This window comes from Homalodisca vitripennis, chromosome 5 (assembly GCF_021130785.1).
Source record: "Homalodisca vitripennis isolate AUS2020 chromosome 5, UT_GWSS_2.1, whole genome shotgun sequence".
Taxonomy (NCBI): Eukaryota; Metazoa; Arthropoda; class Insecta; order Hemiptera; family Cicadellidae; genus Homalodisca; species Homalodisca vitripennis.
The window spans coordinates 42,543,681-42,687,859 of NC_060211.1; the positions used below are offsets into that span (position 1 = coordinate 42,543,681).

General features: G+C 35.1%; 1 protein-coding gene across 1 annotated transcript; it reads right to left on the minus strand.

Moving 5' to 3' along the window:
• Positions 1 to 3,434: 3,434 nt before the first annotated feature.
• LOC124362087 (paired box protein Pax-6-like) lies at positions 3,435 to 84,910 on the minus strand. Its single transcript, XM_046816260.1, has 6 exons — positions 84,233 to 84,910; positions 42,166 to 42,327; positions 31,280 to 31,420; positions 9,919 to 10,182; positions 7,555 to 7,751; positions 3,435 to 4,738 (listed from the first exon to the last, which is right to left on the minus strand). Exons 1-6 carry the CDS (start codon positions 84,489 to 84,491, stop codon positions 4,238 to 4,240), a joined length of 1,524 nt encoding a protein of 507 aa, XP_046672216.1. The 5' UTR covers positions 84,492 to 84,910; the 3' UTR covers positions 3,435 to 4,237.
• Between the last annotated feature and the right edge of the window lie 59,269 nt (positions 84,911 to 144,179).

The following is a 144,179-nucleotide window of genomic DNA, read 5'->3' on the forward strand; positions in this document are numbered from 1 at the left end:
TAATTGGTTATAATACTTTATTGACATTTAGGGATTATACACTGAAGGATAACTTCAAATCTTCACCGAACATAGCCTCCATAGTCCAACCCCCTCCCCGTTCCAGATACATAAACTGAGCAACCAACGAGATGTCTGTCTATAAGGTAATTTTTGTAATTGCTTGTAATCACATAGAAACTTACAAAAATTTACCTTATGAAAATATTTTGTTAGATGGTCAACTCAGAATGCCATTTCGTTCCAATATAGAGGCAGTTACACTTTTTAAACTCACATTCCGTTATTTTAGGAACTAAAAAGAAAAGTAAAAAGTGTTCTATAATGCTTATGATATTTCCAAAATTTTTCAATAAACAATTTTTTCCAGATATTGATTACACATAAATCCAATAAAAATGTATCAATCACCAAAAACTGATGAATGAAATACTGAAACAAGTTCAAACTAGGTACAAAAATGTATTTTTTATATAACTTAACCACTTTCATCGACTAGCTTGGTACATAATTTTACTCCAATACGAGAACGTTAAATTTTTTAATCACCACTCAGTTATTTAAGGACTTACAAACAAGTTTTCTGGGATGCTGTTGCCATTTCCTAAACGTTTAATAAATAGTACTCTTGTGTATCAAGCGTTGTTCGAGATATTAATTACATGGAAATCCTATAATAAATAAAGTATTAATACTCCAACTGTAAAAAAAACTACAAACTATTTATGACGGAACCAATATTATCATTTTAATTATATTAGTGAAATATGTCATAAAATACTCACAATTATTTTATGCATGTACAAATACTACACATTTTCGCTTAACCAGCATGAGATTCCCTTCCAGTCTTCATAAAATTACTAGGTTATCGGAGCTTGCTGTTAACATCCTTGAGAACACTTAGGTGAAAGATATCAGCAGCTATCAAGTTCAGTTATATGCATTCAAGCGTAAATAGAAATCCCGTCTGATGATTGAATTAATGTCCAAACAGCTGTTACTAAACATGTTATCAGTTCAGTAGAATATTGGGTTGCATATTTTAATTATTTTATAACGTAGTTGTTTTTTACTTAATGTTCTGAATGTTCAAAATTTTAGTTTGTCATTTATTCATTATCAGAGGTAATGTAATTTTATGTAATATGTAATACGGCGTTTTTTATCGCAAATAACATGACCCATATTGCATAATTTCTGATTTTTTTCTCCCAATGTCTGATTATATTGTCGCAAAAGAAGTTATTTACACTGAAGGGATTCAAAATGAAAACTATGGTTAATAATTGTAAAATTATGGTTGTTTAATTGTAAAATTATGGTTGTTTCGATGAATTTGGCCACCAGGTTACTATTAACCAATATATAATTGCTAAGGACAATCTATAAAATCTAATAAATATCTTAAAATGTTTCGTATGATAAATCTTGGCTTTTAAATGTTAAAATACGTGCTAAGCACGTTGGAGCAACCAAATTAGGCGCTGCACTAATAGAAAGTAAAACTGGAGCTTAAAAAATTTGGAGCTTAAAATTGGAGTAAAATTTAATGTTATGTAATATGTAAAAGGTAACACATAAAAAATATCATGATGTGGTAAAGTATCGTTTAATTGTTGCATGTAAAATTATATTTCGTGTCTTGATTGCATTTTCTACGCTCACCTTTGGCAAGCGCGTAAATGCAATCTTTCTCGCAAAAGGTCACTTTCGATACTAGTAATGAGATATACGATTTTGTAACAAAAATTAAACATGTTTATTCATGACACCTTTATTGATACAGATTTTTATTCAGCTGGTAATTATTTTAAACTGTAAAAATATTTAAACTGTCTAAAATTGTCTGCATTTTTCAAATTAAGACTTCGTGAATTAAATTTAAAAGTATTGGGCAATTGTGTATTAGCAATAATGGAGAATGTTCAATTTTAAAAAATATACATTTATTCTTCTCGTAAATCTCGGTAAATATGGAAACGTCTCTAAACAGTCACACAATAAAGCCTATCACTAAAGGGGCTGGAATAATTGTACATATTTGTTCCCGTATATGTGTATGTTGCCTACATGATATCTCAAGAATGGACATGCCTGTAGACTTCTCATTTTTCATACAGCTTCATTTATATACAAGAAACATCGAGTTTGATGTTTCATGTCCCTCCCCGGTATTTGGCTGAGCGTTAGCAAAGCATGAATTGAGTTATAAACTTGAAATTATGTATATTTTGCTTACACTAAGTGTTCTATCAAAATTTCTCTTCTGTCGGTCTGCGTGTGTTTAGGCTGGATATCTCTAGAGCGAAGCGAGCTATGGACTTGAAATTTTGCATGCAACGTAATTTCTGCATAATCAAGAATTATGTCTGTCTATCACTCATTAGTATGGTAAATTTACTCTTATATCCTCCTGGAGGCTGTTAATGTACCTTTTTTGTCTAATTGCCTGTCTGTCTGTAGGACATCTTGAGAGTTAAATGAGTTAGACTTGAACGAAGTCTGTTACGCGGTCTGGTGCACTTGGATCATGTTTTATTCGAAACACATAATCTGCCCTTGTGTCAGTGTACCATCAGACAGATATTAATCGACTCGCAATATGTTATTCTTGTTTACTTTCATTATATTTCTTTAAAAACATTAAACAATAGCGAATTGATTAGTTAAATATTTCAACACTTTAATAATTATTTTCCATAGGAACTGTATTAGTACCAATAAAAAATGGATAATAAAATCGCAATTCAATTAACAGAAGCTTATAAATGATAATTTGATTACTGTTACTCACATTTTAACTCCACCATTACGCATATGGGGCAATGTCATGGAACAACTCATTTAGATATTAGGCTAATTACAATAAGGTAAGAGTATGCCGAATCACGTGTTGCATAACAGACTCTTCTAAAGTTACATGCAAAATTTCAAGTCTGTAGCTACATGTGTTACCATGCCAGATGTTAAAATCTTATATGATTGTACACAGTTTGTGAATAATTTTATGTATTCTGTAATTTATCTTTACCATTATTGTTACTCATAAAAGTATCCGCTAACGCTCAGCCAAATTCCATTGAGCGACATGTATAATTGAACTCGATGTTGCCTGTATAGAAATAAAGCTGCACGCAAAGTCGTCAGATAGTTTTCGAGATATTCTGCGGGATGCACAACAGAAATGAAATTTTCCAGCCCCTCAAGTAATAGGCTTCGCTGACGCTCAGCCAAAAAAGAACAAATTCCATTAGTCAGAATAATATTAAGAGTTGTTTTTTTTTATGGAATCAGCATGTATGTAATTAATTGTATACGTATCCGATCTCTTGGCTCTTAAAAATGTCTAGTGATACTATGTTATGTTATAGAATAAAAATTTCAGGAATACAAATAAGTAAAAAAGGAGACATCAATGAAATTCCTGAACGTTTAAAGCAATCGTATAATTTATTTACATTGATACAAATAGATACTTTCATCTTACAATAAAGTAGTTGTGCTTTGGAAGTGTATATAATAAATAACGATCTTAACCTAATGAGGAATGATAAATGTTTAAAGCTAAATGTGACAAAACGTACCACATACAAATCCATTCTACCATATATACATACACAGATAATAAATAACGAGTTAAAGCTATCAGTATTGTTAGTATACTACATGCTTTACAAGGAAACTGGGAAATAACGTGCTTTTCACAGGGGAAGGTCATGCCTTGATTCATTTTAACACGAATCAAACTTATTTACAGGAAATTATCTTTCATTACAACTAGTGTATGTGCGAAAAAACATTTGCTTTGAAAACTATTGATCGCCTATTAACATAATTTGATAAAAATTTAAAAAATCTGTTTGTGGTTCAATTATAAAACTAAGACCTACTATTTTAATTTAAAATATGGGTAATCAATTTTGTTTATTTATATAATAATATTTTTCATTCTTAATAATAAAAAGAATAATTTTTATTTTATAATACTAAAAACAGTGGCAGTTTTAATGAGAACTCTTATAGACTGGGTTCAAATAGTTAAACCATTAACTAAGCAAAGGAATTAGTTCTAAGAATTTAGTATTTTATGGTTCCAAATATTTTTGCTATAAATTATTTTAAACTACTTCAGAAATTGTATAGTATATTCTTATTTTCCCATTAAAACATTGAAAAACATATTTTTTACAGATATCGCGCTCTATAAAGGTCTAATCTATTCTAAAAGTCCGCATCACAACCGGTCGTGCTTGGTGAGAGGAAGAGGTTGCGAGGGTGGTGGAGGAAACACGGTGGGATCTCCCCTAAGTGAGGGGGGTGAAGGGAACACGGAGGGGTCTCCTCTGAGAGCCGACAGTGCTGCCATCTCTCTCCAGGACTCTATGGAAGCCCTCACATCCGCTTGTGCCAGTTTGCTGAGCTCATCTGAGGGTCCTCGGACTTCTTCCGGTCCCAGGTTGGAGTCCTCGTCGTCCGTCGTCACGTTGATCTCCTCCGAGGTCTCCGAGGAAGCGTACCTTCTGCCGTTCTCCGGTTCCGAGGATGCCTGGGGGAAGGCCTTGAAGGCGCTGTGTTCTCCCCCCATGTGACGCCAGGGAGGGGACAGGGGGGTCTCAGAGGGGCCGCCACCCCCCGCTCCTCGACCTTGGGGGTTGCCGCCCCCCGCGCGCCGCGACTTCAGCAGATTCATCCGCTGGTGTCTTCTCCATTTGGCCCGTCTGTTGGAAAACCAGACCTGTCAGTCAGACAAATCAGTCAGGCGGGTCTACCATATAAAAACATACATTTACAACATGAAATCATTCCTGATGGAAAATAAAGGAAAAGACGAGCTTTTCGTAGGAAGTTATAAATCGCTTAAACTAAAGTGGGTGCTTTGGTATTATCCAGAGGCCACAATTTTTAAAAGAGTCTTTCTCACCGGGAGACCTAAAATAAAATACGCTATTAGAAAGACCATTTTTTTACTTACTTTGAAATTTACATGTCATTAGGACGATCGGTGCTTGTTTCCTGCCTCACAAAAAGAAGCGATGTCAGCGATAATGAGGTCACTCTGTCCTGATGTACAATTTGTTATGAGGCTATACCAGTGGGTAAATGTATACGTACGTATTATATATAACAATTTAACGAGCACTGAAGTGATCTAGTTGAATTTAGGTACTAGCCTTGAGGGATGTTTTTCTGACTTCACTAGAAGTACGGTGTGCGACATCAAATCACGTTGGAAAGTACGGATTGGAAATGCCCCTAGCGCCTTCGGCACAGTAGGTACTTTTGGCACAAAAATAAAAACATCTTCGAGATAGTACCCAAATTCAAGCTTAGATCACGTCGCAAAGGTTATCTTTGAGTTTGGTACTACTAGAAACATATTTATGATAAGCTAATTGAAACCTACTTATATTGTGTAATAACGAGTAGTAGATAGGGACAGAGTAGCCTCCTTCTCACCAACATCCAACTTTTGTAGGACATAAAACATGAACCGTTCGTCTTAATGGCATAACTAACTCCCACAGTAAGTCAAATAAAGTCTTTTATTCCTAATAATGTAGTTATTTTAGGTCCCTGCTAAGAGAAGCACTCCCAAAAATAGTGGCCTCCGTATAATCCCAAAGTACTCTAAAGTGATAAAAAAACTAGTACACTTCTTGAAGAGAGAGAAAGAAAGTTCGGCTGTCCCACAACACCAGAACAATCAACACTCTCCCAGGCCATGAAGGACAACACTATTATTATAAATTAGAAAACAAGAGACATCTTTATAAGTGCTCAGTTTTAAAGGTCATAAACTTAATTAAGATGTAGAGGTGGTACGCTTTACGATCTTTACACTAGGATTCCAGCACATAATTTGACCCGATAACGAAAGAAAATGTCGCGTCGGCGTGAGAAGGTCTGTTTATAGTCCGAGCAATAAAGTTTTAAATAAGTACTGTCCTATAATGTGTTGATGTGTTTCAACTAATTAAACGTGTGCACCCAGTTTATTTTGTGTGTTTAAATATTTTATGTGTATTACTATCATTTAAGATATTATTGTTATTACTATGAACGTAAACAATGTGTCGTTTCAGTGTGTCACTTTGGAATCAATTACAAATTCTTTAAAGTAATTTTCTATAGTTACATACTTACAACATATTTAATGAAATTAGACCATGTTGTGTGGAGGAGGAATGTGTTAGTGTAGCTGTTCAATTTCAGGCCGAGACCTTTCACGAACTTGACGCATGTTTTGTTTGAAAGTGGAACATCTCTTTTGAAAGTCTTCCAATTTCTTAAAACATTACAAGCTTTTACAAATATTGCAATTAGTTGTTTATCTTTATTGAAAATAATTACAATTTTTATCGAATGTAATTGGACTTCCGAATTGTGCCATGAATTAACTACTAACAAGTAATTTCGAAATTCCTAAAACTTCCCGTTAATATATTGTTTAGTCTGTCAAAAGCGTTCGACCTTAAGTATTTTAAGAGGCTATAGTACCAGTTAGAGAAATGTGATGTTGAGGTCTTCCGCTCTTAGAACACTCACCAACATGAACCAGAGGCAGAGATAACTTTCAAATTCCACATCAATGACACATCTCAACATGTTCCACAAGTTAGTGTCAGATTAATCCAAAAGGTATCAGAAAATATAAATACTCGCAACAACAAATACCGGTTTAAACCTCGTCAATTCCAAAGCCTATTAATTTCCAATGCTTTTACAAAAGTTCACAAAAATTGAATATTTCGAGGATTTGTGTGTTTTATTTAATCCTAAACTACTGTTTGTTCTTAATGATTCAGCACAAAATATAAAAGTAATATTCAGATAAATGGATAATAAATATAAATGAAATATGCATACCATCGTTAGATAACTTTTATTTAACTAGTAACGGCTAATTTTATTACATACATAAGCATTAATTAAAACATAACCAATAACACTAGTATAAACAATTATGATAATAAAACATGTCAAACATATTATTAAAACAACAATACTGAAACATTATGCTTCAAGAACTGGAATTTATTCAATCTTGAAATAATAATATTACAACAAAAAGAAGTTTTATTTTAACCCTTTAAATGTTATATTATATTTTAGAAGTATCGTCAAAGGAATCATTTAATAATGAATTGCATTACCAAACTCCAAGCTACGATTTATTTTTAGGTTGTCCTCTTAAAAAGAAAGATATCAGATACCCGTAAGAGATAGATACTTTTACCAAACGGCTATAATCGTCTTTTTCACATATGAACGTCGTCCGAAGGAAAGTTAAAGAGGAAACTAGCCTAATCTTTTACTTAGCGTAAAAATGCGCTTAATATTAGCTGTTTTATTCGAATTCAATGCAATGAAAAGGCGCTATCATAATCACCAAGTGAGAATATAATTTCCGCAGAAAATACAGAATCGGATCATAGTACAGTTTTAATATTTTCTCCAAAAAGGTTGTGGATTGGGAAGTACCAGTCCTTTCTTAATAAGAATGTATGTGCTTGGGGATCCCCTGACATAAGTTACTGTTTCAGTACACACCTGGACTCTAGCCTCGCTGAGGGACGTCTTCGCAGCCAACCGCTCTCTGGTGGACACACAGGGGTAGTGGCTCTTGTCGAACTCCTTCTCCAACTCGTCCAGTTGGTCGGGGCTAAAGGTGGTGCGGTTCCGCCGGAACTTTGGCTGCTCGGAACCATCTCCACTGCCAGCACTCTCGTCGTCCTTCCCGTCTATATCTGTGAAAACGTTACATTCAGTTATATTCTGTGCTGATTATGTATGTTAAAATCTTACGGGATACGTTTATCACAGTTTACAGTTAGTATGAGTTTGAGGTTATCTCTCCTTCAGGAAATCTAAAGAAATTCATTATGCATTGCCAACCTTGAGTTTTATAGCTTAAGATCAATGTTAGACCTCAACCACGTTTATGTTATTATTTTAGGTTCTAGAATCACGGTTTGGTCTCATTTTAAAGTGTGTGTACATATTTAGCATAGAAAAACAATAAATTACAAAAAATGGAAATATGTTTTTGGAAAAGCAAAGATAGTATAAAAATATTAAAAAGTGTTTTGATGCGATTTAATTATAGCTTTAAAATTAGACATCTCTCAAAATTCTACAACCAAAAATAAGAGCGTAATGTGTTTGATGTGTATCATTCTTCTTAGGGGGCTAAAACCAAGATGGCTCTCAGGATAGTAGAAGGCTTTCGTTTGAATTCGGCTTTACTGACAGCCATGTTGGTTTTATCAACTTAAATATAATGTTAAACCACACATACTGTTACCGCTGTAAGTTTTTATCATAGGATTCTTTGGTATTTTTACCATAGAATTCTTTGGAATTTTTATCATAAAACTCTTTGGAATTGGTATCATAAAACTCTTTGGAATTTTTATCATAAAATTCTTTGGAATTTTTATCATAACATTCTTTGGAATTTTATTATAGAATTCTTTGCAATTTTTATCTTAGAATTCTTAGATTTTTTTATTTTAAAGGCATGACTAATACGCAATATATTTCTTTTTAAGATTTTTAACTTTTTTATACGGGTGTGGGAAAAGTTTTGTGAACACAAAGCCAAAAATATATAAAAAATAAACGCGTAAAGTGTTCGAAGTTTAACATTGTTCTTATGGAGCAAAACTCAAATTCGTTGTATTTAGTCGGCTGTTACAAAACTGACTTTTTACTTGCGACCACTGTTCAACACAAGCCGTAATTACCTTACGTTTGACGTGGATAAATCTTGCTACAGCGCTGGACAAAGAAGTGACAATGTTAATGCAATGAGATTGCGTGTTTAGCTCACCGTATTCATCACTCTAACTAAGCAAGAATTCTGCGCCAATTAAAAACAGAAATTACAGCTAAACGGAATGCGGTCTCAAAAAAGTGGACCAATCGGAGATCGAGAAAGGACCGAACCCCGTAAATGATGGCTTGCGTGGAGCTGGAACTACAAGTGGTGGCAATTACGCGTAATCGCTGTTGAGCCGAACTAATTCATCGGAGACACTCATTTGACCGGAAACCGAGAGCACTTCCGACACGCGACCAGCGCTTCTGGCGGCTGTTCTGTCAACTACTGGACTGCTCAGTGCACGCTACGCTACACACTACACGTCCGGTACTACGCTGGCACCACAACACGGTTGGTAATTAACATCGACTACTGTAACAACATCAATTACCTAATAGTAATTGATTTCAGTGAAATAAATTCGTTAGAATAAACAGTTTAAAATTAAAAGAAGAAACGACAATTTTGTAGAAGTTAAAAATGAGAAAATGCAAGTTACACAATTGAGAAAATTGATACATAAGAGCACTGTGCCAACGTTTCCAAAAGTTTTTAGAAACAGTGGTTCTTCTTTTTTGCTTCTTCTAGAAAAACACGATTTATGAGCTTGCAATATCTTGCGAGACTTTATTTATGATAAACACCCTTCAAAATTTGAGCAATAAAGTTATAATATTACAGACCTACAAAGAAGTTCAGTGAATCTCGCTGAGAACTATCTTACCTATTAGACTACTGTAATAACATTAATTACCTGATAGTAATCGATTTCAGTTGAATGAATTCGTTAATTCGGAGTGAATAAACAGTTTAAAATTAAAAGAAGAAACAAAATTTCTGTAGAAGTTGAGTATGAGAAGATGCAAGTTACACAATTGAGAAAAGTGATACATAAAAGCACTGTGTCAAGGTTTTTAAAATCGTAAGCTCTCCTTTTTTTACTTCTTCTACAAAAACACGATTTATGAGCTTTAAATATCCGGCGAGATTTTATTTATGATAAATACCCTTCAAAAGTTGAGCCATAAACTTATAATGTTCCAGATCTACAAAAAACGTCAATGAATCTCGCTGAGACCTGAATATCTTACCTATTAGTCTGGGTACGAGATCGTTGGGTGAGCCAGGAGGCCGAAGCTGCTGGGCGGGTGGCGGAGTATGGGGACCCTGAACCGGCCAGAGTCCTGGGGGTGGCCAGGGAAAGGAAGCGTAGGGGTGAGAGTGATGAGCGTGGGCGTGGTAGAGGCCATACCCAGCAGCCCTTGCGAACTCTGCAGCAGCCCTCTCGGCCGCACGGTTCCTCAAGATGCGGTTAATGCTGCTGACCGAGGGTGCCGTGGCATTGGTGCACACCCCTGCAACAGAAAATTGAAATTTCTTGTAACAATTCCACTTCAATGTAGGCTCCACTGTTGGATCAACCAATAAACCCGAATCAGTTGGAGAACTGAATTCTTTATTCACGATGGTTGATAGCGACTTACGATCGATCGACCAAATGAATTATTCCGTTTGACCAGAAGGCCAGCGTGCTCTGTAATGTGACATTTGTGTCCAACAAAAGCTACCCAGGCTCAGTCAGCACTTGCCACGAACATGAAGATCACCTTGTCCTCAACCACTTCCTTTCATTCTATACCATTTACCTATACATGATAATCCGGGTTTTATACCATTCACGATCATCTTCAATATATTTTTTATCGTAGTTTTCTATAGTTTTTGCAGTGAACATTGGATTCACGTAACGATTTCATTCGTTCAAATTTAATGGAATCACCCTTTAGTAATTTTATTTCACTGATTTATATGTTCATTTTGTCGTATGTTTTAGATCACAATTTCCCTGCAATTGTTGACTTTTAAGTTTATATGAAATTCAAATCCATCGCATGTTTTTGAGAGATTAAAAAATTTCATTTCTGTCTGACTATCTCTATGAACAATATCTCGAAAACAAACTGACCTAAAGTTGAAATTTTGCATAAAGCTTTATTTCCATGTAATAAAAACTGAGTTCAATAATGGTGCATGGCACTCCTTGGGATTTGGTTGTCACTCGTGGGCAAATATTGTCATATTGGTCATATCGGTTACCATGGTAGCAAAGGAAAAAAAATAAATCTGTAAACAAACTAAGTACAATCATGAGCTTTGAGAATGTGACATTTACATTTATAGAGGGAATTGAAAATATATTAGTGGGGAGTGAACAGTATATCTTAAATTAAATGACAAGATTTCATTTCAGCGCAGATGAATTAGCAGAGTAAAAAAATCTATACACAAACTGAGTACAATCATGAGCTTTGAACATGTGCCATTTTTATTTATAGAGGGAATTGAAAAAAGTAATAGTGGGGAGTGAAACGTGTATGTTAAAATTAAATGAAAAGATCGTGAGTTGTAGTAACCTTCCTACCTCTCCTGAACTTGTATTGCTTGAACACTGCTATGAAACTTAATGAACAAAAATGTACTAGTATCATGTGGCAAGGTATATTGATAAATATTTCATCAGTACATAGAAAATAATGAGTTCTTTGTTAGTGGATTTCTAACCATGAAACCATGAAATCTTGCAGGACAGTATTTAAAGTCCTTCACTCGGTAAACTGACAAAAGTTTATTTTTTCTGCTGAGGAGACGTAAACATTTCTTTTCTGTATGATTGTATGTCTATCTACTTGCCCGCAGGATATGTCGAGAGTAAAATGAGCAACAGATTTAAAATATGGCAAGCTACCTCAGCAAACCCAGTCACGTGACACGTAATGTTTTCGTGAATATTATATAACTTTAACTGTCAAATGTTTTATAAGAACGGGTATTTTACTCAAGACTGACATACAATAAGAAGATTAGCTCTTTAAACCTACTTCCCTCCTGCAGAATTGGTGGTGTTTAATTTCTTCGCCACTTACTTAGACCATGATTTATGATAATTTAGAGTTGTTATAGTCCACAAATCGCCGGTCTGACAGATGGGGCAACAAATCGATCAGCAAACCAGCAATCGCCGCTCTATACTCTATAAACAAGTTCACACGTTAGCTCACGCCACGCACCAATCTTCCTTTCATCCGTCGGTCCCTCCTGCTATCCAGGCCGCAGTGTCTGTCTATTCGGTGAAGAACGATTGTCGTGGCCAAAGCCACGGTCTCTGGCTGTTCTAAACGGCCCAAACTACAAAGGCCTTCTAGGTCAAATCGTAACTTTTCCATAACTACTCTTCATGATGATTCATTGGTATTTCCAACGAAATTTCGGGTTGTGCACAATTAGAAAGAGCGTTTTTGTGTAGTCCTTTTAATTTGCTCATCAAATTCTGCCAGTACTCATAAATGGTGATTGTGTAATAGTATAGTGACCAAACAATCCAACACTTATACTGCTGTTGCATCTGAATCTTGAAGATATAGATGAAGAGCGGTCTAAGACATCGGATATTGGATCTGAGTTAGAGATAGCGCAGGTTCAAATTCTATATGTGACTGTAGCACTTTTGTCAGTACCATCGCCTTTGTACTGTATCGATTCTCCCCCTTATTCCGTTTGATAAGATTCTTGCACAGGGGAATGGCCCATGGGGAAGGACAGACTAAGCCTTAAAAGGGCTCTCATTAAAAAAAATACTGTTTAATGTATTATCGAGCCTTAGTGTGTATGCCTTATCGAGTTCTCTGAAATCAACTGACTCTGTGGAAAATTTCACGATCTTAACACAACCCATTCAAGGACACTCAAGGACTCTTCGACTGTTCCTACATGAACCTGGAGCACAAACGGTAGCCTATAGACAAATTAAAGCCCCCGTGAACAAATCTAATAAATATATTGTTTTACGGTTTACTTTGGTAGGCCCAACACCAAAGATGCCACCATCACATAAGATGTCCCAAACATAAGAACACGAACACGAATTCATTGGGTTTTTTAATATTACGGTTGCCACCTGTTATTGATGAAATTGGTTTACTATAGGTTTTTATATAATTTCTAATTCTAAGAATCACATGTAAAACACCCTATAGCTCTAATAATAACACGTGAGTATATTTGTAGAACTAACAAACTGAACGCGTATATATTACGATACAACTAAAATATGTAATATGGCTTACTCTTACCATAAACTTTAGCAGTAATGCTGTCGTTGGCAGAAACTGTTTTCATGGAACCACTTATGACCAATACGTGGCATTTTAAAAGTGTGAACTAACATACTTCCGTGATTTAATAAAAAACATCGTGACCCTAGGAATTTCAGTTGGATTGCTGAATTTTTCGAACCGTTATTGAATGGACGTTTATGGTGAAGTAACAATAATTCAAAATTTCAAGCTTACGCTTTCAGTGATTTTGGAAATTTCGTGACTAAGGAGTGTACCTATATTCACGGATTTCAAAATTGTTAAATTCAGGTACGTCAGTACGAACGTTTCGTTCAACGTACAATCAAAAAGCCTATTTACTATCTCAAAGTCATGTACTATATATTTTGTTTCCCAAGTCGAATGATTGCACTTGCATTGAATTTCTCAGATTTATTTATTATTAGTTATTTATTATTTTAAAGGAGAAGCCGATCCCCTTTTATGCCTTATTCTGCCCGTCCTCATGGGCCCTCATGAGAGAATAAGGGGAGAGTCGATGCAGTACAAGGTCGATGGTACTGATAAAAAGTGCAACGGTCACAGACAGGATTCGAATCTGCGCTATCTCTATCTCAGACTCAAAGTCCAACGTCTTAGACCGCTCGGCCATCGGCTTTAATTATTTATCACATTTATTAGTGTATTTAAGCAATCTTTATTAATACGTTTTCCAATTTTTATATTTTTCCTGACAAAATGTAAAATAACGTAAATGTGTGCTTCCTCCTGTTATTAACTACATGAAATGTAGTAAATTTTACTAATACATGGGAAACGACCGCGTTTGTAATTCTTAAATTACTTATATCATGTTTTGTCTCTTACTTTCAAGTTTTGTCGGCTGGATCCATCCCCCCGTCTCTCAGGACGACCCTGTCTCCCCAGCCTCTGGTCACGTTCGTCTTCACCACGTGCTCACGCCAAGGCGAGCGATTGTACCCAGACAATGGCTCCAATCATTTCACTGCCCAGTGTCCAGACCCTCTGAATTGTTTGACGACGTTCTGCAAGGCCTGACACTGCTACTACGGCCTACAGCTCTATCCGTGACAGCTTTACTTGCTCGCTGGAGTTCAAAGTCTACATCACATTTTCTAGCGTCATAGTTTAAGGTGCATTTTCACTGGTCTTATTTAAGAAAGCGAAATGTTTCAAAGTATAAAAGGAATTTACAGGATTCATGATCTCTTGAATGAGCATGAACCAAAAATTTAAATTCATTTTGATATTAATGTTCATTATATATTTAATGTCTTCTCATGATTTTCTTTTGTCTACCTTAAATCTGGCATACTTTTTACCAATTCATTAAAGCGAAAAGAATCCAACATTGGTTAATAGTAGTGGTTGAAATGACATGGCTAGAAAAAGAAGTGTTCAGACTTGAACTTGTAATAGCCTACATTTTATACTCTCCTCGAGCATCTGAGAATCAAAACATCAAAAGTGGATTTGGGAGCAGTAGCTATTGTTCCTTAAATTTCTCGGTTGGTAAAAGTTGGTACGCAACAACATGGAATTAAAGAAAAACACTAGTTGACCTCACCTTACCGCGTATTTAAACTTATCTGAACACAGCAAACCAAAGATAAAATTTTCATCCGAATCAAATCTTTTACTCTAATGGCTCTAAATCTCACACACAACATCTAGAACCACAAACATAGAAATAATATCGACTATGAAAAAAAAATCAATGGTAAAAGATATTCTTGCTTTACCGCCAACACAAGTCCTTTCCGCTACTCATGCACCACTTCTTTATCGTCGAATTCTACTCAATGTGGCTCGTTACACAGTTCCGAAAACCATAAGACACTAACGACCAAACAGATAACAATGGCAAAGACGCCCATACTGAGAAACGCCTACGTGATGTACGGAGAATTTTTATTTAGAAAGTCAGGTGATTTATTTGTAATCAATGAAATGTAGTTTCTTGTAGTCCTAGGAGATGCTTCTCAACTTATGGTCTGCGATTGTTGTCATTTAGAAAATTTAAGGAGATGTTGGGTCTGGTCTGTCATACTCATTCACAGCAGGAACGTTTGGGGTGTTGGGTCTGATCTATAATGAACCTCATGGCGCTGGTGTTTTCATTTGGAAAGTTTGAATAGACGTTGGGTCTGATCTATAATGAACCTCATGGCGCTGGTGTTTTCATTTGGAAAGTTTGAATAGACGTTGTGTCTGATCTATAATGAACCTCATGGCGCTGGTGTTTTCATTTGGAAAGTTTTGAATAGACGTTGGGTCTGATCTATAATGAACCTCATGGCGCTGGTGTTTTCATTTGGAAAGTTTGAATAGACGTTGGGTCTGATCTATAATGAACCTCATGGCGCTGGTGTTTTCATTTGGAAAGTTTGAATAGACGTTGGGTCTGATCTATAATGAACCTCATGGCGCTGGTGTTTTCATTTGGAAAGTTTGAATAGACGTTGTGTCTGATCTATAATGAACCTCATGGCGCTGGTGTGTTTTCATTTGGAAAGTTTGAATAGACGTTGGGTCTGATCTATAATGAACCTCATGGCGCTGGTGTTTTCATTTGCAAAGTTTGAATAACGTTGGATCTGGTCTATAATGAAACTCATTGCGTTGGTGTTTTCATTTGGAAATTTTAAATAGACGTTAGATCTGGTCTATAATGAAACTCGTGGCGTTGGTGTTTTCATTTGGAAATTTTAAATAGGTAGACGTTAGATCTGGTCTATAATAAAACTCGTGGCGTTGGTGTTTTCATTTGGAAATTTTAAATAGACGTTAGATCTGGTCTATAATAAAAATCATTGCGTAGGTGTTTTCTTTTGGAAATTTTAAATAGACGTTAGATCTGGTCTATAATGAAACTCGTGGCGTTGGTGTTTTCATTTGGAAATTTTAAATAGACGTTAGATCTGGTCTATAATGAAACTCATTGCGTAAGTGTTTTCTTTTGGAAATTTTAAATAGACGTTAGATCTGGTCTATAGTGAAACTCATTGCGTAGGTGTTTTCTTTGGGAAATTTTAAATAGACGTTAGATCTGGTCTATAATGAAACTCGTGGCGTTGGTGTTTTCATTTGGAAATTTTAAATAGACGTTGGGTCTGGTCTATTATGTATTTACTAGTTTTGGTGTTGCCTGCAAGGAAGTTTGAGAATCGTTGCCTCTGGTGCCATGTCAACCTCAAAGATTTTCTTTCCAATTTGGTTAATTTTATATAATGAACAATTTTTAAACAGAAGCAATTCCAATGAGAATTGGAGGAATGAGGTACGATTTAAGTAAGAGGTACAAACCACAAGACGATTCGCTATTGCTGACTGTTGTACCCGTCACCCGAGCGTACCGTACTCCAGTGGTCAGTTTAATTCCCCTCGAGTGTCCGTCAGGCCATTGTGCTTGACCATCAACAGTCGGACAGACAGACAGACATCTCCCATGACATCTTCTCCCCATTGTCCACTCTTCTAATCGATTTGATGTCTGTGAGCGTGACGAGAGGCCACAAAACGCTCCGGATTCACTTCACTCCGGTGTGTTTCTTGTGTCGGCTCACCGGCTTTTTACACCGATTCCACCTCTGCCTGGGAATGCTGCGCCGTTTATAATTGATCGTTCAACTGCCGATGTCTGCGCGCTGCCAGTGGACCATTGTGGCCGACGGGCTGAGCGCAAACGTAAACACTTCCGGGAGTGGATGAAAGTCACTTCAGTTCTTGGCTAAGGCATAAACACTCACTTATACAGTTGTTATGGTGTGAATTTTATAAGACAGATTAATCTTAAATAATTTTTTATTAAGTATATATCGCGTTTTAATTCTGTTTTACATATTTGAAACCTTTTCTGCTCATTTTAACTGGTATTCGTCTGAAATACCAATTAACACCATTAAACTAACCGAATATCATGATAAACATGTAGTTTAAACCATTAATCGGCTTACGGTACCGGTGTCATGACTAGTCTAAACACGTAATATGCTCCAAAAAATCTTAACTCTTAGGCTTACGGTACCGGTGTCATGACTAGTCTAAACACGTAACATTTTCCAATAAATCTTATCTCAGGCTTACGGTACCGGTGTCATGACTAGTCTAAACAAGTAATATGCTCCAATAAATCTTATCTCTTAGGTTTACGGTACCGGTGTCATGACTAGTCTAAACAAGTAATATTTTCCAATAAATCTTATCTCTTAGGTTTACGGTACCGGTGTCATGACTAGTCTAAACACGTAACATTTTCCAATAAATCTTATCTCAGGCTTACGGTACCGGTGTCATGACTAGTCTAAACAAGTAATATGCTCCAATAAATCTTATCTCTTAGGTTTACGGTACCGGTGTCATGACTAGTCTAAGCAATTAGTATACTGCATTAATCTTAGCTCTTAAGCTTACGTTGCCCGTATCATGACTAATCTAAAGATATAATTTTCTCATTAACCCTTAGGCTTACGGTGTCGTTATCATGACTTGTCTAAACACTTAATATTCTCCATTAATCGTAGCTCTTACGCTTACGCTGCCGGTGTCTACACGTCATTTTCCAAACAATAAATAAAAACCATTAAAAATGTTACTAAACGTTTGACTTTCTTTATTTCTTCTTTTTTCACCACGGGAATAGTAAGTACAAGATTTGAAAACTATTATACGGCTCCGTCACGTTACATAAAATATGCTTTAAATGAGAAGAGTAAGGTCTTGTGATTATAATAATTTATTGCGCGAGTAACTAAAAGTTATTACTAGACATTTTTGTGCAAAAGTTACACAACTTGACGTGGCTCTCTTTGTTGATGGCTTGGCTACACAGCTTCCATAGTTAAGTGCTATAACAATAATCACTGAAAGTTTTTTTTTATAACCCTAATCTACATATTAAGCGTTTACTATCCAACAAAGTACATCTAACTAAATAGTTCAAGGGAAGAAAAAAGTCTAAACACTGCCTTAAGGAGGAGGATCGTTAAAATGTTACCGATATCCACCATTAACCGACGACAAGACACTCCTAGACACGGGCTGCATACATCAACCGTTACCTCGAGGCCAGATGGGTCTGAAAGCTTGGTGCTCGAATCACTTAATTATTTCAGCCCTCATTTACCGGGTGCCGGTGCAGTCTTGTACTACAAAACTCTCGGTTTATAATCTGTCCCAGGAATGTGACGGCCAAACGCGTCTCTCGGCTTGCCCCTTCGATTAGCTCTTTCATTGCTTCATTATCGGGTCTCCGTTGCCTTAATTTAATCATTAACCCGGAGGTGTCGGGTTTCTCGGTAATTAGCTGCGGGTTATGTTTCTGTGTTGTGTTTTGCGAGACTATTAACAAGACTGGATGGTTCATCTTGTAACTTTTAGGTTCACTAGTTAGGATATTAATAGGCTGCCATCGTTTTATAATTTTGTTGGGAGAAAGCGTGAGTATTTTTGGAGTGGGGATAATGTGATAATTTGTCGTACTATCTTGATTAACCCATACAAACCCAAGAACAACTGGCGCCGACAACTTTCTGGAGATCCCTTATTATTCAGAAAAAGAAACACTATTCAATTTAACAGTGGCTACACGGCTAGTTAAAACAATGTCACGTGTTATTCTACATTCCGGTTACTAGGAATCATTTATACGGTTCTTTGTTTAAAGTTATGTATTGACAATGGAAGGTTTGAAAGGATAACAGGATTTCGGACATTTGCCATCGTTATAGGTTATAAAAGGTATAACACAACGTTTCGAGGATTTGAATCTATCCCCTTCGTCAGGTGTTATCAGCGAAACTATCTAAGTGTTACCTTTAAAAGATAACGGCTTGGTTGGCAACTAGTCAGCCGGACATAGAACTCTAAATTTGTCTATATAAATACATCCATGTAAATGAGCTATAGAAATATTTGATAGCTCTCTCAGGTATTTGCGATGAAACCCTCCAAAATATTATTTTTTAGTGACGTTTAGCTCTTTTCTGAGGGATGATTTTCGTTCGTCACTATTCTGCGGTGCTGACCCACATTGATGGCTGGAACATTGTTGTTTAACCGTTCATAAACTACACAACCATGTTTCTAATCTTGTTCAAGCTACCGTAAGAATTTGTTTTAATTTTCATTAATTTTTCAAGTTTCATATCGTTATTTGTAACCATAAAGAGATTTATGGGCATACAAGGAATTCGTATATATGTGAATTTTGTTAAAATATAAATTGTATTGTGAACATTAACTGAATTAATTTCCCAGTGGGTTTTTAATAATTCCTAGTTACACTTTGGCGTACCGCACCTTAAAATTAAATTCAGGACATACCTTCTCTTTGAATTATGAATCACTAATAAATGGTAAATAATATAAAGACTTATTAAGACTATTTTTATATTATACTAGCGGGCCCGGCGCGCTTTGCTGCGCATTTCAATAATTTTTTGCAAAAGTTGCCCGCGGCTTCGCACGCAATTTCCCGTTGAAAACAGTACACTATATTCACTTATTCTTTTTCTATCACATTCTAAACATTGCTGAGATAATTGATAGTCGTTCCATCGTGAGCCTCTTGGGCGTATTATGAAGGTATGTACCATATTCCTGCCTCTATCTAGCTGTTACCCACGGCTTCGCACGCAAATCTTAAGAACCGAAGTCCTTATATTACTTAGTAAATTTTTTTTTTTACTATAATAAATTTTAGATTAAATTAGTTATATCTCCGATGCCACGATTGAGCTTGCTTTGTTGTCTCGATCGAGAGAATATGTACACACGGAGTTTTGAGAACCATACTTCTGTCAAAAAAAACAACTAAGGTTGATTTTATAACATTCTTTATATTTGTAGCCAACGTAAGATAGTAATTATGATATCTGCATTACACTTCTGATCAAGCATGAGCATGGTTTATATTAAATAAATATTGCAGTTAAAGGTGAATTTTTACGTCAAATTTGAATTGTATTATCTGGATAGTAAAGTCTATGTTTAACAGTGATTGCAAAAACAGTTTAAACAAAATTTGTCGTTTCTCTTAAGCTTACTCTATGCTTTAAAACTATAAGTGTAATATATGTTTACAAAGAACAGCTGATTAAAAATTTGAAAAGACGTTAACATATGTTTGCTGCAATGCATTTCTTATGGGTATTTCTGTAACCAGTGGGGCGGAATCCTGAATCGGGAAAGGGATGGGCATAGCTTATAAACCTTCTCCGTGGAAAAATACATATACGTACAAATTTTCATCATGATCGGTCCAATAGTTCACGATTCCATAAAGGACAAACATACAAACATTCATTTTTATATATATAGATAGACTATTTTTAATGTGTCGAAATGAAATTTCGATATTCAATATATAGAAGGCGATGATAATTACCTCGATTTTGTCTAAAAGTTACAATATTCACTTCCCAACGATTTTTGTCTAAAAGTAACAATATTCACTTCCCAACGATTTTTATCTAAAAGTAACAATATTCACTTCCCAACGATTTTTGTCTAAAAGTTACAATATTCACTTCCCAACGATTTTCAACCAAAAGAGTGGTTTACTATCTACATTTTTGAGTTATATGAAACTCTCCATTCTAGGAGAGGACTAACAAAATATTTAGAAAACCTAAAATTATTTAAATATAGAGAAGCAGCATTTGTACCCCTCTGTATATGTTTTTTTCTATATCGGTAAAACACTAGTTGGGTATTACAAACGTTATTTATTTAGGGATCCTTTACAACCAAGTACTGTTAGTAGGCCTAAGTCAAAAATAAAAAATAGGCTCTTCCGTTAAATACTAAACGAGTCCAACGTTTTAACTTCTATGTGTGTACCTCGAGGATTGTACTAATGCCTGATTAAATGTGAATTCAATTTTCAGGAATACCTCAAATACTGTCAGTATTAATACAAAATAAATTAGATTAAACTGTTCCTAAAGACATTTTATCACCAAAAACCCGTAATTTGTAATTTAACATTTATTCCGTACACCGTAAAGTGTTATTACAAGCTGCGTAACCAAACCCGAATATTTTGACGCCTTAATGAATGGAGATGATAGGCTCTATTTTTACAAGAGATTTTATAAACATGCCCTCATAAACCCCTCTGCCTGTTCACTCCTGAACGCGTACCGCTATGTGTAGCTACTATAAACACACATTTTATGATTACACCGGACTGTCCCCGCACACCCGAGGCGCAGCCTGCGTTAGCCTCTGATTAGAGCTTGTATTACTTTATTATCCGGCCTCCTAGCATAAATACGCCTCCAATAAACGTAACAGCGTAGTGCTCGCGTACCTGCCGCAAAGCGGTGCGGTGCCTTGAGGAAGCCCTTGATAACTAGAGGAAACGTTGAGTAGCAGACGGTTCATTGCTAAATAATAACATTTCAACAAAACCTTCTGTTTTGTTGTAAGCTTTACAACAAATTATATTCAGTTAAAAATAGATAAATACATGTGTATAGCTGTTTCAAACGAAACTGGATATAAATTTGGGTTTTAAGGCCTAAAACGTGTTGAACGATGTGTAGACATTAATTTATGGTCAGAGAGAAATAGGTCCTTTAGTTGCATATTTAAAAAACATTAACTAATATCAAGCTAATAGAAATACTTTATTACTTACAAAGTTAAAAGCCGCAAATGCATACGTATTGTTGAATTCTTTATAATAAAGTCAAAATATAAACTTAATACAAAATTACGTATTTCATTTATATGAGAATTTTGAATTAAAGACGAGTGAGAAGATTATACTAGTTTACATTGACATTTTCTTGCAATATTAATTAATATAATTATAAATAACAAGTAACCTAAGCAGGTTTATTGTATCATGTGGAAACGGAACCATGAATATATCGAGCCTTAACTAGAATAAACTGTTTCTTTTTATCTGAACTCAATTTTTAATATAAATGCGTGCATCAGGATAAAGTTTTATGATGCAGAAAACCAAATTTCAATTTTCTACGGCCCCACATATTCTGAAAAGCGAACCTTGTCATATAGAGAACACGTCACTAATGTGTGTATGGTATCGGAAAGGATATAAAATCGGTTGCTTGATATCCAAAACATATAAAATAGTGGTTTCCTTTATATGGTATAGTATGTTGAGGAGGAACATATAACACAAATTTAAAAGCAATACCCATTCTACATTTTTTAAGAATAATAACAAGGAACAATAAATGTGAGCCATCTCATCCACATATATATTAAAAACTTTTAACAGGTTTTTACTTGCGAAGTAAAATACAGGGTGTCCCATGAAGAAACGGAGAAACTGTCAGGACTTGTTCGTACGGTGAAAATAACGAAAAAAAGTTCATATACACATAGGTCCAGAAACGCTTAGTTAGCGAGCTATACAGGGTAAAAGATTTCGCCCAGATTTCAGTGCCACCGTTAAAAGGGAGCCCTTTTAAATTATTTTGGACGTTGCCCAGGACGTAAACTTTAATGTATATTATGCAAATTGAACTGAAAAATTGAATAAAATTGGTACCGGACCTCTATCTTGTGTAATTTTTAGGATATCTGAAGAAATACGCAAAATTCGGTGTCCGAAACAAGTTTCATTTAGGTTTCAAGTAGATTAACTTTGTTAAATGTGTAACAAACACGTAAAAGTCTTTAACAAAACTTGTAAAGAATTAATTTCTTAAGATAATTGTGTAAAATAAGCCAATAAAAATTGTACGTAAACTTTAAGAAAATCAATTTTTAATTAAATAAATAACGTACGAAGAATAGACAAAATCGGTTACACTTTTTTTTTGCTGAACGTACGTTCTGTATTTAAAGACGTCAGTCAGTACATAGGCGAGTTATATATTGAAAATGAACACTATAATATTCCACAGCTAAAAAGTACGTGTTTTACAAAATAATATTTTTTTCTGGTACCAAAGATATTAACAAATATCCCTAATGTATAGAAAAATGAAAAAAATGTCAACTAATAAAGTGGTAGTTTTCTGTGGAAGACGGTAAATATATATATATATATATTTAAATATAATTATTTAATTTCTTATGGGCATTTAAATTTACACAAACAATATCGCAAATTGAGTAAAGGCATAGGCTCTTCTTATGTATTTGATTTAACAAATTTGTGTGTGTGTGTGTGTGTGTGTGTGTGTGTGTGTGTGTGTGTGTGTGTGTGTGTGTGTGCGTGTGCGCGCGCGCGCGCGCGTGTTTGCTTATATTGTAATATTTTATATTTATACATAAGTAATATGATAATTTGTGCACTTGTACTGCTAGAAATCTAATAAATATAGGTCATGTATGTGTATTTAATGTATGTATATATAAATGATCTGAAAGATATAGGCCTATGTAATATAAAACTTCCAACCAGGCCTCAATTCCTTCATTCCTTGGACGTGAGATATTTCTCCTCCTAAAGGTTACAATTTTGTAAACTTGTACTCCTTTATGGGAAATAAATTTATATTCTATTTTATTCTTGTAATATTTTAAGCACTTGTCTAATAAATGTAAACAATGTTGTATCCATGTACCCTGTAATAGTATAGTCATATAGAGCATGATTTGTTCACCCATGACAGGAAAAAATTAGGATCAAAACAGCTTTACAAAGATCACAAGCAGCTGAGCAAAGTTAGAACGAGCTAACACTCATTGAGGAAACTACTTTGTAAAATCGATCACTTTTGTGTAACAATAGATAATTTTCCAACTATTCACATACGTACACCATACAATGTTGCTTGTACCAACAAGGCAGACCCACGTGTTGTATTGTATTTAACCGAGCACAGTTCCACCTAACGATTACCATTGTTCGAAAAAATGCTTGAATGTGTTGGATATTTAATGTGAGGCCTACAGTCATTTACACGTAATTTCTAACAGCCTACTAGTAATCATTGGCTATTACGATCAATTTTCGAGGTCACCAGATGTCTTCAACAGGCAATGTGTCTAAATAAGTCTTTTTAACACTGAATATAAATATTAATCATATAGTTTTAGATAACTGAGTATAGTTTCTTGTAAACCTTGAATAGCAGGTCACTATTGAAACACATTTAATTGAAAAACGAATTTAGTGATCCACCCAGCCACTTGAAGGGGTGATATTTTATACCTGTATTATATACCTGAGTTTAAAAGAGCCTGTTGAACTGTGAAATGCTCAGATTGATACTTTTACAGAAAATTCGTTTAGTTGTTAACTATCAACATTCGAGTGATTCTGAGGCGATTAGTTAATCAGCTGTTTGCTGTCAAGAGTAAAGTTATTCCTAGGAGACACGTAAATTGATGTTCGCTTTCAAGTAAAGTACAGTAATCTCTAGATGTTTCAAATTGTTCGTTGTCAAGAGTAAAGCCATTTCTAGATGATTCGTAAGTAGTTGTTCACCGTCAAGAGTAGAGTAATTCCAAGATGATTCGTAAATACTTGTTCACCGTTATGAGTAGTCATTCCGAATGGGTTCATATATATTTTTTTGGTGTTGAGAATAGAGTAATTCTAAGGCGATTCGTAAATAGTTGTTCCCTATAAAGATTAGAGTAATGTCTAGACGATTACTTAATTAGCTGTTTGCTGTCAAGAGTAGAGTTATTCATAGAAGTTTCGTAAATAGTTGTTCCATATCAAGATTAGAGTAATTTCTAGACTATTACATAATTAGCTGTTCGCTGTCAAGAGTAGAGTTATTCATATAAGATTCGTAAATAGTTGTTCCATATCAAGATTAGAGTCATTTCTAGACTATTACTTTATTAGCTGTTTGCTGTCAACAGTAGAGTTATTCATATAAGATTCGTAAATAGTTGTTCCGTATCAAGATTAGAGTCATTTCTAGAATATTACTTAATTAGCTGTTCGCTGTCAAGAGTAGAGTTATTCATAGAAGTTTCGTAAATAGTTGTTCCATATCAAGATTAGAGTCATTTCTAGAATATTACTTAATTAGCTGTTCGCTGTCAAGAGTAGAGTTATTCATATAAGATTCGTAAATAGTTGTTCCATATCAAGATTAGAGTCATTTCTAGAATATTACTTAATTAGCTGTTCGCTGTCAAGAGTAGAGTTATTCATAGAAGTTTCGTAAATAGTTGTTCCATATCAAGATTAGAGTCATTTCTAGACTATTACTTAATTAGCTGTTTGCTGTCAAGAGTAGAGTCATTTTTAGACTATTACATAATTAGCTGTTCGCTGTCAAGAGTAGAGTTATTCATATAAGATTCGTAAATAGTTGTTCCATATCAAGATTAGAGTCATTTCTAGACTATTACTTAATTAGCTGTTTGCTGTCAACAGTAGAGTTATTCATATAAGATTCATAAATAGTTGTTCCATATCAAGATTAGAGTCATTTCTAGAATATTACTTAATTAGCTTTACGCTGTCAAGAGTAGAGTTATTCATAGAAGATTCGTAAATAGTTGTTCCCTATAAAGATTAGAGTAATGTCTAGACGATTACTTAATTAGCTGTTCGCTGCCAAGAGTACAATAATTCCTAGACGATTCGTAAAGAGTTGTTCACCACCAAGGGTCATTCTTAGATGAATTTAAAATTTTGTTTAGTGTCAAGAGTAGAAACATTTCTAGATTTGTAAATCAGGTTCACTATCAAGAGTAAAAAACTTGTACGCGGTTAGAAAATAGTTGTTCGATGTCGATAGTTGAATAGTTCATAGATTATTCATTAGAATAGTATATAGTAGTTCACTGTTAAGTTTAGAGACATTTCTGGGTGATTTGGAAAATAAAATCGAAACAGAAAACTGCTAAAAATACCGGTTCGATGACATTTTTATTTTGCAGACTATCCAATGTATAACATCTGGTTTGGAAATAATCAGAGAGAGGACCTAGTTAACCAATTAGAATCTTTTAGTAAATCTTTGAGCCGTAGCATCCATCATAAACGAATAATGCTAAATATCTCAACTTTTCTGGCACTACTTTACGAAGCACAAAACCGTGATAAGCTGGAGAAGGAAAATCACGGAATGTTCAAGCGCTGCTAGAGATGTGCAGGCTTCGTCACACAGTCAGAATACAAGTGTCTGTCCCCACCCACATCCTCCGGTCATCAGTCGACCTTGAAGTGTACGCAACGCCATTCTTTGGAAGCAGATATTTCAGAAATAAACACGGACCATAAGAGTCTTGACCGTATTCCTATACCTCTTAACTCCACAAACGTTGGTCATGGCAAAGTGGTTCCTACTATTAAATGCTTTTGCGTCATCTAAAGATGCAACGTCGACCGCACGGTGGTGACGCAACATTGACTACATCTCTAACAAAATAACAAACAGTTATGGTTCTAACTGTCTTAGCATATCTATAGTCAAGCAACGCCTGCAAAACGTATACATTTTTAGAGGTATACGAACCATTTCAACCAATACATTGTAGTGAGGACTTTTAGATATGCTTCTTATATACGACTAGTACCAATGTATATTTGCTAGTATACAAAAATTACTTCAGTACTATAAGACTTCTTCAGTCTTACATTCAAACACCATTAAGTTAATTATAATTATGAGTTTATAGACAAATTAATTGTGTTCTTAAACTATGTGGGATCAAGAAGATATTTTTAAATCACATGGATACAACCTATGTATATTTATAATTTGATGTAATTTTACCTTTATTGATTTAATTACAGACATTTATTTACTTTAAATTCATTATTTGAAATCTTCTAGCTAAAATATAAAACTTTATACCCGTGTCAGTTTTAAGAACAGAACTAAGTATATTTATTTATACAAATACAAAATATACAAAATCAAATCAAATCAAATTTATTTCAAAATTTTTTACAAACAAGCATGGTACACGTAATACGAATGAAATTAGTCCCACATGGGCCACAGAGGCTTGTGCGTGGTGACGAGTCTGTCACTAGATGCTGTGCACGGCGTTATGATAGTTATTATGTTTAGTTAGTGTATTATGATAGTATCATTAATAATAATAATAATAACAAAGTATTTTATACATTTTTTTAAAAACAATTATTATATATCAAATCTAAAATAATCTGTGTAATTTGTTGGCCACAGACAGCTTTAATTATGCCACATTACTCAATAGTCTAATTATTTTATACAAAAATTATAAAAAATAAGGTATGTTATTTGCTATTGTGTAAATTATTAAATTGAACAAAATTAATTACTTAGGTTAAATTTGGGTTATTGGAAGTGTTTAAAAACCATCGGAGAGGCGAAACGGCGCAAGACGGCCATCGCAACAATAGTGGAAAAAGTTTGTTGCGTGTAGTAAAGTAAGTTAGTCCAGTAAATAAACGTGATCATATACATTAGTCCTAGTTAGTATATAGATGAGAGCAGCGACTCAGCGTGTTTCAGCGCCGACCGCCAACAGCCAGACAGAAACACACGATTTTTGTATGCGGACAGCGGGACCTGCAGGATGTCCCTTATGTGTTGCGGAATATTTCTGAGTAGGAAATTTGCAATGTAATAGGGATTGATGTAAATATACGATTTTACTACTCGGGGAGCCTGCAGGCCCAACGCTAACAGCATTCCTTGTAAAATATCTATATGTGACAGGGTGACGATCTCCTGCCTGTGGCTCCTTGCAAAAACCAGTAAGCTTTTAATATAGAGCTGCCGAATTGATAACAATTGCGTCTCCGTATAGAGCAAGATAGTCGGGTATCTGTTGTGTTTTTTTGAACGCAGCCTTAATAACTAAATTTTGAACAGTCATTAACGGATCTAAAATAGACCTGTAAAGCCCCTCCCCATACTATAATATCATATTGTAAAATTGATTGTACATACATAAGCGTAATAAATAGTTTTAATTTCATTGGGATTTAATATTTCTGTTAATTGATGGAATACGTAAATCAATTTCCTTAGTTTAGATTTTAACATGTGGATGTGTGGTTCCCATTTTAATTTTGAATCCATGATGAACTCCCAGGTACTTGTACTGGTTCAACCCTCTGTAACACCCGACTATCACAGGAGCCACTGTTCGTGTCACCGCAAGAGTGGAGTAACAATCCCATGTCCACGGGCGGCTCGCCCGCGCTGCGCAATGAGATCGGCATACATTTAGTTTTAGAAACATTCATGGTTAGAATATTTTCATCAAACCACCGTTTTACTAACGCCAATTCTCCTGCAGCAACACGGTAGACCCCCATCCCACGATCCCCGCTCAAACAATATTGCAGTGTCATCCGCAAACAGAAATATCCTACCAGTAATCTTGAGTTTCACTGTATTATTTATATAAATTAAAAATAGAAGTGGACCAAGAGTGCTACCTTGGACTACACCGTATCAACACTCATTGTGTCACTTAAATGATTGTTATATAGAGACAGTTTGCGTACGTCCGCTCAAATAGCTTTCTGAACCAGTTCAGCTCTAATCCGCGAACTCCAATGCATTTCAAGTTTGCGAAAAAGCAAGTTTCCTGTTTATACTATCGAAAGCTTTTGCCAGATCAATGAAAAGAAGTAGGACTTTATTATTATTATTTAAGGCATCAGTTATACATTTATTAATTGCGAATAGAGAGTCTGAAGTATTTTTTGTTTTTGCGAAAGCCGTATTGGGACTCTGACAGAATATTATTATCTTCGAGGTATTTCTGTAATTGAGATTTTACACACTTCTCTAGTACTTTACTTAGCACACTTAGCAATGATATTGGCCTATAATTGTGCATGTCTGATTTACTATTATTTTTATAAATTGGGATTACTTTGGCAGATTTAAGTAATTCTGGATAAACAACACCTGAAGATATACTGAGATTTATTATATGTTTTAGAGGGGACGCCAGCTTACTAATTTGTTGCTTCAGCAGGGCTGCGGGAGGCCGTCCATACCGGGAGCCGATCCACCTCGCATTCCCCTGACACACTCCTCCACCCTGGCTGTCCGAGACCGGGCGCAAGCGAAACTCGTACCCCCCGTACCCCATACACATACAAAATCACAAAAATTTGTTCGTTGTCTTTGTCTAAGGGTGGTAAACCCCTTTTGGTTCAATTATAACGTATAATAAGTTCAGAAGCTCATTTATTTTAACATTTTTTTTTAAATCACAAGAGTACTTTGTACATAGCAAAAAAACTACTTGATTTGTTAATGATGAATAAATAAGATGAGATTTACCGAAATGACTTTACAGTGTGTTGTACAGATCTTACAAATTCTCCTATAAAGCTCGGATCTGAAACGGAGAAGACCACCAGTCTACAAAAAATGTTTGTAAACCTTCATCACGTACACCTGCAGCAGCAGTAGCAGCTGACGTTATCATACGGCTGATTACAATGACTTTTTATTCGTCCTCGATCATCTGGGGCAAAAACGGATCTAAGATCGCCAGTACAGTCCGCCGGGAACCGATAAACCGGGGCCGTTGATCCATAGAATCCGAATTCTAATCAGGCCCCCGGGCGCGCCCACGCGCACCTTGCACATTGGGCAGCCGATTACAGGCTTGTGAACAGCTTGGACTGAAAAACTAGAGCAGATGAAGATCGCCGGCCGTAAATCGAAACGGTGGTGGAGTTGCGAGACGGACAGATATAGAGTTAGCGGAGACGCGGAGGCGTTAATTATACTGCGAAGGACTGTTGGTGGGTACTCCGACAGCTTCATTATGGCAGGATGAGGTATACTGTCTTGTTAAAATATAGATAAGCTTTCATAACTATTGTGCTTTTGTTTGCGATTCGTAAAGGTTCCCACTAACAGTATACTAATTATGTTTTACTAGTTTTTTTATGTTGACATTTGGTATACTCTTGGCAACTAACCGGAATTTACTAACCACCTACGAATAATTGTATACTTGATAGTGAAGAACAGTTTACGAATCGTCCAGGAATGAATCTACTCTTGACAGCAAACGACAGTTTATGTTTGATCTATAAATTACTCTACTCTTGACAGCGAGCAGCAATTTACGAATCGTTTAGGAATGACTGCACTCTTAATACCGAACAACTATTCACGAATCGTATAGTAATGAATCTACTCTTTTGATCAGAGAACAATTTACGTATAACCTAGGAATTACCCTTCTTTTGACAGCAAACAACAGTTTACGTATTATCTATGAATGACTCTACCATTGACATCTAACAACTAGTTACGTATTATCTAGGAATTACTCTACTCTTGACACCAAACAACTATTTACTAATTACCGGGAATTTGTAAACCTCATTTATCACGTTTTAAAGCATACTAACGTAAAATATAATAAGATTAAGAACATTTTAAACAAATGAAAAATTTTTTAGCTTTAAATACAACAATTTTGACAACTAGATCGTAAGAATAGATTTTAAAATGATTTCATTCTTCACATGTTTAGGGCATCATTTAGCTGTGCATTAAACTTTAGATTTTTTTTATATTTCAAATTCAATCTCAACCTTTACCTTTATCTTAACCTTTAAAATGTGACTTTGCCTTACACTTGCATGTCAGTTTGTACTAAAGATTTTTGTACTAATTTTTTCATAACACTGGCAGCATTCCTTTGTAAAACATACATCATGTTTGATTTAAAATTGTTTACGGTTCTGGAGAAACAGTATTGTAAAAATTTTGCTGGGGATCTAGTTCTCTGTAAGGCAAAAGTTTTTAGACCACCAAATTAGTTGTAGAGACCGCTTAGATATAAAATACTGGTAGAAGAAGCTTTTACTACTGCGTTCGACAGGACTCCAAGCAGCTTTTAAGTATGTTTGAAACCTTTTCTTTCCCTTCTTTCCTTCTTTCTGTTCTTTATTTTTATTTCTATTAATACCTCTCTCCACTTGACGAAGAGGATAGATTCCATTCTTAGAAACGTCGTGTTATAACATTTTGTAACACGTTACGATGACCGAAATCCTAATATCCTTTCACTTTGTTTCAATTATTGTGTCTAACGAAACCTGTTGGTGAGAATCTCTACTAAGAAAGATGCGAAGTTCCGATCTTACCAGTAAGCTTTTGGTACTCAAACGGAATCAAAATGTTACAAGAGTCTTTACTGAGAACATTCTCTGGACGAAGATAGTTTTGGCCATCTCCAACTGCAAGATTAAGATTGATGTACATTGCAATTCATTAGTCCTGCCTTAATGAACTTCCAAGTTCTGAACCATCTGCGTCCAGAAAGCCTTTAAGATATTTTAATTCATACAAGAGTTACTTTATGACCCTTACATTAGTGAATCCAACCAAACTACTGTGTTGCACTTGTATTAAGGAGCAAATAAAATACTCACCCTCAGAGATCAGTCTCTCACGGATCTCCCAGGCGAAAATAGTCGGGTTCTCCCGCTTGTACTGCTCTATCTTGGATACCACGGCTGGAGTTGCTACCTTGGGCTTGCTTCCGCCTATTAGCCCAGGAGGCCTCAGGGTTCCTGGAACATGAACATTGGATTACACAGTTTAAAAAGTGAACAAATAAGATTTGATACACTAATAGTTCTGGATACTATCTGAAAAAATATATAATTGCAGATTGGGTGACATTCTCATTACAGAACTATGTGGTTCTTCAACAATCTGAATATTACAACATAGTCATTGTCTTCAATAACAGATAGAAGTTATTGTATTTTTCACTAAGGAGAATTACTTGATTGTAAAATAAATGTAAGTTTTTACTGTGTGCTGTAAAGGTAACTGGTGTAACTAGCTTAAACAAATGCAGTTAGAGGGATATGCCTGAAATGCTAAGAAAGAAGAAAACGTTCTCCGTTCGTATGAGAAATACATTTGAAAAAATAACTTAAAAAAATTTAAAGTACAGGTAAGCTCTGTGTGTGGGAGGGAAGGAGAGCTTTTGAGATAAAAGTTATTCAGGATATACACTTTACAATTGTTGAGATTTATTTATAACTAGAAATAGAAACAAACGAATTAAATGTAAAGGAGTGCGGCACTTTTAAAACTGATGAATGGCAGCAAAGGTTGTTTCAGAAAATTAAGTACGAAATGCAATTGAATAGAAATCATAGACCTACATGTAAGAAATAAAACTTTCACTATATGACTAATCGTCAAGAACGTATCTTAGTGAATTTCCGCCTTTATTTGTAATGTACTGACATTTGCTATTCAGGCTTCTTTAGGTTGGGTTTAAGTAATCTTTAATCTAGACTTGATTATAAAATTTAAATGTTCAATTTTAAATAACGTAGAGGGCATCCTTAATATTGTTTCATGTCAGAAAATTTCAGTCAGTCTAAAATATTTAAAAACCTGTGTGAAAAGTGTGTTGAAACAAATTGACTTAAATTATTCAAGCACCTTGGCCTCAAAGCACCACTATTTACAGCATTACACTACGAATAGAGGCCATTATTTAATTTTGTAACAACCTCCGCCCTTTTGTTTTATTCACGGGAGAGTTCCCAGGAAACACAGATCTCCCTCACCCCCCCCCCCCCCCACAACAGACGCCCCCGGGGCGCGCATGGCTCTGTATCGACCACAGACCAGGCTGCATTTAAAATCAATTAGAGACAACGAAGGGAAATTACGGGGAGGCCATGTTTGGGGGACAAAGGAGCGCCATATGTCCTGAGTCCTGTGTCCACCCCGGGGAAAGGAGGGGGCGGGCCCAGGCGGCACGAACGTCGGTCCGGGTACCGCGAGGACTGCACGGCGTTAACCGTCCTCAATAATGCAGCGGCCTTCAATAACCCAGGGCCCGACAGCTGGGTATGAAACTTTGATGTTGTTTGGTATCGCTGTTCTCCGATGAATGGTATTTACCCTCGCGTGCTGCTACTTGAGCCAGGTTTACCACCAGAAGGGTATTTTGTCGCTTTGTAATTCCCATTGCGTGAGTTACTTTCAACCGAACAATGAAGCGCGTAATGACGGTGATTCTGGTTATTCGACGAAGAGTACATGTCTTGTATTTTTATTTATTTTTTTATAACTTAAATACAGATATTCCGTAGAAAACATAAATACCACTCATAACGTAATTTTAGTCAAAGACGACGACTTCCAAACTGCAAGTCACACGTGTTGTACGTAGCGCACACAATTACCTTCCCGTGTACATATATTGAGTTGGACACGTTTTTGGTGAACCACATTTCCACCCACATCCTTCTATTCTCGTTCAATTGTCGTTATCTCAGTTAGCTATACAAATGTTTCCACTTCCACCCTGTATACATTATTTTATCTAGTATACTCTTTTCAGTATTTTGCGTAATGAATCTTTTCAGGAAGCATTGAAGGCCAAAACCCCTGACATAGAACTACAATTTATGATACGGCCGATTGAGATCGGACCATCATCAACGTTCTTACGTACTTATCTCTTCAACAATTTATTAGAAGCAGAGCACTAGAGAGTTCTACATTCATTGGATCTCGAAAACCTCTGATTGAAAACTGCGATGTATGTGCATGTTGCTTTTAGCTGCAGTTCACTTTCCTCTTAGTGCAGCGCCGGGAATCTGACACTGTCACATACTTGACTCCTGGAATCTGGAGTCATGTTCGTCTGAAGAGATCCAACATCAGATACACGTAGACTACAAAATATAGAGTAATCTAGGTGAATATATATTCTCATTGGCTTATCAGGTGCACAATTGAGATCATGACGATGTTTTAGATAAGGTCCCAAAGCACGGTCAAGCAACCGAGCTGTTTTCACAAAATGTAGCTATGGTGGGAAGTGATGATTCAATGTAAGTATTGAGTTAAACTCCAGTTCAGTAGTACTATTTATGTACGTCCAATTGAGATCGAACCATTCGCATCTCCACATGCCTCCATCCCCTCCATAAGTTGGAACAGAGCACTAGAAGTTTCTGCACTCAAATCTCCAGGAGCCGGAACATGAAAGCCTGCGCAAAGTACAATGTGCGAACACACCATTGTCTAAGTGTTCAGCCGGCATGGAGATCGGGTTGCACCTTGACCCCTCACGAGGGGGTGTCCGCCTCCACCCCCCCCCCCCCCCGGTAGACAAGGTAGCTCATGTCCAACTCTGGTCGGACAGCGCGAGTTTGTGCAGTCTAATTCGATATTCACCGACGGCGACGGCGGTCACGCCACAAGCGGTAGTGGGGTGGCCGCCATTTTTAATTTGACGACACGCACCACCGACCACGTCAGAGGGGGTGTAATTTTTACGATGAAGTTTGTCTGGAACCCACGCCACTTGTGTAGCTACTGTACAGGCTGATAGAGGAAAGTAATCCAAAGTTTGGAAAAATGTAGCCTGGTGGGATTGAACAGGGCTGTTCTGGGTTCACACAGCAGCTTAACTAATTTTAGTGCAAAAAGAAATTAATTTAAAAATTTAAGAAGTTTGGTTTTACCTTAAAACTAAAAATACAATGGAGGTGAATAATTACTACAGGTATACAGTAAAGCAATGAGTAAGGCTTCGTTTGTTATCCCTTTTATCCAAACTACAGCGTGTCTATATCCTTTACTCCATCCCATATTTACAAAACAACCCTCATACTAAATGTTACGATCGAATAGATTAAAACGCAATCGCAGTCTAAGTATCGTCGTTTCGTCAGTATGGATAATTTGATAGTCGAGGTTATCCTTTATCGGAACTAGGGCTTCATCCCTTCTTGCCCCTTTTGAAAAACACACTGGATGATGCATTTATTATTATTTCACCGCAGATATTAAACATAGTGTGAGAGAAATTTGTCTTCTCGGTTCATTGAATACATACGAGGTACTTATTCGAAAATATCTAAATTGTTATTTTTGGTTTTCAACACTCGCAAAAATTAACAAAACAAGAAGTAACAGGTAGAGTCGCGGAATAATTTCACTTGTTAAACACTTAATTTAGAACAACAAAACTCCAGCCATGTTCTCTTTGGCAGAAATGGACACCGCATGCATCGCCATGGTCTTGGTAAAACGCCCCTACATACTGGCGGCCATTTTGATTTTAGTAACACAAGAACAATGCACATAACTAAAACATATTTACGCCATTACCTCTAGTCACAGATTTATGGTAGGTGTCTCGTTTTAAAACTATAATTAAAACAAAACCAAGTGTGTTTCAGTCTCTTGTTATTTAGAAACAAGTCAAAATATTTACTTCGTATAATTAATTATATTTTATATGACGGTTTGTACTATATATTTTTACCATATAATAAAATCTCAAAAGAGCTTTGAAATGAAAACATTCAAACCTCTTAAGTCTCAACATTTAAAATGTGATATATTCCATTCAGAGACATAAAATTGTTATACGTGTATGGTTGCTTTACCCGGTAAAGTCAGCGTAGGCCTACTTTCAATACACATGGTTCATTTATTTATATTATATTCTGTGATTATTTACAAGATTTTGTCATTGACATTATAGTATTAAATATGTTTTAATAAATCAAATATTTGTATCATTATAGTGCAAAGTGGTCTTTTAACCATATTTACTAAGACTACCATTTATAATCTATGTTGGCAAGGTTTTCCTGTTGCAGTATAGGTATGGAAAACTAAATTATTTTCTTGTTTATTTATTGAAAGATGAGTTATTACACATAACTCGTGCACAATTATATGACGCGTATGTATGATAAACATGTGTATACATGAATTTACTGTTAACGCTTTAGTTATTACAACTGCGGTGGCCCTTGAGTTTAGCCCTAGTCCATTTCCTGTTAGTGAAGAATCTGCAATCTGACGGCGTTACAGTCACACGGATTGGAATATAGATAGCATCATGTTTGTTTGAAACGATAAAAAATTCTGTCACAAAGAAGCTCAAAATGAACTCTCTACATCGTTTCGACATCAGAACAGGGGAATTCCATCATGCTTGGAGATCGTGTTGAAAAATCTTAGTACACTCGATTGTGCACCTGATGAGAAAATCAGAATACCTCTTCGCCTATATTAAACTGCATATTGTAGTCTAGAGTCTCTAATATTGAAACAACATAAAAATCTATTTGACCTTCTTCGTAACCGACTGTTTTTGGATCTGTTCAGACGAACGTGATCCCAGATTGTACGAGTCAAGTCTGTACCAGTCAGATTCCAGACGCTGCAGTAAGAGGAATATTGACTGGAGCTAAACTCAACACCCACATCGAACCAACCCTTCCCTCTATAGCTACGTCATGTGCCGTGAACTGTTCTTTATTGTTCATTATATAGATTTAATTATACATTTTCCCATAAATAAGAAAGCAATACAAATATGTTTATACACGATGAAGCAATGAGAATAACTCTTCATCTAGATTAGATTACACTATATTTTGTGGTCTAGGTGTCTCTGTTGTCGAAACGATGCAAAGTGTTAATCTTCAGCTTTGTCACCGACTTTATTTGGATTTCTTCTGAAAAACATGACTTAATTCAAAATTTACATATGTTTTTGTTTTTTTAAAGTATTACTTCAAAATTAACAACCTACAAACAAACAACATGTTAAATTTATTAGAATATATTACTGTTCAGCTAAACTTTATTGGTTTGACTTGAAAATGGCTGAATTGAGGTGCAATCAATTGTAGGTTTGGAAATATCCTTATATGTTATATTGATATTCCTTTAAGATATATTCCCTGAATACAGAAAAGGTAGAAAATATATTTCATCACTCCACTTGAAATTGTTGACATTTAATAGGTCAACTATGCAATTTTGTAATTACCAAATAAAAACACCTGAAGATAAAATGGTGGATCTTTCACAGTATGTTTATGTCTTATGGGTTCAATGAGTGACATAAATTTTATTCATAAACGTAATGTTGTCTTCAAGGAAAGAGTATATAGAAATACGTCATTTTCTAAAATTATATTTCGCTAAAAAAAATATAACTTTCTCGACAAAATATTCTACTCGCTAAATCTATGACCCATCTATAATGTACGTAGTACGAGAAGTTCACACTTTTTATCCATATCATTTTTTTTATTTAGCCAGAATTCAAAATTACCTAAATTCCTACTTCAAATGCTCATAACTTCATATGGAATGATACAAAAATTTATTATTTCTGCATTCAAGGAAGGTATCTTCAAGAGCTATGAAAAAGATTGTTCAAACCCAAAATCGGTTGCATCATCTTAAGCGTATGACTCACAAGACCGAAATCGAATAGTCCCAAAGTACAACTCAAGAATTCTAAGAACTATTTTAAGACATCGATAAACGCCTGAGGTGCGAACTGTGGTCAATGGGACATTTAAGCCAATCACTGGCACTAAACAAGATTATATAGCCGCCACTGAGCTTATAAGTAATCCTGTTATCTCGTTGCGCATTGCTTTCCGTTTTCGTCTTGCGAAAACTGTTTTCTTCAAGTCAAACAACGGCTGAAAATAACTGCCTGCAAGGAACTCTTTATAACAGTTTAGAAGCCGAGATCCAATTAGCACTGTATAAACACACGATCTAGTTGTATTGAAATAGATTGAGGATTTTTCATAAGAAATATCATCAGCCACGCTAGTTTTAGGAAAGGTCGAAATTGGAAGGTATCAAAGGGGTTAAAATATGAAACGATAATTTTTTGACATTATATTTTTCCTAGTTTTATATTCTCAAAAGACCGTTACACGCATAAATAACAGGCACTGCCTGTTATAGCCGTTTTATCCCAAAAGGAACTCTTTATAACCCGAGCCGATAGACAATTGGCAATGTATAAACACACAATCAAGCTTTATTGAAATAGATAGAGGATTTTTTACTAAGAAATACTTTGATCATAAGCCTTGCTAGTTTTAATGGAGGTCGAAATTGGAGGGTATCAGAAGGGTTACAGTATGAAACTATATGTTTTACATTATATTTTTCCTAGTTTTATATTCTTAATACCTACCGTTAGACGCATAAATAATAGGTATGGACAATCACAATTTCATGTATTTACTCTTTTGATACCTTTCCATTTCGACCTTTACCACATCAAGTGCGCCTGACCATCGACTTCTTTCTTAGGGTACATTTATCTATTGATTTCAAGAAAACCTAGGTTGTATGTTTATAGAATTGTCTCTCGTTTCTACTGCACAACCATGCAAAATAATGTTAATAATATTGTATTATAACTAATTCTCACGTATGTCATTATGTAAATTTGGGTGGGTTTGTACGTGCGTTATATAAAAAAAGTAATTTAATACCACTCGTATGAAATTTTGCAATGTTTTATGTTTAAGAAATGTTTTTCATGAATACAATTTTAACAACATACTAGAGTTGCTGTAAAAAATGTAGGACTCAATGTATTATTTTTATTTTTCGTAGCATTTCTTAGACTGGTAATTTAATTAATGGAACTTCATCCTCATAACCATATTCATATCGTTGAAAACTAACTAAAATGGTATAATTGGTTTTATTAGATTTTAAAAAAATGCCAAAGTCGATTGCATTATGATAATTTCCTTAAAGACATAAAATATTTACTTAGCATTCCAAGAGAATTTATAGCTTAAAAAAGTAATTTTTTACAGCAATTATTCTAATAAGAGGATTTATTACATATGAAAATTACTTTCCTAATGAAATATAAATTTAAACACCTCATATAAAACTTTATTTTTTTATAAAATTATTATTCAAGATATTGTAATACGAAAATTAAAAGCATCTCACTCCGTTCAGTTATCCTTTACATACGTATGTAATGGCTGATTAAGATTCATAATCAAACACGACTTTATCGTACAATTCCTACAACTCCTTATGATATATATTCAAATTTCCTAATGGAGGAAAACTCCTAACTGAACGCCAGTTGCTTTTTCTTGCACGCTAGTGAAGAGAAAATCGAGGGATTCGAAAACATGTCCTCAGGATATCAGTTAATTATATCTACGACATAAAACCAAAGAGTACTACTAAAAGTTGTATAACAAAATGAGCTAGATAGCGCTGATTTTCCATTCCTAAGTAAATCCAGTCCAATCACCCATCTGCATGCAAAACCCGGCAAGTTACATAAAGAAGTCCTTAGTATTCGGCCTTGAAATACTGATTGGCTAGCTTCGTCTCACAGAGGCCTGACGTGTAAAATAGGCGTGTTTACCAATTTTGTTATCTTAAATACCATATAACAACTATATGACTATAACATGTTCATAAATTACACGTTTCCATTTCAACGATAAGTCAAGCAATTGACACAACTAAATACATGATATTAACAATCATGTTCTCTTTGACAAACGCCCAGAGCGTACTGTGTGGTTCATAGTTCGAAGTATCACGCAATACAGATTTGCAGTGAAGATCTTAACTACATATATTATAGCTAAACAGTTATTGAATACCAACTTAACGTTAAACATTCTTCGCCTCGTGGATTTTTTATCGCAGTATTGTTTAAGAGGAAGTTTGTTTGATCGTGCTGAGGTTAACTTATCGACTGTTTATTCAGACATTTTAGAGTCTGTTATCGATCATTTATTCATCGATCATCAATTTTGATAGTTCCTTTACTGTGGAAGCTTGTCGTCTTTTGAACGCTCTCCCCGATGATATTGGATGTATCGAGGACCGTGCGCGGGGATTAGGGGCTTGCTCCTGTGGGATCTGTGGGGGTGACGGGCGGTGCCGCTTGTTGAGGACATGTTGTCAGTCGGTGTGTTAAGAATGATTGAAAGTGTCTTCTTGTTCTTCACTGTGAATTTATATTGTATTTATTAAAATATATATAAACCTTTTCTTTTGTATGTAAGTTTTGAATTCATTTTAATGTGTAGATTTTTACTTTAAGTTCATTTAAATTTGTATAGATTAAGTAATTTTGTTATTTTATATTTAAAGTATAAGTTAATAATTTAGCGGAATTGTATCATACTATTGTAAATTTACTATAAACTATATGAGGTTGAGTGGTAGAGAGGGCTTCTATTAGCCCGACAGAACTTGTATTATTTATTGTGTACTCAATTTTCAAAAAATCATTCATCATATTTCTACATAATACTTCTTAACTCTCTTATATATCCTTTTCAAATTAACAACAAAGTTGACTCACCTATTGTCTCAATGTAGGCCATTTGAAATTCATTGATGGGATATAGACTGGAAATTATGTTTTCTGCCGTTAAAAGTTAAAAAGCTTAGATGCTTCATACGTTAACACATATTACTATTATCATTATGAGGCGGTTTTTATATTAAACACTACCATTGACTCTTAATAAAAAAAATCTCCAGATCGTAAGTAGTGTATAATGAAGTAACTCGCTAAGCCTACCAAGGGTGAAACAGAAGAGAGATGAACTTGCCTGGCAGCATATTAATTGTGGTAGGGTAGAAGCCCTTCTTGAAGCCAAAATAATAGCTAATGAACCCTCACAAGTGGGTGTAATATTCGCACCCTAAGCTTGTGGACCTGGGCTAAACGTTGCCAATAACGTTGCCACTGAAAAATATGGCCGGCTCTTGTTTGAACATGCCTGTGCTAGCGGCCATCTTGAATTTAGCTTCATGGTTAAACATCAAACATTTTTACTCCCTTATTTTTTATATCACTGAATCATTCTTTTTTAAGAATTAGTTATATAAAAAATAATCTTAAGCCTTTTTCAACTGTATCGTTTAAATATTCAAAAAGTACAAACTGAACAATGAAGGCTAAAAATCATTTAGATGCGTAATGATATCTATATTATATTTGATATTATATTGGTATCTATATTATCTGATCTACGTAATGATATCTGCTAATATGATATATATATATATATATATATATATATATATAAAATTATAAATCTCATAATACTACAAGGGCACATTTTGGGAAAGAAATTTTGGAAGTGTAACATTCATTGTTCTTATGAGTAAAACTTATGTTATTCCAATATAATATAGTCGGCTTTAAATGAAACAACAAATGGACAATTTTATTTTATCTCTATAGTATTATAATGTGTAATTATCAAAGCAGTACTTATCTATCAAAATCATTGTAAAATTTCATTAATCTATTTTGGATTAACTCCATCCCCGAAGCGTGTACAAACTTTCCATCTTTCTCCATTGTTCTCCGAACTGCATTATTTAGTCTCAAACTAATGTTTGGTCCTTCGAGCCGGATATTTTCTAACTTACTCTTCATTTTCTTTTTTAGTATTTCAAATTAATTATTTACTTCCTTTCATAAAAAAAGAAAACTTATAGTTCTATTTATAGTACAACCGTCATCCAACGAGTAACTTGACCGTATCTGTGACATTTCAGGTAGCAGCCTCGCCGCCCAGCAAGCGATTTCCTCCGGCGCCCTTGTTTCCTCTCACCGTGAAACGCCGCTTTGGGCGCTTTGTTTGCCGTGAAAGGCTTATCATTTTCATAGTCGTTACATATTCAGTGGGTTTCATCAGCGTCCATTGTGGTGCTCTCATTGTTACTCGGAACGGTCCTCTTGCCGCTGCCGGGCCTAGGGACCATGTAACAGGACTGCCCTCAAGTAGGCTTTGTGCACAATTCTCATTAAACGTGGACTCGACATTTACCACTTTCTATTCCTAATTTTTTTCATTTGAAAGTTTTGCCAGTTTCACTTTTTATTTCCTGAATACTAAAGAAAAAAGGAAAGATCTATGACCAGCCCTTTTTTGTCTGCGTATCTAGGTCAGAGACTGTACAAATCCAAAATCTTCCAAATTCCTTTTCCAGCTCTGCTCCTTTCGTCATTGGATGGTACTTGCATCAACTAATGAATTTTCCTGTTATTACTCACTAATATGCACAAATGAACAGAACAAGTTCACTCTTAATGATTTCATAACGGAAATTAACACTTTTTATATATAAAACTAAAACTTTTGACTTACTCAAAAATGATTAAACAAAACTTCGACTTATAATCATTATTCAACTGTTAACATTGGAATTATAAGTTCACAGAGATGCATTGACCAGGACTACACATTATTCAGAAACCTCTAATCCACACATCAGCATCTCCAAATGTAACTTTTATTGGAACCTCTAGCGGAACCGTTGTGCCAAGTTGGCTATACCAGCAGCAGAACATTTATGCATTTGGAAGCTGAAGAAGCCTACGCACCGACAACACTCGTACCTGAAGTTGACCAATAAAGAACCAGCACTATGGCTGTACTGTAGAGTAGATTGAACAGTTTATAGAGTTACAGGTTGTGCTTACCCAAAAGCTTGGTGACCGCTCCTTGCTGATGGCTCAGCAGATCGTAGTGGCGGAACCTGCTGAGCTCGAGCAGCCGCTGCTGCTGCTGAGACACCAGAGAGGCGAGCGGCTGCTGACTGGCTGCTAGCGCGTACAGCTCTCGCAATGTGGAAGCCTGTCCGCCTGCAACCACAGACCAAACTCTTATTTTAAAGAGTAACAATACTAGACAGAAAAGTACTGGTAATTAGAGACTCTAGATTATATAAAGATCCAAAAAAGTGACTTGATTCACTCAAGATATAGATAATACACTTTTCCAAACGCACAATGAAGCAGTAGCTTTGATCAATCTTTAATCATTCTGAGGTCCGGCGTATTATTTCAGTTAGTTCTGAGGTCTGACGCTAGGGCTGCGCTACGCAACTTTGATCGTTACGGTCCAAATATTTACTACCGTAATGTTACTAAACAGACCACAGCCCGAGCGTTCACTTTTCCGTACATCAATTAATTAGTAACATTGGATGAATCAACTCTTGTGTTAGTAACACAATCAAAAGGCAATAGTCACTTGATTGACACATAGAACATTATCTGTACAAAACCAGGTAGAGCTTCATAATTCACATAAACTAAGATATCGAATGAATTAAGAAGCATAACTTAATATGAATATGTAAGGAGTATGAAATTAAATATTATATTTACAATGGAAAAAAAGAATTCCTATGTTTACAACAAACACCGTACCACCTAAGATACTACCATTCTTTATTAGCATAATACATGAATAAATATTCGATCACTAGAATCAGAATCACCTCAATTGCAACAAGAATAACATAGTAGTACTGTTCAAGAAAGGTATCTTCAACATGTGTGTATTCTGGAAGCCAGTAATGCATTCTTAAACAACAAATAACGAAACGAGAAAAAAGCTATTCTCTTCTCAAAGGAAAGCTATTCTCTTTTACATAAATGTTTCGCCACAATGTAGGAATGGTATCATATATATCATTTATATACAGCAAGAAATGTGTGAGGCTCTTGGAATGAATTACCTAACTTACGCAACCACTTCCAAATCAGGAAATGTATAATTTATTTAAATCGCAAGGTATATAAATAGTTTTTAATCAATATCAACGAGATAGTGGTTTTTGTTTGCGTGGTTCAGTTAAGAAATCGGTAGTTGCTAGATTCAAATAGGTAAGGCTAAAAGGGGGAAGCCTTAATGTCTTTTAGTGCATATTTCTAAGATATAAAGATTATCTATCAGCACATTACAAAGTACCTGTTCAGTATTTTATGACAGTCAATAGTTACTTGAGGCGAAACTGTGATGTGGGACAAACAAACAGTTTTTAAGCAAGCGTCTATTAAGGAACGTTATTTTCTAAATAGAAACTAACTTTTAATGCAATGACTTATGAGATTTCGTTATCGAAAGATTTTAAAATGAAGATCTATTTATTCCTTTACCTTTTGCAAAACAATGCGCACACATCACTCAATCAAAAACGCCAAGAGCACAAAGTTAATTCTGAATCATCGTTAAGGAAATTACTCGAAATTAAAAACTAAAGTGAAGGATGTTTTATTTAACCAGGCGAAGTTAGGGCTAAGAAGCCCTCTCTGACGCTGAAATTGAAGATCAACGGCTTAAAGGTGACTTCCGAACCACCACCGAAGCAGCAGCCACGCTAGAAGTTGCTTGGTCCGGTTATTTTACGATAACCGCTAAAGCCGCTACACTGCGCTATTAGTCACTATTATAAACAGTACCGATGTAAAATAACGCTTTCTCTAAACGTGTAGACGGGTTCCTTGTCAAATCAGGCCTACTCTCTCTGAGACGACTCCAGAATCACGCCTCACATCTCTCACTTCCTCCCGGTGGACGATCATTGTGGAAGTTACCCCTCGTTTAGCGGGGACAAAGGAGGGCACAAAAACAAGTGTCGCTGTTAGTCTCGGGCAACGGGGGGTTCCCCGCGGGGCTCCTGGCTCTGGAGTCGCGGTAATTGAAAGCTGATTCGCGTTGTACATGGCCAATAGAGACTCTCTGCATACCGCCTCACCGTGGAACGAAACAAATTGCCTCTCTGAATAGTCACCGGTAATGTTTATAGGCCGTTATGTCCCCGTCGCGTCCGCACTTCGCGGCCACCGCCATCACAGCCCGACTTCCGTCAACTGCCGGCCATTCTGCATACCGTACTACTGTACTTCCTTACACGCGCTGTATGCTTGCTAGGTACTTTGGCGTTCATGTTATAAGGTCTTTATCCAAATACTGTCCAAGTCAGGTCTGATTTACCCATATCTTACCTACGGATTGGTGTTATGGGGCTCTTGTTCAGACGATCAATTTTTGAAAGCCTTCAAACTTCAAATAAAAGTGATTCGAATCATCACAAACATGAATTTTAGAGAGTAGTACCGACCAGCCTTCAAAGCCTTGCAACTGTTGACTCTGTTCAGCCTCTATATCCTAGAAACAGTTTCACTTTGTATGTCCAAATATACCCTGATGAGGGGCCGGGGGCCGTGACGTGCACGGATATGAGACAAGAGGCAGAGACAACTACCGTTCTGGAAGACACAGAACGGTAGTTTATGAACCTTCGTAAGCAGGTATCCATTTTATCAACAGATTGCCTGCTTCTATTACAAATGAATCAACGCCTAAGGCGTTAAAAACCCGTCTTAAACACTCTTTAGCGTCAAGGGTATTTTACAACGTCGCGTCGCACGGCGAGTTTTCGGCATGTAGCTGGGAGACCACCAATTTCTTAAAACAGACCCTGGCGTTGAAGATTGTGTAAATTGGCAAGTTACTGGAGTGAAAGAGTGTAAAATTTGAATGTGTGAATGTGACTCTGTGGTATGAATGCAAAAGCTGAAAATATGAAATGGCTGACTGTTACCATATAATATATATTGTATGTGGTAATTAAAGTTTTGATTTGATTTGGAGGTAAGTCTGTCTCCATTTACTATTTTTTATTTTTTCGCCAGAATTGTGGGGTGGCGCAGAAGGCGTTCAACATTGGGATAATAACGTTTGGTTATTCTTTTGATAATTTTGATGTAAAATAGCTCTGTATAAGAATAATTTAATTATTCAAAAGACTAGAGATATTCTTTCCTCAAAATATAATCAGATTTGTAAAAATACCTCAGATGAATTGACAATTTTACTGAATATTGATCATTTTACTGAAGATTGATCATTTTGCCGATGAGTATTTTACAGAACATTGATCATTTATCGAAGATCGATCGTTTCACTGAAGATTTATATTTGTATCCTCACATTTAAAACCCTAACTGGCTCCTTTCAATTCAACCACGCGTCTGTAACATAGTAAAACGTAACAAAAATCAGGTAGCGTCAATACTTTACAGTAGCTTGTTTAACGAAATTTCTTCTTATATTGGGTCCAATTAATTTTAAAATCGTTCTGTCAGTTCTATTAATTGCTGTCATAACTGCAAATATTATTATTATCCATTCTCTTCAAGAAAGGAGGTTTTAGTTCATTGTGTTTCTATGCAAGACTTTCTACTGCACGCCATACTAGTTAGCCGATAAAATAAACTATGATTTTACTTAATTGAAGCATTAAATGAATTACTTAAGCGCCAACAAAACTTAACATCTTAAGGGACGACTTTTTTCAAAAGTTCAAGAAACTTTTAATACTTTTTTTTTCTAATAGATATCTACTTAAAAAATCTCTGAAAAAGTTATTAGCGTATTTATTGTATTATATTTTTATTTTATATTAGAAAAAAGATTTCCCCAATTGGGCACAAAGCACAGATGTTATAAGTTTTTTTTTTGTAAAGTAAGGTCCACATTTGACATTAGGCTGATTTTGGGTAAATTAATATTCAATTGTTTTCATATGCTTTAGTAATAAAATGAATTTTTGTAACATTTCAGTAAAAAAAGAGTAAAACTACATCTTACTGTATAAAACCTGTCAGCTAGCAAGTCTAAAATGAGTAAGTTAAACTGTGTCCACATTTGGGTTTTGGTCATAAATGGGCATGGGTGATAGGTTCAGTGTAATTATTTTTATAATTAATTCTTATGTGAAAAATGGAAATGGCTGAACAAAATTAAGTATTAAGCATCAGGAAAAATACTCCCAGTCTTATACTCACACAGAAAGTGCATCTATACACATGTACAAAATTGAAGAATCTCACACTTTAGGCACAACGAGGAGACTTACAAAATCAGCTGTTAGACCTGACTGAAAAATAGTCAATAATAATAACAAAACAGTGCTACCAACATACAAAATGTTATTGTGCCCATCCGGGTGTTTATTTCATACGCGAACCACAATATATTCTTTTAAGTTAATGTACCGAAATGGGCAAGTCCCTGAAGAAATTAAATATATTATCAGTTATTGATTTGCCATCAAATCTTAATTAAGACTTGGCCTAGATATTAAGTAACATAGACATGTTTGCCTATAAATAGGATTAATATCCCACTTTACAAGTAGATGTTTAATCCTAAGTCTATGTTAGCTCGTTTTATAGTAAGAGTAATGTGTTCATTTATCGTTAACTCTTAATTGTTGTGTACTGGATAATAACTTACACACCCACGTCCGGTAGTACTGATATTAAACACACCTCAAGATAGAGCTGTTACAGACAGGCCTCTGGGATGTATAAATTAAAGCTTATTTTGATGAATTACTTACGAATTACATGGAATTACTTACGAACCAACAGATTACTCAGTGATCATGATATATTGTATTAACTGTATAATTGACGCTCTTGTTGGTTTTCTCCCTAAAACATTGAATTTCACGACGGTAAAAATACCTACAGTAAAATAATGGTTCATCAAACACTATATTTACTGTATGTTGGTGGTGTTGAGTTCTCAAATTAACATTTTAGCTGTGATCTAGTTTCAGTGATATACTTGACGGTATGGACACTTATCAAAGTGAAATTTACCACTTGTCTCTTTTCTTTGTTTTGTTCTCTTAGAAAATGGCATCTAGCCATATAAGGACCTTTGCACTGATTCCGGAGTGACAGAATTTTTGGATGTGTAAGGTTGGAAGAAGGGGCCGCCTCCTGTCACTTATGAGGAAAAGTTTAGGGCACTAATTGTAACTCATGTCCCACGGAAGAAGGAGAAGCCAGCTCTAAACCAGCCTCTAGTCAAAGCAGGCAGGGGGTGACACGCCCTTGTGTCTAGGCCGGCAAGACTCAGGGAACAAACCCCACCAACTCCAATAGTCACCTCCTGCTGTAGACTTGACCTAACAAATTAGCCTTGCGCCTCAGAATTTCGACATTTGCGGTTACTGATGTACCGCTCCTGGACATCCATAAGGTTTCCCAGATTTAAATGATACATCGGGGTTTCCTCTACCCAGTGTAGGTTCAACTGGAGGGTATAAACCAGCCAAAAGTGAACCGTCCTGGGGAAATATATGTGTACAAATGTTTACTGTATATTAATTAAATCTGTAGGCAAGGCATCAAGTGAAATTTCCATTAAAGTCCTAGGATCGGATAAAATGTACCAACTTGTTGATATTGTTTTTAGAGTAAACCCAGCTCGTAATATATGATGATTATAACCATAAAATATTGGGCCTTGGAAAGATATAAAAGAAGATAGGAATGGATATATGGGAAGATAAGAAGGAAAAACACGCAACAAAGCTGATGGCTATGATATTCTGCTATTCTTTGTCTATAATTGTATTCCATCATGGATGCAAATGATAGTTTTATTTAAATTCTCTACACTTTTATTTCACATTTTTTTAATATATGCCTGAACTCCGAAGTTGACAAATACCTGACGTGTCCAAAGATTAAATTCTCTCTGTTCTTTAAGATCAAAATTGTATCAGACAAACAGGCTAGAGTTATTTTTCATCCCTTCACAAAGTTTCCGATCCAATAGAAAACCCAAAATATTTTCCAGAATGTATTTATTCAAAAAGAATTGGTAATCATGTGTCACAATCGGCTTGGGGTATACAAAAAAATGTGATGTTGTTGTATGTTATAAAATCACAAAGACCGTATCTTTGAGGTCCATAAAGTTTGAGCTCAGTTGGCCAAAAACAAAAATAGCTCAATCACTCGGGAGCATGGCGAATACAAGAAACAAACCAGAGGAAGAACCGAGCGCGCCGAGGACCATCCTATTGAGGAGAGAGTATATCGAGAAAAGATGACAATTGCTGCCTCTGGTCCAGGTCTGGGCACAATGCAGCTAAACACCAGCGCGAATCGGAATTACGAGCGGTGAAAGAGAGCGGCCAGAAATTCACATCGAAATTCACAATAATCATGATATCGATGTACGGTTCGAGTCGAATCGATCTGGAGCCATATCGATATAATAACCACCGGCTTATTTTATGTAATGGCTTTTATTTCGTGCCATTGTGCCCGCCGCATCCGCATATTCCAGAAGGTCAACGGAACCGACTCCAGCGGCTCCAGCGTACCGTTTACTCCAGCTCCAGAACTAAACAGGGCCGAGACGAATCGCGTAGAAGCATTTATAAATAATGGCTTGCAACTGCAGGCTAACCAGTTATTACTTATTATTGTGCTTCCCGAGATGTTTTCATCCCATTCAAACCTAGTGGCCATGACTGAGATCGTTTTTGTACCAACTGTGTGGCGAAAATATCCCCCAGGAGGGTACACTTCGGTTGGTTTATGCCTGCGAGTAGAAATCACGCTGGGTATAGCAAAAACCGATGTGTTACTTTCATCTGGTGAACCGAATGAATGTCCAGGACCAGCCCATCTCTAATTGAAAATCTCCAGGTCTGCAGTACTTAGATCTATTCGATAGATCTAGCTTATTGTGGAGAATGACTGTTGGAGTGGGTGTAGCCTCTTCAGTAGGCTACTAAAGGTTTCAGCAAGCATAAACATGAGTGAGGATAGCAAACTTTCTGCTTTGACTGCAAGAGGCTCGAACATATGTATTTTGTTTCCAAGATGTCATGACTGAGATCGTTTTTGCAGCAACTGCGTGGCGAGAATGTCCCCCAGGAGGGTACTCTTCGGGTGGTTTATGCCTGCGAGTAGAAATCACGCTGGGTATAGCAAAAACCGATGTGTTACTTTCATCTGGTGAACCGAATGAATGTCCAGGACCAGCCCATCTCTAATTGAAAATCTCCAGGTCTGCAGTACTTAGATCTATTCGATAGATCTAGCTTATTGTGGAGAATGACTGTTGGAGTGGGTGTAGCCTCTTCAGTAGGCTACTAAAGGTTTCAGCAAGCATAAACATGAGTGAGGATAGCAAACTTTCTGCTTTGACAGCAAGAGGCTCGAACATATGTATTTTGTTTCCAAGATGTCATGACTGAGATCGTTTTTTGCAGCAACTGCGTGGCGAAAATGTCCCCCAGGAGGGTACTCTTCGGGTGGTTTATGCCTGTGAGTACAAATCACGCTGGGTATAGCAAAAACCGATGTGACACTTTCATCTGGTGAACTTAATGAATGTCCAAGAGCAGCACATCTCTAATTGTAAATATCCAGGTCTGCAGGCGATAGGTTCTAGTTTACTCTGGAGGATCACTGTTGGAGTGGGTGTGGTCTCTTCAGTGATAAAGGTTTCAGCAAGCACAAACATGAGTGAGGACAGCAACCTTCCTGCTTTGACTGGGAGAGGCTGAAACTTATATATTTTGCTTCCAAGGTGTCATGATAGTGTCCGCTATACCTCCTTTTGACAGAAGTACTATGGGCTCTTGACAAGATTCGGCTCTTTTCTCCAACTTTACCAATTCTGAAGTTCCTGTCATTTCGGAAGCAGTGCAAATGTAGTGAGAGTTTTGCCCAGATTCTTTTCCCAAACTAAAAAATATGGCGGTTGCACGATACTTCAAAGGCTTTGAAGTTGATTTTAAATTGATTTCGTACACGCTCATGTCCCTTGCATACATTTTCCTCTCATCCATAAACGCAACGGCTGTTACTCTTATTTTTTGAACTTTGGAATGGGAGTCAATATAAAGTGCCGAATAGGCCTTGTACAAACCTACATGTAATATAATACGCGACAGTGCTTGCGCCACAAATATCCTGTTTCTTCCCACAAACAAGCAAATGTAGCATAAAAAAGACAATACGCTTTTAGTCTGTATACTACTGCACTACGTATACAAACATAAAAGCAATAAAAAAATATGTACACTTCGATCGACCTGCAGTTACTTCGAGTAAGTAGACCCAGACGTTTTGCCAACACTTTAAGTGTAGAAAAATCGATAGCTTGTGAGATCATTGTCAGGAAGAAATTTTTCAATACATACATTTGTATTGATATTATTTAAACTATCACAAATTTTGAACATTTTCCATAGTTAGGGTATATCTTACAAGAGTAGAAACGTACGTTTCGGGGGTTGAAATCTATCCTCTTCTTCACGTGGAAATAAACCTGATACATAATACATAACTTAAGATTGAATAAGCACATATCAATAAATACCATATCAATTATGCAAGTAGTGCGTACAAATTCAAGTCTATACCTGAGGTTCACAGCGTTCAGACTACTTAAAAATCATACGACTCAACAAAATATGCTGTACATACCAGAAAATGTTTTTTACTTAGGTTTCTTGACATGAATAAGAGAACAGATTCCAACCCCTGCGTACTGTTCTGTTCTTGCAACATATAACGGTAGGAAACGTTCGAACTTCTAGACCTTTAAAATCATCAATATTCAGCAATGAGTTTTAAAGGGAAATAATATAATTAATTACTTATAAATTTTCAAATTAGTCTTAACCAGAAGTTGTCCAAATAGACAGTCAGGTACCTCCTCTACTCACAAAACGCATTTTATTTAACGCTCATTGAATCAAACCTATATATATTTTTGTAACTAATTGTGTATCTTCTGGCATTGAGTTGTTTAAAGGATGAAAGCTATGTTTTTTAAAAATGCCTTTGATAAATCAGAATAACACGCATTTTATTTTTCATGCATTTATAAACTCAATGTTTAAAGCTGATGTTATTGATTCTGATTTTGGGTCGAGTAAAGATCTGACATGTGGATAAAAGAGGGAATGAGGTCAGACACGTCAGATTGGGAGGTAAGTGGTTTCAAAATCAGGTCGGAACATCTGCTGGCGCTTCCTTCCTCGCAGTCACCACCTGTTCCTTCCTGCTGTTTTATATCGTACCCTGGGCTTTTGTATCATTCTCGGCCGTGATCTCTAGCTATTCGATTACTCTTTGATGAGTGCCTTAATACAAATTATATAAAGCCTAACCTAACATTGAATTCAAGATTTTGAATCTTTAATTTCGAATTCAAGATTTATTGAAAATCTAGAATCTTTAATTTTGAATTCAAGATTTATGAAAATCTTGAATTTTTAATTTTTAATTCAAGATTTTTTTTAAGGATGGTCTAAATTTTTAATAAGGATTGATTAAGAATTGACTTAAACTAATTTTGTAATTTTTTTAGATTTTGGTGGAATCCAAGTAATTTGAATTAGAGATTTGTCTGTTAAAGAATACGAAATTGGATAAATCTTCCAACGGTGATCAAGACGTTTTGTTTTACTTCTGATGCTCAAATATCACATCCTACATTCTACGAACCCGACATAATTACGAGCCGAATGTATCAAAATATTTCAACCTCTTTTAAAACAAACAATGCAAGGCTTGCTACTTCTGTTTTTTGTAATTTTTTTGTCGCTGTAGCTTAAAAACAGTATTTAAGTGAGTGGTATGCTTATCTAAATGAATAGTTAAAATGTTTCACGGTCTGCAGGCGCATGAAGGCCAGACCATATATACTCCCTAATTTAATACGAGTACGTATTGGGGTTGACAAAACCATTGTTTTGGTTGCTTTATATTAGAAAAAAGATAAATTTTAAACTCCTGGTAAGTGTTCAAGTTTACAAAAAAGGGTCCAGGATCTATATCCATACATGACTTAGTGTAAAAATGTAAGTTAGTTTGGAAGCTCTTCGTATGGATTACTGCTAGAAATACATTATTTATTGGGTTGCAATGTATGTACTACGATAGCTACGAATTCGTAATATTTACTTGGAAATAGTTGCTACTATAAGAATTCAAATGTATGAATGTTGAGTTCATCTCCATTTCACCTTCCGCTTAGAGCAGCATCTGAAATCTAAAGCTGTCACAGACGTGACTCCTGAAAACAGAAGTTAAAAAGTAACATTGTATACGTATCTGATGTTTATTGTATCTGACGCCATAAATACTGTACATTGTACTTTAATCGAATAAAGCTATTGATTGATTGATAATTAATCGCTAAGAGCCACCTATGAAACCATGACATCCAAGCAAATATGTTTCCATTTGGCAATGAGTCTAGTTTCAACTATCCTTAGAGAACATTCTAAAATGATTCCACATGTACATTCATGTTAACTCCCAATCGTTCAGTTAGAGTCAAATAATGGTTCCATATGACGCCCCTGTTTGTCCCGGTGGGAAATGGTGTGAAGCCACCGATAACAGTTAGTTATTTATAAAACTGTGTCTTACTAGCTTATAGGTCGGTAATCATCCGGAGAACAATCGTCCACGTCGCGGCGGTGTGACATCCAGTCAAGGCTGAACAATGCCGCATGTCTGAGACGATCGGGGGGAAAGCAGCTCGACCCCCGGTCCCTCATGTCAACGCGACAATACGGTAACTGTACATCAATAGAGTAGCGGATCGCATACATCGACTGTCGCATGTTGACGGGATAATGCGATGTAAATATCCTGTGACAAACTGACTTACAGGTCGAGCCGGGCCGGATTGTCATCGCCGGAGCTCTTCCTGCGACGCTGGGCAATTGCCTCCACTTCTGGGCCTGTCACGCTCCGAGGCGAAATCGCAAACAGAGATGTTTTAGAAATCTGGAATGGCCACCGCCAACTATGCCGGGTTAGGGCACACGACCGGTTCGATTGTAAGTCTAAACTACTCCAACATGAATGACTAAGTATGCAATTCGTCAAGAGATCTGAAAATTATTACGTTTAGTAGAGAATATCCTACATATTTTGTGGAAATTCTATACCAAGTAACTGTAGTTAAACAACGGCCAATCACGATAAATACGATCGTACAGAAAAATAAATAATCTAATATTAAGTAAGTTAGTAATATATGTTGTAACCAATCAGCTAACACGATAAATACTTGAGAGATATAATAACCAGCTGTTCAAATTAAACAAACAAAAAACTCATAAGATTACATTGGAACTTTGGAAGCCCGTTGGACAGTGCCCTATAGATCGGTGGATTTCATATCCATAAAAAGGACATTTAGATTGTAAGTAATAGCTTTCGATTGATACAGTACAGAATATGTAAAGGAAATGTAAATAAAAGTCGTTTGACAGGTATTTGGTCTTCCGATCATATGTTAGTTTGCTTATTTAAAACGCATATGTGACAGATACGGCCAAATACAAAATAATTGAATCGGAAATAGTAAGCGCTCTGTGGTGTAATGGTAGCACATTCACCCGGCAAGTGAGAGATCCGGGTTCGAGTCTCGGCGGAGCAAGTACTTTTTGCGATTCAATGTTTATTGAAATTAAATAAGGCTATTGCCATTTATACAGTTTAATGTAAATAAAAGTCGTTTGAAAGGTATTTGGTCTTCTGATCATATGTTAGTTTGCTTATTTAAAACGCATATGTGACAGATACGGCCAAATACAAAATAATTGAATCTGAAATAGTAAGCGCTCTATGGTGTAATGGTAGCACATTCACCCGGCAAGTGAGAGATCCGGGTTCGAGTCCCGGCGGAGCAAGTACTTTTTGCGATTCAATGTTTATTGAAATTAAATAAGGCTATTGCCATTTATACAGTTTAATGTAAAGGAAATGATAGTTTTAGATACTTAAAAATTACCGTACAAACTTACATAAACTCGTTTAATTAAACTGCCTTATCTAAGAAAGCTTTCTGACTAGAAAACAATTATTGGCCGATAGATCCTTCATTTAAAATAAAACTTAAACTTGTTTTTATCAATCGTTTATTATAGTGTTAGCACGCTTATTTAACATACAGGGTGTTTCAGGCCTTCCGGCAGCAAGCTCCTGTGGTTGAACCGTTTGAGTTAGAGCTGTGCAATAAACTGTAACCTTAGTAAATCTCATACGGCGAATGACGTTAAATTGTTGTTGTCACATTTAAAATACAGAGTGTTTGCGAAAATGAGGGTCACTGGTTCGAATCCTGAAAATTTCGAATAGCAAGATAGGTCATTTTGCAGATCATTTTAAAGCCTTTGGGCGCCGAACAATTTTGTACGCACATTTTGTAAATAGTGCTTAATACAAAATAAAACTAAGTTGCAATTAAAAATTAACTCTCTGTCTACAAGGTATTTTTTAAATATGTTTTTGAAAAATGATTTACCTTGACATGTTTTTACTCAGAAGGTAACCTTTTAAGAACCAAACTAACAATGTTACACAGCTAAAAATGCTTTTTGGTCCATTTATGGTTTTATAACATCCTGAAATAAAAAACAAGCTCGACTTGACTTGCTACAAATGTCTTAGACATGTTGAGACCTGGACAGTCCACTATCAACTTTAACCCAAGGGATTTACCTAAAGAGCATCTCTTAATTCCAAATGTATCTAGAGAAATTGATTGAGACCTTGTGTGGGGGTGTTGAATAAGTTTAATAACACTTTTATCAGAGTTAAGCTCTAAGTTGTTATTTGATAGCCATTTGTTAAACGTTGTTATAGAAGTGGAAATTGTGGCCTATAGGCTATCAGGACCTGCAAACAGCAACTTCGAGTCATCTACGTATAGAAAAAGACTTTCCCAAAGGAAGGATGGAAATTGTATCATTCATATAAATGATACATAATACAGGTCCAAGAATACTCCCCTGGGGTACTCCAAGTTTAGTTTTCACCATCTGAGTACGAGTCCCTAACACATCCACAAACTACTGGCGATGTTTAATTTATATATATATATATATATATATATATATATATATATATATATATGATATTATAATATATATATATATATAATATGAAAATATATTTATATGTAATATATAAATAAATATATATACATACATATATTTATGTATTTTATTATGTTGTTTGTACCAATTTACAACGCGTGGTAAACAAATCGCTAGCAATGGTGCCGTAAAGCATTAGAAGCGACGATACAATATTGTGTTAACGTTTATCAAATATTTATGTAAATGGGGCAGTCATTGCATAACTTTCGAGTCGAACAACACAGAACGACAGTTTGTAATCACTTGTCGTCTCAAGTTGGTGTCAAACTAATCAATATGCTCCCTGATGATATTAAACAACTCAATGATCCAACAAAATTCAAAGCTCGTCTGAAAGACGAAATCTTGTAATTGATGAAAACAGCAACCTAACACCCCCCCCCCCCTCCACAAGAACAAGAACTGTACTTTTTTATATTTAAAAAAAAAAACATTATTTAAATTGTGTATTTCCTTAATTTACTCTGCTGGCACATGCAATGTAGTTGATTACTGTCTCTACGCAATAACGATTATTATTATTACTAAGAATTAAGTGCGATTTTGTAAAACACCGAAAACCGAAATGCCTGCCAAAGCTGTCTACGGTGCCTTAATATGGGTTTTGGTACAGGCTCACTGTATCAGTTTCATTGAAAAAGACTAGCACAGCCACGTCGACGGCTCCGAATCGGCGTAACCGAGAAGAGTTTGGTGAGGACACGCACCTTGGCGGAGTCACCCGAAACTCGAGCCTCGACAGCAAGGGGAAAACAATCTCAGAGACCGGTACGATTTCGAGTGGGCGGGGTGCGAAGTGTTGAGAAACCGTATTAGTTTGGATTAGCTTATCCAAGACTGCTTAGAAATAACCGCAGCCACCACAGGTTTGCGTGCACACGCACACACACAGACACACTCCTGTACGCACATAGCGAGGCCGTGTAAACCGGTACCCACATCGACACGGGGGGAAAATGGCGGCTACCTGGTCACCAACACCTCCCAGGCCAGGCTAGAGTTTCGTGCGGATTGCGAAACACCCGCGAAGCCCTGAGGAAGGGAGGAGAGATGTTGAACCGAAACGTCGCTGCTAATACTACGTCCATCGTGTTGGTAATATTAGCAATCCCAAAGGCCATTATTATAATGAGGAGGTTCCAAGCAAAAGCAAACATGTCACCCAAATGGAACTTTTGGGGAATTTGGAAAAAACTAGAGTATTACAACATTAGGCAGATATTTCAATAAATTATATATTTGTTATGATTGTTGTAAACTTTGTGAGTCAAAATACCGTGGCACATTTCAAATGTATTTCACGTAATGTGCTCGTATTAGCAATAAAAATCATGGACATGTTCTTATTTGACTAATCCACAATGGACATGTTTGCTTTTGCACTAAACCTACATTGGACATGTTTTCTTTTGCTAGGGTTTAAAAATTCAGTAAATCAATAAAATGTATAGTAATAATACTAGTTTATTGGTATACAATATTTTATTTCGGTACATATTATGTTGAATTACTAGTTTAGAAAAGTAGGCATAATGAAATTTTCAGATATGCAGTCCACATCAGGCCTCCAATGCAGTCACACTCATATCTTCCTCGTCACTTCAATTTCATGACATTCCGGTGTCTCCTCTAGGAATTATCTTGTACCAAGACAAGTTACTTATTGTTTTTCCATTTCGTCACCGTACATTAACTTCAGCAACGATTCAACGTCCTTCTCTTAGATGATTTTATAGCATGTGCCAAGTGGAACAGGCTCTAAAGGGGTTGAAAAACACTTGGTAGATGACCAACCCTTCTTCTGCAGGGGAAAATGAACTGTTCAGTATCAATTGAAATCTGTAATGATCAGTTGATTTCACTTTAACGTGGAAAACTTCACGACGGCCAGTTGTTTTCTTCCACTACGCCTGTTCCCTTCTTTAGAAAATCTCTTCTTTTCAGAATATGATCAACGTTTCTAAATCTTGAAGATAAACAATTTTGTGTTTACCAAGGACATCATCTCCCAGTTTCCGCACTTCTCCTACAGATTGGTAGACAGTGTGCCCGTAGTAAATCTTCTTTGGTGCTCATGGTAGGCTGGCTTCCTCAATAACTTCTCTTTGCTCTACCAAAAACTCGGTCAGCGGGCATAATAAACTAAGCCCTCTAATAGGATAATGTTAATGATAATCTCTTTTAAGTTATAACTTTCCGTGCCTTGAAAATACATCAAGTGTGGATCAAGGGGTTATTTTTGTTTTGTCCTGGATACCCATACAAAACAGTCTTTTTGTGTGGACATTTTTCCAGACAAACTTTTTTGCCTCTGAAAATTAGAAAATGCAAAATAGCTGAGGGATACCTCGGTGCCCATCGTCAGCATAGTTCCTCAGTCCAAAGTTTACAATACTGATCTCTTGCATCTGATCCAACAACACGAGGCAGTAAAAGCTAAGTCTGCCTTTTATAAAATGCTTCTTGGATGGGGGTTTTGGGAGAGTTGTACCTGCTGAGGACGAAGCAGAAAGTTACATTCGTCATCTTATTCTCCCCATGAGTTCCATAAAGACTTAGCTCTTATTTTGTGAATTCTTTTTTTCGAACTTAATTTTATTGATGACTGATTTATCGTACATTAGGTTTAGCTTTTTCTGATTTTGATTTTTAAGATCTAGTTCATAGCAAGTGCAGACATACATCTGTGGCAGGGGATCTTATAACACTATATTGAACTCATTAAAAAACTCTGCTAAACTTGCTTTTTGAAACTGTTAGATCCTTTGACACTGTGGCATTGTATATAACGCGCAATTTTGCCTGTTTAAATCTGATTGCAGGTATATTCTCCATTCCTCCCTTTCCCTTTTTTTCTTCTCTTCTTCCTTTTTTTTTTTTCCTTCTTTTTTTCTCTTCTCTTCCTTTTTTTTTTTTCTTTTTTTTTTCTCTTTTTCTCCTTTTTTTTACTTTTTTTTTTTTTTTTTTCTCCTTTTTTTTTCTCCTTTTCTTTTTTTTTTTTTTCCCTTTTTTTTTTTTTTTCTCTTTTTTTCTATTTTTTCTTTTTTTTTTTTTTTTTTTTCTTTCTTTTTTTTTTTTTTTTCTTTCTTTTTTCTTCCTTCCTTTTTTTCTTTTTTCTCCACACCCTTTTTTGAGTTTTTTCTTTTTTTTCTTCTTTTCTTCTTTTTTCCATTTTCTCCTATTTATTCTTTTTTATTTTTTTTTTTTTCCCTTTTCTTTCTTTTTCCTCTTATCTCTTCTCTGTTTTTCTTTATTTTTTTTCTTTTTTCCTTCCCCCTCCTTTTTTTTTTTTTTTTCTTTTTTTCTTTTCTTCTTTTTTTTCTTTTTTTTTTTTTTCTTATTTTTTTTGTGTTCTTGTTATTTTTTTTTTTTGTTTTTTTTTTTTGTTTTTTTTTTTTTTTTTTTTTGTGTTTTTGGCTTCTTAGGTGTGTTTCTTTTGTTTTTTCTCCTGTCTTGTCCTCTTTTAATGCTTCCTTTTTTTACACCTGTTTTTCTTGTTTGTTGTTTGTTTTGTACGACTTCGTTTTGGTTTTGTGCTCCGTTGCTCTGTTTGTTTGTCACACGTTGTGTTCCTTCTTTTGGTTGGTATTGTTGGTTTGTTGGTTGGTTGTTTTTCTTTTTGTCCTTTTTTTGTCTCACACTGTAGTTTTTTTTTTTGTTATTGTTTGTGTTGGTTTCGTTGTGTGTTGGTCCTTGTTCTATCTATATATTCGTGGTGTTTTCTGTCGTTGTGTGACTTTTTTGTACTTTTTTTTTTTTTTTTTTTTTCCCTTCTCTGTCGAACTTCTTTCGATTGTAATGGCTCTCTCTTCCATCTCAGGTTGCATAAAAATAACCTCAGAGCCTGTTTTTTTGGGCTCACACTTTTGGCTGCACCTATAGCCTCCTCTCTTGTCGTTATAGCTTCTCCATTTTTTATCCGTCAGAGCAATGTTGTGCAAGCGGGGTTGCTTTTAAAAGGGTGATATGCATAAAAAACTTTTTGCACACAGGTATTTCTTTCCAGTTACAGGAAATTATATTATACTTCACAGTAAAGCTGTGTTTCTTTGAGCTAATTGAGGTAGGCATAGGTCTCTTTAGTTTAATTTTATTTAGACTTACCCAGATGGCAATGATTCCTCTTGTTTATCTTTTCTGCTTCCTTATAAAGGACTTGTCCTTGGGTTCACAAGCATCTTTAGGTCTCACTAGGGCACATTTTCACACCTTTGTTCTAAATGTTACAAGGTTGGAAAACACGACAAACCAAGGAGGGGCACACATGTCGTTTTAAACTTAGCTAATTTCCTTACACTTGCTAGTCTTTGTTTCTTTCTTGAGCCTTGATTAGCATCACATATTATGACTAAACCATTGTCATCCATATTTTCCATAACTTGATACATAAAAACACTATTAAACTCTATTGGCAAATTATTGATAGACTGTGCAATACAAACACTGGAATTATAACCTCAAACCCAAATAGCAGGTAAATGAGAAATAATAATCATACTATTGCAGGTCACTTGATACAGATGGAGCCTTCCATTGGCTAGAGGGACATGTTTGTGTTCTGCTTGGAACTAAGCGGGGACATGTGATTTCTTTGCTCTGAACCTGCATATTTAATTGTTTATTTTAAATAGGACATGTATTTTTTTGAATGAGGTATAAAGTGAATGGAGTGATAGCAATGATGTTCTTGATTTCAAATCAGCTGCTACTCAAATTTTTATTTTTATGGACATGTTTGCTTTTGCTTGGAACCTCCTCAATTATTGTCATTAATCAATTTTAACGAATCAATACGCCTGTGATGAAATTGTGCTATTTAGAAAGATTCCTGATCAGTTATCACAGAAAAATTAGAAATTAACCACAAAGTTTTTGTTTGGCAAAGCATATGAGCAAAGAATAAAGGTGTTCTGAAGCGTATAATATTCTATAGAAATTTGAAAGCACTATACGATATTAGATTCTATTTTGAAAGCACAAAATGTGGTTACTAGTTTTCGAATGATTGCTGATAAACCTATGATTGTAATGTGAAATGAATATGGGGCTAAAAATACATTTTAACGTTTATTTTACATTATTAAACTATTTTACAATATTATGCTGTTCTAATATTCAAAAGAATTTCCTGAAAAACAATCATCAGTTAATTAGTTTCCCACGAGATTCACGATATCACCACATTCGTGAATCTGAAAGGACGCTTGCGGGACTCATGACTTTTCGACAGGATATTTTATTGTTCCACAACCCAACATATATCAAGTTTTATATCTATGATATACAAATCATTTTGAGAAATATTTTTGTTTTTTCGTTCTCTTGCTACAAAAGATAGTAGTGACTTTATTCGTTTCAGTTATTATACTTCATTATTATTATAATGCGAGCTGGGTTACCTAATTCCTGTGAATGTTCTATATTTATAGTGCGAGTTAGGGTCTGACCAGTCCTCATATGTAATAAAAACAACGTAAATCTAAAAAAGTCTCTGGTAATTTGGAGATATATTAATCTCAGGAGACTCGTTATGAGCTTGAAGAATTCGTGCTCTTATAAGAACTACGTGTTCATTTGTGTGCCATGATAGTTACTTATATTAATTATACGCTTTAAGTTTTTCTAATTAATTTATAAATACTGATATATGCACTTATAGAACTCAATACCAAACATTATATAGAAAGTTCTGGCTCTTGTAAATGCGTTCATTATGCATTGTTTAGTTTTCGAGAGAATTTGAATTGGGAGAAAAAAGTTATTGTTATTTTAAAATTCAAAATTGTAGGAATTTTACTTGTACATATTTATACATTAGATTTACATAAACACAGCCGTATCACTACAATGAGATTTAGACAGAGTTCGTTTTTAAATAATCAATAAAAAGTGCATGAAATAAATGGTCTAGTAATATATTATAAATAGTTTTACTGTACAATACTATTTTATAAAAGTCAAATGATACAATATTAAGTATTTGTTTTCATAATTAAACAGTGAAATTATTAAACGTTCGTCGATAACCTTATACATTTTTGAGACTGTTTCAATAATTTATACACATTTTCTATTTGATCACCTTGTCAGTTTTTTTTAATAAAAGACACTAAGTAATGGAAACAAAATGTTATATTTTTCAGCTTTGATTAGATAATGGAAATTTTAGAATTAGCTTTTATTTTTTTAGACGTATGGGATGGTGCACCGTAAATGTGTGAATACTTTCCAACAAATTCATTCGTTACCTTCTTTCGACATATATCTTTATTCTATTGATCATATAATTAATTTAAAATGTACTATTTGACAACAGGCCAAAACAAGATATTTTGATTGCAAATAAAGTTATCCGTATCATTATATTTGTAATGTTTTGGGTCAAATACAAATAGCCTATAACAATTTGTTTCTAGAACCTTAAATTTTATTTTTATTACATTCAATGCTTAAAAAACTTATTGGGCGTTAACGACACATTACACCTCATGATTCTAAAATGATTACGGTTTCAAACGATTAACACAAGCAATCTGCCTGAGCATACAATAAACAGGAAATCTACGTATTAAAAGAGAACCAATGATACATTGAAAGGCGGAAGGTGTAGTTTACAAATCCATTGATGGGGAGACTACTGTAATATCAGTTTCATTGCGTCCAGTCTCCTGGGCAGAAGCCACAGGTAGAGCTCAATGAAAGCTCAACAATGCGAGATAATTTTTACTATTATAACTCCATTTCCGGCTGGTCAATGGGCCGGGTTTAATGAATGGGTCGGTCTAACGACTGGACAACTGTCTGTGTGTACTCCTACTGCGGCACAAGCCCGTGCAGCTGGCGGCAAGGCGCAGCATCTGATTATCTAATCTAATTGTGATCGGAATCTTCCAGTAAGGTGGACATTAGAGTGAGTGCGAGGACTGGGGGAGAAGGGAGGTGGGTGACTCATGATTTACAGTGATACTATTATTTCAGACCCTTAAGGAATGTCTTTTAGCTATCATGATGACAATTTATCAGAGACGCTTTCAATGAAAGGTTTATACTTCACAGTTAAAATAGGATAGTTTGCTGCCGGCCTCACAGCTGAGGCTTTACTATCAATTTAGAGTTTGAAATTGTTTTAAGTTAAATTCATAGCCCTTTAAAATTTCTTCCTGAATACAAACACTTAAAAAAACACTCCACCTGAAATTACAGGCATTATTAATAGGCAATTTAAGCCATTTCCTAATCAAGCCCAAATAAAAACAGCTGAAAATAAAAATGTGTAATTTTTACAGCGTGAAGATGACCTATAACTTCAAGGAGTTATATGTTTGCACAGGATAACCGGATTTGCCATCGTTATACGTCACAAAAGTAACACAACGTTTCGAGGATTGGAATCTATCCCCTTCGTCAGGTGGGGGAGGTATTAGTACTTACAAAAATAAAGTACTGAAAGAAGAAAAGAAGGAAAAGAAAAGGGTCCAAACGTACCCAAAAGCTGCTTGGAGTCTAGTCCAGGCGTTGTCACTGCAGAGAATGCATGAATGTAGTCCCGAGCACAAGTATCGAGTATAAGTAACACAATCACACATAACACCATCTCGGTTGAAAATCTCTAGCCTTTTGATGTAGTCTCTAAAAGGATATGTAGACTAAAAAGGTAGGCATCACTCATTTTTTGTAAAAACAACTCACTTTTCGTAGGTCAACAGGATATTCCAGTGGTTCCTTGTATTGGCATTTCCATTACAACGCTACTGGACTTAATAAATTGTGAAAGTTAAAGCACAGTCACCATTCAACAGCTTTACTTCTGATATACAAATTTCGGAGATTTTATGTGCGATACTGTACGTGAACAAGAAAAATATCAAGAAATTTCATCGTATTCTGCACAATTGTATACTAAATTATTTTCAGGAATTGTGGTTTTTCATCACAACTTTAGACGGTGTTTTGGAAAATTATTATAATTCAACACCACGCTTATCATCCTCCAGCATCATTTTGATATAAAAAATATGAACAGTATTTATACTGATAAAAATGCAAACGTCTTTGAAAACTTTGGCGGTATAATCATCACTAACGTCTAATTAAACAGAACGCGTAAATAAATTTTGTTATCAAGCTCAAGTAGTATTTAAGGTCACAGTTTGTTCAGTTGATCACTTTTTATGACTTATTTTATATTTAACTTGATTATTTTATGCAATATTTTCAAATAACATTGTTTAGTGTGTGGTTGCTTGATGACGAGTTAAGTTAGAAATCAAACAAATACAAGTTTAGACAAGGCCATAGTAAACTTCAGAAGTATGTTTAAAAAAAAAACCAGTCGTCATAGTTTTGTATAAAATATTGTAATAATACTATTTTAACTCTTGTAACCTCGATTATTGAATATTTAATGGACTGGTAGATTTTAATAGACAGGGAGCGAATTTTTTGTCTCTAACCGACCGCTCGTCAAGGGCCGAGTTCCTTTCCCAGATGTTTCGTGAGAAAAGTGGATACCAGTGGAAGAATTATCCTTAGGAACAAGTTTGTCCAGTCCTTTAGATCTGTCCGGCAACACCTCACACTCCAACAGGCGACTATTGGTCAATTAACTGTCGCACTGCTGACTCTATGAATAAATTACCCAATGCGCAGCAGCTCAAGTTACCTGAGACTGCTGCGTTGACGCGATTTGTTTTGACGGCAGAACAGGAGCCAACCAACGGTAGCTGGCCTTCTAGCTCTCACACTTTCCGACCTCTCTGCACTTCTGGGCAACGGTAGCTGGCCTTCTAGCTCTCACACTTTCCGACCTCTCTGCACTTCTGGGCAACGGTAGCTGGCATTCTAGCTCTCACACTTTCCTACCTCTCTGCACTTCTGGGCAACGGTAGCTGGCCTTCTAGCTCTCACACTTTCCGACCTCTCTGCACTTCTGGGCAACGGTAGCTGGCCTTCTAGCTCTCACACTTTCCGACTTCTCTGCACTTCTGGGCAACGGTAGCCGGCCTTCCAGCTCTCACACTTTCCGACCTCTCTGGACTTCTAGGCAACGGTAGCCGGCCTTCTAGCTCTCACACTTTCCGACCTCTCTGTACTTCTGGGCAACGGTAGCTGGCCTTCTAGCTCTCACGCTTTCCGATTTCTCTGTACTTCTGGGCAACGGTAGCCGGCCTTCTAGCTCTCACACTTTCCGACCTCTCTGGACTTCTAGGCAACGGTAGCCGGCCTTCTAGCTCTCACACTTTCCGACCTCTCTGCACTTCTGGGCAACGGTAGCTGGCCTTCTAGCTCTCACACTTTCCGACCTCTCTGCACTTCTGGGCAACGGTAGCTGGCCTTCTAGCTCTCACACTTTCCGACCTCTCTGCACTTCTGGGCAACGGTCAATGTCACTATTTATCAGTTACAATACAAAATTTTTGAGGCTTAACTATTTGTTTTTATCGATTTTGTCCATAAACTTTCAGGCAACATCCATGAAATAACATTGATTCTGTAACATATTACACCTACTTTATAATATTTTATATTTATTTTTACGTTATTTATTTGTATTTTCGATGAAGCCTTATGTGTTCTGACCCCATTTATCAACTTAGCACCAGCTGTGCATAATTAACAAAACGTGACCCTTCCAAGAACTGGCATTTCTTCACATTGATAGACTTCTACAGAGAATTTGAGTGTTTATTGGCTTTATGAAAATTCAGGAATTTTGCAGTTTAAAAAATATGATCAAAAATACAGTTGTTCGCTTTTCAAAACTTTTAACTTTTTATTTACGCGTCACTCAATGCTTATTGTGAAATGCATACAATTGCGTATTACTTTAACATTAAATTAACTAACCGTAGTACATGTTAATAAGTTTCGTTTAAAACATTCTTATTCACTTTTGACCACAAACGAGAATATGATAGTTGCTATAATATTGATTCATAGCTACGTTTATACCCTACGCGTTGATTTGTATTTTACAAATTATAGCTTAAAGCTTCCAGCTGTTCGTGTATACTTACCGGAACGGGTCGATTTTTTGTCAAACTGCCAATAATTAATTATGTAGATTTATCACAAAGAGACCTTAAATGACTCAAACGCCAAAAGTTATAACCAATGTCTAATGTCTACGGTACACCTTCCTCTTAATGCAGTGTCTGAAATCTGACGCCATCACAGATTTGATTACTGGAATCTGGAATCATGTTCTCCTGAAGAGATCCCAAAATAGTCGGCGACGAAGAAGATGAAAAGGAAGTCTTTGCATCGTTTCGACATCAGAAACGCCTAGACTACAAAAGGTAGTATAATCTAGGTGAAGAGGTATTCCCATTGTCTCGTCAGGTGTACTATTAAGTACACTATAATGTTTTAGACACGATCCCAAAGAATAGCGGAGCAACCGATTTTTTACACTAACGCATAACTATGGTGGGAAGGGTTGATTCAATGTTAATGTTGGATTTGCTCCAGTTTACCTTCATCTTAACTGGAGCCAACTCAACATTCACATTGAATCAACTTCCCCAACAACTCCCCCTACGTAATGGGCAATGTCTATAATTGAGAGCGGCACTGAAACCTGGTCTTCAAGCAGGAAGGACAATTCCTTGATTGTACATTAAATTAATTTCAGACCTCATTATAGATTCTTTAATTTAAATTGTTACAAGTTACACCAAATAAATTTAAACGATGTATTTTGTAATGCACTGTAAATTCAAATAATTAGTTCTCTAAGTTAAGGAAACAGGATTTTTCCGGACATTTGCCATCGTTCAGTGAAACAAGAAATCAGTAACACTACGTTTCGAGATCTGCAATCTGATCTCTTCTTCAGGTGAAGAACTAACCTATAAATGATTACAAACCTTCAAAGAAAGAATTGATTCTCTAAGTTGATATTGTATTTCTTATTTTGAAGTAGTAGGTCTATAGCACAGATTTTAATATTGTAATATTACTATTGACTTTTCGGACGTGATAACAACATCTTAAATTGCGTTATTTTAATTTAATGTTTTTTTATTTCGTACTAAATTGTTTTGAAGTATCTATACGTTTAAAGACTAGCCCTTGAATACATTTAATGAAATGGAAAATTGTGACACCAAATTATCGAAGATATAACGTAAAGTTAAGCTTGGTACAATTATTTTGCATTCTTCAACCATGGTCTGAATGTTATTCATTGCCTCATTCATTACTATACTAAATTTAAAGTTAAAAATTAATTTCTTACTGTCTATGAATTAAATATAAGAATTTAATTTAATTTCTTAGATTTTCAATTTCCAATCAAATAAATAAATTGTCAAATAAAACGTCCTAAAACGTGTATAAAGTTTATTACAAACACTGTGTTTCGTATAAAATATTTGATAATTGTTTTTCTTATTGACCTTATTGTTTACATTGTAAAATGGCTATACAATTGGGCAATCAAAGTGGTTCTGTCAAATAATATACAATTACGAAATGTAATGCTTAGCAATCAAATTATATTGCATTTGAAAACACATTAATCGCTGCCAAAAAAGGGAGGAAAAGATTAGTTGAATTAATATAAAACAGCCATTTTGTCAAATACCCACGAAAATCAATTGGCCAAGATTTACATACGCTAATCGAACAGCCAGCCTCCTGGCCAGAAATTCGAAACGTTTAACGCTATAACGTTTAACGATTCCGAATCAAATTTCTGACTACCGAGATACGCTCATTGATTACAACTGTTTTATATTCATGGATTCGGTAAAATTACAAGCAATTAATCTATACTTTCGAAAACAAGCATAAGCGTGAACAATTGCCGTAGTTGCAATACGAATAAGCTATACATAAGTTATGCGATAATTAACCCTTTTACGACTATAGTTCAACTAATTCATTAACACATTAGCCCACGTTAATAGCTATTAAATCGCTTTATCGCTTTGAATTTGTAGAATTATTATAAAACTCTAAAGGTCTTGACAATCCTATTTTTTGTAATTTAGCATTATGCTTAATACTTATATTTGTTGTTGTTATAAGTTAATTTCTTAGTTGAGTATTCCTGAGTCAGAGTTTGTATTAGTATACTCAAAATTTGTGAACCATCAAATATGAATTATGAAAGTTCTATATGAAACTAATCAGAAAATACAGATTGCAATATCATACTGGCATAACCCGTGCGTGAGTTAATAGGTAGCGATAACGTGCTTTTATTTTTAAATGCTCTTTAAATAGCCTATCTGTTGATAATTTATGCTTTGCTTTTTGCATTTTAACTCTATTTGTTTGGTTGAAGCATACTTTAAAGTAATCTTTTCTTGTGGTTGTATATTTATCACTATACTGTATAAAAGTAGATTATCTTGCTTATAAGACGTGGTTCACGCGGTCTCGTACATATTTTCCCACCTTCTTAGCCACTTCTGATTGTCTTATCAAAGTATTCCTTCTGTCCTATTTTAATTCATGACACTATACGTTGACACTAATAGAACGTGGTCCAAAAGCATTCAGAAATTTGTATTTATCCCCCCCCCCTGGAATCTAACCCGTGTCCTTTCGGTTACAGAACCGAACCATTACTCATCGCTACTGCACGGCGAGGATAAGCAGGTTAGGTCTAGTCAGAGGCAGCAGCTGTTTCTTTCCTTGAGAGCACGTTATGAGGTAAAAATAATCTTTACACGAAATTGAATGCCTTATAATTGAAATTTTCCTGAGATTTCAAAAGTTCCTATTGACAAATTTACCTGCGGATCGGAGCCTCGAACATAAAGAGAGAACCCGTTTCTTATCGAACACCCACATATTATAGCCGGCACGAATGACCAAAATTACTTTAAACATATTTTCTTATACCAGAGTAATTACTAACTTGGCAAGTATAAGATGAGCAATAACTATACTGTTTCATAATTAATATACGTACAAAGCTTCAAAATATAATTGTAAATTATGCATTTAATTTTCTATGACTAAATAGTGTTTACTACGGGTCACGAAAAAACGAGATTGTACCAACGATTTTGTGTACCAACATTACAAATTATGATGTTCATCAAAATCAAATTGAAAATATAATCTAGATAGTCCAAAATAATATATTTAAAACGTAATTCAAAAATTTGTAACCACAGCTTAGAAAGTTATTATATGATTACTATGAGTCAAGCGAACATGAAACTATACATGAGATTGATGTACCAACACCGCAAATTATGGTCATCAATATCAAATTGAAAATATAATCCGGTTAGTCCAAAATAATATATTTAAAACAAAATTCGAAAACCACAGCTTAGAAAGTTATTATATGATTACTATGGGTCAAGAAAACATGAAAATATACCAAATATTTGATGTACCAACACCGCAAATTATGATATTCATCAATATCAAATCGAAAATATAATCCAGTTAGTCCAAAATAATATATTTAAAACGTAATTAAAAAAATTGTTACCACAGCTTAAAAAGCTATTATATGATTATTATGGGTCAAGCAAACATGAAATTTACCAGAGATTTGATGTACCAACACCGCAAATTATAATGTTCATCAAAAATCAAATTGAAAATATAATCCAGTTATTCCAAAATAATATATTTAAAAACGCGATTCAAAAATTTGTTATCACAAATTAGAAAGTCTGATTACTAATCGCCTCACGGCCATAACGGACTGCGAATTAATGTTCACTACTAAAAACGAAAGTAATTACGGTACAGGAAGCTACGTGTTGAATTTATCCCGAGGATTAAAATGAATTTGAGTTCGGCTCCTGCAGATGTGAAGTGGTCCGGGACCGATCGGCTATTTTAATTGTTTTAGCCAGCAGCCCGCTAACCTTCGCAATTACCATCCTGCAGTTCGTCACGGGGTCTGGTTTAACGGTGAGTACGTGTCGACATTACAGTACTGTTTATACTAGCTACCTTTATATCCCTCCTTACACTGTAAAGGGACAGTCTAGAGTTGTATAGTGATAGAGGGAAAATAACTAAAGTGCAAAGAAATACAATGGTCTAGGAGCTGAGAATCAATTTGTATTGTGCAAGCACACAGCTTGTCTGTTTTTGCAATATAAGATTTTTCCAAAATGAATTGCTAGTCAGCCTCGCTAGTCTGGGTAGAAGTCGAAATTGAAGGTGTTAAAATTATTATTCCTTTTTTGTACTGGCAATGTACAGTGCTTTTAAGTATAAAAAGGCATATGTATGTATGCGTGTCGTCTGAGAGTATGTATGTATGTACGTATGTTTGTAGCCTATGCATTTTTCTTTTCTTTTATTACTGTAACACACCTTTGACCATTATATTTTGATTTTTTTTATGTTTATATAAATAGTTCTATTTAGAATTTAAGAGTCCACCAAGAAAGTACAATAATAAAACCGATCTAAAATATTCATTTTATATTCAAGGATGGGACCCATTACAATCTCTGCTTTGGAGACTGTATTGTTCTTAAAGAAAGTTAAAGTTTATGTTATTAGTATAAATGCTATTATTGTTCATATTATTATGTTACAATATAATATGTTATATTTTAAATATTACTAAGTGTGTTTTGTCTTAAGGTCAGACTGAGCACGAGAAAGGCTTTGTTATATTTTATTTTGTTTTCAACATCTTTGTTTTTGGGCTTTGTTCGAATGTGAAAAGAATATTTTCAAGAGGATTATTTTTTGATTTGACAGTCAAACAAGAAAAAAATCAGATGTATACTTTTTTTCTTTCTAATATAAAAATATAATATTTTCTCAGATCATATTTTTTTCTTAGTACAGTACTTAAAACCAACCATTCAACACATAAATAATAGATTTATCAGCGTCTGACGGTTAGATAAACACACTCAATGCCGCCACCTTCAAGGTCTGCATATGGTTAGCTGGTGCAGATTTAATATTTATGACGCGTTTTATGGTTAGTTTTACATATGTCAAGTTATAAAAAATATGATCTAAGAAAAAATGTTCCCTTTCGATGCCCTCCCTTTTTGACCTCCGCAAAAAATAGCGCGTCTGAGATCGCTTTCTGTCTTAAGGGACATTCCTCCGTCCATTCCACGTAAAACCAGGATGTGTGCATATACAGTAAAAATTAACTCTGGACTTCTGGACTATAACATATTAGATACAGTATGTAAGATTAATTTTGACACTTTCGCCTTCCCAAACCAATTAGGCAACGTACCTAACAGATATAAAGTAGTATTTTTACGGTATTGCAGCGTAACAACCCAGTTTTGCGGCACAGAAATTTAAAGTGCAAAAACCTTTAATTAATTTATTCCATTAACGTTACGTTTTTTAAAAACTCGTCTTTGACCAGTTGAGACATGTAAGTCCGTATTTCTGGTTCAAATTTTCATATTTTACAGCAGGCGCAACTTGTATTTACAGGAGTGAATGAATAAAAAAAAAAATAGGTCAACAATTAACATGATGCAGTTAGGAACGTGCCAATAAGAATTTTACACTTTTTCTACATACTCGCAATAGTAATTGCGTTGTATAAGAACACAACCTATTTCATCGTGAAATCGATAATTTCCCACTGTCGACAGTCGATTATGATTAAATCAATGGTCAATTTGGTTTTTGTGTAGTAAATTAAATGTGGCAAGGACTAAAATTCTAAACTATAGGTAGTTAATTCACAGGTAAATGTTTTAGTTTTCCGCACTTAAAGCCAAATGTCTGACATGTAAGTAAGAGCAAAATGCATAAGAGGGCTAAAATAAATTATATTATAATATTTTTAGTATCATTATATAATTGGCTGACAATGTTTTACTTTGCCTAAGTTAGTTAATTCCTCCCATTTTAAGTTTGGCAAAATTAAATAAAATATGACCAAAAATATTTATCACTCCACTAGGGAATTTAAGTGTCCTATCTACATTTTTGTCTGAAATAAGATCTTATCGCATTGTTCAGCTGACTGTGTTTGGTTAATGTTACATCTTTATAATTAAAAAAGAGTTAAACTATCATATTCAGAATGCTACATTTTTTCATCTGAAGTTTTCAAGTATGTGTTCCACCTCTAATCACCGATATGAACTAAGATACGGATAATAATAAAGTTAAAAAATCAATTGTTGGTATTTTTAACCCTTTTAATACCTTTTAACTTCGACCCTTACAAAAATTAGCACGACTGACGCTTAAATTCTCTTAGAAGGTATCCTTTATTGATTTCACTAAATACTAGGGTGTGTTCCTATACTATACAAATTCGCTCTCGTCTCCCTAACTCTATTAAGTATATAAATGCATGAATTTCTAATTAATTGTATAAATATTTAACCCTATGTAAGTATGTATTGTAAATGTATTTGACCCAACAATGATGAAGGAAACAGGATTTTTTCGCACATTTGCTATCGTTCAGTGAAACAAGAAAACAGTAACACTACGTTTCGAGATCTGCAATCTGATCTCTTCTTCAGGTAAAGAACTAACCTAATACATAATTACAAACTAGGTTTACCTGAAGAAGAGATCAGATTGCAGATCCGAAACGTAGTGTTACTGTTTTCTTGTTTCACTGAACGATGGCAAATGTCCGGAAAAATCCTGTTTCCTTCACAATCCTTCCATCGTCAAAAATAACCTTCCAACAATGATATTCAATGATGGTTATGGTACATCAGTTTCCAAAACGAACTGCTTAACAGTTCAAACCAATAGGAACAAAAATAAATCCAAAACGAAGTTATATTACCAATGAGGAACGTACAATTGAACAACTGTGAACAAATATTAAATTTATAAAATATATGACTTGTATTCGTATGCATAAAATATTATAAAATACACACTGTTATAATCCATTAATAAATACACAGGGTTTTTCACGAGTGGTTGCCACAACTTAACAACATTTTTGTACATTTTTGTTTGTTTGAAAAATCTATAAAATTATTAATGCAAAAAACTTAGAACTTGGCATTTATGTTAATCAAACAGACTGTAATTTTCACAAATTACTTTAAAACATTATAATCAGATGTATTTTTCGTTAAATAAAGATTAAAATATTATATTTTCAAAATTGTTTCATAAATAACGGGTTTTCAGTTATTTCGTTTTGAAAATGTTTAAATGCCCATATTTTAAAACGATATGTTGTAATGCATGTTAAGTCTTTACTTTTTATCTTCTTTTTATCAGCTAAATTACAAGTAATTGGCATTAAAAGTGTTTTGTGTTCACTATAATTTCCTTAGGTTGTGCCAACCTTTCACGAAAATCTTCACGTTAAACAAGTTAAAACGTACGCCAGACTTCCGCTCAGCGCGGGATATTTCAAATTCAAAGATCCCATAGTGGATCTCATCCCTTAGAGTGACTCCCAATTGAATGATGTTTAAAATTTTCAATTTTGATGTGGAGATAGTAAAGGGCAATATAACTAACTTTCAACCCTCTAAGTTAACCCATCAAAAACTATCGTACAGACAGACGGAGACACGATGATAGATATCTGCTTTATCATCAACTGTGTAGAGACTTCGCTGTACGCTCATTCACATGAAATTTACATGAGCTGAATTCAATTTCGACCGAAAAACCATGAAAATTCATAAAAACTGCATTACTTTTCAGCTGGAAATAGTTATTCCATCTGTATAAACCGTCCCAACAATGCAAACATTCGCATAAGTATACCTTCCAAATTTCAAGAACGTTATATTTGTAGTTAACGGGCAGACAAGAAAGTGAGCTGATAAACACTATCGAACTACATTACTTGAGATATATTCTACGTCCAAACCAGTATTACTAGTAAACCCAATAAATATAACACAATGTTTAAATGTAAAAGTCGTTTACAATTTGCTTCTGAGCAAATAATAAAATTCCGGCGAAGCTAAAATGTTTTGTACAAAATCAGACAGTCCCACAAAATAACTTCGCCACACGCATTCCTCACAACTCAGTTTACTTACCAATCTGTTTAATCTTTTTTCTCTTTGACGACGCAATCAGAGTTACATTTTAATGTACTGGAATCCAAACTCCAAATGGACCGATAGTTACAATTTTCAATAGCGATGTAGAGGTAGTAAAAATCACCCTTCAAGGTCAATTAGATCGACACTCATCGTGCGTGCAGACAGGGATCGGATTTCGTTCATCAGCAACCGGCGAGAGAGAGGCTTCGCTAAACGCTCAGCTAATAAAACTAAAAACAGCACAACAAAGATAATATTACTTGCCTGCCTGTTAGAGTAGTGTAGTTTATCATATAGTGCCCACATTCAGTCAAGTACGTATCCGAGAATTACATCTGTACTGCATATCCACAATATTATCTCCTCTAATGGAATACCGAAGGATAAATCTTCACTATAGTGACCTTGAGCTTCTTAACGACGAAGCAATGACTAAGGAACAGCTGGACTGTAAAGACAGAGACCTCGAAAAAAGACATTTCAAGGACCGAACTACGGATAATACCTGAGAGCGAACCGTTAATTAACCCTCCCAATAACACAAGAGAGAGCAGGCTAATGTGTGAGACCCCTGGCTCTGAGGTGAGCGGCAGTACACATTAGACACGGTGCAGGGTTGCCGAATTAATATCATTTCGGCAATTAGTTTTATGACATTCTCAATCATATTAAATGGTTCTCTATAGGCGTTTGTGTAAGTGATTTAATGTTTTGGTTGTATTTAGTAATATTGCTATCCCCCAGTCTAGGTTTCGAGGTCACGATAAAGTTTCGCCTTTGAATTGTAATTTTGGAGCGTTACCTTGTCACGTTCTATACGTCCAGCCAGATTTTGTAATTCGTGATGTTCAGAAGAGAATGTTCGAATTAATATTTTATAAAAAACTAGCCGTATTGTAACCGTCCATAGTATGAAGGCGTGATACTGTGTTAAAAGAATTTTAACCCTCAATAAAAACGCTAATTCATATACTGAATCACAGTTTATTAAATCTTCACTTTTCCAATGATTCTAAGAAGTACATTAACATTTCAATGGTCACTTTATGTTAGAAACCCGCAAAATGACAACTTTTCTTTACATTCATGTAAATGAGTTTATAATATTGGATACATCTCTCAGAAATTTGTAATCAGAGCTTCTAGAATTGTATCCCACACTGAGTACTAATGGCTATAGGCAGACATTTCGGACACCAGAAATACTTTATAATCTTCTTTAAACAATGATAAAAACGTTTTTCTATGTTGCATCACTATTTCAGTAGTTAAAATATGATCGAAATATAATTGTTTTATTATATAGGATAATATTTTGAAGAAACTCCCTATCCAAGAGGGTACATGACATTTACATTTTGATTTCATGCGTATTTTAAATAAAGTTTATAATAGTAAAACCATATATTTTTCATAAATATATGATTTTCTTTAACCAATGGTTTGTTTGACATTTTTATTTCTATATCTTGCGTATTTTAAATAAAGTGTATAATAGTAAAAACATATATATTACATTAAATGTAGTCAGTCTGTAATATAGGTATCCAACAATTTCCGTTTCCACGTGGATTAGAGATATAGAATTTTGGTTAGCAGCTGATGTTTAGTTAATCATGTAATATATATTTATTTATATAAAACTGTTCGAAAACACTAAATTGTATTAATCAAAATGAGAAAAACAATCCTTACGCATGAACTTTAACGAACCAATAGATTTTACTTAGAACATGAAAAAGTTACTTATATGGATGAGAAGTTTATCACTTATATTATCGCCTATTAATGCATGTTGTCTTTGATATTATTATAAATTGAGCGAAGCGTTCCGGCATTTTGTGCGGTGAGAACATTCTACACTTATATTTAACTTGAAAAAAAAATACAAAAGTTAAAAAACACGACCAGTAAGAGCAGGTATATAACAGAGTAGTTTTAGTACGTTTATTTACGCCTCAATAACGTATTTATAACGTACTGTTGTAATTTCCAACATATGATACTTTGATAAAACAGTTTTATTTTTAAGGAGATATTTTTCTCACTTACATCTCAATCAATTGAATGTTTATGCATAATTTAGAAAACATTATGGTCACTGTCATGAGTGTATCAATCCACAACTTAATAAAAGTTGGAAAAATAGCCGTTTTACTCGATTCATTTTCGTTTCTGTGAAGTCATCGAGAGTGAGGACACAAACACAAAAGATCTCCGCTCACGGAAAACGTGTCTTTTGATACATTGAAAAGTTTGTTTAGTAAATCTTAACAAATTTATTTACTCTTCAAACTATGGGCTTAATGTCTCGTAGCCATTAGGATTCGATGAGTCCAGTGGGTGGATTGGGATGGGGATGTCTTAGGAGATTGTCCCTGGAAATCTCTGAGGAAGGTGTAGGGTCAGATTACTTTGGAATTGTAGTAATTTTGCGTATGGTCTTCGCGTGTGGAGTAATTTTCTACACGCCAAGTTATAGTATTTAGAGTTCAAATAAGACTGTCCGAGTATGTGGCTTTGTATCAGAGCCTACTGTAACCCTTTTTTGCCTCACTGAATGCAATGCAACTCTTTCAATTTTTACTAATAAAAATCTGAAATATTGTAAGAGCACTCAAGAAAGACACGGGCTGGTCACAAGGAATGAAGTGCACGGTCATTATACAAAAAGTCGTTATACAAACCAAATTTACATCCCTTATTGTAGACTTCCTAAAGCCAGTAACTCTTCCTTATCCTTTGCACGTAAATTAACGAATCAGTTACCAATTACCGTTAGAACATTAATTAAATATAAGACCTGCTTGTAAATTCTGTAGCGGCTGTTGTTTTAGGTTGTAATTGGATTTTAAAGTGACTTTTCAGCTTACATAACAGTTTAAAATAAATTTGAAATGTTTGAACTGTAAATAAAACCTTGGATCTTTTCCAACTGAAAATATATATTATTTTAAGAAGAAATTGAATAAGTCAGTATCAAAATCGCATTAACTTTTAGCTACAGGGATTTGTAAATCCAGACCACATTATCACATTATTTACCCTGGTGCGGGAGGGAATTCTCCTTCATTGTGGAGAGATTATCGGTCTATCTCGGTGAGAAATGGGCGACGGGTGACGCCGGGTGATCCATCGACATCGCACGCGAACTGACATGACACATTGGGGCCGCAACCTGGCTTACAAGTAGGGGTACAACCCCCCCCCTCTCCACTCCACCCACAACACTGATAAGCGGGGTCACGTGAGTAGCATGTGATAACAGCAGTAAGTCGGTATTGGTGTCACGGTTTTCTTTTAACTCGGTCAAAAGTAGTTTGTCGATTTGCATGTATGTCATTTACCAAAAACTCATTTTAACCGAGGTTAAAACCCCTTTTGAATTGTTTTCAACAATTATTGAAATTATTTGTTAAAATTTTAAGAGAAAACGATACGTTTTAATTTGCCAATTAATCGTTATTTTCCTATATATAAAAATGTATGCCTATCCATAGTGATAGTTAAGCTTTGAAAGTAGCCTACTTACTTTAGTTCCTATTTTTCGGTAACAAATAATACTGTACTATTCAAAATAAAAAAAGCATACAACAGGTTTTTCGGACATTTACCACCGACATGTGATACAACAGTAACACCACGTTTCGGAATCTGCTATCGGATGTCTTCCTCAGGTGGATAATTAGCCTAACATGTAACTACAATATACGTTACAATAAACCAAACCAAAGGGGTGTAATATCACTGTCACTGATTTCTTGTATTACTGATCGATGGCAATTGTTATAAAAAATCATGTTTACATAATCTTTCGACGTAAAACTAATTTTAAACAAAGGAGTAACGGAAAATGTATTATTAAATTAACATGAAAGTTATTATCATTTATCAATTTACAGTTTCCGCTTGTTCCCAGTACCTTAGACTTAGTAACAAATTAGATAATTAACAATGCATAGTATTACATTCAGATTTAATTTTAATTTAATAGTACACTAACTAAAGTAAGCTTATCATGAATAACAATCTTTAGTCCCTATGTAATAATTATTTTATTTCCGGAAAAATGTGTGTGATGCCAAACTACTAAAAAAGATAATACTGGCCCCCAGGTATTGAATGATTCAACAAATAAACCATGCACATGATTTTATCCAAGAACTGTGTATTTTACTTATATTTTAAGTTATATGTTATTATTATTTCAGTATTACAAATTCCAAATGATATCGAAATATAAGAATTACAGCCTTAACTCCACACCATAACTGCAACAATAAAAAATAATTCACTCCTTGAAAAATATACTTCAAACCCACATAAATTGTGTTTTTAGATTATGTGTAACATACTAGTTTTATTTTAGCCTTGCAAATTTTCAGAAGATTAATTTAAAAATTTTGAATTATTAGACTTGTGTACGATCTTAAATTAGATTCTAAGAGAAATTTGCTTGTTATTGCCTGGTAAACACAAATAAATCCTTAAAATATTTCGTATGACGAGCCACATTCGGCGTGTTAAAACACACCAATTTTAGAACTTTTATTAACTTTATTGAATGAAATGAAATTTCAAAGTAATATCAGTAATTTAAAACAGAGTGGGCCTTTCCCAGCTGTACAAGTGGACATAATATTGTTATCTTCAAACTCTGCAGCACCTATGGACTTTATAGAGGGGAGTCGCAGTTCTAGGTGCATATAACATCAACATTAAGATCCATAAAAGACTCTTTAAAATTATAGTTGCAATAATAATTAAACCTGACGTTTTATTGAAAAGATGTATTACCAGTACGAACACGATATTTTGTTACATTAGTGTGTAATATAACTTTAATTACTTGACACATTATTTCTCAATAATGTTTTATTTCGCTTATCAGTGAGACTTATAATCTGGTTTTATATATACATATATATTCAATCAAAAAATAGACCATTCGGCTAAAATGAAATAAGTAGGTAAATTTTGTGACAGCTGAAGTATTATTAATTTATTTTAATGGGATTTGCCATGTAGTATTTAATTTTTTTGTTCGATATACAAAAAATAGTCTATAACAAAACATTTAAATAATTTACCAGAACGCTTTTATTTTCTTGTTATTTATTTATTCTCTAGGTTTATAAATAAAGGAGTTGTACCAAACTGGCAAACGAACGTAGCGGAGATATTTATAAAATAGATTTTTGCAAAAGCTTTAACTTTTTTGGAGCAGTTATCGTTTTTACAGCACGCGTTAAACTTTTGAACAGGGGTGGTTCTGCGCTCTGGTGGTTATATTCGGTGAAGTTATACAGAAGTGTTTGTGCTATGATGAGGAGAATCGCAATGGGCTGAGTTTGATTACAAAATCTACCTAATAATATATTTATTTTAGATTTAATTGTAAATCATCTTCCTCGATTTCCTCAATGTACTTTTGACGTGCTAACTTGTTCAGAATGTTTGTTTTAAAATAAAGTTACTGCCAATAAACCCGTGTGTGTGCCGAATAACCTGTGTTAATTAGTGACGATTAATTTGTAAACCGCAAGTGTTAAGAACACCATAACCTCACCGGAGATAAATACTCGTACCGGAACGATAAGCCGCTTCAACGCGTGTTGAGAGGTCGGGTTTCAGTCTAACACGGCATAATCCCGCCATAAGGCAACTCACACCCGCATTGCCTCGCATTGAGAACCGATGTACCCGTATATCAGCGACTAACTGCCGTATAAATTACCACGTAAGTATAATCGCAGGATTACAATCAGCGTACTTGTTGCGGATGGGCGCTACGCAGTCGTCGTCGGCGTCGGCCGAACTTCGCATGAATCTTCCGTCCGGACTTGATGTCCTTCTTCGGGACCGCGGTCCGGAGTAGGCACTGGACGTTAGGGATTATGAAGATATGCGTAGAGAGGTCCATTTCGCCGTTTGGCAGTTTATTGCCAAATACATGCAAAGCGTGATCACTGGAAGCAAGGCATTGAAAATGTTTAAAAAAAATATATTGATCGATATTGAAAACTTGAAAACAAATGCATTACATCGAACCAAAAAGTATTCTTATGCTGTGTATACGAGGTTATGGAAGCTAGCTAATACACGAGGTGTACAGGTCAGCGTTGTATGTAATTGTATTTAATCACAGCTTTATGTAAAATAATGCGCTTCTCCAACAGTTATGGAAGAAAGGAATACATCTTTCTAAGTGCTTTAGAAGTGTAATATAGCCAGTAGATTGTTCACTTACATTTATGGTGACTACGTTTGATTTTCCTCAAAGCGGAATTGAAATTTATTAAAAATATGATTTAGTTATTGTATTTTGCATTTAACACGTATTCTCGTTCGTTGTAACAGTTTAATCTGTGAATTCAGATTCTTAATCATTAAAAACTATAAAAAAATAATTATCTTAGTTCTTAGACGCAGCCGGTCATATTACTCATGTTTAATAGCCTCTGGATTGTTTACATAATATGATAAAAAAGGTAACTTACCTAGACAATCCATGTTTTTTGCATTACAAACTAGGATTGTTAAGGTAAGTTAATTTTCTATTAGGTAGACTAACATCTAAGTTTATGGTTTTAAGATTATAATATTCACATTGAGTTGAGTTATTGCTAAAATAATTATATTCTTTTAATATTTCAGTCTCGTTGTGGACACAGTCACCTACAGATGCTAAATAAATTTTAGTAAATCATTTTCAAAAACTTAGATGTTAAAAAAAAGATTTTAAGAAACACCATTTTACCTCATTTTCAATTAATTTGAACAAAAATAGCTAGGTAACGTAAGGGCTCTGGAGCATGGAACTGTTATTTAATTTGACGCTAAAATTCCCATTCTTGACGCTAAAATCCATATTATCTCAAGTTTGCTGCAAACAATTCTTATACTTATTATTATAGTAGCTGAACTTCAGTCTAATACGGTGGTTTCACCAAACAATTTCAAAACATAGCAAATAGAGGATTGTTCCTGTTTGAAATAAATATTTTATCTATAAATCAATGGTCTAGTTGGAACTTGGACATTTTACTTTCAAAGTAAAACTACCAACAAGAGCGCAAGACTAGCGTACAAGCTTATCTTTTCAGTTAAGTAAATTTTACACAAACACCAAATATAATAGTCAGAGTTTAGCTTTCCTTTTATTAAAAAAAAATAAATCAAATACGTAAAATTCTAAAAGAAACACAAAAGCGACAGGGTTACCGTTTTTATACTCGGATTCGTTCCCGCTATTTATATAAAATCTGTTTTATTATATGAAGTAGTATTTAGCCTATATGTCTAATAAATTAAGAGAAATATTAAAACATATTTTCTAACTAGGATTTTAATTGTATCCTTCAAAGATAACTGTTCGCCGTTCCGCCCAATGGGTTATCAGGATTTGAATATTAAAAGTTTTTTAACATTACCCCACAAAAAAAATAATATTGAAGGCATGAAGATTTACATTAACAAAGATAAAACGACTATTACATCAAGGCTAGATTCTATTTTTTCAAACAGAATCTTTGATATTGCTTAAGGGTCTTTCTATAACCAAATATTAATAAAATTACGAGTCAAATATCTTGATAAAATAATAAAACAATAACCCAGATTCTACATTACACGATTGTAAACTTTTGTACAACTAAACTTTCAATATCTCAGATTTTATGTTCACCATCTTATTTCATTTTAAATTTTAATATGGGCAATTTAGCCTTTTTATGAGTAAGATATAATTTTAAACACATCCCAAATTCCAACTTAACCGTTCTCTCTTCTTAAGCGTTGGGCAACGCACGAACGGGTTTATTAAGGGTCTTACATAATAAATAACTCCATAAATATGTGGCTTTAGCAAAAAAAATTTCACATTATTTCTTGTGCTAAAACAAAGTTTATAACGTGACAAATCAGGATCGTGCTAATCAATATTTTTCAATAGGTGATTTAACTTTGAAAAACTTATGAACGCTAAAACATTCATTTACAAAATCAAATTAATTACTTAATTACCAACTACTACATAACCTTGCTAATATTATAATCAACATTGTCAATTCACGGAAGTATCTACAGATAAATGGTTCAAGTTCGTAGTAGCCTTCTAGCCCCATTGGCCTTGAACCGTGTTCCTCTATACACAGGTAGAAATAAGCAAGATGGGAGTTTTACTAGACCTTAAATGTGAAATTTAAATCAAATAAGTCACGTAATACTATCAAAAAAGTATAGAGTGTGTATATTTTTGACGTAGAAAATCAACAGGCAAACAAATCATATAGGTAATTGTATCAGTATTGATTTTTTTTAATAAAAATAACTATTTTATGCATACGAATATTATTTACTTTAGTACTGTTCCGTTGAACGTTTTCTATTTAGTATAAGTACTATTAATTTAAATGTGACTTTACAATTTTGTTTTGCGAGGTTTTATAATACGCTCAGTGTAAAGGTTCATTTGTGTTAAATATTTCAAATATTAGCGGAACGTTTCAAAACTGTATTTCATAACGGAAATAATTTAGTATTTATATTTTTGATAAATCGAGGTTGGAATGTTTAATGCATTCATTAGAACAGTTTCAAGTCGTACTCTTTAAATCAATCGAGCATATTTAACGCATTCATCCGAACAGTTGCCTTGAAGGAGTAGTGATATTGATTATATCCATGAAACCCGGAATGCCGCAGGGTTTCGTACTAGGTCCTACCTTCTTTTTTTTACAACGCATGTCAGACTCTACTACAAATTATTATAGACCTGCAAAAAATTGGTTAAACCCGGTTAAAATCTTCAAGAATCTTATTTCTATATATCTTATTTTATATCTTAACCCGTTCTATTTAAAAACACATTTCACTCTTTTACTTGTATAACATTTATTTTCAAGTTAATGGCATAGCTTTAGAAAACAATAAATGATTTAAACAATAAAGAAGTTTCAAAATTGATTACATCACAAATTTATCTTGGTCCTAAATTATAAGGTATCTGCCATTAAATACAAAATAAGTTATCATTTTATAAGTATTTATAAGAGTCGGTTTTTAGTCGAAAAACCTTTTTACAGTTTGCATAGTACCTTCAAGAACATATTTTGAGTATGCACTTAATCCATAAATGTTGATAATTATATAAATACCTTATTCATTCATGCCATAGTTCAAATATATATAACCTCCAAGCACAGAGAACGACGAATGTTCTATTAGATATACTCATAGTATTGAAAGGTTTGACGGTTCGACAAAAAAATTAATGTGGGATAAATAAACAAGTTTAGTAGCAGGTATTTTTATGAAGCTTATTGTTTCCATTTGGTTAATGACAAAATAAACATGATATTGAACAAATAACACTTTAATTGGGTATTATTAAGCGTATATAATGTATATTATATTAGCCTATGAGTTGCCAGTTGCAGTATGAATATATAATATAATATCTTATTCATATTATATAAGATTGGTTGATTTATATTGCATAGGTTTCTTAAAATAAAAAAAAACGCTATTCCGCATCTCATTTTAAAATTTAGTATATTTACGTTTAACACACTATACTACCAGTGGTTAAATCAAATAACCGAACCCCACAACTTCGTGATAATTATATGATGTATTATTCATGTAGGCTATCAATATGAAAAATACCAATATACTGTATTGACCCTTTAGCAAGTTAAACATTAAAACGAACATTTGAAAATATCAGGTGTAATAATTTATCAAATTAACTACTGTCTTCATTTTATTAGATTTCATTCCCTTTTTCACATTAATCTCCAAAACCTGTAAAACTAAAATAAACAATGTCAAAACTACATTAATGCAATATTAAAACCCTTACCGTACTTAGCTAAATTGACAGGTTTTGGTTTACATCAATTTACGCGCAAAACAAAAGACACAGATAAGCTCTATGATAACGCAAGTTTAAATAATATCACAATATATGGTAGAATCCAAGTAACGTCTAATAAATAATAAAATAGAGTACAACACAATAGCAGCGGCGTGTGATACAAAATTAACTTTATAAAATAAATCCTTAGAAATCACTTGGGAATATTTAAATATTATGGATACTAAATTTAAATTACTTGAATAATCAAACTATAAACTGTTATCAACCCTGTATTAATAATGCTTGCAAATAAACTCGATAGTATATATTTATTTTTTAGACAAAATCACTTTTAGATCAGTATATTAATCCACTATTACTGTTCAGTTTAGAAATGTATAAATAAATAAACTAGGCTATCAATAATATATTTAACAATGCTACTACATAAATGTTGTAAAAATTAATATGTGACACGTGTATATTATTGACATCAGTACCTTGTATTGCTTTCTGTGGATTATTTTACAACTTACATTTGTCTAGCGTAAATCTGATACCACAGGATTACTCTTCGTATAAATAACACAACATTGTTGTCTGTAAATTATAAGTGGCTAATGTACAATAATGAATATATGCACAGGATGGTAAAAGTATTTGCCAGTAACAGCGAAGATTTTATTTTGTTTATCACAAGAAAACGTAGGCCTACACATGTTGTTTGTTTTGACGGTAAATATATAATATTTATTCCTGCCTTGCTGTTTGAATTAATACGATTTCATATCGTACACTTAACTCCTAATACATATACTATAACAGTGTCCTTAGCAATGCCCTTAGCGACCTCTCGTAAAAACAGGAGTACCGCAGGGTTCCGCGCTAGACCCCTCCGGAATAACTTTTTCTGACAATTAGTAATTGCTATTATTATACGATAAACTGCTTGTATATTTGATTAATGTACCGAACAGTATTAAGTGATAGCAGTATTATTTTAAACTTTAAGGCAACGAGGTGGCTTTGCGACTAAAACTATCTTATAAATTAGTAAACAAATATAAGAATTCTAATTGATGGATTTTGTCTAGTTATTACGTTACTTATGCAGTTACTTGTTACAGAAAGTGACTTACCCGGTGTGTGGGGAGGGGTGGCGGGAAGCGCAGGGTTGAGACCAGGATGGGGCGGTAACTCCAGCTTCCAGTTGGTCCCCGTACCCCCGATGATGACCGCGGGTGTACTCTCCCCCTCAGCTTTGCTGACCTCCGGGGAGCTCCTCAGGTCGCGGCATAGACTGGAGACGGAGAAGTCGCTACATTTTCCCAGCCCGGAACTGTTGTTATTGTTGTTGTTGTTGGGGGTGGTCGAGGCGTTGGTCGTTGAGATCAGCATGGTAACAAAACGGTTGATTGCCAGAGTCTTAAAAGATACTCCTTAAGTTCATTCTTCTGAAAGCAACACCATTTCAGAATAAACCACTCCGTAAAATGTCAATACAAATGTGAAACTTATCAAACAATAAATTTCAAATTTTATTGTAAACCGGCAATCCAGTTGAAAACTATCACTCTGTCTCAGAAAACATTAAAATGTTGTCAAAATGTCCACACAGTACAAGAAAAACAACAAAAACGTGATCGCGATTCGAGAAAAACAACGGGTTCAAGGTAGATCCCTGAGGTACACCAATCACAACACCAATGGTAGCACTACCAGTCCAAAAGCAAAGACCACAAATCAGTTGACCGGAAGGAAGGAAGGTGCGCGAAGGCGCGGATGATGTTGAAGACTCAGGTCCTTGGCAGGGTTTGAAGCTCACAGTGGCTGATCTCTCTGCGCCTTGCTCGCAGCTACCGCAGGAGGGGAGGGGGCCGCCCGCCGCCGCCGCCGCGCCGCTCCCCACCGCTACCGCGGCACCAATAGTCTGCTCACCGCTGCACTATTTATTGCCCACTGTGCACACACCACTGCCCACTCCATTTTATCCCGCGTTTAATGGCCTTACGGCTACAGCTCCGACTGTCACACCGATAAGGATTTGTCAAGGATTTGCAATTAGGCCGTGCTTTCGGTTTCTTTGTTTTGTAACACATATTTCACTTTTAAATGTTTCTCGGTGTACACTCCTCGCCGGTTGTGTGTTGCAGTTGTTTTAGTTTCAGTGCACTTTCCTCCTCATAAGGTCCAAGGACTATGTGGGAAGGTCCACAACTCAAAAAAGTGTGTGATTTAAAAAATTGATTCTTGCAGAGCAACAAAAATGTAATTTACATATGTAAATTTGTCTCTTGTTATAAGATGTACTGTTTCTCACCCAACGTATCATTCCAGAATTAATTTCTGGAGTAAAATCAAGATACTATGCAAACTTAAATTAAAGCATTGTTAAATATGCAATAATTAATTTAAATATACACTAATCCATGAAACAAATGATTTAATGAGATGTATGAACTTTTCTTTGAAATCCACTTAATTGCATTATTCTGACAACAATAATTATGTCGTCTGATTCATAACTGTGTTTATTGCTTATAAAGGATTTAATTTATGAAATAAACCCTTATCAAATAATTCAAAAACACTCGAGTAAACTCTGTTTTCAAAACATTAAATGAGCGGAATCTATATATTGTATTCTTACATGGGGATTTGATTCATAATGGAGTGTAGTAATTGTTGTGTGTGTGTGTGTGTGTGTGTGTGTGTGTGTGTGTGTGTGTGTGTGTGTTTTAAATTTATTACTATCCTTCTAGTTTCCAAAAATTATTAGTTATGAAACTATTATAACTTAATTATTGCTTTCAACCACTGAGTTCAAACTTAAGGCCTACTTACGAAACGTGTTTAACGTTTGTAACGTCATTAATTGTATAAACATTTTAAATGGTTCTGTTTTAATCACCCATGTGAGGACAAGTTATTTTTGTGGAAATCGCAGTTTACAGAATGATACTACATAATTAAGTAAATATCACTTTAAAGTAACAAAAAACCAATATATCAAAATAAATGATTTTACTTTTGTTAAGTGTCAGCATAGGACACCTTTGCTGTTTAAAGGCCTTTGTTATCCTAAATTAAGTTATATTACCTAAAGTGCAAAAAGTTATTGTCACAAAACATCAATGACTGATACCATTATAAATGTTCGAACCGTTATTTACTTTAAGTAAATTTGCTAAATAGATAAAAAAAATTACGGATATCACTCAGAGAGCTGTTAAATGTATCTTCAATCTGTCAGTCTGCAGGATATCTTGAGAAAGAATTTAGCTACATGCTTCAAATTTCGGATAGACCATAATTTTACATATGCAAGATCGAATTCAATAATTACACAAGGTTTAACTACACTCTATCGATCTATGCATACAACTGAGGATTATATCTCTAGAATAAATCGAGCCATTGACGTTTAGTTTCTATGACATGTAATAACTTTGTGTCTTCAATACGGACTTCTATAATATTACATATTCCTCAATGGTAGTCTATTTGGCTGAGCGCTATCGAAGCATATCACTGATATCTGTCAGTCTATCTGGCCGCAGGATATCTTGTATACTAATAGCTATAGACTCGAATTTTCCCACGAAATGTCTTTGCTACACTGGTACGATTGAGTTCGATGAGGGTACATGGTCCTCTAAGAGACGCCATCACTCTAACCTTAGCTAAGCTTGCTCAGGGTCTTGCTTGTAGAAGTCTTCTGGTATACTTTTAAATCAAATGAATTAATGAAGTACGTTTAAACTGTTCTTAGTAAAACATGTCTCCATCAACACAAATATGAACGCCTGAAAAATGTCTACCACTGCTTGGTCGAATCGCACATCTCCTACTCAATCGCCCTGTGGGGAGCAAAGGAGTCAGCCTTGAGCAAAATTTTCATTCTTCAAAAAAAGGCAATCAGAGCAATGCTGAGACTGCCCCCTCAAGCCCATTGCAAGCAACACTTTCAAAGGCTGGAAATCTGTACTATACCTAGTCTTTACATTTATGAAATTGCAAACTACATTAAGTTCAACCATCTTGAATTTGTTAATAACACCCATAGGTACAATACTAGAAACAAACATTTGTATTCTAAGCAGCATAACCTAAAAATGTTTGAAACAAAACCACTCTACTCAGGTCTTAAAATTTATTAAAAACTACCACTTTCCATTAGAAACATAATTCCTGTAAACAAATTGAAGAGTGAACTCAAAGATTTTTTAATAAAAAAAAGTTATTACTCATTTTCAGAGTTTTTAACAGAAAGTTAACACACCCACACCCCCCCCCCCCCACCCTTTCCTAGGGCACTAATGACTCGTCCAACGCCGTTACCAGGCCAACTGGACATGAAATCAAGTACAAAGTACAAAGTAACTTAGGCTACAGAGGGAGTCAATGTTGTCACCGCAATCAATCCCGAAAAGGTCTAAATCTCATACCCAAAATCTCAAATAAATCTCAAATTGTGGTCTCTGGATGGTTTGGATAATTGTCTCTGCGTATACAGAGAGGGTGTAGAAGGAAGGTAACACGATAACAGTCTCGTCCAGCTCTTCGAAGTAGGAATCTTCTGAGGACTTTCAGTGGACAACCTCTTGAAGAGATTCGGAAACGGTCCTGGGAAGGAGTGATACCTATACCACCGGTATAGAGTCAAAATTCCACTCGAAAGAATTCAAACACCGACCATTTTCTTATCATAACATTATATGTTGAGCGATGAATACATGTAAGGTTACTCAAAATTATTAAATGGCTTGCCATGCTGAGTGTCTTGTTTATATAACCCATTCCTAATAACGAAATTGCAGCGTTTTCTATGATTTTGAATTCAACCAAAAATATTACATCAGAAATCAAAGTATTGGATGAATATCAATATATGAGCAAATTCCTTGGCGAGTATAAAGATCGATTTATTACAATATGAACCTATTTTAATGTCAACAGAAAACAGGTTTAACCTGTTGAGGAGCTATAACCGTCAATCTGCCTAAGGTAAGCTAACGTAAGCAAAATTATCATTGCTGGACTCTAGTGAGTAAATAACACATAATAGTTGTATTCATTCAAAATGCATTACAATATTTTTATAACCAAAATATTGCCTTATTTGCACCATCTAGACGTTAAAACTGTATTTTTTTAAGGAATTTTGGCAAAGCATGATAATTTATTGGCAATCAGTTGCTTATTTTATGCTCACCCATGAAAGAGTGGTTTTTGATTGCATGTACCCTAATAAGACCACTTTAGATATTTGCTCATTTTACTACATTATTCACAAAACGGTCTTATTCGCTCCAGTACAATAACTGAGAATAGCCTATAAAGGAATTGGCGTAAAAAATTACTGGACAATTTGGCGACAAAGCTGTGATTACATATTTTGTCATTAGGAGCCAGCACCTTACATCATAATTACGTTTGTCAGTCAAAATAGTACGTAAGAACGCCAATACAAAACGTAAATAACCGTAATATTGATTATTTGAACAAGCCCATATTGGACGGTTAAACCCGTCATTAATCCTTTGGGATCAAACCGTTATAACCGTCAGTACCCTTTTGGAACCACTTTCAGATACTCCTCAACAGGTTAAGATGATACATTTATTTAATTCCAGTTAATAGGTACAGTGGTATTTTCAACAGATATCAAGAAAGGAGATTTTCAATTTCTTCAAATTTTATATTTTTTTGTACACGCCAACATAATTGTCCCAATTTTAAAACATTGTTTAAGACTTTTCCTTGAAACTCTATTTAGAGCTAACATTCCAAAACAATAAACTTTAAGGGTGTTTTCGCTCGTTTGGGTTAAAACAGTACAATGTGAGTAAAAATTGCATAACTTACAGTTACAACGTCTTAGGTTTAGAAAACACCATTATTTAATGTATCAGTTAAAAGTTCGAGTGTAATTTCAATTATTATGAACAGGTTTGATTATTTATCCAAATTAGGACAAGCTTAAATGTTGTGGCGACAGTAAAAAAACTTCTCAAGGTACAATTAAACCAATAAGTCCAGATAATACCTCAGATAATAGCTAGCCAAGAACATAGCCTTGGATCCCCTCGCTGGCTACGTCCTTGCAGCTAGCAAAGAAACACAACTTAGAGCACACACGAATAAAATTATTCAAGAGAAAATTTCAGTGTACAGAATTCTAACAATATGTATATGGAAAATAAATACACAAGTTGAAGAACCCATTTCAATAACTGAAGTGTTCTAATTTAACAGTTGCCACTGGAAAAAAGGTGACACATCTCATCTTTTACAATACTTTGCGTTTAATTAAGTTATCTTGATTCTTAGACATACGCAGTTGATGCTATAACTAACAGAAAAGTTATTCCTGTTCACACAGCGTCGAAACATCTCTTACACAATCTTAAAATATCTTGAAATATTTCAGGCTCGCTGTGGAGATTCATCCAACAGACTGAAGTTTCAGTTACACATCTGTTGACTTGCAGATATATATTTCTCCACGGTGAGGCCTAAATATTACAAGAAGATAATAGTATTGAATTTTAGTATAACTTGAAGAATTTTATGTTAGTTATATTTAATTTTATGCCATCTTTTACCAATTGAAATACTTGTATCTAATTAACAGAAATCAATGTTCACAATACGTAACTTTATGACTGTTTTAAAAAAAACCTTACGCTTAGCTATTACATTTCGTGGACGCTTCTTTATTTGACATTCTATATGAAGAATCGAGAAGTGTATATTGCTTGGAACAATTCTACGATTGTATTATAGTCTATACTACAATGGTAAAAATGTAGCGCTAGGCAGTAGTTCAACATTCATATAGTATTTAAAAAGTAAGGTTTCATAATAATATCCATTCCACAACCAAAGTGTTATTTTGATATTAATAAATTAAAAGTGATAGTACATTTTGGCGAGATCTGGCTAAAGCTACAACAAAATTAATTTAAGCTGTACGCAACAATTATACCTACGTCAAGACACTTCTGATGCAATTAAATACTTAAAATAATTTAACTCGCAAAACTAACTTTTGATGTTTTCAGTTTGTAATCCACAACGAGCCTGAAATATTTTATGAATTTAATTTTGATAACGATGTTTTGGCGTGGTGTGAACTGGAAAATGTATGAATTAGTTATGAAAACGGCCCCGTTACTAAATACCAAGATTAGGACCATCTACGGAGGAAATGTACAAGGAAACTTAATGAATATCTACATTCCTTCAAATTAGTTTCGTTTTAGTATGGCTTTCTTTTAGTTTGGTTTGGCTTGGTAATTTAGTAGTAGGATCCATTTTGAGTTGATTTCAAGTTCAACAAAAGCTAAATAATACGTATCGAAGTTTTGTGCGGCTTGTCAGCGTGGGAATCTAAGGAGCCCGGACTCCCCCCCCCACAATTTTCAATAACTTTTTTAGTAAACGATTTTAATTTCATTTCATTTAAATAACTCAGTATTATCGACGTGTAACCTACTGCTGAAAGATCGTTCTCAACAATAAAAGGGATCAAGAACTTTTTAAGGAACAAACTTCCAGGGGCCCTAAGAATGAATGTCATGTAAAATTTCAGTACAATAGGTGGAATAGTTTACACGTAAAAGCAAAACAAACAGAGCCACTTTCGCATTTATAATATTATTATGGTTGCATATATTTCAACTAAAAAAAGTTATTTTAATTCGATTCTCTGAAATATTTTATAGCTAACCCACTGTATTTGGTGTTTTTCTGTCCGCATGCTTATACAAATCCTATCTTTGCTTTGCTACGTTCAGAGGAACATTACGTTATTGACAGTCTCATCCCTTAAAGCAATGTACTAATTTAAAACTATTTTTGTGAAACACGAAAAAAAACTTGAAAAGTATGATCTTGGAATGCTAACAGGGCGTACCAAACCACAATGTGGCGGAGTCTCGGGCGTTAATCCCTTGGCTAACCGCGCTGGAGAAACAGACGGTGCGTAATAGTGAAGGAAAAACTGAGATATCAGACAGAACCCAAAGGAAGCATAAATAAATAAAAACAAGACCGGTGGTAATGTAGAGGCGACAACTAGAGGAGGTACTAATAACCGCGACCGGGAGTAAATCAAAGAGTGAGATGTCTCTGCCCACGCAGCAGTCTCTGCACCTAGTCTGCTAGTCTGCTCTCGACTACAGTGGGTCCAGTGGTAGATCTAGTCGGGTACCCGACACACCTGGGCAAACCCTGCTAGGATTGACGGTGTAACATGTTAAACTATGCATTGCAATACCTAGATGTTTAATCTCGATACATGCTTTCATAGGTCTCTGAACTGTCTTGCGCTACTATCTAAATTATTTTACATTTATGTTCTATACATCATAGATTGGGAAGTCCACAGCAAAAATTAATTGGCTGAGCGTTAGCGAATCCTATTACTCTTGAGGCTGGAAAAATTCATTTCTGTCTGTCCATCTATATTTCGAAAACAAACTGACCTAGAGACTTCTAGTTTCGCATGATCTTCATTAATGCAGGGTCTACAAATAATCCAGGAATGGCATTTTACTTTGTAACTATTGCAGATAGAGCAACGAAACTATAACCAAAAAATCTACTTTTTTATCAAATATCAATCTTTTTCATTATACTGGGGATGATCCACAAGAGTCAGAAGAGAATTTAAAATGAGAGCATGGATCGAGTTGTACATAATTAAATTTAAGTCTTCGTTAGGAGAACACAATGCCGCAAACTCGACCTCTAAAGGTTCACCCTAGCGAAATTAAGGGGGTTTAAAGTTACAAACTTAACTTGTTCAGTAAATATTATTGTCATTCCTTGGGTTAGATACAATACTGAAACCCCAAAATTCTTACAGCATTCAAAACACCAACTTTTTTCCGAATTGTGAATAACTAAACCACATTTGGAAATGGTCTAGGAGAAGGCCTTTGAATTTTTACTGGGTTCGATGACGGGTTATGTCACCCCATTAGATGTCGATGACTTAGCAATTACTATTTCATTCGTCTTATACGTGATAGCAACGAGAAAATAACAGAAAAATACATTTGTAAACAAGCTGAGTACAATCATATTAGATTTTAACACATGGCATATGTAGATTATTCTTATAGTAAAAAGAAAAAGCAATAGAATGAAATTCATTTTTAAAAGTCGGTGACATTATTTTAGCTCATTCTTCTTGCGTTGTAGTACCACCTTTACTTCACTGAAACTTTTTTTTATTTTACTATTCAATAACTTGAAAGTATCATATGGAAAAATATCTCAATAAATATTATCTGTAAACTTTTTTTTGCATAAAAACTTCATTTCTAGATAAAAAAGAATGTGTTCTGTAATGCTTCGTGACCAACTATACAATTTGGCTTAACGTCATTGAAGCCTATCTCTTAGTAAGCAGACACAATTTTTTTTGTCTGCCAGGGAATTTAAACATTTATATTCTGTTTAATTGTAGTATGTCTACATACAACAGCAGGAAATGTCGATAGTGAAATGAGATACAGACATGAAATTTTCCACACAATCTCGACGAAGCCTGTTACGCGACACATGATGTAGCATACTCCTACCTTACTAATTGATACACCGATACAGTATTATCGACAGATCCTTTATGAAATGAATCAATGTATCATGGTTTAACACATATTATGGTAACTTACTTTAAAGTTTCGATGATTAACTGTCACAGCCTAACAATCAGTTTGTTTACAATTATTTTTGTTTTGCGTTTTTCACGTTGGCCTCATGGTTACCCATAAACAAAATGTAAGAATGTTGGTACTTGTAGTTTTCTTGGACCAAGAGGAATCTATGTACCAAGTTTCACATCTCTATGACATTTCTATGCACAACGTCTGAACTTCTATACACGACCAACGGACCGATAACGATACGATTAAAACTACGATTAAGACCTGTTGGGCTCTTTATACGAGTAAATCACTATTAATTTTGATAATTAGGTGTTGGTTGTTAAAACGTTAGTGTTATTAATACGTGAAAAGAAGTTGATAATGGTAAACTAACTTCAAGTGCTACAAGGTTGGAGTAAGCTACACCGTGTCACATAATAGGCTTCACTTAGGCTCTATTCACAAATTCCAAGTGTGTTGCTAACAGATTCTTGAGATATTCTGCGGACAGACATAGAGAAAAGACATTTTTGCATTTCCCCAGCAGACAAAAAAGGAATTGTGTTAGCCTGCTGAGTGACGCTCTGGCAAAATCTCCTAGATGGATACGCACCATTGTAAAACTCATCCTTCTCTATGTATAAATTAAGGTTGAAACAAAATGTTGAGTCTTCAGGAATGTCTTGCAGATAGTTTGGTTGGCTACATATGTTAAAATCTCATCTCATTGTACTCAAGTGTGCAAATTTATTTATCCTGCAATTTTTTATTTATAACTATGGTTACCCAAAAACATCCATGATTACCCAAAAACATCCAAGGTTACTCAAAAAAATGTTTAAATGTCAACCAAATCGCATGGACTGATTGCACCATCATCGACTCAGTGTTTCCTATATAGAAATGAAGCTTCTACAAAATTTCAAGTGTATAGGTCATTTAGTCCTCGATACAAGGTGCGGACAGGCAGACAAAGAGAAGTAAATGAAATTTTTGAGTCCTTCAAGTGACATTTAATTTTTAAAACTACAAAGTAAATAAACGTCCCCGTCACTCTTTATGGAGGTGTTCCAAAGCCCTTGTTCAGAATTGTTTTTGCATTATTTCAAGCTAGCCAATGAGGCATTTCTTACTGTGAGGCAATTTTCGTATCTAAACCGCGATTCGAGTCTGGTGATAAGCTGAGAAGTTGACCACTCAAACAATTGAAATCCCAGCAAAAATGGAAGCAGGGTCTTCAAATTGTATACACCTTGACGTAATCCTGTGAATTATTAGTCACCTACCTAAACTTTTTGTGACCACCAACACGGTGGGGTTGATGTATGCGAAAGCTCGCTTGTAGTAAGGGTGTGTAAATTTGCCTGCCCTGATGGAACACGTCACCAGAGACAGAAAGCTCCACCAGTGCAAGGGCGAGACTTGCTGGGCATGTCCGGCTGGTAATGTACTTAGGTTCACCTAAGAAGATCCAAATCAAATTGAACATTGCAGGGCTTCTTGCACAGCCAGTCACGGCATCAAAGTCAGATTTCATCCCGTTAGCGCCTCAGCGACTAACCGATCTGTCGACCCGCACGCCACCGACTCTCTGGATCGCGGAATCGTGCCTCATCCAATTGCTAGCTTTGGAAGCCGATACGCGAGTCAGTAGTAAGGCTTTCATGTGCTACGCAGTCTTTGATGGCACGATACCTCCTGTGGACGCAGATACATCCTTCCAGAATTTGCGAAACTTATATTTATAGGCGATAAAAATCTCTACCCAAGTACTTCATATAATATTTCTTCTCTCTATTGCATTTTTCAGTTTCTAGCTCATCCAGAGATGGCTTCGCAACGTTTCGTCTTCCATAGAAACCTCTCCTACGGTAGAAAACTCAATGGTTACTTTTTCATGACATTGTATTTCGTTAAAGACTATTGGAGCAATTAGAAAATGTTTTAAATATTACTAAATGTTAATAAAAACAATACTTTTCCAAATTGTTTATTTTTTGGACGAGGCCTTTCGAAACCACAGGTTTCATCACCAGGTGACTAAAAAACAATTACAATTAGGCCTAACAATTTGGAAAAGTATTGGTTTTATTAACATTTAGTAATATTGTATTTCGTGTTTAGTTATTTAATTTTGGCGATACGTGAGTTCTCAATGACGACTTCTTCAAGCGAATGCCATTGATATGTTGGACAAATTAACAATGCATAATAATTCCTTTCTCTTTTTACCAACAAACACTTCCCCTATCTAGCTTACATAAGATGATGTTGCAGGCCCACTACTGCTTGAGATCCAAAATGCTAATTTGACTTTCCAAATTTAACATTTAGTTCTTTTTTAGCCAGCATAATTTTGCATTCAATTAAATAGTGGCGCGACTCCTAAAAGTCACTAACTATTTTAATTATCTTTCACTTCCAAATCTATTATACTTGTGAATGCAACATCTCAAGTGTGTATTATAATTATTGTAGGTAATCAATTCCGAACTTATGCATCAGAGTTCATTGTTATTCTCATTTCGAACTACAGAAATATTGTGAAATAGTAAAACTCGGCATGAAAACGATATAAGCGATAGTTACAGATCAGTTACTATTATTTAGATTTACTAAATCCTCACTCAACAAATGTCGTTACAGGAATTCGTGTCCTTATTTGTTTTTTTTTCTCATCTGATATTCAATCAATTAATTGTTGGTTATTATTACTCAAATAGAATTTCCCTAATATGCTCTTTCACTAGGTATTTAAAATTAATCAAATTAAGTTTTTTTCATTAATTACTCTTTGAAATAAAACTTATACGTATTTTATTTATCTATCTCAAACGTTTATTAATATTGATAATAGTAAGTAGCTATAACCACAACTAACATTAGTATAACTTAAGTAACTATTTGCCCCAAAATAACATAATTAATATGTTGCCTCTATTGTAAATTTAAGTAGCAAGTTATGTTCTAAATCTACCACCATATTGACAGCAAATATATGATTTTAAGCTTTCACAGCAAAACAAAGTTATTTCATATTATAATGTAGTATCTATTGTAACAAATGAAATAACTTTGTTCGCCTATCACAAGGATAACAGAATTACCGGTTCAGCATATTCCTGAATACAGTCGTTCTGAAGAAAACGTTCCAATAAAATAATTACCACTCCAGTTTAAATAAATATTATATATATATATATATATATATATATATATATATATATATATATGTAATTGTGTAACTAAACGTTAAAAAAATCAAATGGCTTAAAAGGATTTCCATCCTTTTTTTTTGAGGTACGTATATACGTACCTTCTGATATGTGTTGTACGTTTCTCAGGCAATTTTTTCTTAAATACATAATTGTTTATTAGGAATCCAAGGTAAACAAACAGAATATAATTCTCTCGTTGGATGAATCAATATGACCATTTCTTCGTTTGTTCTTAACTGTTCTGAATGATACTTTGGAACATCTCGCCATAGAAGAATCGATTCCCAATTGTATACACATTAAAGATTCTAAGGTTACGATACTGATTCAATGAGACTGGAAAGTTTTCAAAATGGGTTCTATAACCGGAATGCCCTCACCCCATTATACGTAATCTCTATGATATTTAAGATTAAGTTAAGAGGATCCAGGCAAAAGTTTTCTTTGGCTATGACTGAAACTATTTTTGGAACTTTTCGTCATACTGATAACGATTTCCTTATCCAACACTAAGATCTTGGAAAACAAAAACAGACAAACGTCTACATGAATGTTAGCTCCAATTCACACTCCTTCTAGTTCAGCACCTGGAATCTGACGTTTTCTGTGAACTAAACTCAACATTCACATTGAATCAATCACATTCTTCCCGCCATAGCTAGGTCAGGTGTAGTAAACTCGGAGGCTCCACCGTGCTTTCAGGTCATCTCTAAAACATCGAAGTGCACTTAATTGTGCACTTTATAAGACAATGAGAATACCTCGTCAATTATATTACACCATATTTTGTATATGATGTCAAAACGATGCAAAGATTTCGTCATGAGATTCTTCGTTGCCGACCTTTTGTGGATCTCTTCAAACGAACATGACTCCAGATTCCAGGAGTGAAGTCTGTAACGTCAGATTTAGGCGCTGCACTGAGAGGAAGGTAAACTGGAGCTAAAGCCAACATTAACATTGAGTCAGTCCTTCCCAGTGTAGCTATGAAACGTCTATAGACACAAATATCTCTCAATAAAGCTAAAAAATAAATATCAGGATACTTAAACATATCTAACTATCCAGATAAATATGGTTGTTGTCTTTAAATTCTAAACACTAACATTGTAGGATGCAAGACTGGCAAGAATAATTTACAGTAACTCCCAAAATTTCCATTATTGATTTTTGAAGACATTTAACATTGCATATGATGGATCTCAACGAGGGCAATATATGAGTTCCATGCCACTTGCGGAAACAATAGTTTCCGCCAATATCCATCGGATCCTGGAAATGGTCATATAGTAGCTTATGTACCCAATGATTGCCTAGTTGCGCTAAAATTCATAGTTTGGTGGAGTAAATCAAAATACTTCATTGGAGACTGATACCTCCAAATGACCATCACTGACATAAGGGACGCTTCGGGATGCGTCGTCATCTAGGTAAAGGTTCCTAATAATCATAATGTTCTTACTGAATCACAGTATTCGAGAAAATCCTACCAACCAGCAGAAAATTTACTACGACAGACCGACAAACTACGGGTTATCGAAACAAGGGCAAGAAGGTGAAAAAGGTGAAAAGGGGTTGAAAGGGAAAGGTTTCTCCGCCTCTGGCGGAGACTACAAGAATTCCGATCTTATATATCGAATCCGGAAAGAAGACTGGGATAGGAAGCTGTTTCATACCACCACTTACCAATGTCATAACCGGAGATGTCTCACTGTACAGGTAAAGACTTCGATTATTTCTGTTTGAGGATTATGCATTATGGTATTTTTATGTTAGAATAATTATCATCATGGCTTTCATGAAAATTATAGATTGCAGTAATACTTGGTAATATATAAACCATTACAATTTAGCTAAGGGTTCTTGGTGATAACAACTATGGAGGTCATGGATTTTAGTTCCTTTTGCACTGCATTTCGGAATAATCTCCCTCGATTATGCCTCAGTATGAGCCCGTGAGGTCCATGTCCTAATAGTAATATACGGAAGACGGAGAGGATTTCTCCAAATGACGAATATTGAACTGTCTGGAAATAACTTTCCGTTCTGATTAAAGATCCTAAGATCTCTCCACCCCATTGCATCCATGGTTCTAGTTTCTTATTCTTGGAAAATATCTAGCCCTCGGAGACAGATTAACCTCAATGTCTAAAACAGGCTGACCTGAGACGCAGGACATAGGCTCTATTGAGGTCCATAAACAGGCTTTCTGTGCTGCCAATTAATTTTGAATGCCATGGCTTCCAAGCATGGCTCAGCGTGAGGGGACAGTGGGGTGTAGGAATAGTGATCTTCTCCATACTCAGGAATATTCTGGTGTCCAAATTATGATTTGCGAATAGCAACGTCAATTGTATAACATCTCAGGCATTTTTCAGAAACATGGCAATATTGTCGAGATTGGATTTTGTTCTGGACAGCACCGGGATGATCAGGAATTTCCGAAAGATCTCACTGGCTAGATAAATTCTTAACAATGCTCTGTTCCAAACCAAGATATTTCATTAATGGTGAATTTTTAATCAATGAAGCTCTAATACACGGTTCATTCAGCGGTGTAATGATTGTGTGAAGTCGCGGACAACAGCTAATTACTTATAAAATATTTTATTTCATTGAGACCTACCAATTAATGCGGTATAATTGTACAAACCCCGTGATTTCTGTTCCGAAGGTCAATCCCAGCAGGATAGGGTATGAGTGACACCGGATATGACCTTAGCCACCCATGTTTCGCACCCTGTAGGGCTTCCAACACCCAAACCCAGGTGTCGAGTGACCCCAGTCTAATGGAGTCTGCTCTTGCGCCATTGGTTATCCACTTCACATCAAAGGTCTTCGTGCAATCTTTAATATCTTAAACCTGTTGGTCCCACCTTGTAAAAAACTAATAAACATGACTTTACTGCTAAGGGAAGCAACTATGGGCGTACATAGCTTAGCTAGTGTGTGACCTTGTGTTGTAGTTTACATATCACGGACAATAGTGTGTGTAATTTAACATTTCCTTTACTTACCAGTTAGGCTAGGGGGGTATAATGGAAAATTCTACGAAAAGTAACCGTATTAAAGTTCAAAATGTATTTAATTGCTACAGCTATCAAGGTATTGAATCTCACATCAAAACTAATGTATGTAGACTAATGCCTTTTCGTAGATAATTTGAAAAATTTCTGTCTTTGCAGGCACAGTTGTTAATTTAAACAAATTGTATGATGCTATAATTCAATTGTCTTTAAATTGTGAATATCAGTTCTGATTACACTATTGTTATTGTAACCTCTGGAGGAATATACCTGCTGAATATAAATGTTTTCAACACTTAGTTTTTGATTTGACATTTAAAACTACGATATTGAAAGAATAGTCTATGTGTCACTCTGTATGTAGGCCTGTAGGATGGGACAGTTAATACTGTTACTAAAGTAACATTTATAATATGCTTCATACAAGTTTGTTGCAAATAGTCTCATCAAATACGTATTAAAACACACCAGCCAGTTAGAAAATAAATTCTTCAACACTTCTTCGGTTTTTAGTAAAGGCTCTTGAAATTAAACTAACTTAAGGAAAATTACATGCTTTTAGGATATTGGTAAACATTGTTTGAGCATCCATTCTCATTATTTTGAAGGATTAGAGGCGCGTTAAGGATAACCATACGTCCTGTTCGTATCGTGGCTGAGCCACCGCGTTCCTACTTCTTTCCCTCTTTTGCAAGATTCTTCCCATTTCTCCAGTCTGCTCGTCAGTGTTCACTGAAACTACAGATCTACAGATTAGTCTGACGTGACAATTAATCTTGGAAACCCGTGAAGCCAAAGCTCGGTAAAGGTGCAGGATTGATACCCTCGTGCATCGATGAAGCCGGGGTATAATCAAAGGGCTTCTGACACCCAAACCCAGATAGAGTGACAGATCAACCTTAGTCTGTCCCCGACATCCCCAGCAAGCGCACCCATCCATCACACAGGTCAGTTGCTCTCCATTCACCCTTTTTATTGATCTCATTAATAATTTGTGGTATTTCGAAAGTTTTGGCGAACACTAGTAATTACTTACGTCTAATGTGAGAAAGTCTGTTTTGCAAGTAAGAATAGCTGTGGGTTTATTTTCCCTTTCAACTTAAGATTTAAGTTATTTCAGAAGTACGATACACTTTTTATACCAAAACGTCATTCAATCGATGACTAGCCAATGGTTTTGCAAAACTTCATTACTATAGGATTTCTTCTTTTCGACGCCATTAGGCCTAACTGCGTAGTCAGTGTTGTGTCGTTATATTAGTCAAAATGTTTATTAAGTCAAAGTTGGTTTAGTAGTATGACATGGTTTGTACACCTCAACATCATTCTTTCGTTTACTAGCCGAATTTTTTCCAAAATTTCATGACTCTATGATCAATTTGTTCAATTTCAATTGCTAAGTCTATGTTCCAAGTAGATCAAATTATGAACTCAAAGTTAAATTTGGTTCAGTATTATGACATGATTTGTACACCTGAACATCAATTACCCGTTGACCAGACAATATTTTTCCAAAATTTCAGACTCTAGAATTATTCTTTGGAATAGCAATTGCTAAGTGTATATTCCAAGAAAGCAAAGTCGCGTCAGTTATATTTTTCAATGCATACTTAAGGATAAATTTAATACAGTAGTAGGTTTTAGAAACCAAAACTTCGTTTATCTATTTAGTATACATTATTTTCCGAAATATTCGGGCTCTGTAATTTCTTCTGTTTAAAGTAATTTGCTAATTTTTACTAATAAGTCAAGTCATTTAATGCAGTCGAAGTATATTTTCAATATACCTGTAAGGATGTATGAGTTGAGTAGTAGTCCCCAGGTGGATAACTAACCCAACACATAACTACAATCTTGGTTAAAATAAACAAATCATACCAGAGCGTTGTGACAAATACGTCAGGAATGTCAGGAATCACAGCAAACATAATTATGTATCAACTCCATGGACACCCTCTCTAAAACATATATTTAACAAAAACACTAATAGGCCTACTACACACAAACAAATACACACACCAATGATACTACACTAATGGAGTATTCTTTTCTTCACGTTAGTTGAATAGTAAAGTATTTGAAATGCCAACAATGTCAAACAAATTTCTGTTTGTTAAACAAATATCTGAATATAGTGTTCTTGGGAAAACAGATTATTAGAACCAATATAGAAAGTGTAGTCAGTTATTAATTTAGGTTTTATGTAATAGAACTTATCAATGATAATTTTCAATTTTTTGAAGGTTTGAATATTTTGGTGTTTTTCATAATTTCAGAGATTTTTAGTAGGTCTTTATATATTCGTACTCAAATACTAAATTCGGACATCATACACATATTCTTTCCAAGTGGAATACCAGAGTATATTTATATTACACATAACGTAGCTATGGTAAGAAGGGTTGATTCAATTGAATTTTTAGTTTAGCTCCAGTTCACCTCCATTTCATGGCAGCGTCTTGTATCTGACGCTGTCTCAGACTTGCCTCCTGGAATCTGGAGTCATGTTCATCTGAAGAGATCCAAAGAAAGTCACAATTAATTGTACACCTGATGAGACAATGAGACTACTACTTCACCTATATATATATATATATATATATATATATATATATACAGGGTGATTCATGAAGTTCTCCCCCCACTTCTACAGCACATTTTAATAGTAAAAATAATGAAAAAAAATGTTATATAAACATAGGTCCGAAAACGCTTCGTTAGCGAGTTACAGCTAGCGAAAGATTTTGCCTGAATTCCTGGGTAAAGAGTAAAATTAAAGCCATACTGAACTTTTGGAAAGGTTAATTAAGTAAGAAATATCGTGGATTCTTATGTATTTTTTACCTGATAAAGCTAATAAAATAGGTTTCAGAACTGTACCTGTAGTAGTTTTGAGGGATTCAGGGTTTTAAATGCAAAAAATTGGGGCACGAAACAATGTTTTTTTTAAGTTTGATGTACAATTACTTTGTTAAATTGGTAATAAATACATAAAATCAACGAACATTAATTGTAGGAGAATTTAATTCTGAGAAAATTGATATTAATCAAAGTCTAAAATAAAACAGAAATAAGTACCATAGAAAATCGATTTTATTCAGTATAATACATTACTACTAGTTTTAAGCAAAATTAATCAGGTTGGGCCAACCGTACGCACCCTTTTTATAATAGATGTTCGAAAATGAGGCCATCATTATCAATACATTTTGCAGCACGTTTGTGTATTGCTTTTGTTGCGTTTCTTAATTTTTCAGGACTTCCCTGTATCTGCACAGCCGAATCCATAATACGGGCAATTAATTCATCACGAGAATTCACTTTTGTCTTGTATACAATGTCTTTCATCCATCCCCAGATGCAATAATCCAATGGAGATAGATCTGGTGATCTTGGTGGCCAAGGGTGAGGCCCTCCACAACCAATCCAGTGTCCAGGAAATTGATGATTTAAGTAAGCAGAAACGGCACGTGAAAAGTGGGGGAGGTGCTTCGTCATGCTGGAAGTACAAATTTTGTCTGAGATGTAAAGGAACATTCTCTAACAGCTGCGGCAACTCTTCTTGAAGGAAATGCAAATAGAACTCAGCATTTAGGCGTCCAGGTAATATTAAAGGTCCAATCAGCCGATTGTGCAAAAGGCCACACCAGAAAATTGACGCTAAATCGGTGTTGAAAGTTCTGTTCCACTACCTCATGTGGATTTTCTTCTGCCCAATGAGTGTTCATTGTGCAAGTTATTGACACCATCCCGAGTGAATTGTGCCTCATCCGTAAACAAAATACGCTTGTAGAGTTGAATATTAATATTCAAAAAGTTGCAAAACTCCAAGCGAAGCGGACCATCCCCTAGCTGTAGATGTTGAACCTTTTGTTTTATGAAACGAATAAAATTTGTTTCGATTAAGTGACCTCCACACACCGTTGACTGCGAAACTCCTATCCGCCTAGAAATACGTCGTGTACTTACACCTGGACTGCGATGAACAGCAGCAATAACAATATCATCATCAAGTTGGACAGCTCGTTCATTAATTGGTTCTAGTACTTGGTAGTGATCCTGTTTCCCGAAGAGTACGAAAAGTTCCTGAAATTGTTTTGGTATCTGGAATCCTCTCCTATTAGGGTAAACGTAGTTCATATTATTCTACAGCAGCTCTAGCATTACCATTACAGTAACCCAAAATAAAACCATATCAGCGTATTCCTCTGATGTAAATAAGTAAGGCATTTTTTCGCTGAATAAACAATCGAATTATAACTCACAGAAAAATTGCATTTAATAACACGATTCACAGAACCCGATCTCCTGCTGTAGCTTGCAAATACCACTAATACACAGTTCTAACGTAACAGTACAGAATACCATTGTTGATCAGCTGTTATTCGTGCGTTACCAACTTAGAGAAATTAATAAAACAAAAAACTGCATTTTGATTATTAGTAAACAATAATGGGAAAATGTTTGCTTCATTTATTTTCGAACATTTGATGTAAATTTTTTATGTAAAAAAAAATACAACGTAATAAAACATAATATTTTTATTTACAAACAAATTTATTTAACAGTTAATCTTGTTTTCTCAATTTATCTCATCATTAAGGAAGAAACATTTTGTTTTTGTTTTATTTTAACTAAATACCGTACGGTATTTCTTTACAGCTAGTAATGTATTATACTGAAATAAAATCGATTTTTTGGTACTTATTTCTGTTTTATTTTAGACTTTGATTATATCAATTTTCTCAGAATTAAATTCTCTACAATTAATGTTCGTTGATTTTATGTATTTATTACCAATTTAACAAAGTTATTGTACATCAAACTTAAAAAAACATTGTTTCGTGCCCCAATTTTTTGCATTTAACCCTGAATCCCTCAAAAACTACTACAGGTACAGTTCTGAAACCTATTTTATTAGCTTTATCAGGTAAAAATACATAAGAATCCACGATATTTCTTACTTAATTAACCTTTCCAAAAGGTTCAGTATGGCTTTATTATTACTCTTTACCCAGGAATTCAGGCAAAATCTTTCGCTAGCTGTAACTCGCTAACGAAGCGTTTTCGGACCTATGTTTATATAACATTTTTTTCATTATTTTTACTAGTACAATGTGCTGTAGAAGTGGGGGGAGAACTTCATGAATCACCCTGTATATATATATATATATATATATATATATATATATATATATATATATATATAAAGCTAAACTAAAAATTCATTGAGTGACATGCAATATCATCAAACTCATATGTCTATAGGTAAGTTTGTTTTCAAAATATCGTATGGACAGACATACAGACAGACATAAATTAAATGTAGTGCCTCGAGTAATAGGCTTCGCTAATGCTCAGCCAATAACATTTAGGATTAGGATAATTCCCTAAAAAGACCTACCTGCTTCGAATGATCACTCCTGGCTTTGCTGGTTAGTATCATCGGTTTTCGTTCTTGGAACGTTTGCATATACTCCTTGTAAATTTGATACAATACAGTATACGACCTTGATTTTGTCTTTTTGCCTCGGTCTCAGTGTTTTTGTCATATCCTTGAACTCCACCCTAGGAATTATTCAATTTATACCTGATCAGTATCATATTCCCTACTGTAATTGATGATTGTCCCAACACCTTCTCTCCATAAAAAGTTGCACTTTTTGCTTACATATGTTGGCTACACCTTCTTATATCCTCAGGCTGTAGTCTAAGAAGGAATGGTTCGTTGTCCCTGGACTCTTGGCGTTTTTTACTTCAGCCACTGTAAACATCGTGCTGTAATATCAGGAAACACTATTTCTACTACTATGCTATGGATTTATTCACTGATTTTATGGTTATTTAGAATTTTTAGCAGTATTCAATTAATATATCCAATGGCCTAAATTGTTACAATCGACTCTAGCCACATCTATATATGCTAAACTTTACAACACTTTAGTCATTGCCATTTGCTGTACACTACCAATCGAGAACCGTACGTAATACTTTGTAACCTGCATTTAAAAATATATTTCATGTAGAATTCCCAAAATTTTTACATCTGGATAATTTGTGTACAACAATAATTACGGAATGGTTTAAGCAATAGGCTAAGTGATATTAAATCTTCATCTGCAGGGTTTCTAGCAATTTTCAAAATCTCCTTGGATTTAATTTGGTAGGTTTTAATGTCAGTGAAGTGGCCCCTATATCAATCTTTTGAAGTTAGTAAAAACTTTACAACTCAAACAATTTGTTAGACTTTAAATGATACGGTAAATATTATCTAAACATCCGTCCAAAACTTCCACATTAAATTGTAATATTAGTAGGTTTAGGCTGCTCAGTGAACAAACACCCCATTGTCTGGCAGCAACTGCTGGGCTTCTACTTCGCGCTGTGAAGCTGTAGATGGTCTATGAAAGAATATAGCAATAAATATCATGTTCCGTTACTAAATTATGTGTCACTGGTTAATTAATCTTTGAAAATGCATTTAGGTAACGCTAATATCGGGATGATTGAATATCTCCATTTAAACCCACTTTTACGCGAATTTGAGGATCACACAGAATATCTTTTACAGATTGCAAACAAAGTGTAATTTTGTACAGTAGTAGGTAGTAAGTCTGCCTATCTGATAATGAATACAATTTCCTTCAAATGTTGAAATCTCGTACGTTCAAAGTTCAATTGTAAGATAAATATAACTGTAAAAATTACATTTTGTATTAGCCCAAAAATTTAAATTAAGTACATTCTAAGACAAAAGTGAGCACAACAGCAGCAAAGTATATACAGTATTACAATAATGCTTAATTTTGAATTAGAAATTAAAACTTAATTAGCAAATAAAATTAAGCAAAAGTCATAACATCTTAAAGTAGCCTAATGTAATATGAAGAATAGGTTTGGGTCTTTAAAACTGAATCTATGAATAATATAATTTCTGAATAAACCCAAAATAATTATCTTGATAGACAACTCGTTCCAAAATCAAAATATTCAATATTCATTGCAAAGTCTGCCTGTCTAATGGTAAATATAATTTCCTACAAATGTTGAAATCGTTCAAAGTTCAATTGTAAGGTAAATATAACTGTACTAATTTCATTTTGTAAAAGCAAAGTACATTCTAAGACAAAATTAAGCACAGTATCAGCAAAGTATAGATTGTAAGACAGCATAATTAACTAAAAATTAAAACTTAATTAGCAAACAGAATGAAGCAAAGTCTTGATAACATTTTAGACGGCTTAATGTAATATGAAGAGTAAGTTTGGTTTATTCATCTGTAAAACTGAAACTATGAATAATATAATTTCAGAATAAACCCAAAATAAGTAACTTGATAAACAATTCATGGTAATTAAACAAACTTGTTATCCGGAACTGAACAAGAAGTTTTAACAAAGCTCCTTTAGCTCAAAGATTCCTAGGTTTTATGAGTACGCTTTTAGGAAATATAAAATTAGGAGTATTCTAGCATATAAATCCATAAAGAATCCCTTTAATTTAACTAAACTGTACATGCATCACGTGTCATAGCAGTGATGTGTTATTGTATAATTTAATACTAGTATGATCTTTTTCGTCTTGGTCCATATTTTTCAAATACATTACGTAGTGTAACGAAAATTCACTTCGCCCATTATGGTAATGAGAAGAATTTTGCCCCCCCCTCGATAATGAAAATCGAAATAACATCACTGAAGAACATATTACTGAGCCAGCTGCATTGAAACATCTTTGAGTTTTACTCCATAAGTACAATAATAAATTTCACACACTTATACGACCTTATTTTTGGTCTTTGAATTAAAGAAGATGACCCAATTCATAGATACGATTAATTAGCATCCAAATCCTAATTAGTTGTTTTTGTCAAATTTCATACTTTTTGAGAATTTAAATTTTACAGAAACTTTTGAGGATTTTTTTCTAAATAACCAATAAAAAATCTTAAAAAATAATAAAAAACCTTTGGTTGCATATGAATCAATTTCCAATGTGACATTTCCCATAATTCTAAGATTTATAATGAAGCTGTAAAAGACGATGAAGTTTTAAAAGTCAATTATTCGAATAAAATCAATATTATCTCCAGTACACCCGATTCTTAATGAACTTTTAAATTAATTTTATCCTAAACACTGTCAAACATTATGCTGGACGTAAGCCAGCTATTTTAGTTTTGTTTCTATTCGGTAATTGTAATGTTTTCGCTGAACTTTCTAACTATTTCCCTGCCATAAATCTCATCCCTGTTTATGGATCACTTAGCGTACTTAATTGAATTTAAATTTCAAACGTGTTTACTCATTATCAGCGCCATGCGGTAAACCCCTAGGCAGTAATTGAAACCCATTACACTACCGGTGAAGTGTTCGTTGAAAAGATCCAGATGTAGTTCATGTTCCCAAGCAGCGAGGGAATTATTCAAGTAAATTAGTTAGACTAGGATGCGGCAATTAACTGAGCTGTTAGCGGAGCCAGTGCCGAGCTATTTGCAGCGGGTTTGTCTATGTAAATGTATGCGGCTCGGCAGATGCGTGCAGTTGTGACTACATATACAGTACATATACCGGGGTTGGACTCCTGTAGTCCACTCCTTAACAAGCTGTGTACAGGTATAAACTATCTGAGGCAAAAAGTACCAAGCTGAGATATATTCTTGACTTGACTTGAAATGATAATGATTCAGTGTAATCTATATCTAACTGTTATAGGTTAAAATCCCCCCCCCCCCCCAATCAGGAAGTATTTATAAACTGTTTTACTCAAATTATTTATAAACTGGTAAAACAAAGTATGAAGGAACCAACAGACGAAACAAAGTCTTACAAAAAATAAAGTAATTTCATCACTGTTAGTATGTCACATGATAAAAATGTATATGTCTCACACACTTGATTATAAATTTGTTTATTCTACGATTATGTCGGCACTTTTCAATTGTTACAAATTCAACCAATGTACCAATGTTAAAATATTTTTATTTTAATTTTCCCTTTTTATTTTTAACTTTTTACTCCTAAACAAATATAATTCTGCCATGGAACAGGAAAACCATACTTACCAAATTTCAAGCCTCTACGATCAAGAGTTGTAGCACCGACAGACAGACAGACACAATTTTAAGAATATCCTGTCGTGTCCTTAATAACAAATTTAAATAATATTTTTAACTAATCTACCACTAAGTTTGAAAGAGGATCATCTGATTTGTGAACTTCAAAATACTTTATTTTATTGTATGCAATGTAAACGTCGATCAGTATCGAGGATATACACTTAAGGATGGATAGGAGTGCTTGAAGTATTGATTTCACTGATAAAGGAGGTGTATGTTAAGTTTGATATATGGCACCCAATTCAACAGAGTAACTTCAACACATTTGTTACTATGACACATGATAAAATATCATATTATTGTTCACTTTTATAATCTTCAATTTTATGGACGTCATTGTAGTTAGACAAAAAATCTATATAAAATTGGAAATTTATTTATACCTTTGTTTTACTTTTTGAGCCCAAAATCATTAGAGGTTACCTTTGACCAAGAGGAACCTAAGTACAAAGTTTCAAGTCACTTTGACCTTTCTATTCAAGAATTATCGCACTGACGGACAGACAGACAATGAAATATTTTAAGAAGGACACGTCGAATTCTTAATAAATAGTGAGTTCAGCTAAGTACCAAATCACATTAAAACCCGACATGTCCTTCTTAACCTTGTTCTCTTGTGTGTCCGTCTGTCTCGCCGTCCTTGCGATAACTCTTGATAGAAAGGACCCAGAGACTTGAACTTATTAAAATTTCCTTCCCTCTTGGTCGAAGGAAGATCTTCTGTTAATTTTTGGGGTCAATCCAAGTATTTTCAAGTTCACAAATCAGAAGATCCTTCTTTCAAATTTAGCGATAGATTAGAAAAAAGGATAATTTAAATAAGTTATTAAGGACACGACAGTTATTAATGACCCAGACAGGACGTTGTTAAAATAATCCGTCGGTGGGGCAACTCTTGATAGAAAAATCATACAGATTTACTACTTTAGCTTTGAAAATGTTTCTCTTGTTCTAGGAAGATACATTTATTGATTTTTAAACTAATAAAGCTCAAAACTAAAGGTAAAATAAAATTTTAATATTTTTACATTTTGTATTAAGGGTAACCATAATGATGACGAGAAAAATTAAAACTCAGATTAAACAATTTTGTAAACAAACTGAGAGAATGATTTTTTAATGTGCCATAGTAACATATCTGAAAGTTACTTTTTCGGTTAAGGTTGGTAAAACTTTCGTTACATTATTTTTTTGTCGTCCTTGTATACACTGTTGTATTGGTTTATTGTGTTCATTTTTTCAATAAATTGTTTCGTGCTGAAATTTTAAATTTTATAAAGTGGTGTATGCCTACTCCATGTTTCTTGTTGGTATATAAGGTATGTATATGAATGTAGGTAAACATGTCAAACAGCTACTTCGAGGCCTAATGTAGAAAAAAGTATTTGGGAATTTCGGAGCGTTAGAGGCAGTCAAGTTTTTTTTCACGTGCTGGTTACACGTCTTCGTCTCCATGGCCGACAAATTATGCTATGCACGAATGATCAAGAAAATGTCTTGGAAGCGACACTTAGGAACCAATATGTGACTTAGGCAGAGGCTATACCTCGTGACGGCTCAAGGATGTTATTGAGCTATCACAGTACGTTATACGTTCTGGTGGTGTTCGTGCTACTTTGGAGACTGATACCATATAAATAGCTGTGCGGAATTTAAAATACAATATAGAAAACATTATGACGTGACCTTTAATCGCTTAAAGGGTATCTAAGTATAAATAGAGTTTTAAAGATAAACCCACCTATTAGTAATATAGTAATTTCAAATCATAAAGAACTCACGTAGATTAGAAACTTTCTTATACTGCAAAAGTGTTCGTGGTCTTTAAATATACTCATGTAATTCAATTGGTTCATAAGGATGAACAAAATCCTTTCAGCTACAAGATTAAGGTAGAATTCCGTTTTAGTTCATAAGCGAATTAACCTTTTAAAACCTCTGGGCATTTATTCGTATCGAAATCCTCTAGTTTCTGAACATGTCCAACACTTCTAGGCTCTTTCACAGTCCACGGCTTGTAAGAACAACAGGCTTTCGATTGGCCATCTATGCCTCCACCTACCCTTATTAGCTATTACATTATTAGATAATCAAACGCATTCCATTTCTTGAAGCTACTGATTTGTAAAGGTGTTTAATCTTTATGAAAGGAACTTGATGGAGTTTTTAACAAACATGTAACTGTTGGCACACCAAATCTTTACATTTTGGAAACACCATAATTCTGTATGTCGAAATGTACCTTACAAGGAACCGAGACATTCACGAATATGAAACTAGAGGTAGGGATGACTACCGAATTGGGAGACACAGAACGGTAGTTTATCGCCTACTTATATTGCGTAATAACAAGTAGTAGATGAGGATGAGTATAATGGTGGCTTCCGTATCTACCAAAGTACATCAGTAATAAATATGTAGTAAATATTTTATCGCCTTCAGTATAATTCGTTACCATTGTTCAAAAGCGCCCCTCAGCTTAATGAACTCAGCCCGCGCGGACTGTAGCTCGACGAGGAGCGGAGGGAGTAACACGAATGTTAAGTTTTTCAAGTAGCTACGATATTCGCCCGTTCGGTTATCTGTGCACCTTATTTACATCGGGAGCTTAAAAATTAATGTGGAATACGTGTAAGGCAGCGGGGCAGCCAAATGTATTCTGCTGCTCGCACCTCGTGCCGGGGGGGGAGGGAGGACCCGCCCATCGACCAATGGGAGGGAGGGGCGGGGCTAGGGAGGGGGCACAGGAGCCGTCAGCTGAGCTTTCGACTCGGACCCGCTGTAGCAGAAGTAACTCGATGTTACTCGCCCAAATCTGAATGACAATAAGGAGGAATCCGAACTCCAGAGCAGGAAAATATCCCACCATGCTCCCTGTATAATGTTCACTAAACCACAGACGCAGACGCACCGATTTGTCGCCGGTAAGGTAATAAATCGAGAAACTGTCATTGTTATCCCTGATTTATTGAAAAAATACGTTCTGGTGGTTTCAGAGCATATCCTGTACAATAAACTTGAGTATTAATAATAAACAGAAATTATGTTTCATTATCGACTAGTAGGCTACACTAGTTTAGTCAACTGGGAAGATTACTATATAGAAGTTTTATCTCCGTGAAAGCGTAGCATAACTTGAGCTTCATGTGGACTTAAGGCACGTGAGGCATCATGTATTTATTAACAAGTGAATTTTTCAGCACAACAGGCAAGAACATAGCCAAAAAATTGGTGATAGGGAGGTCAAGACAATTGATATTTTCCCGTAGTGGACAGAAAGTAAAGTAAGTGCAGTCAACCACTCATTCCCCAATTTGATCTTTAAAAGTTCTTTACCTATTTCAATGTTGAGAACGATCTTTCAACAGTACATGTCAGTAATACTGAATTATTCAGATAATAATAGTCTTTTTTCTAAAAAAAAGGTAATTGATAAAATGACAAATTGGGGGGTTCCGATCTCCTTGGACCCCCTACCCCCCCCCTGGCTACATCCTTGACAACAGAAATTTTTATCTAAGCGATAGAGTTAAATAATGTTATTAAATAATGTAGAAATTTTATTCTTTACTGCAACTGTCAAAACGAAATCTTTGAATTTTATCAGACTTGTCCTACAATTTGAATCAAACATAGCCTATTAGCTACATGTCATAATACACAAATACCAGTTGTTTTAATGATTCGCTGATTTTTTTCTCAGCCTACATCTATCTTCTGTCTTCACGATATCTCAAAAACGAACTGGCCTATAGACTTGAATTTTGCAGGAGGAACCCTGAGTTCGACGATGGTGTATCTCACTCCTTGAAATCTGGCTGAGCGTTAGAGAATAGTTTAACATTGGTCTTATAGGTAACCATGGTAGCAACGAGGAAATAGCTAATTAAATACATTTGTTAAGAAACAACATGTATCCATAAGAGGATGAAACACGTGCAATATTAACATATGTAACCTGACTATCCCAACACATACTGCATAATTTTAAAGTGACCTGGTAGGCAGACTTTTATTATTTGAATATTTCTATGAAAAGCAATTTAATGAACTAAAATGGAAATGTATCACGGAGCAAGATATGTCGGTATAAACTTCATATGTAGACTTGATCTTTGCATGAAACTTCATTTGTACAGGAATGAGTTCTTTGATGTGCCATTTTGTAACTTCTTTTTTGTATGATTTCCAGCCAGTGAAATGAGCTATAGATTCCAGTTTTGCCAAGCTACCTCAGCGAAGCCTATTACGATACGTGATGTGGAATACTCTTAGCCTACCTTGTAAATATTTCTCTAATATTTTAGTATCTCAGTAGCCTACTAAATCTTTGTATGGGTAAGAAATTGGCTATCTTGTTGATATAATATGGTATATGATAAAATGACCACTTTGAACATTTTTACATCAATAAAGAGAGCAACTCGTTAAATAGTAAAGGCTATGTTAGGTTTGGGTGGACACAGTCAGTTAATTGTTAACGTTCAGAACACTTTTTCGATTAACTGCATTAGACCAAGTTTTACTCTACCTTCCCAAACATTTCCTGGTGATGAGAAAAATGGTGTAAATATTTTCGAATTGATACTCTGAGTATTAGGCCATATACTCTGCTTTGTTTTCATGATTTTTTTCCTGAGAGTTTTGAATATAAGAGTGGATTGTTTTTCTTGTCGTTAATTTGCTGAGCGTAAGCGAAGCGTATCACTCGTGGGACTGGAAAAAGTGTATTCATCCCTCTATAGGCTATGTCTGTCCGCACGGTATCTATAAAACGAACTGACCTATAACTTAGACTTGAAATTTTGCATGAAACTTCGTTTCTACTTAGACAAGAATGAGGACTATGAATTTGCATGTCCAACCATAGAATTTGGATGAGCGTAGTGTGAATTACTCAGTGGGGTTGACATCGACAACTATAGCTTGTCAGGTAATGTTGACACCTTTATCAGGTAGGTATCTTACATCTGTTGAAGATGAGACTTGCAGGGCGCACACTTGCCCACCTGAAATCCAAAGGGTTGACATCGACAACTATAGCTTGTCAGGTAATGTTGACACCTTTATCAGGTAGGTATCTTACATCTGTTGAAGATGAGACTTGCAGGGCGCACACTTGCCCACCTGAAATCCAAAGGGTTGACATCGACAACTATAGCTTGTCAGGTAATGTTGACACCTTTATCAGGTAGGTATCTTACATCTGTTGAAGATGAGACTTGCAGGGCGCACACTTGCCCACCTGAAATCCAAAGGGTTGACATCGACAACTATAGCTTGTCAGGTAATGTTGACACCTTTATCAGGTATCTTACATCTGTTGAAGATGAGACTTGCAGGGCGCACACTTGCCCACCTGAAATCCAAAGGGTTGACATCGACAACTATAGCTTGTCAGGTAATGTTGACACCTTTATCAGGTAGGTATGTTACATCTGTTGAAGATGAGACTTGCAGGGCGCACACTTGCCCACCTGAAATCCAAAGGGTTGACATCGACAACTATAGGTTGTCAGGTAATGTTGACACCTTTATCAGGTAGGTATCTTACATCTGTTGAAGATGAGACTTGCAGGGCGCACACTTGCCCACCTGAAATCCAAAGGGTTGACATCGACAACTATAGGTTGTCAGGTAATGTTGACACCTTTATCAGGTAGGTATGTTACATCTGTTGAAGATGAGACTTGCAGGGCGCACACTTGCCCACCTAAAATCCAAAGGGTTGACATCGACAACTATAGGTTGTCAGGTAATGTTGACACCTTTATCAGGTAGGTATGTTACATCTGTTGAAGATGAGACTTGCAGGGCGCACACTTGCCCACCTGAAATCCAAAGGGTTGACATCGACAACTATAGTTGTCAGGTAATGTTGACACCTTTATCAGGTAGGTATGTTACATCTGTTGAAGATGAGACTTGCAGGGCGCACACTTGCCACCTAAAATCCAAAGGGTTGACATCGACAACTATAGCTTGTCAGGTAATGTTGACACCTTTATCAGGTAGGTATCTTACATCTGTTGAAGATGAGACTTGCAGGGCGCACACTTGCCCACCTGAAATCCAAAGGGTTGACATCGACAACTATAGGTTGTCAGGTAATGTTGACACCTTTATCAGGTAGGTATCTTACATCTGTTGAAGATGAGACTTGCAGGGCGCACACTTGCCCACCTGAAATCCAAAGGGTTGACATCGACAACTATAGGTTGTCAGGTAATGTTGACACCTTTATCAGGTAGGTATCTTACATCTGTTGAAGATGAGACTTGCAGGGCGCACACTTGCCCACCTGAAATCCAAAGGGTTGACATCGACAACTATAGGTTGTCAGGTAATGTTGACACCTTTATCAGGTATCTTACATCTGAGTCAGGTATCTTACATCTGTTGAAGATGAGACTTAACACTTCCCCACCTAAAATCCAAAGGGTTGACATCGACGTTTATAGCAAGTCGAGTAAGAGTATCAGGTAGTTTTGCCGCCGTTGAAGGTAAGATTGAATTCTGACTGCTATCTGGACTTCAAGAGATGAATACATCAAGTCTCACAGTAGACTATAAATTCCAATGGAAAGGTATCTAATGGTGTATCGGATACTACTCTACGACTTTTTAAGGACCACTTGACAAAGCGGAGACGGACAGGTAGAGGAAATTGATCCGTTAAGTGGTATTTCATTAGGATCAGAGACACCTATCACGGTTACATGATACCCTTTCTCTGAAGAGTAGCAACGACAATTTCACAAGGGGTGGGATGCGAGACATCACCATCAACACTAAAGGACAAAAATAGTTTACATTTTTTGGACTGTGAGAGAGGGTGGTGGTGGAACTTCGGAGACAACAAGAGACATGAACGAAAGAGGCGACAACTTGTGTCTTATTGACTTGACTGTAGGTAGCGATAGGGTTCCTACTCTGAGTCAATTGCATGTCATAAAGATGATCAAGTATCCATTGAATCGACCGGCATTTCAAGCGGCCGAAACTGTGATAATGTATTTCTGTGATAAGAAACTGTGATAAACAAGCTTTGAGACTGTATCTCCCTAGAGGGTAGAATGCTGATAACGTCGTCTTTTTCGTCTGGCACGATGACAACGTGAAATTTAATCGTGTCAGAGCGCTGGGGTTCTAATAAATGATTTTGTGCTTTTTTTAATAAAGGAGAAGCCGATCTCCTTTTATGCCTTATTCTGCCCGTCCTCGTGGGCCACTGGCCTGTGCGAGGATCCTATCAAACAGAATAAGGGGGAGAGTCGATACAGTACAAGGTCGATGGCACTGATAAAAAGTGCAACGGTCACAGACAGGACTCGAACCTGCGCTATCTCTAACTCAGACTCAAAGCCCAACGTCTTAGACCACTTGGCCATCGGCACTCGGCACTCCCAAGTGTCCCAACCAAGTTTTAAGTGTCGACTATTTTGGAAATCAACATTACAGTTCTTTGACGCTGTCATATGAAGATTCCTAGACGGAAAAGTAACAACCAGAAATGCGAAAATGCCGTCTTGAACATCCATCCTATTTTGGGATAAAATATGAATCGATAACATTATGAGTTCCAGCGTCTTCGAACCATTCCTTGAATTTTCTATTGTTACCATTATTACAGTTTCTTTCAGTTGTATTTTGTTACCAGTATAAAGTTTGGGAGTAGAAGACGAAGTAGTATGAAACATGAGCGCAGCGTAAGCCAGTGCTAGTCCGCAGAGTGGGTATAAAGGAATTTAATATATTTTTGGTCTAATATATAACCATGACAAAAATCACTTCACAGAGGATAAGTTGTCATGAGAAGCCAGTTACGCGAGGAAAGGATGCCAATATAAAAAAGAAATAATACATTTGAAGCAAATAAAGTTTCATGTTCTTTGAGAAGGATTTTATACACCTTTGATAGTAAAATGGAGACCTGATAACCGTTGACTCCAGTAAACTTTTAAACTTAATTACTATACCATTGATCTTGGTAGTCTCAACTTCTTACTTATTGGATGAGCGGGACACTTCATTATCATTTCTTCATTATCAAAGTAATAAACAGCAAAGAAAGTTCTTAACGGTTTAGTAAAAATAAAAATGCTGAAATGCGGTCCAAACTAATGACTTCTTCAAACGCGGTCTTCAAACTCTTTATTTTGATTTTGAATGTATCTAGACCTTACTTCGACAAACCTTTTTGTACTTTTCTCTAGCAATGACCAAAGAGCGCATGAGGGTAGGTCCAACGCCAGCCTCAGTTAAGCTGAAAATAAAATTGAAAAAAAACTTATTGTAATTACATTATAGTTGAGTTTAGCTCCATTTCACCTTCTGCTTACTGCAGCGTCTGAAATGTGACAAAAGTCGCAGACTTGATTCTTGGAATCTTGATTACGCGTCATCTGAAGAGATCCAAAAGACTCGGCGACGTCAAAGACGTTAAACCGATCTCTGCCTAGATCCGATATCAGAGACACTTAGACCACAAAAGAGGTATCTCTGGTTGATCCAGCAGACACACAGTGTAGTCTAAATACAGACGTGTTCTCATTGTCTCATCAAGTGCACAATTAAGTGCACTGCGATGATTTGATACACGATCTCAAAGAACGACGGAGCAACTGAGTTTTACACAAATAACGTAACTCTCGTGTAAAATACCTTAGCTAATTGTTCTGTGATTTTTATTATATGTCCATGTTTATTTTCTGTTTGTATTCTCTATGATATGATCAGTGTTTTACAGATAGCAGAGACGGATTTGAAAATTTGCCGCCCCTGGGCTATCCACAATTTGCCGCCCTACCCCCCCCCCCCCAAACCATGTAGGCTGGTCCCGGAACATATCATATTTCATTAATGTTAGGACTACAAAATAAATCGACTATATTAAGCAAACGATTGTTTAAACAATTCCAATTTACAAATTGTTATGTTTATTAATTGTTTAGGTGCAAGTAATTTTTTTTCACACATTTTTAACTTTTGGAATAATTTATTTTTACTTTTTGTACAAAAATTTCCCGCCCCTTGAATTCTGCCACCCTGGGCATAGTCCATGCCCAGTCCATTCAGCCCATATGTAAATCCAAGCCAAGCCTGAATGAATGTTGAGCATTCTATTAGAAAAATTCTTGGTCGAAACAATTAAATGTTCTTAAATGATATTTTCTTAGTTTTTAAGGTTTTTGAACTAACTCATATATCTCTAGAAAAGCGAAGTTTTGTCTCTAGTAGGTATTTCCCTCTCTGATTCGTAAGGACCTCCGGAACCTCGGCTTCACCGAGCTAGCTCGCGTTATCTCCATCAGTTTCCAGTTGGCGGCGCGCGAGGAGCTCGCTTTCTAACGGGAAATCGCTCCTCCCTTCTCCACTAGCCCCGCTCTAGTTTCCCCGTTAACAATCCATCATCCCGCGAATCGCGAGAACCAGCCCGAGAACAATGGCTCTCAGAGGCATCTAGCGGGTCGGCTCGGCAGGGGCGGAAGTGTTGCGTGCGCGATTGTGAAACCCAGGCGCAACACTGGAACAATGGCCGCGGCGAGTGCCTCGAGTGGCGAGAAGCGGAGAGCAAGGGTCGGTGAAGTAATTGTCAGAGAACATGATGAGGAGGTTACTGCAGGGGAGGAGATGGATAAATGAGTTGACTGACCATGTAGTGATGGAGGACATATCAATCGTATTTTACAATGGTAACACCACAATAATTGTTTTCGTTACCTTACCTGTTACATCTAGAACCCGTTCGATTTCTAATCATCATCTTAAATTAGGCGGTGGAAAAATACAAATAATTTATTTCCTCTGCAGAGTTCAAATAAACCACACATATTTTTGGACATAGAAACTAAAACATGTTTCAGTTATTAATTTTTTTTTAATGGTGTTCACTATGTTTAGAATGAATATACAAACAAACAGTTTAAAACTGTCCACTGCATTGGTGGCATGTTTTGCTCATGTTAGATTACAAACAATATTCGTCGTTTTGCACAGTATGCTCCTCAAGTGATTTAGTGAAACTTATCTCGTTCAGAATTACTTCTAATCATTATATATTCATATTGACAAATTATCAATTATTAAAAAATATTTATGACGTTATTGGAAAATTTACTTTAATGTTGATTTCAGTTGACAAAATAATTCTTTTTTCAAATCACCAATACTAGTCCCTCACAAATTTTTAAACACATTTATTCTTTAATAATTAACTGTGAACAAATAGTAAATAGTATGCACTATTACGATTCTAAGGCACTATAAGGTAAGGTACTATCAGTACTAGTTGTGTAATTGGATCTACTTTTGAAAAATCAGGAACAAAAAAAAAAAATATATATATATATATATATATAAGGTTTATTTCTTTAGAAAATACAAGTAGTAGTTTGCTTTTCTGAACAGCTAAATCAATGTTATAAAATCATTATTGTGAGCATGTGTGAAATCACTATTTGAAACTTTTAGTCAGCACTCACATAGATGGTTTCATATAAACCAAGTAGACACGTATACTTAAATAAGTCAACAGTCTTGTTCTGAGAGTTGAACAAGAATGTTGTTGATGTTTGATGTTGCTCCACTGTGCAATGTTGTTATTCCTCTTGAGTTGGAACACTTGCTTGTGCAATAACATTTTAAACAATTTTACAAAACTATAATATTCCGATAGGAAATTAAAATCAGATTCAATTTTAAACGGATATCAAGCGTTGGACTTAATATGTCATACGTAAAAGTCTCATGGGTTTAGTTTGCTTACAAATTTATTTATTCAGCTATTTTGTTGTTGTCATCATGGATACTAAATCATATTTTCTAATATTTTAACGTTCTTTTTAGCAAATATTAAGTATGCAGTGTTAGGTCAGTACTGTATTACCATGTGTGCTCTAGTAGTACTATTATTGTTTTCTATTTATTTGTCAATTATAATATTCTTTTTGCATGATGAGTTTATTAGGCTTTGTTACTTTTCTGTTTTGTTTATTGTTATTGTTATTTAGATGTAAGATTCTATTTATTGTTATTTAGGTATAATATTCTATTTATTGTTATTGGTGTTTATTTATATACTATTTCTATATACAGTATATATATATATATATATAAATATATATATATATATATATATATATATATATATATATATATTTATTAGTGATAGAGGTAATGTAGAATACTAAGAATGTATGAACTGGTATGTATTGGTTGTAGTATTAGGAATACGATTTGGAATACTAATATGGAAGTAGGCACACATAGAATGAAAAATAGTTTAATTACTGAGTAGCTATAATGCCCACACACGCCATTTTTGGTGTCTGGGTTATTTTTGCACGTCATTGTATTGTATATTTCCGAATAAAGGATTTCTGACTTCTGACTGTAAAGCTGACAATAAAAATACTATCTGCTTGCTATAAATTTAAAGATTGTTATTTTTAAACCCATATTGTCTTTTGACTAAATATTTTTTCTTAAACCTGTGTTTGTATTTGTTTATCGTGGTAAAATGGCAAAATCATCTATGGCACGAAAAGGTACTAGGCTCGGAGTAAATTACAATGACCATAAATATACACTTTGTAAGATATTCTTGATCGTGGCAACAAGGCAAACCTACCATCGGTGTCAGAAATATAATTCACTCGAACCAGAAGTGCTCATACACGTGCAAAAGCTTCTAAATTGCGTGCGGAGCCGGGGGTAACTGCTAGTGTTTTAATAAAATAAACTTGAAATACTTGCTACAATATTTACGGTTTTTAATAATCGTGTTAAGGACACATTTTACTTCTGAGCATTTAAAAATTGCGAGTATGTATTCTTACTGCGTATGCAAGTGTTGTATACTAGAACAAATTACATACCGCCCCCGAATTACTGCCATTATTGAGTTCGGAATGGACTGAGCCTGTACACGGCCATGATGTGCAGTCAGTGTGACCAAAGTTCACCGAGCATGTCTGCAATTACTCGTGAATGTCCAATAGCAGGCCAGAACTGTCTTTAAACCCCCGTACACCCGTAACACCCGTAGAGGTACTGTAGTAGGAGTACCAACCACCGCGTCAGGAGAAAATATAACTGGATTCATAATATTTTTATTTAACTACCAACATTATATGGTGCTATTATTATAGCATCTTTAAGTATAGATTTTTTTTTACGAAAATACGTTAAAAATCGTGGTAACAAGCCAAATTTTACAATAGCGTCGGAAATATAAATCAATCGAACCAGAAGTGCTCATACACGGGCAATTCCTATGAAATTGCCTGTTGTATCATGCGAAGCCGCGGGAAGGCAAGTGCAGTTTTAGTATAACATTTAAATTAGAACCCTTCGCTCAAAAAAATAACGAGGTGATTTTGTACACTGTGAAGATACCATAATGCCTGAGCATATTTTTAGTAGGTGCTCCCATTTCTGAAGTTAGTTCTTTCCACCCTGGCATCAAGGACGTAGCCAGCGAGGCGTCCAAGGAGTCCGGACCTCCCAAATTTTAAATGTTTTAATAACTTTTTTTGCAAACTATTATTAACTATTTAAATCATTTAGTATTACTGACATGTACTGCTTAACTGGGTCAAGAATCTTTTAAGGAGCAAAATGAGGAATGAGCGGTTGACAGCACTTGCCTTACTTTCTGTCCACTACGGGAAAAATATCAGTTGTCTTGACCCCCTCCCCAAAAGAATTTTTCCTAACTACTTTTTGGTCTGAAAATGAGGAATATGGTCAAACCGAGATGTACTCGTACAGCAGACTGAATTTCCCTTCTCTATTTTACATGCGTGATTTACATAGAACACAAGAAGTTGTCAGTGTAGAAAATCACCTCTGCTGTGAATACTCAAGCACTTTGAAAGTTTCTGTACAGAAATATTATTTTTTTTTAATGAATGAATGGAAAAATTTTGTAGAAATAAATGGATATTTACTATCAACGTAGTGGGATTTCAGATATTTACCACCGTTTGGTGGTACAAAACATGAGCAACACTATGTATCAAGATAGTATAAACATAATGTGACAGATTATTTTATAACAGAGCTATACAGAACATTCAAATTTTGTATCTATTCTTCAAAAGCGTGCATAAAACTTCATAAAAACTTTCCCAAAATTGTATACAAATAGGCTCTATTTTCTTTAGTCTTAAATTGCTATAAACTATAGTAACTATGGTTATCCTGTTTACAACCCTGTGTTACAATGTTGTAACTCCAGCTAATATTGATATAAGTTTTGAATGGACATGGTTTGGAAGGCTACAAATATTGGTCGGTGAAGACGAGCAAACGATTTTCTGGAAATCCCGTCACGGGTGCAGTAGGCAGATTCTATGAAATCCAATGAAGAGTTACTATAATTTTGAAAAAAAAAACTGCTGGATAAAGTTTTATGGAAACTTAAACAGAGGTTGTTACATGAAGGGTACTTTGTGCGATGTACTTGTGTTGATTTCTACCCTAGGATACCTTCATCGGCAATTAAACTTCAAATTTTTATCTTAGAATAACATTATTTCTTCAGCTTGGTACTTGATTCAAATAACATGATATACAAATCGTTGCCATTCAAGTAAAACTGGTGAAATTTGTTTCTATTGTAGACATCTTGTAATAATGATGCAGAATTTTGGTTCAAATGACCATACTGTCTAAGAGAGGTTCAGAAAACTCTCGGCAGATGAGATATGGATCCTAATGAGATTTCTGTTAAAAGAGGAGGAACCGAGAGGAAAAGCTAGTTCAAATATTAAAGTAACTTTTAATTAAATTTTATCTTTGGCAATAACTTTCCTTGGCAGCTTTGCTGAGGTTAGGAAGAATTGTAGGAACCTCGCGGTTCTGAAAAAGAGAACTGCCATACTTAGCCCATATTAATTGTTATCTTATAAGGGCCTAGAGGCCCTTGCAAAGGTGTGATATAGAGTCATATTTTGAGCCTCACCAGTATGAGCATCTCTATGATTAACTCTATGATTAATCTGACCACAGCCAGGACGACTGCAACCTGCTGCTCGACGAGGGCCTGGGATCTTGGGAGAGTTCAACGGTTCTCCCGGCCAGGAAACAATGGTCGGAAGTGTTGCCACAAAAACTATGACGATAATGAGAGAAGTCAGCGGCCAGGCAGTCCACACCACATTATGCTAAGCGGTGGCCGAATTAAAGCAGCCCTTCAACGGTATAATTACAGGGAATGAGGGCGGTGCCCGTCTTCAGGTCCTTAATCAGGAAAACTGCCCAAGGAACGATATGAATCAATAAGGAGGCAGTTTATAATCGGAGTTCTTTCTGTGCAGTATCAGCACTGGCCGTCAGGTGCTTATCTCCTCATTACTGTCTCTGCTGCAGTATACTTATCGCTATATTGATTCGTATATCTGACAGCAATAGAACACAATGCTTCAAACACAGGAAGTATCTTCTTAACACAAGTTTAACTGCAGAGAAAACTTTTATACGTATGCTCGAATTAGTAGAAAAATGTATAAAGTGTTAAGTGACCTTATTTCCCAACTCACAGGTTTAACTGCAGAGGAAACTTTTATACTTATGCTCGAATTAGTAGAAGAATTTACCAAGCGATGAGTGACCTTGGTTCCCAACTTACTGGTTTAATTGCAGAGAAAAATTTTAACCATATGCTAGAATGAGTAGAAAAATTTACCAAGCAAACATTGATTCCTTACATCGACATACTTTAAGACTGTATTATTTTACGTGTTTATCTAGCAGAGTTTCTCAAGACGCTGTAACTATAGGGGTTTTCATTCCAGCTTCTCCTATTGCATCATATTTTTGAACTTTCTTTGAAGGCGTTGCCCAATAAGGTTTTTCTATTTAATACAAATTAATATTAAAGAACACATTAACAATTCTTGGCCTTCTGCCTCTGTATGTCAAGTTTACTTTCAAGTTTCCAGTCATATCAATATAAACAGCACTAAATCCAAACAACTTATTATTTCTCAGCTGATTTCGTTGTCCTACCTAAATATTAGTCTACTGTTGTATAGGTATATATATATATATATATATATATATATATATATATATATATATTAACAATGAAATCGCGCTCAATTAAATCATCCAACAAATCAAATGACTGCAAACGAAGCAACCAAACCTTAAATTGAATTAAATAGAAGGGTCACTGTAGATGATAAGATTGTCCACCTTTAAGTACTACATAATTTCTACTTGTCTGTTTCCACAATACTAAGAGTGTCTCATATCTGAGTTAAGTTGTTATTCGTCTTCTCATATTACAATTTCATTGTCATATTTTAAAAGGATTAATCCAGATATTTCTCAAGCAATTTAAAACATTTAAAATGGTGCCATTTAATTACAATTTTTTTTTAATAATCTAGTCTTATTCACTTAAAATATACTTAAATGTATTGCAAGCTATAATTAGAATAATTTTCTGAGGATATCGATATGCATATTGAATTTTAAAAATTAAATCCATATGTACTATACCCCAATGATAACAGTTCAATTTAACAATATTTATCTTTTAATATAAATATGTTTTAATAAATTTTTGTTGATACTTTATCTATCATCGGTAATCGGTACTTCAAATTGTTGTGCTAAATATTTTTTTTTTTACAACTTTTAAATATTAAAATTACAAAACAGAACTGTCGTGTCAGGGTATTTAAAAATTTACTCACACTCCCACAACATGGCAGATTTGAAAATGCGATTTCAAAAACCATTGCTAATGATTTTTAATTAGGCTACAAGAAATTAGGACATTTAAAATTCTATAGTATTGCAATTACGTTTTTCGTTGTTTTTTACGTTCGGGCTCAGTGCACATAACAACTACTGAAATGAGGGAAATGGAAAACAACTTTTGATTGCTCCGCTAGGAATTATGTAGTTTTGAAGCCTTAATTTTGAAATTTTCCCCTCCAACCTAAAGAAACGACTGTTTAAGATAAGGATATGAATTCTTCACAGTATTTATATGAATTAGTATTTAAAGAAATGATCTCTTTATACATTGTATTAAACGTACGATCCAAGAAAACTAGGGTACATGTTTTTAATGAAGTATGACTTGAGAAAAATACATTTTTATGTATAAGAAACGCAAATTCTTTACACATTTAAAACTCTTCATCTTTAACTTCAGGCTTCTGTTTTAAGCTCGATTTCAAGATGCCTCCAAATATATTTAATGCCTAACATTCCTCTTGGGATTATAGAAAATTTAAGTGTTTCTAAAATGTCTTAAATGACTATGACTAACGATTTCTTTAACAATTAAAAACAAAAACTAACTGAAACTGATTGAAACAACTCGCTAGCAAGGTTAGACCGTATTTTTCTTTTTATATCAAGTTTCTCCCACCTTTCTTACATCCTTAAGTACAGTGAAAACTAGTTTATGACAATACCAAAGCGAGGAATAATTAATTAATAATCTGTCCCGATTTACTCAACGATTTACACATGCCCAGGAGTTATTCTACCGCCATCTTAAGAACATCTCTACGACGATCCTAGCAAAAGTTATGAGCAAACAACCCTTTGCATCTAAGGGTGTAAATTAAGTCTTGATACGCTTGGATATATTCCAAACGGATTGAGATATCAATGTACAACCATCACCATACTTATTAAAATACTTTTTTTTTAATTTTTGTCATGTAAAAAGTTTTACCCCTTTTCAAATGGGGGTAGAAAAGGATAATTTGCTAAGATCGTCTAAGACATGTTTTGTTCACGCCATTGTGTTTCTTTTGAATTTACCTATCAAATGACATACTGCAAGATAGGGGTGGTATTTAAACATTTAAAGTGATCCCCTCTACCCCCTTTGAAAAAGGGGTAGGGAATTATGTTTACCCCCCAAAAGTTCAAAAAATTAATTTAATAGGCATAATGTAATAGGTGAGGATTGTACATCGATATCTCAATCCGTTTGGAATATATCCAAGCGTATCAGGATTTAATTTACACCCTGTATATATGTTCTATGTTGAATGTTCGTAACTGAACAATATTTAATATCATACTATAACTACACATAACGTAGCTATGGTAGAAAAGGTGATTCAACGTGAATGTGTAGTTTAGCTAGATAACACAATATATTTTGAAGTCTAGGTGTCTCTGATGTCGAAAACGATGTAAAGAGTTCAGTTGAGCTTTTTCGTCACCGACTTTTTTTGGATCTCTGCAGACGAACTAGATTCCGGAGTCAAGTCTGAGACAGCGTAAGATTCCAGACGTTGCACTAAGAGGAAGGTTAATTGTTAATATTGAAAGTATAGTAGTATTTTGGACATTTGGCATCGTTATATATAAAACAAGTATAACATTGTTGAGTTATACTTTTTTGTAACATGTAACGATGGCCAATATCCGGAATCCTAGTAGCCTTTCGAATCATCCATTCATCTTACTATATTTTTATAGCCTTATTATCTTTTGAACATTTACTGTACTATATTTTTATTAAGCATGTCACTCACTCTAAGTTATTTGCGTTCCACATGTGAGCAGTTACATTTTTATTCATTGCAAAAATAGTATTAAACTGTAAATAAATTAAACACCTAAAAAATTGTTAAATTAAAATTCATAGTATAAATTTAAAAATTTTCATCTTAACCAAACGACCGGTTCAAACTGACATAAGCGAAAAAATTTGTTTTAATGAAGAGTAATACATAAATTGAAATTTAACGCCGCTGTTATAAATAACGTCGCTTACCATACAAAGTGACTCATTAATAAATAACCCGCCATAAACTGGACAATGTGCAGTGCGCACGGTGTGAGGTAACAAGTAGGTACAGCCTGAACACAATAGATGACGATGACTTTAATCTCCCACATCTCCCGATCAATTGACCGGATAAACTCCGTGGCCGGTTTACAAAGACATTAAAATACGATAGCGACAAAAACCCGACGGGAATGTAAATGGGCCCGAACAAGGCATGAAATGAACCATTGTACGGTCTCATTACACGGGGGACCCGGCGCATCTGTCCGGCAGGTGATAACAGTCGGGCGGGCTGATTGATAACTGCCCAGTGTCGATTTGTATTCGCACAGCGTCCTCGCCGCATCCTTTGTTATTTTTGTTTTTTCTTCGGAAACGAATTTAACGCTAAAAATTGTTTGGAAAGTAAACAGGTGCAGGCAATTCAACACTTGCAGATCTTAGCGTTCAATTTAAGCCTTTAATTCTACAGCGTTAGTTTAAACAATCATTCTGAGATTCTAATCAAATCAAATTTTGTCTTTTGCTATGATAATATTAATATCATATGGAAAACGTCAAATAATAAGGATATCCTAAAATTCTGTCATTCATATGTACAATCGTTCAATACAGTCATGGCTCTTTCATTCATCGCCAATGCAACCCACTTCGAACAGCGGGGTCAGTCTTCTAATTGGGCGGCCTCCCAGTTGAAAGCCAAAAACTCGCCTGCATTATAAAATGCTTGACACCAAGCCTTTAACGCCTTAGGCTCTTTTAAGTTCACGACTTCATAATAATTAGAAATCAGAGTTTCCGTAAATATGATATTTGTAGTCTACGACTAGGAATCGTTAAATTAAGTTAGTATTGATTTTAACCAATAATATACTACGTTTCGAGATCTGCAAATCTGATCTCTTCCTCAGGTGTATAACTAACCTAACACATAACTACAATCTAGGTTAAAATAAACAAATCATACCAGAGCGTTGTGACACGCATAAATCAGTAATCACAAAAACCATGTGTTATGTCAACTTCATCCACACTAACTCTAAAACGTGCACTTAATAAAAACAAAACACTAATTATTAAAATAGAACTACACGTCATAATTATAAATCAGAATAGAGATAAATTTGCATTTATGTCGTTTATGCATTTATTTGCAAAATCGTTCATGTGCCGGGATTATCAGAGAAAATTAGGAGAGAAGGTAGAAAGTATAATATTAGAACTGCATTTGTAACACACAATAACTCTTAGACAAAGTCTCGTAAAAGCAAAACCAAAAATGTACATAGGAGTTCATACCGTTGAATGTAAGCATTTAATTCTACAGCGTCAGTTGAAGCAATCATTCTGAAATTCATATGAAATCAAATTTTTAAATGTATCACAATATTAAATCGCATGGAAAACGTCAAATAATAAATACATCCTAAAACTTAAGTCATTCATGCTACAATACACATTCATACACACAATCTTTACAGCCAGTCTCTTTCATTCATCGCCAATGCAACCCACTTCGAACAACAGGGTCAGTTTTCTAATTGGGCGGCCTCCCAGTTGAAAGCTAAAATCTCACCTGCATTATAAAATGCCTGAGATACCAAGAAGTTATTTAGGCGTTGGAGATTGTCTTTTTAGTTCACGGCTTCATAATAATTACAAATAAGAGTTTCAGTAAACATAATATTTTTACAACTAACAATCTTCAAAATTAATTTAGTATTGATTTTAACCCAATAATACACTACGTTTCGAGATCTGCAATCTGATCTCTTCCTCAGGTGAATAACTAACTTAACACAACTACAATCTAGGTTAAAATAAACAAATACTGGAGCATTGAGACACGTATAAGTCAAGAATCACAACCACCATGTTGTGTGTCAACTTTATCCACACTAACTCTAAAATGAACACTTAATAAAAGGAAAACACTAATAATTAAAACAGAATTAAAAGTCACAATTTTAATTCAGAATATGGATAAATTTGCGTTTATGTCAATCGTTTATGTGTCGGGATTATTGGAGAAAAGATAGAAAGTACAACATTAGAACTGCGTTTATAACACACAATACTCGTATACAAAGTCTCGTAAAAACAAAACCAAAAATGAACATAGAAATACAAAATACGTTTTATACTTTTTTATAATTTTTTGTATCACTGATTGCAAATTTCTGGAACAATCTTGTTCTCAACAGTTCCTTCGTCAAAAACAAACTTCAAACAATCAAATAATGTATTTCACAAATATTTATCCAAACTATTGGCAAGTTTAGTGTTTCGGATCTTAAAATAGAGTGTTAAAATAGAGGGTGTCCGAAAAGCCAACACCATGGGATTTAGAAATGTCGTTCATCTATGTAAATAACTAACACATCTAATAACGTAATAAAATAATGAAAAAGGTGACCAGTAAAAGTTGTTCTAATCCCTATGTTGCGAGACTTCTCGGACAGCCTGTATTTTATGGTTATCCAAAGATCGTAATTCCTAGGCTTACATCGGTGGTTTCGTAACTAACATCAATGTCTTCGACTCGGTGTTAACCTTAAGATTTTGGTGTTAGTGATCCGGAGATGTTTATAAACGTGTCAATAGCATTGATGTCAAAATATTGTAATGGTATTATGTCTTGTTCACTGGTAATTTAAAAGTGTGGTATCAGCTATACGGTTCTTTTTTAATTATTGTAGTCTAAGACATACCAATGTTTTAGTAGCATTATACTCCAAGAACCAAGAGTCTGTCTGCAGTATAATAGGCCACAACCTGCTTTTTATTTAAATCGATACACTAATTCTTCCTAAGAAAGAAATCGGTCGTCAGCAACGTTAATTTTGGTGGAGATAAAAACGAGTATACATAACGTAGCTATGGCAGGAAGGGTTGATTCAATTGAATTTTGAATTTAGCTCCAGTTCAGCTTCCTATTATGGCAGCGTCTGGTATCTGGCACTGTCTCAGACTTGACTCCTGGAATCTGGAGTAATGTTCGTCTGAAGAGATCCAAAGAAAGTCGACGACGAAGAAGCTCAAAACGAAACATTTACATCGTTTCGACATCAGAGACACTTTTAAATAGGTGAAGTGGTAGTCTCGTTATCTCATCAGGTACACAATTGAGTGCACTAAGATGTGGTAGACACGATTTCTAAGCACGGTGGAGCAACCGAGTTTTCTACACATAACGTAGCTATGGTAGGAGGGGTTGATTCAATTGAATTTTGAGTTTAGCTCCTGATCACCTTCCTTTTAATTCAATTAAAATGAGTAGGTATCAAAAGGATTAAAAATACAAAACGATAATGTTTTCTCGGATGATATTTTTCTTAGCTAGAAACACTTAAAAATAGCGATTAGACACATAATGTTATATCAGCGTCAACTAACCATATACAGAGTCTTAAAACGGCGACTGTCAGTCTATTTTTTTCTGACTGTCATATTTTTCTGTCTGATTATCGGTTTTCAGTGTATAAAAGTAGAAAAAATGTCTGAGAAAGGACTGTCCATTCATATTGTTAAACCTTTTCATACGCTCCTATTGCGACCTCTGCCAAATTTAGCGAGACTGAGGATCGGTTATTTTCTTAGAAGGAATCTCACTACCGATTACAAGAAAAAACTAGATTGCCTGCTCTTATGCAAGAAAATTTCCTCTGGTCTCCTAGACTACTATCCTATCTTTCCCCATAGTAAATGTGTATATAAATTATATGTAAAACGTGATGGTTTGTTATTCTTTGTAGAATATAATTTTGCAATGTGAATTTTTTAGGTACTTCTGTTACAATTTTATTGCTTTATACATTGAAATCATCATTGCCTCCACCTTTCCTCCGGAACACCAAAACCACAATTGAGCCACAAAAGTAGAAGTAGCAGTTCCATCTCGTTTAAACCCCAGAATACGTAACGGTTGCTCAAGAGCGCCGTCCCTCAATTCCCCGGTCGCGGCCGCGTCACCGTCTGCCTTGTTGCCCAACGATCTTTACGCCTGCTGGTCAAGGGGTGATCAGTAAACAGCTTCTTTCGTTACCCAATCGTTTACGAGTGACTGGGCCGTCGGGGTTTTTTGGCCTGTGGGAGCGATGTTCGGGCGGTCTGTCGTGTGAATCGCCCGCACGGTCGGCACCCATAAGCTTCCGACCATCACCCGCGTGTCCAATCGCCCTAGAGTCGCGTTTACACAGCCCATTACGACGGCCGTTTTTGTCCATTAAAGATGCGACTCTGTGGAATATATCGGTTACACTTGGAGAAAGTTCTTCAAGACCTCGACTAATCAGTTTGCGCGATCAAGAGCCAATTGTATTAAAAAGTTGTTGAATCTTTCACCATAAATGGAATGTTCAACTTCAAACATTTTAGGTCCTTATTATTTTTCGTAAATTATGGAAAAGGACTGATTTTAAAGATATTTAGCATCCAAACGCTTTTCAGTATGCACAGTGAGTGTATTCTTTTTGATATTCAAACTATGAAGTTCTAAAATATTGCAGGTTTTTTTCTGAACAACCAATAACAATATTGAAAACCTCCAAAGCTTTTGGAAGCTTTTGATCATATCTTTAAAATGAGACCTCTCCCATAATTCTACGATCAAAAATAAGGTCGTAACTGTCGTTTGAAGCTTAACATAGTTCTCATGAGGTTAAAATCGAGACTACCACCAGTACAGCTCAAAACACTGTATTATGAAGGAAATTTTGAAGAAAAGGCTGAACAAATATTGCTAATAATAGATTGGCGACTGGTCTAGTTTAAGAGCCTAGAAACAATTTGCATTTATAAGGGCAAAAACTATTTTCGTGAAATCAATGGATAATCGGTGATCATCAGTGATAAACTAAAATAATTCGGACTATATTTTAATCCTCAGATTATATTTTCTCCTCTTTAGGAGAGTAACCATTAAGGTTTTCGTAGAAACTCTTTATGGTTTTGCCAGGTAGAACAACATGGTCCCCACAGGCGCGAAATCTTTTCTAGGTTCCACATATTCCGAGTGTGGTTAATGTGATGCAAACTGTTTTTTTAGTTAGGATAGTATTTTAATTGTTTGAAAATATTTACCTCCCTGAGCTCTGCGACATCTTTTCTAAAAACAGGAAGTATAGTAAAGTTTTTTTTATGATTGCATGAGGATTAGTAGACATTTAAAGTAGTATTAAAAGGTATCCTAAATTCGGGTTTAAAGAAAACCGTTTTCAAATAAGAATTTTATTTGTTATTTATAAGTGAGATGACTGCAAAAAATGGAACGTTTAAAAAACACATGCATTTTTCAGTAATAGTCTTTTAAATAATTTTCTAACTTAAATAATATTTTATTAAACATTTCATTTAATGTAGTTATACAATTTTTTAATATAACAATCCCTGAAGCTATTACTCATGTACATACTGCACCTTTCTCATCAGTTTTATATGGGCCTGTTTACAATATTACCCTTTTTTATTCAAAACTTTAAAAATGTCGCAACCAATAACAGACTTCACCAACTTAATATTGAGTACACCGCGTTTATCCTATTATCCCTTTCATATATTCCCCTTTCATAGTATATCTATACATTTTTTTTATTTTTCGTTTATGTTATTTGTAATGTCAAAGAAATACATTAGTATATACAGGGTGTTCAATTGAAAATTCTCCACCCCTTTCTACTTAAATACTAAACAACCTAGTAGCAAATTTCATGTGCAGTAGTTTTTATTTCAGAACTATAATCAGAACTTTTCAACAAGTAGTTATATTATATTGTCCAATTACAAAATGTTGACCAATTACTAAAAATTTTCCCAAATGGAGCATGCTCTATTTTTAGTTTTTGTAACATAATAGGTGATAAAATTGACTAAAAATATTTAACTGAGGTGGTAAAGTTGTTACAGGGGTAAAGTTTTGTAATTTTACTTTACTACTAACACGTTTAACAGATGATTTAAAAATTAGGGTCTTAAGTACAACGGCTAATTAAGTTAAACGAGTTAAAAGGTTTTCCTCAAAAAGAATCAATTTAATGGTGTTTCATTCGAGGTACCATAAGGTATAGGTTACAATTTGAAAATATTGAGTATGGGTAAGGGCGGGGAAAAGGTTTGCTCCACCTTTTTGAAAATATTTGGGTTTCCCCCAACAAGTAATGATACATTTTTCAAAAGTATTTGCTAAGTTGTTTACTGTTTATGAAAAGGGTGGAAAGTTTTCAAATGAACACTATACTATATCTACTGAAGCTTACTTTTCCTAGAATTGTAGTGTAGGAGCACTTTTCTGCGACTTCATGAATGAATTTTCCGATGAGTTTCACCACCCAATAAATCATTGAGTTGACAACGTCTTGGATAAAAGGAACATTCGCGTTTGTGTGACAATTGCGATAAACTTAAAAATTAACCTTAGGTCTTATATCCCAAAAATAACACAAAACATCCCAAAAATAACAAAATATCCACGGAAATTCAAATTCATTCAGCTATCAACGTTCTGTTTTGAACCTAATTTCGGCCAGGAAACAAGTAAGAGAGCTGTGAATGATTTATACAGACCGGGCGACAAGTTAATGACGGGGTTTAGAACCAGGCAGTTTTGAGAAGCCCAGTGCTCAACGTCGGGGCTTTTAAGGACTAATAGAGTTATTACATTTTTTCACCTATTCTTTGTAGCACCTGACAGTCACAGGAGATCGTCACGTCGTCGCACGTGCCGAGCGACAGATAGACAGACAGACAGCACCTACAGGCAGGTGTGGCCCACCCAGTCACTTTACTCAACAGATGTGTAGTATTTTACATTTTACAACAACTTTTTTACACATAGCTACATTGATATCTCCTTAATTATTAATTTATTTTATCGGATACGCCTCGTTTTTATGGATTGTTTATGGGGAGGCCGTTTTAATGAAGTTTGGGAATTTGTAATATCTTCATCATCGCTCGTATCAGGCGCATCTCTTCGGCTTCGGCTTCGGCCTATCGCACGAATTTATGGCACCGCCGTTATTAAAGTTGGCCAATGTTTTGTTGTGGCTCGATTTATCGCCGGCGTCCTTCTCCTCTGACACGTCGTTAGCCGCGCTTTTGTCCGAAATTGCATGCGGAAACGGAGAAACTGGGAAATTTCTGAAGATTACAGCCCTTTCCACCGCCTAATCATGGGTTCTCTGGGTGCCGGTGAATTTATATTGGCCTACTTGTGGTGATAAGTGTGAGCGACCGCTTAGATATACGGGGCAGAATTTATAGGTACACTTTTTGCATCTTAAAGTCACTTATACTTTGACATTTGTGGCTTTCCTGGTCAGGAAAAATTTACAGCGCCTTCCGGTTCAAGGTAGTTGTAAAGTGGTTAGTATTTTTAATTTAAATATGTATTTATAATATCTTAATTACTTTAATTACTGTATCCACTTTGCATCCTGTTGTAATCCCTAAACGGTTTACAAAAATTAAGTAAAGATGATTCAGTAAATTATCAACCAATATATTATTAATTTACATGATCAATGAGGATTTTATTTTGTTGATAATACTCATGATTTGATGGCATTGACACAAAATGAAAAAATCACTGTAGATGGTGTTTGATTGGTATTATTTGTGAATTTATTGCATTGATATCACATATTGATTGCATTATTATGAAATCACTATGGATGGTGTACGATTGATATACTTTTTAAATTTGATTTGTATTGATATACCCTATTTATTGACATTATCATGAAATCACTGTGGTGGTGTTTGGTTAATGAACTTGTTTAATTGATTTGTATTGATATCGCCTATTGATTTACACTTTTATGAAATCACTGTGGATGGTGTTTGGTTAATATACTTGTTAATTGATTGGTATTGATATCACCTATTGATCGACACCATCATAAAATTACTGTGGTGGTGTTTGGTTAATATACTTGTTAATTTATTTGTATTGATATCACCTATTGATCGACACCATCATAAAATTACTGTGGTGGTGTTTGGTTAATATACTTGTTAATTGATTTGTATTGATATCACGTATTGATCGACACCATCAAGAAATTACTGTGGATGGTGTTTGGTTAATATACTTGTTAATTGATTTGTATTGATATCACCTATTGATCGACACCATCATGAAATTACTGTGGATGGTGTTTGGTTAATATACTTGTTAATTGATTTGTATTGATATCACCTATTGATCGACACCATCATGAAATTACTGTGGATGGTGTTTGGTTAATATACTTGTTAATTGATTTGTATTGATATCACGTATTGATCGACGCCATCATGAAATTACTGTGGATGGTGTTTGGTTAATATACTTGTTAATTGATTTGTATTGATATCACCTATTGATCGACACCATCATGAAATTACTGTGGATGGTGTTTGGTTAATATACTTGTTAATTGATTTGTATTGATATCACGTATTGATCGACACCATCATGAAATTACTGTGGATGGTGTTTGGTTAGTATACTTGTTAATTGATTTGTATTGATATCACGTATTGATCGACACCATCATGAAATTACTGTGGATGGTGTTTGGTTAATATACTTGTTAATTGATTTGTATTGATATCGCTTATTGATTTACACTTTTATGAAATCACTTGTGGATGGCGTTTGGTTGATATTACTTGTGAATTAATTGCATTCATTTAATCTATTGATTACACTATTATGAAACCGATGTGGATTGTGTTTAATATCAATTGATTGTATTGACTTCAATTATGGAATACACTACAGTTACAAGGCTTCTCATCATTCACAGTTGTTTATTATACCTTGCCTAAAGGCAAATAAAGTTTAAATCACTTATTTTATTAGTCAATGATTAACTATTGGAATTTAAAGTAGTTCTGAAGCGATTTATTATATCAAGTCCTACAGAAAAACTATAGGTAAGGATATGAACTTTGTATTGTACGTAGCCTATACGAAATTATTAGTGATCGGAGTGCTTTATATTTATAAGTAATTTTTATTCTGTGATATTGAAATGCATGAAATGATGTAAAGATTCAATCAAAACAGATTCATTTTAAAATGTTCATTCCTAAAAAGTTTCGGAAGACGTTGAAAAATGTCACTCCTTGACGTCATAACGCATATTCAACGTTTTTAATCACATTCTAATCTTCAGCTACTTTTCTTGGCCTCTTTATAAAATTGTCCACGATTCATACGGAAATCCTTTTGAACCACCAAGGAGTAATACAAAATATTAAAATTTTACTTCAACGGGAAATTACTTAAATTAAAACATTTGATTATATCATCTTAAAATGTATTTGTATTGAAAATGCTCTTATATTTAGGTGAGATTCAGACGAAAAAGACAGTTTAAGATTTTTTTCTAATGGGCCAGCCAATCATTGGGTTCACCGTATATTCCACAACAATGTTAAGTGCAAACTTTTGACTAGTGCGTAATGCTAAATCCTGTTTTTTTTTTTAAGACTGAGCGCTAAAAATCATTTATCTCACTGAAACTTTTTGACCTCCCAAACAGCGTAAACTATTACAGAAACGACAGTTTGTGCTGTGGGTATATTTTTCTTGACAGCTGCCACCAACCGGTTCTCCGTCTCAGGAAAAGCACCCAAACTTAGGTGTGTTAAATTCTACCTTATCGACAATCTAGTATGATTTTCAATGAGTTAGTCTCCTATCCAGATGGCCAGGGCCGGCTTGTACACCGACGCGACGTCAGATGTAGATAAGCGGTACAAGTATGTAATAAGGTGTAAAAAGGTGGGATCAGCTGTAATATTACAATTAGCGCTATCTGACAGCAGATCTGTGAGTGACGAGAGATCAGAAGACAAGGTGCAAACAAAGAGTTGAAGCTGTTCAATAATTCAAACAGCGGTTGACCTAATTCCCCTCCACCCTATCCACCCGGCACCCGTTAATTGAATATTAATTGCGACTAATTTACCGGTATAAAAATGAGTTATTTATCAATTTTGTCCGCTTGATGAATACCCGCGATTTAACTGGTTTTGGCACGTTTTCTTGGGAGCTATTTCTCATAACTGTGCACCTTTCGCCTATCCGAAATAGGCGGGCGTAGATGTAAATTGTGATATGAAATATTTATTTTCACCAACGTGCTCAACAAGAAGGTAGCCAGGAAAAAGTCGAGGGTCCAGACAACTGATATTTTCCCGTAGTGGCCAGAGAGTAAGGCACCATTTTGTTTCTCAAAACGTTCTTGGCCCGTTTCTTTGTTGATAACGACCTTTCAGCAGTACATCTCAGTAATACTGAATTTTTAAATAATATTTGTGTACTAAAAAAGTAATTGAAAAAATTGAAAATTTGGAGGGTCCGGATCCCTTGGACCCGCTTGCTGGTTACGTTTTGGTACTCAATTTCTAAGTTCCTGCGAGTTGAACAAGTGAATCAGTTTCTTTCAAATATAGCTATCTTTTTCTATATAAAATAATTTGTCCTTTTTAGTCCCTTATTTTATCAGTTTTGTCAATACCGTTCATCTAGCACTGTACATCACTTTTGTATATTAGGGGATTTCTGTATATTACACATATTTTCGCCTCATTCCTCATGAATGTCTGACGTTTAATGGGTCCCAGTGTTTTCGCAGTGTCTAGGTAACTACCATATGTCTGCTGATATACACGAAAACAAGCTGACAATTTTAAGTTTACATCGTGAACGAGGTACTGATTTTTCATTAGCACTTAACTCTTTCGGTACTTAAAAAAGTGTTAATTTCTCTATCTGGTTGTATTTAAAAGTTCAGTTAACTCTTTGACGCGCGGTACTTATAGTGTATAAGTAGTATAAATGTCTTTTTACACTTTAAGCTATTATTTTGGTCATGATTCAATAATAAATGCATCGTAAAGAATAAAATGAACATATATTAAATAGTATTTTATTAATAGTGAAGACAAAAAATGCAAATCGGGTGTTCTGGGTCTAGTACACCTGTGTAAGAAAATCACTGATCCCATCAACTTCCACCCAAGCGAATCACCGTTAATTTAAGGGGGGCTCTCCCACCAGTTTTACCACAGAGTAGTGACTAATAAGTGTTTGAGACACTAGACTGTTCTCATAAATGTCTGTCGTTTTTGGAACCCCAGTGTTTTCGCAGTGTCTACGTAACTACACTATGGTTGCTGATATAAACGAAAACAACCTGAAATTGTTAAGTCTACATCGTGAAGAAACCAATGGTTTTTCTATTAGTATTTAAAAAATTACGTTTAGCATTACAAATTGTGTTGGCTGCATTGGAAGTGACAAAACCTGAAAAAATGTTTTCATTGTTGAGGTATTTCTCAACATCTAAAAATGATGCATAGAAGACATGCCGCATTAATAAATTCTGACTGGCTGATAGAGTGTAAAGCCTGAGTTTGTTGGGGCATGATCTGAAAACATGCTACGTGAAAGACGTGACGCTGTTTTACTGCATCGTTGGAGCTGAACCCAGAAAGGAAAGTTCTCTTCTTGGAGGAATAACTGACACAAAAATCAAAGCGCGGGAATCGTTCTACGTGGCGGTCAAAAAAGTTGTCTTTAATTTGAAACTCAGTCAAATTCAGAACACAAGAATCCATCGATCTCTTGTGAGGGCGAGTTGAATCAAAGGCCAAGAACGCGATGAATAAGGCCAAGGAAAGGACCATTACCTGCAATTAGCAAAACAGAGTATGTTACCTGTGCATATCTCTCGGTATAATGGCGGCCAGCACTTCCGGTCGCCATCTTTAATAGTCTGGTAGCACGCCACACTGTGATTCCCGCCTTCAACTCTCGCGTCTGCTACCTAACCTCCACTCTGTGCAGTTTACGACTTGGCGCACTCGCTCCCGACATCCCATTACGGGGTTCCGTTCTCCGCATGTACCGAGACAATTGTTACCTTCCTTGTACGGGTCAGGTCCACTGATACTGTCTGCTCAGGAAGCTTCCAGTCGCCACTCGGTAGAACCTAGGTTATTTTTCACAGAATGCCATCACCACATTAGAAGCGACCTAATTCAGAAAGTTCAAAAGTAGATTCATTCATTGAGTGAATTTTTGAAAACCATGAAAACAAAAAGCATTTGATGATTTGGAGTGGCAAACTCTTTTTTTCTCTAAAAAAAAAGAAGCCGATCCCCTTTTATGCCTTATTTTGCCCGTCCTCATGGGCCACTGGCCTGTGTGGGGATCTTATCAAACAGAATAAGGGGGAAAGTCGATACAGTACAAGGTCGATGGTACTGATAAAAAGTGCAAGGGTCACAGACAGGATTCGAACCTGCGTTATCTCTAACTCAGACTCAAAGTCCATCGTTTTAGACCGCTCGGCCATCGGCACTCCCAACGTATTTAAACGTATGTAAAAACGTATTTAAAATGGAAATAAAACATGAAAACACAATAACTCAATAACTTGTTTATTCGACCAAAGTAACACAATTACATGCATTAGTTATGTCAGATGACTTCTTACAACAGATTACAATCGTCAATAAAATAACTTAAACGACGTGAACTCTTGAGATATTATAAAACTACCAGATTGTCCAATTAGCCGTCAGTCAGGAATTTACGGACGCTGTAAAAACATTTTTCAAGGAGAAAGAGCTTAAGCCTTTTTCCAAAATTAAAAATGTTTGACTCTGTTTTGAGGTGCATAGGGAGTTTGTTAAATATATTAGTTGTGTTGTAACGGAGATTTTTTTGGAAGAAAGCTGTGTGGTGTGCAGGGACTTGAAGGTTGTTAGAAATGCTTACATTATACTGATGGCTACGAGTAATTTTGAAGTGTTCAATGTATTGAGTTAGAAAAAATTAACTTTCGTAAATATACAGACATGGAAAATTAAAAATATTGGAAGACTTAAAAATTGGTTTACAAGATTGACGCTTGTTAATTGAAAAAATTCTCTGATCGCTCTTTTTAGTAGGCGGAACAGAAACAGTGTCCCTGTGTAGTCACACCCCCATATGGGCAGATCATAGACGAGATGCGGGTAAATGAGTCCGTAATATGCAAAAATAAGAACATCAGGGTTTACAGTTTACACAATTTACAGAATTAACATAGGGTTTACTTGTCATTATTATAGAGATACAAGAATTACTTCATGTTATTTCTTCAAGAAAATAAAAATTAGTACTTGATTCTGTATCTGGATACTTTACTATATTTTCATGAAATTGTCAAATTATAACATTTTTTATTGATACGGTATTGTTGATATCCAAACTAAGGTGGAGCTCCACATGAAAAAGTTTTCGAACAACTATTCTTTTTTGGAAGAACCAGAATCAATTTAAATAATAATTATTCAAACTATTATATTTTCTTATATTCCCCTTGGCATGGATATACTTAAGCTAATTAATTTACAGACACAGCCTCTGCATGATTCTCATGATTTCCTCTACTGAGTTACGTGGGTACTCCAACGACAGTGCCAGGTCAGCAACCCCTCAGGATGAGGTCTCCTTACCCCCGTCTAACTGTTCATCGGCCACGTGACCCTGTATAATGAATGTTCCAATCTAGTTCTTCAGGCAGCCGCTCGGATCGCTGGTACCTACGCAGCCAGAACATTCTCTTTGTCACGGCGAGCGAACCCGATCTACATCTTCAGTTATTCTTTATTTTCTTTGTTCAAGGATTGCACACTTTCACCGGGCCATTCTGAATTCTCTCAGGTTCACTGGCGCTTGCGACAGACGATCCCGATTCGTCCCGCCGGTTTTGCCATCCTCGCTTCTGTTTGCACTGCTAACGAAAGACTTTGAAGGTTGAAAGACGTTTTCCTTCAACAGTCGAGGTCGTGTATCCCTTGCGGTTTGCTAGCGATCGTTACCGCAGCTCTTTAACAGAATCAATTCGCAACATCGCAGTGAAACGGAGTTTTGTCGCCATAAAGCCGAACAACTAGCCTTCATCAGTTGCACGCTGAACTAATGGTACTTCTAGAAGTATAAACTAGTTGCAGTGAACATTGAGACTTGATTGAGAACTAGTAACTGAATACATTTCATGCGTTTAAGAGGGCTGCGCTAAAGATTTTAATAATATACCTGTCCATTCGATACAATTACAATTTGTTTGTCCAAATGTAACATTACCCAAGGACGTGACGTAAACTCATGCAAGGCAAGATCAGGCAGGTCAACTACCGAATAAAGCAACAACAGTGGTAGTTTATGGTCGATTGACTTCTTTGACGGTGTCACAGTTGTCAATAGGTTTCAAAAGTACGAGTTGCACAAAGTCTTAAAGCTTTATTAAAATGATCTTGGTATCAAAGTCCTTCTCCTCTAAGGGTAAGGTTTACCAGCCAAAAAGGATTGAGAACGAGCAGCCGTTGTCCTGCAAAGTACCTACTGAGATAGCAACTTCTCTATGCAAGGTATGCCACACCACATGTTGCAAAACAGGCTTCGCTGAAGTTGCACACAAAATTTCAAGTCTATACCATATTTCATTCTTGAGTTCTCTTGCGGGCAGATCAATGAGGGTCAATCAAATTCTATTGATAGACGAGCGCATTCAGGAAACTCATTCTTGTCTACGCAGAATAAAGTTCCATGCCAAAATTTAAAATCTGCAGATAAAGTCGTTCTTGAGATATCCAGCGGATAGTTAGACAATGTTAAAGCTAAGCCAAACTCCATAGAGGTTCAAGCCGTCAAACACGACGATGTCCAAGTATAAGACTTTGCATGCAAGTCCATAGCTCGATTCGTTCTTAATATCAACCTGAGTTACAGGTTTTACTAACGCTCAGCCAAATCTCATGGAGGACATCATCATCATCGAACTCGATATTCCATATCTTAGAAATGGTCAGTTCGTTTTTCTAGATATCGTGCAGTCAGACATGCTCCGAGATTTGTCCAGCCTATCAAGTGAAATCGCTGAGGCTCAGCCAATAAGCGTATGAGTGGAATCAATTGTTAAGAGGAAAATATTTAATATAGCCATAAGTAGTGCAAATAATTGTGGACATGGTGTGTGGCTGCTCGCCTTTACTTCTTTCATGGTTACCCTTCACTCTTCCCAAATCTCAGTACCCCGTGACTGAAATGATTAAGGGAGCTTGTAGAATCGCAGAGGTAACTTTACAAAGAGAAGTGAAGTACAAAGCAGCGGTCGATGTGAAGTTGCGTGCTACAGCTAACCGGCTAGTTACCCCCATCACGGCAGAGAGCCATCCATAACCCCGAGCCAAGCACCTCGCCGCTCCTCGCCTCCTCTGTGTAATCGATTTATCCTTGCTGTTTAGCTCCGTAACCCTCTATTAAACGTACATCCTCACTAACTCAAAATAGTTTACGATACACATTTTTATTTATATTTTAAGTGAGGCTACCTCCCATACCTCCGCTCAATGCAAAAAGGTAGTTTCCAGAACAGTTCTGAGACTTAACTCAAGTATCCATTACAGTTCTGAGACTTAAACTCAAGGATCCGTTACAATTCTGAGACCAACGCAAGTGTTCAATACTGTTCTGAGACTTACACTCAAGGGTCCGTTACTGTTCTGAGACAAACTCAAGGGTACATTACTGTTCTGAGACAAACTCAACAGTACATTACTGTTCTGAGACAAACTCAAGGGTACATTACTGTTCCGAAACCTAAACCCAAGGGTCCGTTACGGTTCTGAGACAAACGTAAGGATACATTATAGTTCTGAGACTTACACTCAAGGGATCATTACTGTTCTGAGACAAACTCAAGGGTACATTACTGTTCTGAGACAAACTCAAGGGTACATTACTGTTCTGAGACAAACTCAAGGGTGCATTACAGATCCGAGACTTGAACTCGAAGGTTCGTTTCATTTCTGAGACTTACTCTCAAGGATGCAGAACTGTTCTGAGACTTAAATTCAAGGGTATATTAATTAATTTATTTATTTATTTATGGATAGCTGCCTTTGTCCCCCATACGATATATATATATATATATATATATATACATATATATATATATATATATATATATAATTTCAATAGACATTGAATCGCAAAAAATTACTTGCTCCGCCGGGAGTCGAACCCGGATCTCTCACTTGCCGGGGTGAATGTGCTACCATTACACCACAGACCGCTTACTTTTTCCGATTCAATTATTTTGTATTTGGCCGTATCTGTCACATATGCGTTTAAATAAGCAAACTAACATATGATCGGAAGACCAAATACCTGTCAAACGACTTTTATTTACATTAAATTGTATAAATGGCAATAGCCTTATTTAATTTCAATAGACATTGAATCGCAAAAATTACTTGCTCCCGCCGGGAGTCGAACCCGGATCTCTCACTTGCCGGGTGAATGTGCTACCATTACACCACAGAGCGCTTACTTTTTCCGATTCAATTATTTTGTATTTGGCCGTATCTGTCACATATGCGTTTAAATAAGCAAACTAACATATGATCGGAAGACCAAATACCTGTCAAACGACTTTTATTTACTGTATATTTACCTTATATATATATATATATATATATATATATATATATATATATATATATAAGGGTATATTACAGTTCTGAGATAAACTGAAGGGTCCATTACTGTTCCGAAAACTAAACCCAAGGGTCCGTTACAGTTCTGAGACAAAACTTAAGGATACTTTATAGTTATGAGACGAACTCAAGGGATCATTACTGTTCTGAGACAAACTCAAGGGTACATTACTGTTCCGAAACCTAAACCCAAGGGTCCGTTACGGTTCTGAGACAAACTTAAGGATACATTATAGTTCTGAGACTTACACTCAAGGGATCATTACTGTTCTGAGACAAACTCGAGGGTACAATACTGTTCTGAGACTTACACTCAAGGGTCCGTTACTGTTCTGAGACAAACTCAAGGGTACATTACTGTTCTGAGACAAACTCAACAGTACATTACTGTTCTGAGACAAACTCAAGGGTACATTACTGTTCCGAAACCTAAACCCAAGGGTCCGTTACGGTTCTGAGACAAACTTAAGGATACATTATAGTTCTGAGACTTACACTCAAGGGATCATTACTGTTCTGAGACAAACTCAAGGGTACATTACTGTTCTGAGACAAACTTAAGGGTACATTACTGTTCTGAGACATGCTCAAGGATGCAGAACAGCTCTGAGACTTAAACTCAAAGGTCCTTTACAGTTCTGACATTTTAACTCAAGGTTTCAGGGTAGTTCTGAAAATGTATTCTTCGGAACTCCTGGAACTACATGTTTGTAATAGTAGTAACCATGAGAAACTACGAAAATCAGCAAATCTGGCACAACGTGACGAATTGAAAGAGGAGGAATTTGAAGCTCCGTTCACACTTCTATTACAACCAGCTCAGAAAATGTCAGGCCATCAACGAAAACACAGCCTCGGTTTCTGTATAAGTGCAGACATTCTGTCTCAATTCTAGGCAACGGTGACACACTTACGATGTTTTCAGGTCAAGATTTTACCCCAAAACTAAACTTCCAGCCTGTAAAATTTTAATAAGTTATTCATTAATTAACTCTCTAGGATGAAAAATCCACAATATTTTCTGATTTTAATTTGTTTTACCCGATTGATTACCTATTTTCGATTTTTAATTAATGCCAATTACTTGTCACACAAATCACTTATTTACGTTTACGTTATTTCAACAAACAATAATCTCCTAGAATTGAATGACGATCCAGGTGACTAAACTAAATCATTAATCCGTATTATCATAATAGCCGTATTAGAGTCTCCAAGTACTGTAAACAAGGTTTTGTACCCACATTCACCATACCAGACAGACAAATTATTATTCTACACACCAAGAGCTAATTTGCTTTATATAAGCACACTAGCTGTATTTTCTTCTTCTTGGATTTAATAGAAACGTTTCTCTAAAAAAATAAATTTATCGTCAACCACGCTAGTTTTGGTGGATGTCGAAACAGGGGGAGAGATATCAAAAGAATTAAAAATATGATAAAAAACTTGTTCTCACATTTATTTTTCTACCTTTGGAAATGTTTAAGTAGCTCACTTTAATCTTTAATTGAGAAACTTTTTTAGTTTCTCATTTAAAATGTGTAAAATAATGAAGAAAGAAAATTGTGTACCAATTATAAAATTAATTGAAATGCAGCTAATACCTTCCTTGAATTTTAAGGGCGAATTTCGGTATCAGGAAGATACAACAAATATTTTGATTAAAAACTACTTAATCCTTAATACAAATCAGCCTTGCTCTTTGACGAGATTCGTCACGGATTAATCGGAAAAG

Coding starts and splice junctions, on each gene's coding strand:
- LOC124362087 (XM_046816260.1), bottom strand. CDS start 84,491: ATGCTGATCTCAACGACCAACGCCTCGACCACCCCCAACAACAACAAC. Junction 10,183..31,279: donor TGAGAGACTGATCTCTGAGG/GTGAGTATTTTA, acceptor TTTCTGTTGCAG/GGGTGTGCACCAATGCCACG. Junction 7,752..9,918: donor TCTCGTACCCAGACTAATAG/GTAAGATATTCA, acceptor ACGTTTTCACAG/ATATAGACGGGAAGGACGAC.